The sequence below is a fragment of the Sparus aurata genome, chromosome 7, assembly GCF_900880675.1.
Source record: "Sparus aurata chromosome 7, fSpaAur1.1, whole genome shotgun sequence".
Taxonomy (NCBI): Eukaryota; Metazoa; Chordata; class Actinopteri; order Spariformes; family Sparidae; genus Sparus; species Sparus aurata.
In genome coordinates, this window is record NC_044193.1 from 20,861,268 (window position 1) to 20,983,163 (window position 121,896).

At 41.6% G+C, this 121,896-nt stretch overlaps 2 protein-coding genes across 4 annotated transcripts; one reads left to right on the forward strand and one right to left on the reverse strand.

The window, feature by feature from the left end:
• Positions 1-18,416: 18,416 nt before the first annotated feature.
• LOC115585414 (thymocyte selection-associated high mobility group box protein TOX-like) lies at positions 18,417-107,751 on the forward strand. 2 transcript variants are annotated; one of them, XM_030423760.1, is made up of 9 exons: positions 18,417-19,309; positions 50,779-50,871; positions 61,448-61,507; positions 78,208-78,462; positions 95,729-95,959; positions 99,739-99,819; positions 102,253-102,651; positions 103,737-103,876; positions 106,012-107,751. In XM_030423760.1, the coding sequence occupies exons 1-9, from the start codon at positions 19,205-19,207 to the stop codon at positions 106,052-106,054; spliced, it is 1,407 nt and encodes a 468-aa protein (XP_030279620.1). In that variant the 5' UTR covers positions 18,417-19,204; the 3' UTR covers positions 106,055-107,751. The 2 variants fall into 2 exon arrangements, with proteins under 2 accessions (XP_030279620.1, XP_030279621.1); XM_030423761.1 differs by lacking the exon at positions 50,779-50,871.
• A 3,475-nt stretch (positions 107,752-111,226) lies between these two features.
• On the reverse strand, positions 111,227-121,146 carry LOC115584723 (large neutral amino acids transporter small subunit 1-like). 2 transcript variants are annotated; one of them, XM_030422344.1, is made up of 11 exons: positions 120,554-121,146; positions 119,523-120,053; positions 119,269-119,394; positions 117,252-117,357; positions 117,043-117,087; positions 116,193-116,316; positions 116,003-116,106; positions 115,644-115,740; positions 115,276-115,425; positions 114,252-114,426; positions 111,227-114,001 (listed from the first exon to the last, which is right to left on the reverse strand). In XM_030422344.1, exons 1-11 carry the CDS (start codon positions 120,627-120,629, stop codon positions 113,928-113,930), a joined length of 1,608 nt encoding a protein of 535 aa, XP_030278204.1. In that variant the 5' UTR covers positions 120,630-121,146; the 3' UTR covers positions 111,227-113,927. The 2 variants fall into 2 exon arrangements, with proteins under 2 accessions (XP_030278204.1, XP_030278202.1); XM_030422342.1 differs by having other exon boundaries at positions 119,523-120,056; positions 120,554-121,144.
• Positions 121,147-121,896: the final 750 nt, after the last annotated feature.

The following is a 121,896-nucleotide window of genomic DNA, read 5'->3' on the forward strand; positions in this document are numbered from 1 at the left end:
ATTTAGGGTTACTACTAGAATAGATATACATGCTTTAATGCTTGACAATCACATCAGTTGTATCATACTGTCCAGTGCTGCAGCTCTGTATTCCCCCTCTGTCTGAAACAGTGTGTTATCGCTCCGGTCTCATTCAGGCTCGCCTCCCAAATACCCAGTCTGCTCTGATTGGTCAGCTCACACACAGCTGAGCCAGCACCGAGAACAACAACAGAGCAGCTGAGCTAAATCAATTCTTACGTTCTTATGCCAAACTAGCCACTTGCCATATGCAAATGTATGACATGGTGACGTGATGTCACACAGTCACAGAATTTAAGGCGGGACTACTGACAAGACATTTCAGGAGCAGTGTTTTCCGTGGGCGAGAGGAGCTTCTGCTGGTGTGGACTTTGACCTATTTAACTTTCAAGAACACATGCACAAGAACTTATATAAACACTGAAGGAAAGGAAAAAAAAGAAAGACCACAATAGGTCTGTGTTACCTAGTTAGCATGCTGATTAGCGGAGAGCTCAAAGTAAATTACTTTTGATTAAATGTTGTGTGTTCATCTCCACAATTTCCACAGCCAGTTGTTGTTTTCATCAACCATGCTGGATTTGGCTTGTTAAGGTTTCTCTCACTCTGTGACTGTGCTGTGCTATTCTCACCCCGTGTCATCTCAGCGCTAATCCATTCAGTTTGGGCCGAAACGCCACAAACAAACAGAAATAGAAGACAAAACTGCAGGAGACAGGCATAAACAAAACCAATTCTCTTTGACTGCCTTCTCTGACATTGTTTCTCAGTAAGAAATGGGGAAAACCATGAGGTGGTTTCATTCATCCTATATGCGCAACGCAGCGCGTGGGTGTTCACCTAACAGATGGACATCCTGATCTAAATTATAATCAGGTTATTCAGTGAGAAGAGGGACAGCTCATCACTGATGGGCATGTAATTTGCATAAAAGTACACACTGCTGTGAAAACCCCCCTCGCCTGTGACATATGCCTTCAGTTCACTTTATCTAGGAATGCACAGTGCCCGAATCACAGGGAGACAAGACAACAGGCGCTAAGAAAAAAATAGAGAGAGAGAAACTGATTCACGAGCATTGCAGAGAGACAGTTCACTCCTCTTGTGCCATTTGTTTTTTCATAAGCTCCGAGCGCTGTTAATACTTTGTGTATCAGTTTGTTCTTGTTTGCCAGACTGTGTTCAGGAGCAGCCTCTGGGGCTTGTCTACTGTCAAACAAGCTCTTCTCCTCTGAATTCCTCTGTTTTCTGTCAGTTTTAAGTGATAGAAGACAAGGGTGAGGGATGTCGGCAACAAGCAGCTGTACAGGAGTGTGTCGTCTGTTGACGCTGGTCTCTCCTGGCGCATGTAAGAGCTGTCACTTTCCCTCTCAATCACAAAATCCGCGTCTGAGTAAAAAAAAAAAACATGGAAGGCAGCGACAGTATTAAAAATCTTAGGACACAATTATACATTTCAATTTGTGAATATTATTTTGAATCTGAAGGAAACTGATGCCAGAACTTATTAGTAACATGCATAATTAAAGGCACGGATCAGAATTGAACAGTTAAACTAAAGAAGAGAAAAGGGAGAAAAAAAAATCTTGCTGTGTTTATTTTTTTCAGTTTCCTGTGCTTACTCTTTTGTATCGTAATGGCAATATTTCCACAATGTTCCCCACCATCTGTGGGAATGTGATACCTTTCTATAGCTGAGTGAAAGAGGGGTGGGGGGAGGAAGTGGTGTTCTCTAATCCCAGAATCCCTCACATCGAATCATGCAAATTTGGTGCACTTTGAAGCGAATCCAGCTCCTACCATATGCAGAGTGAAAACAACAATCTATTATGCATGCATTGCACCAAGCTTATGGTAATGTTATTTCACTGCTTTTCCTATAAAGTCAAATTTGCGGATGCACAACATTGCTAAAGTTTTTCTTTTAAAATAATATTTGTCTCATTGTGAACACCAGGCAAAGTGTTTGGAGGTAGCTGCCGAGATGTGTTTTGTCTCTCACTATGGGAGTGATGCTCGAAAATTGGATGGGTGATATTTTTCTTCCTCCAATCTGTGTTCGAGAGGTTGCATTTTTCCTGTATTCACTCTGAGTATGTTCTCATGATTCAAGTTGTGCTCTTCAAAGACAACAACACAATTGGAAACTTCCTGCCATACAATGCTGTTTGTTTTTATCATAGTGTGCGTCACTCCCAGGCACCACAAAGCTCAGCGTTCGCGATGTCATTGTCGTGTTGTTCATCGGCGACAGACCATGTTATCCTGTCAGAAACAACATGATGAAGTTGGTTAGTTAGATCTGCATCCGCCACAGATCAACTTTTTAATGACCAGGTATTTGTTTGTGCTCTCGGGCTGCTCATCACAACAAACTGTTGGGCACTCTCACATTAGATCTCCGCGGCCAAAAAGCTGTCAGCGCGCTTTGTTGCTCTCCGTCTACGGCTGGATTAAGAACACAACATCAATGATATTTCCATTTGTTCAATGGATAATTAGGGCCCACGACATGCCAAGAATCATTTTCCATCTTGGCTCATCCTAATTTGGGGGAGGAATCATGCAAAGTGTAATTGGCAAGACAAGATGTGACTGGTGTCTCCCGAGCGGATCCATGCTTTGTTACAACATGCAGCTCTTAATGAAGAGGCTGGCGGCTTGCTTGATTATGTTGTGTTGTACTATAAAATCATATGCATAATGCTTCCTGTGCTGATCTATCTATCTATCTATCTATCTATCTATCTATCTATCTATCTATCTATCTATCTATCTATCTATCTATCTACTTATTTGCTTGCTTCGCATATTGCTACATCTTCAGGACTGAAGTTGTTTCATCTCGCTTTTCTCCCTCTGAGCAGATCTGAAAGAAGCAACTTTACCGAAAGCACCATCAGCAGGTTTGAGACTGTCTGGGTCAGTGTGGGTGGTGTTGAAGGAGGGATGGCATCCTATTGAAAGGACACACACACACAAACACGCAAGCACACACATATGCAGACAGGCACACTTTGCGGTGCACCTGTGACAGTACCATTATAAGAGATGACAGTGTGTCAGGCAGTTTCTTGTTGATTATGAAACCTATTTCACACACTGAGGCACTGTTTTCCTGCAGTGTTGCATGAGCCCAAAGCTTGTACATAGACAAGATTTCTTGCTAATCTGTAGAGTCACAGTGTTGAGGTGTCACTCCTCACTCTTGATGGTAGATTATGAGGTGGTTAAGACTGTATTTCTCCCATTTGAATACATTAGCAATCCTTTAAATAAACCTTTTATCATGTTTTAACACCCAGTTTTTTTCCCCTTACATTGATTTAATTCTATTTAAAGGGGACTTGTTTTTGTCTTTTCCCTCTGTGTGTTTTATAGGTTCTTCTGCATGTGAAAGGTTTTAAAAGTTAAATAGGTCACACACACCTACTGAAGCTCCTTTCTCCCACGGAAAACACTGCCCCTGAAAGTAGTCTCAGTATTACCGCCTTTAAGTCTGTGACTTCGTGACATCACAATGTCACCATTTGTATAATTTATCCCCAGCGGCTAGTTCGACACATACAAATTAATTTAGCACAGCTGTTGTTGTTAGTTGTGCTGGCTCAGGCGTGTGTGCACTGACCAATAGGAGCAGACTGGGCATTTGGGAGGGGAGGGCCTTAAAGAGACAACAGCCAAAACAGACAGATGGGGAAAGAATTGATGAAGCAATGATGTGTTTTTTGAGCAAAATGTCCTGTACATCTAAATTCTAGTCATAACCTGAAATACAATTACGAATGTGAAAATGAGTGTGAATGTGTCTCCTTCAATGTTTACCATTTTCCCCGTCTTAGCATCTTAGCATGGTAACATCGGTTAATAAATACCTTAAGATTAAAAAAAGATCTTATTTTTTAACACGACCTGACAGTACTGACAACTTTTTATACAAGCTTTATGATGTTTACACTGTGAGAAATATTTGAAGCCCAAAACAAATGTTTTATGGCTGCACCTATCCATCAAATGGAAATAGTCTAAAGAAGTAAAAATATATTTTGTGTATTGTTTGTATACACATTTCCTCAAAACCCAGCCTGTCTTTTCTTTTGTATCTTTGGAAACTTTCTCCACCACAATTTAAAATACAGCTTTGTGGTTCTGAACAATGTTTGGCTGCACATCATGAGTTGGTAATTATTGAACCACCAGTGAGTACAGAGTGGTTAACTTGCTTCAGGGTTTCAGTACATGATCCATCCCCGTGGTGCATCTGGACCTTATCAAACTCGGCCTAATGACTGGCATTCATTGCAAGTTCCACAAGTTTGTATTGAAATATCTGCTTTTAATTTCCATGCCTCTTTACAAAACACCCTGAAAATTACCACTTGGATACCATTTCGTGAATTCAAATCCATAATAATAAAACCATTCAGCTTCTGTTTGTATCTGTTTCAGTTGAACTTTGTATCTCGCATCTCTTATCAACTTTATTTATATATTTGCTTTAATTGATGGGTTTTTTTTGTATGTTTTATGTCATTTTAAACTGTGACCTGACTTCCCTGTATCATCAGTAATTTTCGAGTTTCAATGAATAAATGTCATTTAAACATATACAAAAGTGAAATATACACAAACACGCACGCAAGCAGACACATTGGTACTCGCACTGCCATTATGCACACAAAAGCCTCACAGCTCGAGCGTACACCTTATAAAGCCACAGGATTTGGGGAATAAAACTGTTAACCCACTGTTGAGTGTGAGTGTGGCTCGGCAGGGGTGGCTGCATATCATGCAGGATGAGAGACGGGACGTGGGGTGGCTTTATCACTCAAACTGGCCTCATGGAGCCCGGCGCTCTCTGCCAGCCAGACTCCAAGTTATTCTATGCCAGTGGAGCATTGATTTTCCACACTGTTAGCTCACATGATTCCCCCTTTCCTCAGAGGAAAATTGCCGGGATGAAAAAAAAAAGGACTCCCTGTGATCGATTGGTCCACTGCGCTACTGAATTCAGGTTACAAGCTGAGGGAGATGAGGAGAGAAGGGGGAGGGAGGGTGAGGATGAAGACAGTGCACAGCGGGGCGTTTGCATGTTAGTCTCTCTGAGGTAAATATGGACCTGTAAAACTGGGGCTGAGGAGGAGAAGGTTGTAACGCGAGAGTGCACAGGTACTGCTTTTACTTTTTTTTCCAACCTTTATTACGGAAAGAAAAATGATGCCTATATGTAATTATCAACTTGTTGCTGTGTTACCTTAGAAAATTACTTTAATTACTCCCTTTAAACGGTATTAATCTTGCCAAAACATATTCTTTGGCTTTTAAAATCATGTAGGCTGGATACATCAAAATCCTTAATATCTGAGAAATATATAACTGTGATTCTTTTTGGCTGTGCACTTCTTTATGTAACAGCATTCTATAGTTGATACTTCACACATTAAACCCGTTCTGAAAAGAGCCAGTAATAATCCAAAAAACACTTGATGCGAAGCCAACAACGCCAATAAACAACAGAACACAATAATGCGGTCTCCTTCCTTGACAAAAAAAACTTGGCAACAAGGAAAGAACACCAAGTATATGGAGCCGGTATGAAAATAGCCCATGCCATCAACGGCCAGTCACTTAGCCATTTACTATTAATAAATAATGCTCTGTCTTCCTTTCAGCCGCTGCTTCTACTAGTTTTAAATGGTATACATTTTCATTAATGTCAGTGGCTTCTTCTTTATTGTGCCATCCTGCATGTTAGGTGAGCCTCTCTCTCAGCCTCTTAAGACCATTATGTTAGCAGTGATGCATATGAACTCATTTTCACATGATGGATGTGAAGGGTGGGGGAGAGGCACAACGGCCGCATACAATAGCTCATCTAAGGGTGTGAAAACAGTGGCTTCCTGTCGGGTTTTACCATGAAGCATCACGTCATGCATAAAGGTATACACTGTACCATACACATCGGATGGATTTTTAGCCGTGTTAGCGGCGTGGCTCGGGGGAGGGCAGTGTCAGTTTGACGATGAGTCAGGCTGCCGGTTCAGTCAAGACAGAAATATCTCAACAGCGAGCACAGATTGTGGGTCCAATTTTGTCTCTGCATTCAGGGACCCAAGAGGATGAACCCTGATAACTCTGATCGCCCCGTGAATTTTTTTTCGAGTGCCATCCTGAGGTTGTGGTTTTCTAGTGAAATGCGTCAATAACTGTTTCCCTGAGCTCACCCTTATCAGAAAAGCAACCATATAGGTTCAAAAGCAAAACAACCCACATCTACATTTTTTTTTGGGTTTGTTTTTTAGCTGCAAAGGAGGATGTGGGGAGAAGTGTTATAAAGATTGTAAAGTCTATATTCCTGTGCAGGAGATTGCTGTTTTTGTTTAGTGTGAAATTAATAGTAATTGTGGGGTTAATGATAAAGATAAACGTAGAGATATGTACAAAGGAACCTCTTAGTTGAGGTAAGATACACCCAAAGGATTGGCTTAAAATACATGTTTTAATCGCCACAGACACACTTGGAAATGTCCCAAGGCCTTGTTAAAACATGCTACCTGCTAACCTCTTTTTCTCCTGGCAACTGGACCGTGGTGAGCCAAACTCTTTCAAAGGTAACCTGATTTAATCTCCCCAACAGTTTTTTAGAACAATCACATATGAATAGGCGCCCTCGAGGACTATTTCCACACACTGGAGTCTTGAGTGGCCCAGCAGGTAGACATTAGCCCTTCCCCCAATGAGTAAACCCCACATGTAAAGTGACTGTTTTCATACAATAGGAAAAGGAGTGAACTGTGACTGAAAAGGCTGAACTGTGCCCACCAACACTTCTAATTTCACTAAAACACCATGACACCTCCTGCATCAGCATGTGAACATACAGTACGAGCCGGCCATAGTGCTCTTGTCTGGTTTAAGAGTCTTCCATAAACCTTTGATGTTGTTTGATTGAGTTTCCCTGTTAGCATGAATAAATCAAACCGCATGATTTCTGTCAATGACGAGCCAGCCCCTCCATATTTGACTGAACAGAGGAAGTCAAGATGATAACAGTTGTCATTTCATTTTGTTTATGTCGGAAAATACACATTATTGTTTGACAGTCACAAGTTAAAGGCGCTCTGTTTTGCTGTTTTGAGCTCATAAATCTCTGTTATTTTTACATGTCTCATCAGAGTTTGACTTGTAGATTTGAAATGAGCATCTTGTGTGTTTTTCCATGCGTTAATTAACATTTTAAAGATTTGCTGCACCAGAAAGCCTTAATAATTTAGATTGTTGTGAAGTATTAGTGTGTGTATTAAAAGATCTGTCAATCACCTGTTACTCACGGTAGTAATTGTAGTCCTGTGTTTTCAGTTTGAGGGTGACCTTTTCATCTAGATCTGGATTACGAATTACACCTCCATCGCAGGGAGATGTTTATGGGCCCGTGACATGCGCTAACTGTTAACGCATCATCTTAATCATGTTTACTGTAATTAGAGGATGACCTCGCGGGGTTAAGAAATAAAAAAGTGATTGTTCTAATTAAGTTATGTTGGTTGTTTGTAACGGCACAGGATCAGGTGGAGAAGTTTCCTTTACCTGCTATCATTAACCTTGTTAGGAATCACATTCTCTGTGTGCAAATATTTACTGAAGCTCAAAATCAGCACATGGCAGAACACTATTCCAATTATCCTCAGACACAACAAATTTAAAATTTTCATCTCATCTGGAGGCGATGGAGGCAAAAGGCCAACAATCATTATTTCTCTATTTTTCTAAACAGGGCAATCCCTTTTTTGGGAGGGGGGGCAGAATGGGTGATAAGCTTTGTCACTTTAATTATATCAACGTAAATATTTCATATTGGCCAAATCAGATCTTGTGGCTGCAACATTCTTGTAAATGGAATTTTATCTGTAGCTCGGGACCATTAGTGGCACTGAGTTCTGAGGCAGCCTAGAGGACGGTAATTAAGTCCACTCAGCCGTGACTAAACATTTTTGACATTTTTCCTAGTCCGGAATGAACTGTCAGTGTGCAGAGAGAGTAACCATCTTGTCACTTTGTGTTTGTATAAGAATAGCAGAAAGCTGGGTGCTATGCTGCGAGTCAAGAGTTTCATATCACGAGAAAAAAAAAGAGGGATGAAATGCGGAAAAAGAGAAAATGGTGGTGGCTTAAACATGGGTTTGTCTGTGTATCTGTGCAGAATGCATGTGTGCGTGTGTGACGGCGATAGACTGAGAGGAAGAGAAGACAGACTACTGTCTCTACCCTATTTTTCTAATTCAGAGTTATTTCGTTTCACGACAGCGCTGAGAGGAGAGCAGCCTAAAATACAGTAGGAATTTAGAAATGCTTCTCTGTTAATGCAAAGGAAAAGTAGGACAAATTTGACTTTGCTTTGCATCGTGCTGGTTCGCTGATGGATCAAAGCCGTCAGAACAGCCCAGTTTCTCGTGGTGGCTTCTGTTAGATTGTCTTTATATCCGTTTGGACCTTCAGCCACGGTGTGTGCGCCCGTGTGCCTGTGTGTGAGCACGTTCATTAGCGAGAAACTAAGGTTGATTTCGACAAAGTTACTGCATATTGTGATACATTTTGCATCTCATTTCGGCAAGGTACCAGGGTGCTAATATGTTTCTTCTCTTGTGCGTACAGATATAATGAGTTACAGTGGAATCGAAAGCAAAAATTCAGAGATAACAAGGTGACTTTGAACTTGCCTCCGAAGATATTCCACTGGCATCCTTAAGAAGAAGAAAACAACCAATGCCTTAATAGCCAATACAAGCATTCAATCAACTTTGGTATGCTTGAGTAAATTGAATACCCCTGCTTTGCCTTTTGTTCTAGAAAATGCATCAAATTGATTGAAAGAAGCAATTACGGTACCAGGGAGCGGTATTGATTTTACGAAAGTGTGCAATTACTTTAATTGGGATAACCGTGTCTCGATTAGATGTTCGTAGTGCGCTATGTTAAGAAAAAAATGTCTGCATTTTACAGTTGTTTTGATTTTGAGCAAATTCTATTTCCAGTGCAGCTCAACCTTTGTACCTGATTAGCCTGCTCATTTTCCCCCGTAACCACTTTCTCTGGGGGATCCAGAAGACATTCAATCAAACATGGGCTCAATGGTAAAAGTCAATGGGCGACATTAGTGAAAATTCTTTTCAGTGTCACACATTTGGGTGATTTTTCTGCACAATGCTGGGTTTGATTTGCACATCACACACGCAGCCCTGTTTTACAAGCAAAATAAGAACCGTGTTCTATCCCTGAATGTGCCGTTCGCCAGATACAATTGAAATGCATCTTCGGTTCCAGCAATTCTGAGTTGGAACCAGAAAATAAAAAAAAGGGTAAAAATGAACAGTGAAGTCAAGCCTTAAATCTGGCTGCATACCATGTGACTCGACATGGAGCAACCGAATGAAAAAGAGAGAGAGAGGGAGAGGGAGAGAGGGAGGAGGCAGAGAGGAGAGAAAGAGAGGAGAGAGAGAGAGAGAGAGAGAGAGAGAGAGAGAGAGAGAGAGAGCAATACCCCCATAAAACCATCTCTGCTTTCAGTTCAAATAGGTCCTATCATCTCCATGACAACAGTCGTAATGGTAACATGGAAATATATTAATGTAAAACCATGGCAACGTTCTCCAATTGAATTAAGCAGCACCTGTGCACATTACAGAAGAAGATAAAAGACAAAAGGAGCCAGCTTCTGCTTGCCAAGCAGCTGTGGCTTTCAGACCTTAAAAAACCCATCTACATTTCCTCAACGCATTTGTTTTCCAATGTTTCTCTGCGGCAAATTACCGTAGCATCGCACGGTTTCTGAGGGGGTTTTCTGTCGTATTTGTGCAAACAGATGAGAAACTGGATAATTACGTTCTCTTCTCTCTTTTTTTTTTTTTTTCTCTTCTCCCCTCCCGTCGACTGTAAGCCCGTGCTCCCTCTGCCAGATAGCCAGATTAAGAGTATGTGTGTTTTACCATTAAATCACATAATGGTGGGGCAATCATTCTGATAGGTAAAAGGGCACGGTGTTTGTGCACAAAGAGACACGTTAGACACACAAACTCGGTACATTGTGCTCCCTTTCATTCAAAACAGAGGGTGTGAGAGAGTGAAAGTGGTTGTGTTCTGCCTCCTTTTCTCTGAGCTGAGCTGAAAAGAGAAAACATTATCTACATCACCATGCCATCAAATCTGATGGATTTTATCCCATCCCTCCCCCTCCCTCCCTCCCTCTTTCTTCTCTCCTCCCCTAGCCTCTGTGTTCACTGGTAATGGCAATGTAGCATTCTCTCACCCTTGAAAATGTGAGTGTGTTTGTTTGTGTCTGTAAAAGAGGAAGAAAGAAAAAAGGGGGTGAGTCTGGTGAGAATACACAGCCTAAGTGAAATTACTCTTAAAAGGATATTGTTGTTCCCAAAGAGTGTTGAACAGCATTTTTCAATGGCCATATTTTATTCATGCTGGCAGTCATGTCCAACACAAAGACCAGTACAGTACATCGACTTCAGCTCAACTCCGTCTGTCTCCGGGAGAAAATCCTCGTCCCGTTGCAAGGTAACACAGATAAAACCCTAATCTCCAATCTCTCGAGGGATCCGATGAGAAACTATTTTCTCCATCCTTCTCTTTCCATTGTGCAACAATGCCACTCCTTCCAGCCTGATGGAGGTCCAACCATCAGCACTAAGTGTTCTTGTACATTATAAGGCACTCAGGCCTCCCAACAGGCACCTTCTCTGCAGTAGGTCAAAATTGCATAACCATCTCTCTCACATCTTCCAGCTGTTTAATGCCAGGAATGATGGAAGGTGGAGATTACCAAGAAATCAACAACTGAGGGGAAACATACAGTAGAGTCCGGGTTGGCTCTCTATCAGACATAGAACACCAAACCTCAGATGTTTGATTAAAGTCATCGACACTGATGCTTACTTAGTGGAAAATTGCAATAATTCGTCTGTTACATTACGAGCATGAGAATGAGCAGTCAGGTTTCAGTCAAGAGGAATTTGACCATGAACACACATTTCTCGGCACGTCCTGTAATCACCGACTCATTCTCACCATGTGAATTCACTTGTAGAGAAAGATTATAATATGATTTTGTCCTTTTTATAAAGCCAAGGTGAGAAGGTATTATGAACGTAGCCTTGAACGGTGAGAAAACTAAATCCAGTCTGTACTCAACTGCCGGTTGTCCGAAGAGATTCACTTCAGTTTCTTTCACGTAGATTGAGATGGTTGTGCTTTTCAAGGGATTTTGAGAGATAAAATACATTTCATCCTAGAATAAAGCATTCCTTCACATCGCCCTCCACCTGCACTCCTCGCACAAACAACTCTGTAGTCTGACTCATTCATGTCGAACATTTGTGGCTACTTTTGAAACATTTAAGCTCACCATATAAAAACACATTATTACACCTGCAAAGATTATTCAAAAAATAATAAAACTTCTCTATCTGTTCAACTAGGTCTTGTTCTGATCAGTCTCTTCTAAAAAGAAACATTTCACCCATCTGGGTAGTTTGTACACATGATGGCATGACTTTTGTGATGGTACAGTTCTCAAATTGCTGTAACATTTAGACGCCAAATAAAGTGTAAACAAGAACAAAGTTTGTATCATTATTACAGCCTTCAAATGATGACAAATTTGTATACAAATTCCTTGATCATGCAGTACTCAAGATATTTTAAAGATACATTAAAAACTGATTTTACATTGAGCTAGTCAGCTTGTTAATTCAACGATACCAAAGACGAGAACCCTGTGACATGTCTCATACATACCCTGTTTTTAACTACATCAAAAATGTGCTAAAAGACTCAGGCTAAAGCTAAGGTCCTCGGGCAAAGTCAACAATCTCACGAGCGAGCCAAATAATCCACAATGAAGCCTTGGAAACAAAGAAACAATATGTTGACCCTAACCCATTTTGGCTCAAGTACTGTAAGTATGATAAGGCTGACATGACAACTATCATTGGCAGATTTTATTACCTTCTGTTGGCTTGTTAAGCTAACTGGGCTCTTTATTGCTACATGATACAGCACTAAGGTGAAAGCTAATGTCCTGCCCTCTCACCAGCTGATGATCAACATGGAGGACATGGAAACAAAGAATCAACGTGTTCCTGTGTTGCAGTGTTGAGGTAAGCATCTGATTTTATTTTAAAACATAACCCTGTTTGGATACCAGAGGTTAGATTTATGCTTTTTAAATTTCAAAACAGTATATTTCCTTTTTGAAGTCACAAGAGGGAAGGCTTTAAGGACCAACCAATGTGTTTGGTGAACGTAATGCTATCATGGATAACAAGTTTGTCTGGGGTCTGCTGGAGTGTAAACTTCCTCAAATCTAATAAAGAGCATGACAGAGCCACTCACCGTGCCTGGTTACGGTTGCTAAGCTATGATTGGACGACCGCGGTTCATGGGTGGGGTTTAGCGAATGATCACTTGATAACATTTAATAGATATTAGCATCCAGCGTGTTTTGATATTTGATAATCTTTTGACTGAAATAAACAAAACACATTTAAGGTGAATACGAGGTTAATATCCCTGATAGATTTGTCATGTTTGTCTTCTTATTTTTCCAGACTACAGGACCTGGATAGAGGCCAGTGCAGGCATCATCCTTCAGCCCAGATAAAGATCAAGTATGCTTCATTTAATAAGTGGATGGAACATGAGAAGCAAAGGCATTGTTTCACCACCATGCATGATAGAGATTACATAGGATCTGCGTGTCCCGACATCGACGGAAAGTGGAAACGGAGAGCGTTTTAACACAAAGTGATGCTCGCGTCGTATCTACACATCTGCATAAACAGAGGGTTTTAGCGTCAGTTTAGTGCGGGGTTGTGAAGGTTAACAGCACCTGAAAATGGATTATACAAAAATAAAATGTTGACTTATGACCAAATAAATTCCAAATTGTGCAGTCACTGGAAAATAAAATGTATTTAATGGTTGTTAATGCTGTAAGGTCACATTAAAAAGATGCCTGAATTCAAATTAGCCTCATTTTTTTCTTTTCTCTACCTCCTCCCCCCCTCTCGGTAAAAACATCTATAATTTCAGCTACTCAAAAAGAATCCTAATTGCTCATCTGAAAGGGACCATGATTGGATGCTCGAATGTCTTTATATAGGAATGACTCACAATTCCTCTGCTTGAATGACAAACAATTTTCTCTGGCAAATGATGCCATGTGTCTCATCGAGCACGAATAAGAATAGGTCCTGTTTTCCGACATGTGCACAAAACATGAGCTCGGTCGTATGCATGAGACAAATCGTGTCCAAGATGCGAAGGAGAAAAGAAAAGAAGAGCAAATGTCACAGACTTGTTTTGATCGTGCATACCAAACAGTGGCAATCAAAACCACACACACTGCCTCTGGTTTTTTTAGACAAAAGTAGGAAACTTTCACTCAATTGACATTATCGCCATGTGCAAATGTTGGCCTTTTAATGATATGAAAACACTGAAGCTTAGCTCCTGCACACTGCAATACATGCACCCCCCCCCCGAATGAGAGTTGAAATGCTATAGGCAATTAGAAGAGTCTCTAGAATTTCCTTGAAATGAAGTGCTAAATGAAACGTGGTCAGACTGACAAGTCTGCTCTCTTTTTCACTGAGCTTCTCTGTCTTCCTGCAGCTCTTCGTGCAGAGGGGAAAGGTATACACGTCTCTTTTTACCAAATCAAGAGTCAATGCATGTAAGCCCTGTGGTGATTTTCCTTAATTGTGCTTCAGGGTGATTTGCGAGGTGGATGACACAATGAGGACATGATGTCAGTCAAATAATATCCCGGCATTTTCTCTTCAGTGCGAGCTCTGACTTACAGGCGCATTGTACAGTAACTGGGTTTGGTAAGAGAGTCAGCGTTTTCCATGTATGGAATAAATCTAGAATAAAAACAACACGTGGACATAATCTTTTAGTGGTTCACATGTCAGGGGCTTAAAGTCCTGCAACAGAGTATGGGAGCTGACCCCTGGGGAAACTAGGTCATGACCTCCTTGTCTGCAGAGCTGCGTTGAGGACATTATAGGATCCCTACATCTATTCCAACAGGAATCTGAAAGGAAGGAGAGATGTTTCACTCGGTTTAAGGACAACATACACCATAGATGGAAAATCACAACTCGTTCTTTTGTTCTCCAGTAAATGAATGATTCCAGATTCATTATCTCAACTGCTGTTTGTGCTCACGGAGCTGATTGTTGACACACTCAGGACACACCACTGGTTCCCATGCCCTGCTGAAACAAGTAGGGTCAGTGTGACCTGGCACAGGGGTCGGAGATCAGCAAGCCGAGACAGAAAAATGCCCTCAAGTTTCCCTCAGGTGATTGTGAGATTTATAATCTTTGTATTTGGAAGTCCTGAGCTGTCTCAGTCGTAATGAGGTATTATTTTAACTCAGGGCACCAGGACCAAATCATATTTTCATATTCTCACGTCTTAATTGTATTCAAGGAAGAGCAGCGAGATAGATTTACCGATTCTCACTAAATGAACAATCTTTAACATTTATCTCGCGTCCCTGAGACGATCTTTAGCTCCAGATGCCTTGCAGGCTTACTGTACGGCTCATTACTGCAGGACAGCTACAGGTACAGCAAACAGGCAGTGTGAGTATACACAGCGATCACTGGGATACACTGTCCGAGGCATCTTCTGCACATCTCAACACCATCTGATACAAAATAATTCAAATAAAAACATTTTTGATTTTATCTGATAATCTAAAAAATATATACAAATACGAGTGGTGCTAAATCATAATATCTTTAACTAATATACACTTTATGATTGATTTATAAGAGGAGAGATTATGCACTCTTCTTGTGTGGGAGTGACGATAACCTAATTGTATCATTTGCATGTACCTCATCATGGCTGCCCTGAGGCAGACAGTTTGCATGAACAGATCAGATTGTGCAAAAAGCTCGATAGTTCAAGCACACCATGTACTGCACCTCTGCAGGTGTGTCATACATGTTTCGTACATCAGGAGCAAAACTGGTTTGGCAGAATGTATGAAAATGTCGATTGAGGACGGAGCGAGACAACATAGTGCAACAATATAATCCACAGCATGTTGTATTTTCATATGTTATGATTCTGTAGGGTTGCTACCTTGGCCAGATCTCCCTTGTAAAAGTGATCTAGATCTCAATGGGAATTCTTGGTAAAATAAATAAAAACAAAACTATCTTGTTTTTAAAATATAATCCTGAAAAAATAATTCTTGCAGGATAATTCACTTTGCTACCTGAAACTGGTTACTTTCAAGCTCTTTTGTAATTCAGATTAAATTTTTTTTTTTTTAAAGGCCTATCTGCGTTCATTGAATGTACGGTACGTATGCAAAATTCTATTGATGAGAGTGCTAATATTTTATTTATTTTATGTACTGTGTTCAGAATACCCAAACTCACAATGCGGGCAGTTAGAAAACCTGTAATCTTGTGATATAAACAGTAAACTTGGCTTAAAGTTATGTGCTACGTAGGTTTAATGGGAAGACCATTTAATTGGAAGGGAACTGTCTTATTTAATTGATTTTCATGACTGAATGGACTTAATAAAACAAAATGTCCTCAGAGGACAGCACCATTTCACAGTTATTTACTTTGTTTTTATTTGCAGGACCCTTCTACTTTCCAGCTTTAAACCTTCTTTTCCTTTGAAGACAGCTTGTTTATTCAGTTATGGAAATACAGTCTGAAAAATAATACAAATAAGTTTGTATTATTACTTTATCAGTATTGTAAATATTACCTTTCTGCATTCGGATTTCTTTTCCAACACGACATAGTGCACATTTAATGTCACCATAGGAAGAAATTAGAAAACATACACACACACACGAACACACACCTACTTTTTCACCCACCCAACTCTCCGCTAGAATAACACATGATGCAATTTCCTTCTTTTGTGTCGTGCTATGTGAGGCAGTGGTCTAACAAGTCTCAGCATTAGAAACATATTTCAGGCTCACAGTAGATGGACACATATGACTTTAAGCTTTGTAATTACTTAAAGGTGCAATATGTAGTTTTGGGGAAGAAATCTAAATCAGGAGAGAAACAAACCAAATAAACAAATTGCCTTTGTTTTCATGACTGAATAAACAAACTGACCTTAAAGGGCAACACAAATTCATACTGTTTTACTTTGTTTATATGTGGCGGACCCTGCCAACTTATTTTCCTCTGAGAACAGCTTGTTTATTCACTTATGGAAAAAAAAATCTGTGTTTGTGAAATTGCAGCAATGACTATTGTAAATATTGAAATCCTGAGTTTGAATTTCTTCTTCTTTCTTAAACGATAATTCCAAAACTGTGAAAAAAGTTTGCTTTGCTCAAAGTGAAAGCGCTTAATTCTTAATGAGAACGATCAAACTGCTACGTGAACAGAACTGACAATTAAATTAAAGTTGAACCTTGATACAGATGCAGAAGAAGATCGTGGTTTTCATACTTGGTTAGAAAAAACCTTGAGAAACATTTGATGCAGTGTAACATGAGCCTTGCTGTCGTTAACAGTGTGCGCAGACACTTTTATGCTTCCCAGCTCTGCTCTGTAGTGTGATCAGCCTCGTGAGAGGGAAACTATCTACAAAGTTGCTCAATCTGTTTGTTGTAAGAAACGGCTTTACAAGTCCTCGTTTAATGACATCACAAACTGGCTCTCTTTTTCGGCTCAAACTTTGCGAGAGAGATGTTCGGCATCCACTTTTTGAATTTAGCAATCCAAGGTCACAGAAGTATCCTATGCCGATCCAGTTTTTGAGATGATTTTTCAGTTTAAACTAGCGCAACCCTCAGCGCTTCTTTTGTTCTCCCACGCTTTTACTCAAATCAGTCATCATTTCTGCGGGACGAACCGACAGCCAAATTATCTTATCTACCTTTCATCTTCCAAATTTTTTCATCTGCATCACATTTTTTTTTTAATTTGAGATTAAAGTAGGCCTGCGTCTTTGTGCAGCACTAATTGCCATAGAGCTTCAGTAATTAAAGGACAATAAAGCCTTAGTAGTAATTAGTTTCTCTTGTTTGGTTGCTAGCCCATCAATTGTGCTTCAATAATACTGATCATTAGCATGCGCCTGGGCAGTGAGGGATGCTGGGAAAGGAGCCCTGCACACACAGCACTCCACATTCCATTCCCATGAAGCCATGGCACCGGGCCATGCTGTTAACCCTCTGTGTGCCGGGCCCGGAGAGTGGCAGGCTGTGCCTACCTACCAGCGGCCAAGGCCCACACTGTAAAATAAAAGAGGTTGCACTGTAATATAATAGACCTGCTGAAATAATGACCTGCTTTTTTGCATTTCTGAAGGTTGGGAAGATAAAAGCTGCAGCAGTGGGCAGATGCTGCTGTCATGGTTTGTGTAAAAACAATTGTACCCTTCTCTTCCCTTTATTCACATGCAGGTTCAACTAATGAAAGCCTGTCTGCAGCACCACCGAGGAGTGATAAAGGGGATTTATCATCGTCGCATCTTTAAAACAGATCAAATTAGGTGTCTTTAAACAGCATGGGGAAGGATCAGAAACATTTTTGTGCAGGAGGCAGCAGTGCTGTATGGATTGTGCTGTAAACTGTGGCATAGTAATAACGCCAGGCAGCAGAAAATGTGCTCTGTTCTGTACTTTGCCTTGACATGATTGAAAGACAATGGTCCCATGGATAGGCCATTTCAACATCAAATGTGCATGCACATCACAGGGCAAGGGTGTGCTATCCATCACATTCAGTGAGCTGTCAGAGGCGGCTCTCACAGCCCCGGCTTTCTCTCCGCACACATTTGCAACTGCATGGCAATACAAGATTAAACCTCCCTGTACATATTCACAGTGCTCACAGTTAGAAGTGTGGCTTTCTGCACTGCTGCCTGCATTTGATCATATATTTTTCTAACATGTTCTTTTAATAAAAAACAACAAAATAAAAGACTGTATTTTAAAATCCAGGCTCAGTTAGAGACAAAACAACTTTACTTTTGTGAAAACTGACTTCAAATGAAATGAGGGAAGAAAACAAAATCAGCCCTGTGAAGATTAAACTCTAAAAAACTTTATTAGAATGGAGATATCTCTGAGTTTTAAGGGGGCCTATCCGAGTGGATGTTGCTCTCCGCTCCGGGCTACAGACTGTAATGGGCTCTGTATAATCAGGAGACGTTAAACACAACAGGTTCAGGTCGTAGCCACGCAAACAAAAAGATAATATTAAAGAGAGAGAGAGAGAGAGAGAGAGAGAGAGAGAGAGAGAGAGAGAAAACATAATAAAAACACGGTAGAACTGCAAGAGAAGAGACTCCGCACAACCACCCTCCCATCCGCCTTGGCACAATAACCCAAATGGAAGCCCTTTATGGAGCCCTGATGGAGGCAGAGTGCGCTTTATAATGCACAGCCGTGCACACCACTACATTTCCAGCTAATCAGAAGCGCGCAGTTGCAGAAAGGAGAGCGGTTGCCAAGGCAGCCACCAATCTCCCCTCCCCCTTCTCCCTCCGTTCCTCTTTCCCGTTTATTATCGGCAGAGGTCGCATGGCAGAGGGAAGTCCAACCACTTCTGTACTGGAACCAATGCAAGAATATGCACCTCCATAACAAAGCCCGTGTGGAGTCCTGAGAGCAGTGAAAGGGGGGAAACGAGAGGCTGCGCGCTTACGAGCTGCTGACTTAACACAGGTTTTAAAACAGAAAGAAAGACAGAAACAAAAGAGAGAGGATCTAAGTTGGAGGGTTGTTTTTTGTTTTTTGCTTTTATTTGCTCAACGGGATAGTTTTTGCCAACACGTGTGTGTGAGTCTTCACGAAATTGTGTCCTCTGAGCGAGCGAACGAGCGCTTTTTTTTCGCATCCTGGAGGAGGACTGACTGCGCATCATCACCAGAGTTGGTGCCGAAGTTCGGCCGCGAACGGATGTGAGGGAAGAGTACCGAGCACAGACACACACTCTCTCTCACACACACACTCCCCCACTTTCTTCTGCTCCGTGTGCGTGCGTGCTTTCGTGCGCGCGCGTGCGTGTGTGTTCTCCTGCTCCGGCGTTGTGTTTGCTGAGACAATAGTGAGTCAAAAAGACGCCGAAAGCGATTTCATGCCTTCAGTCTCGCACAACCTGAGATGGACGTGAGATTTTATCCTGCGCCCCCGGCAAATGTGGGTTCATGCTCCCTACCGACTGATCCAAGTTGTCTGAGCTCGTTGGACTATTACCACTCGAACAAGGTAAATAACAAGCTCTCTCTCAGTGTGTGTGTGTTGTGTGTGTGTTTCTGCTCGTGCATCGAAACGCTTCTTGTCTCACCTGTCTCTCCATACGAGCCCAACACAAGCCTGCAACATTCACGCAGTGCCCCCCTCCAAAAAACACAGAACTAAAAAAAAAAAAAAAACAAAAAAAGAAAAAACAAACAAAAAAACGCACGTTTTTGGATGCTTTATGATCCACGGGTCTGCTCTTGCTCTTTAAAGCAAAGCAAAGCAAAACAAAACAAACAAAATGTCAAGTGTCAGCAAGTAAAGAGTGACCCGAGCTGTGGGATGAGCTGCCTTTTAATTCAGACACGGGGTTTGTGTTGGAAACCTGCAATCATTCTATTTTGTCGCTGAAAAGGAAAGAAAAAAGAAAAAAAAAGCGTGTAGTCCAACTTTCTTTTTTCCTCTCGCCAACATGGTGATTATGTTATTTTCCCCCCGGTGAGATCGTGCAGTTGTGTGTTGTTGTTTTTTTTGTTTGTTTTTTTTTTGTTGCACAAAGCTGGCATTAAGTGTCCCACCCGATGTGGAATACCAGAGGCTGTATAGAATCCATACTGCCCCCACTCTGCTGCTCTGTGCTCCAACATATCTTCCCTCACAGTGATTTCTAATAGCTTACATGGGTTTTTATTTTCCTTCTTCTACTTCTTCTTCTTTATCCGCTGGGAGTTGAACGATTAAATGGATGTGTGCCAGTAATGTTCTGTTAATTACTTTGTAAAGGAAAACCACAGAGTCTGGCTGCTACAAGTATCATTCTTTTTTTTTTTTTTTTACTCTTATGTCAGGGGCTGACACCCCGTCGCTCTCTGGCTTGTGACCTGCACTCTCTCCACTGAGAAGTGCGCAGGTGGCTTTTAAAACGACAGTATTGATGTTTTGTCAAAGAGAGAAATCAAGTCATCACCCCATCTGTAATAATCCTGTGATAAAGGACCAAAGAATGGAGTCTTGAGGCGCGTTGAATTGAAAGCCTGCCATACTGCAGGAGATAAAAAAAAAAAAAAAAAAAAAGCATGAAGTAAGATAGGCTCTCAGAAAAGTACTAATGAGCAGCACAAACACAGGGTATACCCTGTGGAAACACCAGGAGAACTATTTTAAACTGTTTAATTAACAAACTTGCAGCTTCCACCCGTGCTACCAGGGTCTCAGCCATCTGTAATCACAGAATTAGACTCTTTCGTTGCCACTTACCGTGGTGGGAACGTTACAGCTCAACAGGCATCTCGCTGTTGACCTGCTGCTGCTGCTGCTGCTGCAGATGAAGCTCGAGGAGATAAAGATGGAGTTGTTCTTCTCAGATAAAGATGGCTTTCAGGTATGACAACGAGTGGAATGATACACACAGCTGGGGATGTTTGTCTTACGCTGTGTGGGCACATGGAAAATCTCTGTAACTGAACGGAAAATTCCAGTTATCAACTGAAAACCTCACGTCCCTGTTTGAAAAAAGGGTGCTACAGTCACATTTTGCATGTTCGGTACCCCAAAAAAAAAACAAAAAATACAAGCAGGAGACAGTTTTATTGAGCCTGATCCTCAGATGAAATAAGGTGGATGTGTATAAAACATTTACCGATCAGGCCGGTATTACACCTGTGACACACAAATGTGCTCATATAACTGTCTTCTCCGCACTCAGGCTATCTTTTTTGTAGGTCAAACGAATTAGGATCATCCTTGGTGCGGATAATCCCAAGAATATGCTGATATCCGCACACTGCATGAATCCTGGAAACAAAGCCGCAAGATATGAAGTGATATAAAGTGCCTTCACCAGTGGGGGGTGGGGGAGAGAGTGACACCAAACAACTGTCAACGATACAAAAAGTGTGGCGCCCCTCGAAAAAAATGACAAGTGTTCATTTTGAATTATTGAGATCTTCCCTGCGCTCGAGGGAGGGAGCGGGGCCCTTTCCAATTTGCTCATCGCCGCACGTGTAACACTAACTACCTTCACTAGCAATGCAAATGAAGGCCGGGGGGGGAGCAGCGGGGATCATTTGGTGTCCTGTTAACACGACCACGCAAGGTCAAGTTCCCTCTCCTCAAAAGGCTTGTCAAGCCGGCTGTGGCATTAAAAAGACATCTGATTTGTTATGTAGGTACTGTATCTACGGATCAGATCTGCCTCGCTGCTAATCATCTCTGGCAGGCCCGCTCGGCCAATTTTCTAATTCTGCCCAGGTCGCCCTCTGAAGCAGCGTGGAGGCAAAAAGGCTAATCATGGCGTTGAGGTCAATTTCTCTTTTTATGGGCTCATTTTTTGCACATTTGTTTGGATTTCTTTTGGTTTGTAGGCAAATTTGTTGGTGAATTTGTTGAACTCGAGAGTATTCTTTGGGGATGACACTATTGGAAAAGAGTCAAAATAATTTGAATAAAAAGAAGCTTTTGGTAGGATGGTTACAATTTGGCAACCATATTGAGATTTAGCAATTATTTCTCTCTGGCTGCTCCACTTTCCTGTTTTCCTTCTTTATTTTTTTTTTTAGGCAATTTACAGCCTGAGAAAACATTTCTCCTTTTATCGCTGTGAAATTTACAGTGTTAATCTGAGTCACACACGGGTTTAATTGGATAAAATGAGCATGTGCTGTTATTTTCGCTTTATAGTCTGTTTATTTGCAAACCTGTTTTGTGCGCTGCCGGCTCACTCTGGGTGCTGTGCCGCGGACGCGAGCCTAGTTTGAGTAATTAGCGAGTTTATGTGACTTCCAGGGAACACGTGTGCCGCTTTTCATGCTTTCAGCCTTTGTCACACTGCTCATTTGGAGCTTCTGGTTGCATTCCCCCTTTTTCTTTAACCTTCTTCAATGTGCTGATAATTGCTGTGATCACCAGTCACTGTGTGAATCACTTCCCTTTTACCGAGGCGTCCACGATCAACATAAAAAACGCCTTGCGAGGACTGAGAGATGTGAACCAAACGTGTGTCGTCGACTAGCGCTGCTCAAATGACATGAATCACCGTGCTGCTGGCCACGACTGTATCCTCTGAGAACTTCGGCGCTGTAGAGGTGGAGGAAAAAAAACAAAAATGGTGAAGAACGCAAAGAAAGAGATGCATGAAATGAGCAGGGAAGGTACTTCAAGTGCAGATTGAGATGATTCAGAGGGATCCATAAATAACCCTGAAGATGTCTACTTCAGAACTTTCAATACTCACTTTATTTCGCTTGTCAGTGTGCGTGGCTTTTTATTACTATCACTCTCAGACAGCCAAGGAGAACCATACACAACAATGCCAACCGCTTTGTGCTCTGATGGCAAGAAGAAACCGTGTCATGTTATCACGCTGCCTTACATGCTCATATAAAATGTGCAAATACTGCAGTAATGTGTACTTTCTGTGTCTTTAAAAAAGCAATTCAAAGTGTAAAGATGGGTCTTATGCAACATGTACAGCTGTAATTGTGCTGTGGTGACTTGTTTGTCAGTTTGCTCCGTGAAATGGGAACACAGTGTCTGCTGCTTTATTTGAATACCTTAATCAAACAGTGCAGACTGCTGCTGCTGCTGCTGAGGTGAGCTGAGCTGCTGCCTACAGTATAGCAGTAGAGCACAGACTAGAGTAGGCCTTGTGTTTATACATCCAAGCCCCACCCAGCTCATATATCCTCCCAACAACTGATATCTGCTTAGATAGGGCATGACTGAAGAGCTGGCTTTGTTACTTGGTGGTCTCCTCTGCCTCTGATAAGCTGGGGAGTGATGCGCTCCATTTGAATGCCTTATCTCAGTTTTATTTATTTTTTTTATTACAGGACTGCCTTTGTGTGCGCCGAGCAAAGGGTTTGATTGCTTTGCATTAACATATTCAGTCAGTTCCCATCACATGATCATCCTCAAGCGAGACAAGCTCCTGAATAAACATGTTTGTTGTTAGTTTTGGTTAAATGTACAAGGTTTTTTGTTTTTTTTCTCATTTATTTTTATTTTTTTAATATCTTGAGTACTTAAACATGGCTGACGAATTAACCAGCGGCGGTGATGCAGGCTGCGGTATTATGTTCATGTTGAGTGGTGTTGTCGCTATTAGCTAATGACAAACTCTGTGGTATGTGACAGAGAGGCAGAAAGGGAGAATCAAAGGATGAGCGAGAGTCAAATGGGTTGAAGTAATCAGTGGCCCAGTATGGGGACTGTGTGCGTGTGTGTGTGTGCGTGTACGTACGCGTGTGCATGCTAACTCGGGGCCATTCAAGCGTTTTGCTGACTACAGAATCACAATCACAATTGCTTTCATAGCCCCCGTGCAGAGGAAGGCCATGCATACCACAGTAAGGGCCGGTGACACACAGCGAGCAGGGGGCAAAAAACAGCAACTAAATCATATTCTCCCCGCCCCGACACACGGAGCAGATTTTTAATAGGGATTCCAACCATTTGAAATCATTTCAATAAAACTGGAATTGGCTCTGACATTGGCTGAGTCACACAGCCGGCATATGGCACAGAGATTTCTTGCCTCATATATATGTATTTAAATGTATTTTTTTACTTAGTGTAGGTGACTCTGTGAAAAAGTCCTTTTCCTGACAAGGTGTCCACATCATTCTGTGGATCTGTTGAGATCGGTTCTGATAGATGTGGAACAAATGTAAATATTGATGAAAGGAAATGAGACACGTGATGCTGGATCATGAATGGATTTTTTTCCCCACCATTCAAATACGTCTTTGTTTGGCCTTTAAATGTTTGTGTTTGATGTAGGCTATGAGAGTGACGGTATGAGTGTGTGTGTGTGTGTGTGTGTGTGTGTGGTAGTGGCGGTGGTGGGGGGTTTACCCATGTGCTAATTATTGGCCCTGGCACTGCTGAGCTACTTGCTCGTCGGTGGGTAGCAGCGCGTCCCCCTCAGCGTCTGTTACCGTAATTAAGACCAGCCGCCCCGCTGTAGTATGCTTACATTAGTCAGCCTGGGCCTTCCCATGGGGCAGTGCGATGGCATTCTCATTCTTACTGCAGAAGAAGAAAAGGAAAAGAAACAGAGGCAGCACCTGCTGCAGAGGAGGCCCATGGGTGTTTAGTTAAATGTTGATTATGTTAGTTAATGGCTGCAAACGCTCAGAGGGAAGGACATGTGATGGCATGATCTATCTATCTATCTATCTATCTATCTATCTATCTATCTATCTATCTAATGTGGTTGTTTTTCTAGTTTTGAGCTGTGCTAAAGTATTTTGAGATTTCAACATGACTTCACTGAAGTGTTATTTGGTTTTGCCATATGCATTGTGAAAGCTACAACATACAACACAACACAGACATTGTACATGTGAGCTCCTACAGAAGCCAGACAGTGTTTCTGTGCTAAAGGCAAACAAATGTAGATAAACAGGAAGGAGCGTAAGAGTGCCAAGAGAGCTTCTTTATATAGGCCGTTTATGTACGAACTGTATACACTGTATGTGCTGATCTGATCAGTCGGTTAGATTAGCCCGTTGACAGGAAATGTTTTTCTGATATACGTCATTTTTAAATGAAAAATCTTTTGAGTTTGGATCTGAGCAGGGTTTTGAAGTCGCCTCCTCGGGTTCTGGAACGTTACTCACTGCTAAAATAGTTAACAGATAGCCCAGCGATTAAAATAATCTTCACTCACAGCCCTTGTAAATATATGTACAGTATAGCTACTGAAGGCTTATGTACTACTACTGCTTTATATATTGACCCAGAAATAACTGTGCTCAATGTATTGTTGTCGTTTAACACCATTTTATGCCCCTGATGTGACAAAATAGTAGCATAATAATGCGAGTACACCATTTCAAAGAGCAATGAACCTCTTAATAATCAGACATTGGAATTGGAAATCAAGCAGAAGTCACAGAGTGCATACCTCTGCCAAGGCCCAACAGTCCCATTTAATCCAATCGTGCCTGTATTTAAAGCAACAGTGTGTAACTTTTTAACCTAGAAATATCAGTTTCAGAATCATTTTTGACACTACAGTGTCTTGTTTTAGGCTGAATGGTGTCTCTGTCACAGCCACTCTGCCCCCCCATCACTTTTTTCTGCACTTTGTAACTTCAGTTGTACTCAGAAACTAATTCCATAAGAAGTTAACAAAAATTACGAAAGACGCCCTCTCGCAGTGTTGAGTAAAGGGGGTAAAACAATTGTGGATAAGTCTCTTCATCGCATCTGGCGGCATTGAGATCAGCAAAAACTGAATGCGGTCTTGTGCACACATCGCTAAGTTAATGAGATAAAACGTATATACGGTAAGTGGTTAATTCTGGTGACAGGCCTGTGTACTGTGTGATAGGCAGTATGTGTGTCCAGTTTACAGTATACGTATCAGTGTATATGTATGTGTGTACGAAGTGAGCTGTATGGGTTGTGCCGTGTGTACTGTATATATGTATGTATGCATGGAAGAGGCTGGAAGCTGGACAAACATTCCCAGTTGTCTCAGCTTCCTGAGGTATGTCCTGTGCAAACATCATGGGCCATGGTATAAGCTACTTGCCTGGGATTCAAGGCTCTTTCCCTCCCTTGTTTTCACTGAATATCCTTTACAAATATTATCGCCCTGGTGTCAGTGCCATGTTTGCGCTGCGGCCCGTGGGGACAGTACCCATATGAAAGTTGAATTATAGGTCCGAGCTCAGAAAAAGTACAATAATGTGAGTTTTTATTCTTTAAGGGAGATGAATCAGAATCCTTTTTTTTTTCTTTCTTTTTTTGATTTGCAATCAGTAGCAGATCTTTAAATGCTAACCTGAGCGCTGGTGTCTGCCATTAGTTCACTGACATGCATTGATCTGGACCGCGAGGGTTTGCCACTCGAGGACGACAGGGCTAATAAATCCATATGATCCTGAATTTGCTCTCTTTCCCTCTTTCCCCAGCTGTGACTGTCTCGCCTTGTCCCTTGTCTGTCAGGAGCATGTGTTTATTATGTGTGACATATTTAGCAGGCAGATATAATTGCCAGCACAAGGCTGTAATCGTCTGCGTCCAATCCAGTCAGCAGAGACTGCGGGAGCCCACAGAGCCACCGAGGTAATCAAACTGTGGCTCATTCTTCCTCTTTGAGAGCTAATGATGAGCTCCATGATCGTTTACAATGGGCAGAGGGAGAAGTGTGACAGAAAGTGCAGTGGTAATACCATGGTTGTAGTTCCTGTGCAGCTATTATCTTTGGTTTAAGACATGGGAATCGCCTAAAACAGGAAGAAGTTGCTGTAGAGTTATGGATAGAGAAAAGAAGAGAGAAGTATGTTGTTAAAGAAAAAACGGAGGTAGAGATGTTGGAGGAGGCTTGTGGGTTGAAAGAAGGGAGGGAAAGTGAGAGAATGAGGCCCTCTCCTTGCGCTGCCGTCCTATTTAGTCTCAGGCTGGCCACGAGCCACACTGATGACTGATGTCGCTGAGAAAAAACAAACAGAGGAAAGAAAAGTAGGATTTTGGAAATTATGATATATGGCCAGTGGTGTTATGCTGTCGAGGACTCCGTCTTTCTCTTAACTCGGCCCCGACAACCTCACAGCAGCTCAGCAGGGTTGTTAACACACAGGAAAGGGAAACTTGAGCAGATCTTTTTATAGAATTGTTAATAACACAGTAGACAGTAGTGAAAAACCATAGCCTAAAGCAGCACTTACTGGCACAACCCACGTGAACCAGGCAAGTAAAGTGTACGTGTGTGCATGCTTTTGTGTGTGTAGCAGGCAAATTAGCAGTGGTGGAGGACGTATTCAGATCCTTTACTTAAAGGGGCACTTGTTTCGGGGGAGAAATTCAAAAAATATACTCTCGAAATACTCTAACAGGTCAAAGTCTGATCATTTTATTTATAAAGTACAACAAAATGCAGCATGAAAAGTACAAGCAGTGGTGGAAAGTAACCAAGTATTCAGCATTTACTCAAGTACTCTACTTAAGTACATTTTTTAATGTCAATTTGATGCTGTTTTACACATTAACTTTGCTATAAATCAGAGGCAGATACTGTACTTTTTCACTCCACTTAATTTGTTTTACATTTTTAGTTACCAGTTACGCTGCTGATTTAGTTTGATTATACAGAAACTAGTCAAACAAAATAATGACCTTTATGTAGATTGACATAAAACTGTCCCTGAAGGAAAATCCACAAGCTGCCCATCAGATACACTTTAGTAGTTAAACAACCAACTGTCATTCCACACAATGAGTACTTTTACTTTCATTACGTAAAGTGTGTTGTTATGTTAGTCCTTTGGTACTTTGAAATTCAAATGGGCAACTTTCACTTGTAACAGAGTATTTCTACAGTTCGGTATTAATACAAGATCTTAGTATTTCTTTCAGCTCTTGTGTGTAAGTACCCATGTCCATGTTGAATTGCAATATCAGGTTTATTTTCTTTTTACTTTTTACTCCAATTTACCTATACAGAGTTCAAAGCACTTTGATATAATCAACCAGTGGTAATAAAGCTTGAGATGAGTTTGACCAAAGATTACTTGAGGCTCAAAGTTAAAAAACTCTCAAATATTTCACATAAAGGCTAGATAGAAGTATAGAATATTAATTCAAATTGGTGTATCCAAACTTTTTGTCATCTTCTACTTTGTCTCTGTCGCTTCAGATTTTGAGCTTCTGCAGTCAAAAGTTAGCAGCAGTAGCAGTTTAAGTTGGCGTACTTGCTTAGCAAAGGCATTGTGAATGTCATAACCAGGAACAAATGTTTGTGGCAGCAGGGTAGGGAAAGGGAGTGAAACTGAGAGATGGTCATGTTTTATTAAGCCTGATAATGCAGCCTAATCTGTGGCTCGGGTTACACAGTGCTTTGTGGGTAATTAGAGATCATGTCGTATGCCTGGCCTGCTGAAAAATTGCACTCCGCCCTAATCCCCTCCTATCCGCCTTTCACCCGCCACCTCCCTACTTCTCTCTCCTCATTCTCTCCCTTGTGCTACCAAACGAGCCAGTTTCCTGTCAGGAAAGCGCACAAATAAACAAACATGGCAGCCATACTTCAGGTAGCGAGTCATCAGAAAGTCTATACATTGCTGTGTTACATGTAAGACACTTGGAAATGTGCTTATGTGCTCAGAATTCAATAAGAGGAAGTCGACAGTGGAGCACTTTGTGGTTTGTTTTGTGGAACTTGTTAGATGAATGACTAATGCCTCCTGGCAAGTGCCCCTGGTTTACTATTACCAAAACAATGGCACTTGATACAGAGCACCGTAGCCTTGGTTTTCACACAGACAGGAGCTCAGGCTGCTGTTTTCTTTTGAACCCTAAATGCTGACTGCCCATTCATGCAACATCCCCCGAACACACCGACGCACACAAAGGAAATTCTCAACTGACACGGTGACTTGCTGCAAAAAAACAGCAGCTTCTTTCATCACTCATTGTCCACAATTTTTCCATTGTCGAGCACCAAGAAGCGTTTCCTTTTCTTGGTATCTAGATGTGGTTATCGACATGTGTAAAACAGTAGCCGTGTTTACAGGACACAGTTATATAATTACTGGCTTTGCTGGGATTATGACAGCAAGTCTACATATCAGGTGGAGAATGGTGATGCGGTGTGGTACAGTTTCACGGCAAAGGATTCAGCCGTCTCCATAAAAGTGTATAGGTGAAAGGCAGGTTTAGAGTGTTGCTCGCTGATTTGAATGCGTGCCGTGTTTCCCCTAAAAAATTTTGTTACGCCTGGTGGTTTGAGCGAAAAATCCCCCTTACATAAAGGAAACCCATGAAAGCAATAATAAAACCAACCGTATAGAAACAGTATGCATTCATCTCCTCTTTATCTTGGCGCCGACTCATAAACATCTTACAGTATGCGCTATTTGAATCATTGAAGGAAGAGTATCTGTAAACTGTTTTGAATTCTATCACTATGAGTGCACATGATAACAGTACTGTCATAGATACCAGCCACAAGTAATAAACAGAACTTCTGCAATGTTGTGTGGTTGAACTCATTAACCTCCAGAGCCACCGCAGCAGGTCATATGAGCCATCAGTTACTCAGACACAGATGAGATAAAGGCGCTGCGTTTCACAGGGATATCTGCTCATATTGCTGCCATGTAGGGAAACAAGCTTTCAAACGGCTCATATACCATCAGGCATTGCATTTGCATAAAAATGTATCAAAATGCAAAACTGGGCTACTTTCAAAGTGCTCAAGTAGCACGGTGATTATTGGCAGAACTAGAAGGCTTTTAAGAGTCGAGGTAGCTAATAGCTACCAATGGCTCTTTATCTCAGTCTGCATGTCGGTGTTTTTTTGCGACTACGGGAAGCAGAGACACAAAGTGATGCAGGAAAACAGCAGTGGAGTTGTTAAGCAGGAGATAAATCGGACTCTAGACTTGTGTCACCAGGTGTTGGCTTATATTAGTTAGATGTGTGGGGATTTTTAACATATATTTCCTTTTTCTGCTGCTGGTTTGATTGGGCCCGCTGGTTGTCACTCACCACAAAGTCACGGCCAGGTCCAGAGACTAACATCTTGTGAAAATTCACATGAATGCCCTCTGAAGTCGGAATAACAACGCAGGCGGTCTGAGAAAAAATGGGCGTATCCACATCCACCCAGAAAAACAGTGTGTGTGTACAGTGTGTACCATGAGAAATGTATTGATAAAATAATCAAAAAAGAGATAAATTATGCTTTGTTTTTGTTTTTTTTCAGTATTGAGTGACTTAGATAATGTACCCAACTTATGTCACGTACGTAACTCTTCGTTAAAGGTCCACTTCATAAGAAAGTAAATTTTTTGAGTCTCATTTCAGAAATCTTCAAACACTGACGCTGGGATTGTTGGTAATTGACAGTTCCTTAACTAACAAAGGTCCGACGGTCAACGATATCCTTTATGTCATTTTGGGAATCATTGGCATTCAACCCTTCTTAGGGATCAGAACATGTTGAGTAATCCACATAAATCTACAAACAAATTGTTGGGCTGCATGCTAATTTAATGTTGGCCTCACGCATAGAGTTTAATGCACAGTCATTATTTGTAATATCTTATGTAATATTTGATAATTACTGTTGATGTTGAACACCAGACATCATTTTTGGCCAATAGGTGCGATGATCAGACGGCGATGACAACAAAAAAACATAAAAAGCAAAGTTTACCCAATACAACTTTGCGACATTCAAACTAATTTTGAACCATAAACACACTGGCTCACTTTTACACCTCTGACTCCCCCACCACATGCACACACACACACACACACACACACTCACCATACAGCCGAAAGGCATTTCATTTCCTTTCCTCCTATGACAACATCACAATATAATGGGACATGGTGTCACGTGACAGGGGCGAGTACATGGAGTGATCAAATCGCTCTCCCTGTCTCTCTCTCCCTGTCTCTCTCTCTCTGTCTCTTTCTCTCGCTCTCTGGCTTGAAGGGCAGAACGGTCAGTCGTTACATAAACTGGAGTTGGTTCAATTACAGAAAAATGTTCTTTGTGTCCTTGTCATAAGCAGAGTGATAAGGTAGATAAAAAATAAGTTAGTTATATGTGTTCCTTCAGGATTTTGATGAATTGCACTCTATTCTGTGCTCTCTGTGTCCATGGAGGCTAAAATACTTCATTCAGGTTTGACTGCTAAATCAAAGCTGCACTGCTAAATGTTTTTATGTCAAAATACACTTGTGCTGTCAGCTTAAATGGGTGCATGGGTCTGCACTATAGAAGAGTGTAGATGTAATAGATTTGGAATATGTCTCACCAGTGGAACTCTTATCAGATGTGAACACCCCTCCATCTGTAGGAAGTGACAAACTAAAACTTAAGAGTGAAGTAACAAGCAGTCTTATAAACAAGGAAACGAGGGCTCTGCTCTGAACCCACCAACATTTGACCTTTTGCCTCTTTCATCCCGTTTGTTTGTCCTGTGGTAGAAATGACCAGCAGAGTCACCCTATTATCTTGCATGGAGCTTTTTAATTCCTCAAGATTTCAAGATCACATATAATGATTATTTTCAGGTAGATATTTGGTTGCCCACTTAAAATGTTTCATGCTTTAATGTTAAAAAAACACAGTATTTCTCTCACACTGTCCATTGCTGCAGCACCTCTGTTCACCCTCTGTCTAAACACTCCGTTTTAGCCTGTCTCTTCAAGCACCCCCTCCCAAAATGCTCATTTTGCTCTTATTGCTCAGCTTCCACCGGCCTGAGCAGACATTGCCCACTGTGTTTCAATGTCGGCTCTGCTGGTGTTTTTGCAACCATGGCCGTGCTGGGGGAGTGGCTGAGGGCGGTCACTATATAGTTGTGACATCACAAGTTTAAGGTCCTGACAGCTTGTTTGAAGCTCGCATTTCTACGTGGATTGAACGTTTTGATACTCTCAAAGTGCTCAAATAGCACCTGAACTTGCTTTATAATCGAAAAGACATGGGAATGTCACTTTCTACAACGTGGGACCTTTTAAATCAAAGTAAAAGCAACACTACCGTCACACAGCCTTTTCTTCATCGAACCACTTCCGTCGTTGTGATGACTCAAATTGTATTTTTCTGGTGCACAGCACTAGTTTTTCCAGCTGTTAATTTTCCATCTGTTCAACTTGTCGTTGTGACTGACCCTTAATCCAGGTACTCGTTGTGTTCTCCAGCACAGAACCATCGCACAGTTTTCAGATGAGCCTGTAATTAAGTCATCTCGGAGCCTTGAGCTGAGACCAATTTGCCACTAATTGTCCCGAGTTTTAATTTCTAATGGAATAAGGGCCAGAGGGAATGCCGCCTAATGAGATGCAGTTACTAGTTAGTGTGTGTGTGTGTGTGTGTGTGTGTGTGTGTGTGTGTGTGTGTGTGTGTGTGTGTGTGTGTGTGTGTGTGTGGTGTCTGTGCGTGTGCACTCTCTTATCTGTTTACTGTAACTGCTATTGCCCTGGTGAATAGAGAAACAAGAGTGAGTAAAGCAAGATGTTACGTTTTGTCTCTCTTACCGTGTTTCTGTTTATTCTACAAAGCACTCAGGACGTTTCTCACTTTTCCAAACTGTAAACTAACGCATAATAAATTATAGATGTACCTTGAAATGAGTAGCGTAATTGATTGTACATTGACAGGGGAGTCAGAATATGCCTTTTAGCAATACCTTCTCCCTTTTTTTCTCTAAACGGAGTAGCGCCCTCTCTTAATAACTGTGTGACAGTGGAGACCCGTCCAAATGTGAGAAGTGCTTTTGCCCTTGGCACTCAAGTTATTGCTCAGAAAAGCGTGGCTGTAGACTGGAACTAGAAAGCTTGTTTACATAGCCTTGGGAGTGTTTGTGTCATGATTTAGATTCCAGGCATTTCAACATCCAAATAAATCAGTTTAGACTTCTGAGGACAAATAAACCTCCAACAGAAGAAACGGGCCAGCTGTGTTTGAAATCTGCAAGGTAGTCTTTATCTGCGAAGCTCGGGCAGTTTTTGTTTTCAATTATCACAGGCGAGAGGAAGTGGGAGTCAGAGTTCACAGAGCATATGTGGTCTGGTGTATCGGCAATAGGGATGTTTATCTTTACAGTAAAAGATTGTTTTCCATGTCTACATTTGTTACATCTTGAGCACTCTTGCATTGCATTTGATCTGTGGTTTTAATGATAAACAGACACACACTCACACACGCGCGCAGTCAGCCTGTCTACGACGTGTTACACAAGCACCAACTTTGGAAACCAAACAGATTAAAAAAAAGAGAAAACCTACTCGAGCACTCAAGAAGACACATGACTACACAAATATTTCAGACACCTTAGTGACTTCACTGTAATTTTTCTACCTTATCGCTTTCGACCCAAGTTTGCTTTTGCAACTGACTCAAGGCCCTTCCTCTTATTGTTTCAATATGTCAGGGCATTGTTTGAATGAGGTCACCCATTACCGATCTGGCCCGGGGCCAGCTTGACTTCAGCTGATTTAATTGAATCTACGACATGAGTCAAATTCAAACAAGCAGAGACTGCTTCGCCGTGACAGCCTCATTACTCCACATTAAGAACTCATTTCAAAATGCATTGTGACTTTGGGCTTGACAAATGGTGAAAAGGGATGAAATCAAATAAGTGAGTACATTTTGGGAGACTACTCTTGAAATGCTACGGCTGAAAATACTTCATATATTAAAGGCAGAGCCAAAAAAATAGTGTTTCTGCTGTTTTGTATAAGTTAATGTGAATGCCTTCTGGGTTAAAGTGTTCCCATGTTTGCCATCTGCAGTAATGGAATGACATTCAATGCCATTTTCCCTCTTAAATGGAATTTTTGTCAAAGCGTTATGAATTCAACCTGCCTTGTCACTCAAGCCGCAGACAGTGCTGAGAGAGGAGAAAAATATGCGAATGAAACCTTTCACTGCAGATTTTACTGTTAGCTGTGAGCAGACCAAATAATGACGCCTTTATCGCGTCCACAGCACAACAAACAAAGAGGGCTTTCTTGTGACATACCACAAGACGTGATATCGGCCAGCATAATGACATACATTATGTATATAACACATGCGCGATATTCATAGCATCTCAGCGCCGTGCTCGCTGCATTTCAGCATTTCATCAGCTTCTAACCAAGACTAAATTTCTCAATTAAACACGCATTCTTTGAGAGCCACTGGCAGCTCAGCCAGAACTCGCGGGGAGAGAAAAAAAAAAAGAAAAAGAAATGTACAGCAGGCTCAATGTGCCAGGGCCTCCCTCCACAATAGGGAAGGAAATGTTGAGGCTGCAAGGGCTGTGGAGTGGAGATATGGCTGTGTTTGCTTAGGGCTAGGTATCGGGCACAAAAACAAACATGGCCGCCCTTAATGAGCCTGTTTGCCTGCCAAAGGTAAAGACAGCTGTTGTCTCTCGCCACAATGGAGCAGGCCCCGGTGCCACGGAGCACAGCGGAGCACTCTGCGTCCCCATAGTAACGCTCACCTTGTGTGTACTCAAGAGGGGAACTTATTAAGTCCTCTTTACAGATAAATAGCAAGTAAAATGTAAATTGTGAGGCCATACGGCGCTTTCATAAGGTCTCACTGTGAAATGAAAAGGTTTATTAAATCTTGTCTTTAGAGTGCTAAAAGTGAAATTGGCTTGTGGGGGTGTGAAACGGCCGCGCGCTGTGGATAGACATCTGACTTACTCATAACATTAGCGAGTGAGAGTTGAGAAACTGCGGCTTTCAACACATGTTATTGAACTGTTAAGAGAAGCCGTGCTCAGTGTGCCTTTCCTGCATCTGTCTTCTGTGGCTGGAGTGAAAAAAAATTTCTTCGAGCTGCTTCTTAAAAGGACACTAATGCACAGGGATATAGGCAAAGTGACGGGTACTGGAACCTGGAAAAGCACTTTTGTCCTATATGAGAAAATTAATACATTCTCGCTGTACCTGTCCAACTGAATCAGCGCTGACAGCTTTGCAGCACTCCACGGCTAATTTTAGAGTTGAGAATGTGAGTGAGATGACTGCCGGAGCATTTTGTTGAGAGGAGAGCAGCAGCCAGTAAGAAAACTGCGAACATTAAAGGTCCAACCGTCAATTGCATGAGGGTAGCTTCTGTCGAAACAAAGCCCTCCCAGCCCCCACCGCTTTCCTGACATTGTTTACAGAACAGTTTGAGCTATTGAATGGATGACATTTTGTTTCCATTATTGCCCTTGCTTCTGACAAAAGGACTAACTATGTTTTTACATTGTATGGATGAGTATGTTGTGTAATTCCTTTTTTTTTTTTTTTTTAAGTCCTACAAGCCTCTCAGTTTATTTGAATTACATATAAAATCAACAGAGTGCAGACAATAACGGAGAAACATCTCCTTGGGTATAAAATGACAAATGAATGACAAATACTACTGTTTATAATTGAGAGCAGGGAGTATGGTATTTAAAAACCAAAGCGAACTCGAACAAAAGGGATTTACAGGAAGATAGATTAAAAAAATGGTAATTTAACAGTATTGTTTTTGTGTCTCATTATAATGACGTTCTTGAACCTATGAAGATATGAATGAAACGATGTCTCCTATTACTTTTTTTGATTGAGTGTCTTATAAAGTAAAGCTAGGTTAACTTTCATAATGCATCAGTGAAAGACCAGCAATCATGCTCTCGAAGTGGGTGGTAACCATTCCACAAAAAAACTAATTCAAGTCTCAGACGGTGTTGAATAAGATTATGATTCATTTTCAGACCAACAAATCTTTAAAAGCTAGTGGGATCAATCCATTTCTACCAGCATTCTCCGGCAACGTCCCATTCTCTTTTAAGAAAAGCGTAACAATTGCTGTAAAAGCTGAAGTATATTTTTCTGTTTGACTACTTAAAAGAAATTCATCTGTGAATGGGACTGAAAATGTTCCTCACCACATGTTTGACACCACAGTTCGTGCATAGTGACTGGTGATGTGACTTGTTGGCATTTTCTGGCCTACATCTTTGCATTGACACACACACACACACACACACACACACACACACACACACACTGCATGTGACTGCTCCTTTCTGCTGATGCTGCTGAGGCAGCAATCGAGGGGCACAACTGGTGTGTGCTTGCAGTGCGAGGAGGCATCAGGATGTTGAAAATTTTACTACCTTCTTTGGCAACTTGTGACCTTACGTGATAATAGAAGTAATTATATCATGACAATAAATACACAGTCCAGGAATAGATGTGCAGAGTGTAGTTTAATTTGTGCAGACATTATTATTGTCGGCAGCAGAGATGATGTGTGGTTCATTCAAAACCTCATCGGGAGGAGTGAAAGAACCACTCAGACCTTCAGTGATGAAAGAAATGACTAAAGATGGTAACGGACAACAGGGCCATCAACCTGTATTAAAGTTAGCTGTTAGCTGACCACACAGAACTTACAGGTGTGCTGTGTAGTTTTCAGAAGTGTAAAACTCAATGATAATACAAACAAAAATATGATTTTTTTCCTCCCCTAGATGAATAAAAAAGCCATCCACCAAAGTGAATAAATCAATCAATGAAGATTTTTCTCTTTTGATGAAAGTTTTCTACCTCAGAACTTCATTAAAAATCTACTTTAAACTTTATTCAGATGTACCACTTTGCTGTTAAGTGTTGTGAGGTGCAGATCCAGTTACAGGTTTCCACTTTATTGATCATATTCTTGTTTTGAAAAACTGATTAAGTTGCTCAGCTGCAGCCATCCATTGAGGTTGAACTCAGGAGACAACATACTGACTTGATAGCTGCTCGTCCTCAAAATGTCAGTATAGCCTAAAACAATCTCTAATTATTGAACCTTTCTGATAAATTGTGTAGTTGTAGTTACTCGTGCAGCTCTGTGCGTGGTTACGATTACATATTTCCCCTCACGCTATCATTACCCCTTCGTCAGAGACTTGCTGCATGTCTCCCCAGAGGTAAACCGTGCGCCCTTCTCCTATTTGTTTGCTGCGGTGTCTTTCAATTAAACAGCGGGGCCGGTTTTCTTCACAGATTTCGCTTTCGAGTGACTCCCCCGAGAGGTAGCAGAGGAAATGGCTGAACACATCAGACACATTTGTCTTCTCTGCTTAGTTACCTTGCAGGGGGAAGATGGTGATTCCCATTTCCTCCATCTAATGTGTTTGCTTTTACGCCCTATGCCAAGTGTCAACAGGCAGCTTCTTGACAGTCATTTTTCATTTGGAGCAAGTGGCTGGGTGGAATAAGCCGATGCATCGCGCCGTTTGTGCATTTTCTCCATCTTTTATCAGCCGCTCGTTGTTGTTCAGGTGGCAAACTTCGAACACGTCTCAGGTTAAAAGTGCAGTAGTCAGAGATTATTACTTAATAGCCTTGGCTGGTTGTTGATTGAGAATAAAAAGCCAATTATCATAATAGGATATGGGACATAATGACAGAATTAAATGAGTGTGACAGACACACAATAGGCCTGCTCTGTCATCGCCTTAGCCCAGCTCGCTTATTAGAATTAATCTGGCCTGATTAAAAATGCAAATGGCTCAAAGTCATTGACGGAGTTTACATGTTTTTATAACATTTAACTGATTTAATTACATGGAAAATGAAATGGTGGGATGTGCGATTGAATTTTTTTTTTTTCTTACCCTCCTGCCAGTTGCCACAGAGAGATGAATATTCTCTCATGCCAGGAAGGGAAGGTAATGAGATTAGTGCTCTTCCTCTCTCTGTTTCTCTCTCTTTCCATCGCTGCCTTTCAGAAGCTGATGGTTTGGTTCATCGAAGCAAGAAGAGCTGTTTTATTGTTATCACTAAAAAAACATTTTATCTCGGTCTCAGAAGCACCTACTGTATTGTGTGGGCTGAGAGCTTCAAAAAATTTAAAGAGTTTCCTCCTACAATGTATCATTTTAGAAGACCACTATATGATTTATAGCTTGGGGGGTGAAAACCATATTCTGATTCCTCCCCGCTGTTGTTTTTCAGTTTCAAAGAGGCGTTTAGAGGAAGGATCAGAGGTGTTAAGAGGCAGATTTAATTGCGTGTGACTTGCTTTGACTTTTCTTAACTCTAACTCCAGGAGGAAACAGAAAGAGAAAGGCAAACAATTGTGGGTTTTTTTTTGGGTTCGGCAAATGAAACTGTTTGCAAAAACAAAACAAAAAACTAAAAGCTTGAGATTAAAATTTTAAACAGTCCCTTAAGTCAGTCATCAGTCATACAGCATAGAACACACAATGACCTATTTGAGTGGGACCAGTCAGTTCCTGTTTTCAGCCCTCATGCCGTTGAAGGTTTTAAACTATATTCAGGCTGTGTGCACCTTGTACTCCAAGCTTGTTAATACTACAGATTGATGCTTTTGCTCACTTGAAACATGCGTGGTGTTTTTTGCACCTTTCAGCCATGGTTGTAAAAACCCACTTGCATGCGATGGACATCCTGTGGGGTGGAGGAAATTGATTTTGCTGGGTTTGTTTGTTCTAGACCAACAGGCGACATGCGTGTGTTTTTTAGTTTTTTTTCTTTATTTCTTTACATTTCAGACCGGTCGTTTTTATTGGTGTATTAACATGTTTTATGGCCGTTGTGACTTTACTGCTTATTCACATAGTTTTATTTGAGCCAGTTTCTCTCCCCCCCCCCCACCTCGTCATAAACGGTCTACAATGTGCAGGACGAGGCATTTTGGAAGCGACGGATCGTTTTTTGTAAAGATTTGATTCATGTGAATGGGCCAGATGTTCCTGTTTTTGATATTGATGTGTTGCATCCTTTGCACCATCTCCCACCCACCTCGCCTTACATCATTATCAGCAATGCAGTTATTCAACGCGTAAAACAGAGATGTCAAGTTGCAAAGGGGGTTTCGAGACTGTGGACACGCTGTGAAAACAGCTTTTTGCTTTAACCGTTTATTTTGCAGCAGGGAAGAAAAGACATACAGAGCGAAAACTTTGTGTTGACAGGACGGGATCAATTCCAACTGCGTGTCCGTACATCAGCTCAATGTGTTGAAATGGAAAGTATGCTATCGATCTGTGTGCATTAGTGCTCTACAGTAACATAAGCAATGACTGGCAGAACAAAAGAGGCACTGTGCGTCACGCTAGAGGAGAGGTGCAGCACAAAGAGGACAGCTAACTTCATGCAGTCTATTGGCATTTCATTGTTTATCATCTCAAGTCCAGACGTATATTTGTCTTTCATAAAAGAATTTTTAGCCTCTCACACACATCTGGAACTGATTTGGAGATAGTTTGAAATATATATGGGCCCTAATATGCTGTTTTACCCTGCAGAGAGAAAGGTTATTAAAGTATATTGTAGTAGGAAAATATGATACGGCTTGACATTAAAAGGCTTAGAAAAGCCACCAAAGCATGCTGTAACAGAGGTTGTGTGGTCACAGTGACATCCTAGAAATCAAGTTGCTCATTGATAGCTCGCCTCACTCACGACTGCATCGTCTTGTGAGGCTGGTAAAGCACACATCCTGCACTGATGTTTCTCCTCTTCACATACTTTCTCTCTAGGGACACAACACAATTACTCCATTGTGCCACACACTACTGTATATCACATTCTGCACATTTCAGCGAGAGAAAAGACGCAGTGTTGTGTCGGGGCATATGGCATCATGATAAATATGCTTTAGAGGAGGAGGGTAAGGGGTGGAGGAGCGGGGCGGGGAATGGGTTCACTGTCGGGGCACAAATTGAATGAACTTTAGCGTGGTGATTGGATTAGTGTATTGTAAACAAAGGGTTATTTCTGTAAATATCCTAATCCCATGGGCCTGGATTAAAGGCAGACAGACAGCAAACCAAGAAATGTTGTTCTAATACTTTGGTTTAATATTTCCGCTTTAGTATGTTAATGTGCTGAACATATAGAGTATGGCAATATACTGATATTATGTTGACATCATTATATGAGACTGTGTTACATCATGACATGGAATATAGATATATATACAGTATATCGTCTTTTCCTGGTTTTAAAGACTCTTTTACAATAAACTGATATAATTTTTAATTATACTCATATCATTGATTATTATTTATTAAGAGATTTCCAAATATTCGGATGTATATCGTGTGTGATAAACCCTGACCACGTGGGTCAAAATGCTAAAATTGGGCCTGCCTAGGTAAAGTACATGTGTGGGAAACACTTCTTTACATTTAATAGATTACATGTATAACGACAGTTTAGGTTTAAGGTGCCCTAATGGCGACTCACATGCTGATTGGGCGCCTGATTGACGACCCCTTGACTGAACCTTTTCATGCACAGTTACCAGGTGGTGTCCCCCCAAAAGCCTTGTCCATAATCCCAGTTGATGATTATCTTTACACTTCTTTGTCATCATGAGACACAGCATTGTAAATGTATACCCTTTTGATGTACAAAAAAGTATTATTAAAATCTGGTTGAAAGTATATTTGACATGTAACTGAGTTGAAAAATGTTGTAAATATTTACCTATCCGGTCCACTGTAATGGACATCTGTGTATCTCCTTCAAAATGACATATATTGACAGAAAGTTATTGGCATGATTTTCAACTTGTTTAATGGTAAAAAATTACATTTAAAGAATATAACTTTGTGATTAAATAATCTGTGCATAAAGGGCTAAAGGTATTGCGATATAATTTGAAGGCTGGAACACTCAGCCCTGCTAACATAGTATGTCGAGGGATGCTATCTTTTAATTCATGAACTGTAAAAGGCTAAACAAACCTGGATAGGAAGACAAAGATCTGCAACCACATCTGAGGGAGAGACAGTTAGACAGACAGTGTCAGGGCCTTTTCAGTAAGTGCACCGTTCAACCGTACCTGATGACAGGAAACGTGGTGGTGGCAAGGAAAACCCTGAGACGCCACACCGAGGGGTAAAAATAGGCCACATGGCACGAGAGTCAGCGAGGGAGGGGGAGGAGAAGAATATGAAAGAGGGGAAAAATTGGTGAACTTCATATGTCTTCACGTAGGGACTTTCTTCTGCATGCCCGAGATAAGAAACTTCAGTCTTTTTTAATCTTGGCAAGTTGTTAGATCAGTCTCATTTTCACGTGTTAGTTTTCTGAAAGAGGGACAACAATAAACGCCTCTCTGTTTTTGAGTTTACAGTCTGCGCCTCCTACACCTTCACAGTTAGAGGAGCTGCCTGCTTTAACACAGCACCACCTTGTGTGTTACAAATCTCACCTCTCATCAGTGACGATTCTTGTAAATGTGACCGTGGAAGAACCCACATTTGTCGTTGGTGTCAAGGGCATCGCAGCTTTTCTGACCTCGGTCCATTACAGCTTACTCAGCTGTGGTGAAGATCACTGTAGGCTGCCTATAGAAGTTGTCTATATGGTTGGATAATGGACATTACTTGTAATGTGTCTTGAACCCAGAGATGCTTTAATATGACAGTAAGGTGTTCAGTTATCACATGAAATTCCCAGAAACTGCAGTTCTGGATATGTTGAATCTATAAAAACTTTAGAACTGTAAGAATAACATTCCTCTTTATTTCAGTTTTCAATTTTGAATTGAATTGCCCATGCAAACATTTAAATTTTTCTTTTCATACTAGCCATTAAATGATCCTTTTTTAATTAACTGCAATACATTTTTGACACCAAAAATAGTGTGTTTATTCAGGTTTCCCAAATGCAGCTAAACCTGCTAAAAGCAGGCAATTGACTCCTCTCCCATTGTCAGTGGATGAGTTTGCCTTTTATGTTTTTTTTTCTTATTCTCAAACATGCCAGACAACAGAAAACAGCATGTTTCTTTACCTTAGCTTCTCTTTCAAACTCAGACTGAATGATGTTCGAGAGCTGCTTGGAAGGAGAACTTCAATCTGCATCAATCTGTAGAGCAGAAAAGGGGCGAAAATTAGCATGTCCACCAGGGTTTAATGTTCTTATGACTGAGTTGAAGCTATTTATTGTAGCTGAAGCCGATGAATACCTGTGACTGCTGCAGAGTCATTTGGCCAGGGAGTAAATGCAGACTCAGAAGACAAAAGGCAGTTGTTAGTCGGTGGTACTGTTCCAGTGTTAAAGGGGTTTAAGTGAAAGGGGTCCACAATCCTTGAATATATTTAGAAGTTTACCTGAAGTGACTTATGTGGGACATGAGTAAGTCTCTTTATGATGCTATCTGTCCACACTAGGTCAACAAGGAACCTGTCCAAGGAAACACAAAGAGGAAATTTCGTAGTTAAAAGGCTGCACCTGGAAGATAACCACTTGATTTGACTAACTCGGCCTGCTGGAGCCTCAGATAAACTTTGGAAAGGGAGCTTTTAATGACCAGAATTCATGCAGCCTGTGCCAATCAGACACTGCTTTACATTTAGGGCTGACAACCCCCAAAAGTTGGACCCTCGTTCTGATCCTGTATCATAGACCAGGTGTATGTCTCAAAGAAGTGTAAGTGAAGGTCTTCCCAGCCTATTGTAACTAAATGTGTCCGCTGACGGTCCAGCTCTGACACCCGGTCAGAGTCCGCTCACTGTTGGCCCATGAGGAACTGAAAAAACAACGTGTCCTCAGGCCCGCCCCTCCTCTTCATATCTGCTCATTCATCTGGGCAGCTCATTAAAGGGTAATTACCTGTAATTAGTGAATCATGTCGCTTTAATGAAGATGTTGAAGGCTGCTGGAGCCAGAAGGGCTGGCCTTAATTCTGAGTGATGTTCAAAATTAGCGGCAGTCAGGAATTCAATAAAGGCGGACATATTGATGAAATATTAATATTTTTTTCGCCAGTGCCATAGGTGGCCTGTATTGTGTTTTTATTTCGCAATCCCATTTACAATTCCAGTGGCATCAACACCTGGCTCTGGAGGGCAAGTACGTGTTACTGTATCAGAGCAGACTAATGGGCGCGATGATGATGAAGCTGTGTGTGTCTAAGTACGTCTGTGTGTGCGCGTGGTGCCTGTGCTCGCCAGTGTAGCGCTCGCTGTAATGTGTGCTGTGCAGAGTGAGTGTGAATGTGTGTGTGTGTGTGTGAATGTGTGTGTGTGTGTGTGTGTGTGTGTGTGTGTGTGTGTGTGTGTGTGTGTGTGTGTGTGTGTGTTCCCTGGCGGCGTGGTGAGTGTTTAATCTGGCCCGGTGGCGTGCCGTTGGCCCGGCTAATCACAGTGTGTCTGTAGGAGTGCGCTGAGCCAGGGGAGCACGCCGTCGCTAACAGCGCCTGACAGACTCATTAGAGAGACCTGGCACTGAGCTAGCAAGACACACACACACACACACAGAAAGATACACACTCAAACACTTTGAAACACACGCAGTGGGAAAGGCACTCAGGCTCAACTGCACAGACATTTGGATAAATTCACACACTTAAACACCTCTTTTTTTACGTTTTGCACACACACACACACACACACACACACACACACTGATTCATATAATCATCCATAGACAAGTGTGTGCCGTGCCTCTCTCTCACACACACACACACACACACACACACATACAAACACACACGGGCTCAGTGCTCCTCGTGTGAGAACAAGGCAGGCGGTGACCCCTCACAGTCGCAGCCCAAACACAGACAAGAACCGAGAGAGCATCTGCGAAAAGTGGAAGGGGGGGAGTGGTGGAGGGTGGGAAAAAAATGGGAAGAGAGGAGGCGAAGAGGAGGAGTGGAGTGGAGAGAAGGGAAGCATCTGATGCGGCGACGCTTTCTCCCATTCAAATGGTGTGTTTAGACAGGCAAATGGCACTTTCAAAGGCTAATTATCTGCAGTCAGGAGATCACCTGCACCCTGTGGAGAACCTTGAGAGTGTAAAAAATAGTACGTTAATGATGTTTTGAATGCAGGCTGTATTTACAGTTGCTGTAAGAAGTCCTCCTTTGGGCAAAACTCTCTGCTCTTTTAAAAAAAAAAAAAAAAGTGAAAATGTAAGTAAAAACCCATTAATTTTTTCCGGGATTAGGTGGAATGACACTCAGCAAAGTTCGACAAACTACTTTGACAGATTACTTAAGTCTTGCTTGCCTTGCTCTCGCAGCGAGGTTAATTGAAGCTCAGCTGCAGCAGAGCCGAGTGGAAACATTAGGTTCGGCTGAATAACAGGTGAATGCAAAGCAGGTCAATACGTAGTCAAGTGTGGGCCTGCCAGCTGTTCACTCCCTCTGCTCCGCCACCACCGCACAATGGTGACACACACACACACACACACACACACACACACACACACATGTTCATGCTTTGCACACGAGAACTAACAGGGACAGGGAGTGTGACATGTTCAAAGCAAGCAGGATCTGTTTTTTCTTTATGCATTTCTCTCATTTAAATTCATTCAGTAAGCAGAGCAAAGTGAATAATACATGAAAACGTAGTGATATACCATACATTAACGACCGATAACACTGAAAAGATAAGGCTGCGGTTTGTTGTATATTTTTCTTATTTTCTGCAATTCCCATGAAAGACAACAAAAAAATTATGAATTTATCTGACTAACAAGCACCGCCTCGGGCCAAATCTTGATATGATAATTCCTACGTGCCACTGACCTCCACTGATGTCTGAAATAATGAAAACACATCGTCTAGATGTGTTATTACTCACTCTAATGTACATTAATGCATTTTAACTCCTGTTTGAGAAATGGTAAACCCTAAATTATTAAAAAATTTTGACCGCTTGGTGAACTTTCTGGCAAACAGCTGCCCATTCAGGTCTCCGTGCAGCATCATTAACATCCAGTGGAAGTCATAATTCTATCTACCTGACGCATGTAAATCCAATACGCACTCTGCTTTAAATCTCCGTGTTAGGTAGAATTTATTGGTAAAATCAACTGTATGCTGCAGCTGAAAACCATGCTGATGAGTTCGGGGACAGTGAACCAAAACAGTTGAGCTGCAAAACAAGGAGCCGAAAGGTGATAAAGTGCTCCATAGACCATATTCATGCAGCGGCCATTTTCCTCTCACGGTGGGAAGCTCAAGACGTTGGACTGATGTGTTCCAGGTTGCAACTCGTATAAACGTAGAAAAAGTCGGACAAATGATCATTTTACCACTTTCCCAATTTATCATCAGCTGAAAAGTTGAAGGACAGTGAAGCTCTGGAGGGACACTGGGCCATATTTAAAGGTAGAGCACCATATTCGAACGGTTGCATTCAGCCACTCCCTAGCTAACATTAACATTAGATAGCGTTACATGATAGGATAGGAAAAGGGAAATTAACTCTAAAATATCAACGCACAACTTGGACATGTTTATTTGTCCCGTTAACATTATCAAATGTGTTGTTTAAACTTAAACTACGGCCTGATGTCCCTCCAGTATTTCACTTTCCTTCATCTTTTCTGTCGCTGATCAATCAATAAGGGGTCAAATGATAACAATATTTCAGATTCCATACTTTTTATAGGTTTTTCTGCAACCCACATCATATCATTATCCCAGCATTTGAGCTTCCCACCCAGAGTGTGAGGTCAGAGGAAAATGGCTGCCGTGTGAATGCTGTCTAAATCTCTGTGGCTCTGTCTCTGTGAGTGAGCCCTTTTAAAGTCTTTTGATCCATTGTTCCTATAAAATATTAATAGATTAGAGCGCCCTTTAAAAAAACAACCACCTCTGGAATGGTTAGGGAAGTTGGAAAACATTGAGAGATGGACTTACACATTGTTGGTGTTGGTCTGTTCGTTGCATTGACCGCCACAAAAATATCAACTCACACCTGCCTCGTTTTTTAGCACTTACAGAAATAAAGGAGAAACCAAAAGAACCCCGCACAGAAACATGCCGTGGTGTATGACGAGCAGTTCCACTGTATGTTCTCCTGCCAGTTATGCCAGGTGTCTCTCCCTTCTCTCCCTCTCACTTCCTCAGCCTCTCTCATCCTTCGCTTTCATACACTCACCTCCTTGTCGGGATTTTTAATCTAGCCTGGTAGCTGTAACTGGAACAAGTTTCGCTGACAACCTTGTCTCAACCTAAAAAGCCAAATCAAACCGTCTTTAATTTTCTCTCCCACTGTACCATGTAACAGGCCAAATCTCTCCCCACTCTTTCTCTCTTTCCCTCTCTCTCTCTCTCTCTCTCTCTGTTTCTTTCTCTCTGTTTCCCTCTCTCTTCAGAGTACAATGGCTGTTTTGCTCTCCGCTCTCCTCCATTCTCTCTCTCACTCTTCTCCAGCACAAGGCTATGACATTGAGGGAATGTGATGTGATGTATTATAGTGAATAATGTATTCTGCAAGGATTGTACAGAGCGCATAGAGCAGATGGCAGCAGGTTGATCTCGATGTGTGTGTGTGTGTGTGTGTGTGTGTGTGTATGTTTAATGATGACAGTGTGTATATGTGTGACGTGCGTACGAGTGTGTGTCTGAATGGGGGAGGGGATGGAGGAGAAGAAGGAAGGAGGAGGGTAGAGTGGGGGTTGGTGTGTATGTGTGTGTATGTGAGCCTCCTTTGTGAGATAAAACATGCAAATGGTGGATTATTTTAATGCATTTTTTTTTCTAGAGCCCCCGAGCCTTAATCCCTAAAGCAGTTGAAATGAAAATAGTATATGTTTTCTTTCAAACTCTCTCCCTCCCTCTCCTGTTTTTTTTCATTCCCTGATAGGAATTTACAACTACCAGCTGTCTAGGAACAGGATCCTTTGCACTTAAATTTCTCTCTGGTGTAGTTACAGCCAAAGACTGATGATTATATCCGGATAGCTTGGAATCGACTAAAGCTTGTCAGGCCCGAACTGCTCTGCTACACAGCGGAGGGATCACGGTTGTGACGTCTTTCTGATCGAATGGCGATAACAATTTAGATCATATAAATAGAGCCCAATGCTTAGTTTGTTACTCGGAGTGGACTGCGGTTATAAATTATGCACATTTATAAACAGCTGCACATGCTCAAGCACGGTGGATGTAAGAAAAAGAAGAAAAAAATGTGAGAGAACAGAATGGCAGGACTATCAGCACTGTACCGGGGCTGCTGTGGTTACTAACGTTTATACGTCTGAACAATCGAGCATCTTAATTAACCAACTCTCTCTTTTAAAAAACTATTTATTCATCGGACAGTCAGAAAATCAAGGTAAATGTACCTATTTTGTAATAAAAGCAACACATGGTTTAATATTTATAAGGGACTTGCCTGATTGGATGAATAAATGCACTGATTTTCCAGTCGCTTTTCACCCAAGTCTGTTTTGAGTGGTACAGAGAAAGTCATCTGCGCTAAAAAACACGAGTGTTTAGCAATATTGACAAAGAAGCCGGCAGTCTTTACTTGGAGGGTTGTGAATGTGGTACTGCTACTGAAACCCAGGATTTGTTTTAAATGATCGATGCCACTTCCTTCCAGAAAGTCTGAATAGGTGGTCAAGACCAGAAAACACAGGCATAATCAACACTGACTAACCAAATATGATATTGAAATATGATATTTCAAATAACCACATTTGCTTAATGGTGAAATTGTTGTCAAATGTGATATCTTGTGTGTGTCATGTGAAATATCTGTAAAGCACACGTACCTATATACCTGTCTGGGCTGTTGTTTTCACTTTCACTCCCCCCTTAGTTGTCCCCTATAGATGAAGCTAACAGATGGTCGAATCTATTTGCATTCACTTCGGTGAATGATGACTTATATGCTGAAGGTTACTCTACAGTTTTCTGCACTCCGCTGAGACTTTGTTTCATAAATATATAGGCAACATTTGTTTTTGATGGCTTCATTAGTCTTTGTCTCTCCTTCCATTACTTTCTGAACTGCCATAGGCATGGAACGTGATAAAAATTTCATGTCATGGGTACCCTGTCCAACGTAATTGCAATTCTCGATCCAGATAATCATCAAAATATATTTTAAACTCTTGGCACAGCAACATACCCGAATCACTTTAACCCTACATCCCTTACGTGTTTTTATTGCCTAACAGATGGGACACATTTTTTTTTGTGTAAAACAAACAAAGAATCTTTGAAAAGTAAATCAATCTTCAGATCTTCCCGCACAAATGGATGGACATAAATTATGAATAATGGAGATAACCTCATCTCCCTGTCGTTCTTTAGTCCTTTGAATCTGTAGTATCTGTTCACATCTGATTCAATGCATGAGCCTTCGGCCACGGTGACAGGCTTCCACAATTCAAAATAAATCAGGAAACCATTAGAAGACTGTACATCAGTGAGCTAGACAGTCTCTTTTATTTCATTCATTTAATGAAATTCACGATTACCCCGATAATGAAAATTCACCACAAATCAACTTATAGTGTCCCTTCCCTCCTTGGTACCATGCGATATTCCTCCTGCACATTTCCACCATTTTCCCACCTGTTGGTTACCTGTCCAGGGAGCTGGTGGTGTGATGGCCCCACACTCCGCTCCGAGGCTCCCTCGGGCTCATCAACGTATATTTTCTAGGTGGCATGTTGGGCTGCAGAGTGCAAAGTCTGGTGGATGCCTGACAACACAACAACAGCAAACATCCTTGTTATTGTATCCTCCCACACCACGGAAAATAGAGGACAAGTTGAGGAACCTTGTCATTACTTCTTTTTATAAAAATGTTTTATCAATTAATCATTATGGGAGTTGTTGTGCATGCGAGGAATTTCTTGAAATAGGAGGGCTGAATCAGAGCATATGAAACAGCAGGGAGAAGAAAGCTTGTACGTCCTTGTCTCTTTCATATTAGGGACAGCGAGCATAATTGAGTAAATGTATTAAGTATTAGAGCGAGCTGATTCAGCCTCTCTGGGATGGTTGATATTGTACTTAGGAAGAATATTGCCCGCGGCAATTCATTAGTGGTAAATAATTGAGAAGCTCAGATAGTGCTAAGGTGAAATGCCTGTTATTATTTTATGGAGTTTGTGTTCTTAGGGCTCTTCAGTTTAAGAATATTAAAAATGCACAAGCCTTTCCACAAATTACTCACTGGAAAGATTCACAATGGCCGCTAATGACTAACCATCCATCTTCCATTGTTTTCGAGCCGTGTGAAAGTGTTTCGCAGTGCCATTATCAATTCTATTTTCTGCTTTTTGGTAATGTTCTTTTATCACAAGAAGGATGTTATTTTGGACCCGTGCTTTATACATTTTTTGACTTTGTTTTATTTGAGGTGATTAAGGCACATCAGCTTTAACAGTAGGATACCCTCCGTTGACATTTTCTAAAAAAAAAATAAATAAATAAAAATATAACTCCGGTTTTGAAAGCTTGTAGCATGAATGGTAGCGTCTGGCCTCTCAAGAAGGGGAGTGAAGGGTGTAATGGAGCTGTCAACCAGGCGTGCAGCAGGCCATTATGGAGCTATATGAATAGCAGGGGCTTATGTTATACATAGATCAAACATCAGCAGTCAAACTAATAAATCTACCTCATGTCAGCGTCGAGTGCACCTGTATCTTTTTATCTAACCTCAGATAGGCTCATGAAAATGTCTCCCTTTTTCTTTTCTTTTTTTTACATTAATTTGCATTCAGCTAAGTTTTTATCTGCTTAAATGTTTTTCTGAAACTTTCCTTGAAACCCCGCTGCTTTCTTACCTCTCTGTGTTTTTTTTTATTCATGTGTGTGCGTGCTTCAGCCCTTATCTGTTAATAATTGTCACCTTTTACATGTCGGTTTTCCGGTGATGCAACCTAAAGGCCACTGAGGTTTATTTAACTTCTTATACACCCACTCACCACCATGTGACAACCAAGAAATGGGGGAGCATGTGAAAGTCTGATCAGTTATTCGCAGCACTGTTTGCACTATAATAGCTTGATGTGTTCAGGCCGTGGTCTGTGGTCTCGGTGCAAGAGCTGTTGGTCCCCAACAAGGCAACGGTTGTGTAGTGTTTGGTAAGATGCTCAAACATGGGTTCGACAGTCTTCTTAGTAATGTTAGCGACTTGGCTCTAGGGGTGACATCTGACAGTCAGTGCGTTTGTCTTTTGAGAAAACTTCAGAGCGAGATGGATTGAAACTGGCAACAGTTGCCTTTGTATCACACTAAGACATACCTTACGCATCATTTGCTTCATCTTGTTCTGACAACCAATACCCATTAACTATTCAGTATTTCTGTAACTGGCCAATAATATCGGCTGAGTGATACACGGGTCGGTCTTTAGGATTGAAATTCGGTAGAAACATTCACGATCCTCAGGGAATAAATCCTAATGACTTGGTTTTTGCCATCAGTACCACCTAGAAAACCTAAAACCTAAGCAGGTAGTATAAGATATCCTAAAACTAATAGTTTACAGAAGATAAACCCTTGACATGATGCAACCCTCAAGCTAAACTGCATTTTTTGCCTCACCACTCTAATGAAAAAAAAAAAAAAAAAAAAACCTTATTTTTTTTCCTTTGAGTAATGATCATTGCAGACGCACTGTGCAACCAGTGTGGCCTAAATATACTGTGTTATATGGTTCTGATTATATGAGCTGATGTTTGCAGGTCATATTTGTAATATTAGATTACTCTCGCAGTTGTTCATAACCCAACCATGGCTGTGAGCTGTGTTTAATGTGCACGGAGACACTGCAAATCCACTCGCTGCTCCATGATACTCCTTTAGTCTTCCAGATCCTTGGCTCAGTGCCAGCGTTCAGCCCCGCTGTCTTGTCGGGGGGTTTGTATATATGCTTGTCAGTGTGTGTAAGCGAGCAGGGAGGTGGGCACAGGGAGGAGGCGTGTTCGGGGTGGAGGGGATGTCAGCTCATTAACCTCCATTCTTCCCCTAGCATGCCGTTGCGTAGAGTCACTGTGTAAGTCTCATGTCATTACTCCTCCCCCTGCACGCGTGTGCCGGGCATGAGGGGAAGAGCAGGGAGACTGGAGAAAAAAGGGAGAAAGAAGGGAAAGGTTAAGGGAAGGGGGCGGGGGGGCCCTTAACATGTTCCTTTACAAATGCCCTGCTTGTATCTTGCAAAAAACTAAAGCCCCGCCATCTCGTTTCCTTCCCCAACTTTTGTCTTCTCTGTCTCTTCTCTTTCTCTCCCCGCTGTCTTTCTCTCTAACCACAGGCCCGGTACAGTGTGGGTGAACGAGGGGTTAGGCTCCACACTGCCCCCACCCCAGGCATCAATCCAGCTAGGAAAAGACTACCCACTGCTGTGGTGAGATAGCCAAGCCTCCAATTTCTGAAACTTCATCTGTTCTCCACTTGCACAATGTGGTGTGACGTGTATCCACTATATCCACTGCAAGTCCTTTTTGCCTCCAACACCCACTGCATGTGTAGAGATATCTCTGTGCATTTTCATCCAAAACTTGATTAAAATACTTTTCACAGTCCCCTTTTATATATGGTTACCAGTTCAGCGTTCATCTTTGTAAAGTGGTTTTAGCATTTTTTATCCTTTTTAGATGGATACATAATCATAAGCAGCATCAGCTAGCCACACATTAACTTTAGGTCTCTTCTTTTAAACTTGGTGCTTAGACTTGGAGCTGCCAAAAATGAAATTGATTGACATACACACCATCTTGTGAAAGTGAGCAGTAAATAAGTAAGCACCTTATTGCTGGATAAGATATCCAAATCTCAAATCGGAAACAAGAGTGACTGGTTCTTTGTAGGAAGCCGTGATAACCTAAATGATAAAAAATGCTATAAACACTATAAACAAAAACAATCGGTAAACTATTAACAATATATGCAAAGCGAAATGTGAAAAGAGAAGTATGTTAAGTAGGTTACGGATAAAAAAAAGCACTGAGATAACTACAGAGGTATACTGTAGAGTTAGCAGCTTGTGACACAGATGTATGCCTCAGTCCATTGTGCAAGTGGAGAGTTTGTGTCAACTGATTTAGAAAGGTGAACCTCAAGATAGTGACCTGGGCCCAGTTATATTTTGGAGGCTCCAAATTGAGAATATCTAGAGTTGTGATAAAATTACTCATCATGGAGAGACATATTTTCTGAAACTCTTGAATTTCATTATGAGAACACACACATGCACAGACTGTCCATGCCTTGTACATACATCATGTCGGAATACATTAGAAAAACTCATTATTTTATATTCTCCGCTACACGATGCATATATTTAATGTATTTGCATAAAAAAAAAAAAAAGGCTGGCACATTTACAGGAATCCACAGAAGACGTCAGGAGTTGTTTCTTAATTGCAGCAACATATGTGTGAAAACATGCCAAGGTGCAAAATACGCCTCTGTAGTTGTGGCTGGGTCAAACTGTGTGGGCATCCATAGATACAAATTAATTCTGAAATTGAGCACTGAGCACCTTTTGACATTTTTAGGATTACTCTTTGACCACTTTTTTTTTGTATTATTTGATAATGAATAAAAAATGGACTGATACAGAGTTATTTTAAAGAGAATAAACATAGCACATCGATATTTCTTCAGGCAGCCTGCTGAAAGAATAACATGTTGCGATGTTACTTCCTGTGAATGTATCTTTTGTTAAAACTACCCACGATCTACTGGACTGTCTGTTATTATTAATTATGAAGCACACTTATCTGTTTTGTTAATATCTGTGCGTAGTGCTATATTTACTTACTTGAAGTGAACACACCACAACCTGATTATCTGTAACAGTAAATCAACAATTACAACACTTCCTCCCACCTCATACAACTGTAAGTTTCGTGCTGCATGTTAAAGTCCGTGCATGTAGGAGACTGAATGCAACACACAGCCGCAACCTTTTGTGTGTCTCCCAACAAAGAAGACACCTATAGATTCAGACTCATGTGTTTCCTACGTTCGTAATGATTTATTTTAGTCACTGCATGAACAGTCAGACGTGATCATTTTTTCTTCTCCTTCCTCCTTTTCTCTTTCATACTTTATTCTGTGCAGAGGCAAGAGAGCAGTAGATTGCAATAAGATAACCAATTATATGCTAGAGGAAACCAGACTTTTTTTTTTTATTTATTTTTTTTTTTCTGCTGCAGTTATCTGATGCTGCGGTGAGCAGAGGCAAAGGGCTGGGGTAATGTGACATTCACTCTGCCCTTTATCTTCTCTCATCGCTGTTTACCCCAGTCAGTTAAAAGTGGCTTGTGCTCTGCATCCTCTCCTGCTGCCAGAGAAACCTCACTGACAAAGACACACACAGAGACGTGCACTTACTGTACGGACACACACATCGTGCATTGTGCGAACGTGCGAACACACTCGGCGCGCTCTCTCTCCAGACCCGATTGTGTTAGTGTCAGGTGGACCACTTTCCTCCTAGTGGCAGCCATGTTGTCAAGTATAGCACTGCTGCACCTGCTGGGGCTAGCTGCTAATTGCATGTGATGCTACTGCGCCTGACGCTAAGAAGGTGTTTCCCAGCACTGGTTAGCAAGCAGGCTGTTGAAGGCCACCGCGGCAGGAAGAGGGAGGCCATGTGGGTGGCAATTTGGTCTGACATCATTTTTTTTTCTGTTGTATCTTTGCACATGCACTCATACGTGGCACATTCGATGTTCGTGACCTCTTTTGCACTCTGCCGTAGATACTCCACAGACAGAGATTGTACTTATGATACGCAGTCAAACTGTATGCTAACCTACTGTTGCTCTCTGACAGAGTTTACACAAAAGTACATTTTACATGAACCTGCAATAAAAAAAAATGTTTGCCAGCTGTTGGCAGTAGAAATGAGCTAGAAATATAACGGACATTATAACTTTTATTATTTAATTTGGCAAACTTATTTGTTTATTTAAACATAGAGCAGAGAGCAACATTAGCATTTATTTGGGGTTGTGTTTCTGGTCATCAAATCAAATATCCAAATGCTACACGATGGTCACTAGCTTGTTGCTGACCTTGAAGCTAGCTTGCAGTAGGCCGGTACTCACAGTACACTCCGCACTACCGGCACTTTTACACTATGGCCTACTCTTCCACACACCATGACTTTTTCTAGCAATTCTCATAAGCTGTCATACGTTTTTCTGTCCTCTCCATTAATGATGTCAAAAGTATTTAAAACGTTGCTAAAATTTTGATACTGAATGTTTTAAATGGTTTCAATACTCATTTTTTGCAGTTTCAATGTTTTTTTTTCGCTCTCCACTTCAACTTCAAGCCGACACATGCAATGCTTCAGTGCCTATCTAGCCCCACCTCCTCTAGAAGTAAATTAACTTAGATGCTGTTGTGCACAACACACTTTTTTAGGTATTGCATCGAAGTGAGAAATTCCAGCATTGTGACAAAACCACGCAGAATAGTGTATGTTCTCTGGGAGACTCACAATAGCCCTAAATAAATTGCACTGACAGGAGGCACTTCGTTGTGCTTATTTTTCCGCTTGTTCCAGCCTGCTCTTTTCTGTCGGTGCTTGAATTGCTTCATTCATCACGCACAACAAAGTTGTGTCCAGGAGTCCTGGTGCCGACTTTGTCAGCAAGAAAAACCCCCCCCCCAAAAAAAGTAAGTTTTATCAGACAGACTCCCCTTGTGGACCAGTCATGGAGAATGAGAACCATGTAAATTTTCCTTATGTATCAAGCAGCAGAAAAGCCAAAGCAGGACATGTTTGAGATTGTTTGCCTTACTTGATATCGCGTGATCTGCGATATGACTGTTGCGTATGAGCACATCACAGTGTCCATGCTGCCAAAGTTAAATCATACAGCTGTAGTTACTATATTTGTATCGTTAGTATGACTGCATGCACCGAACTACAGTCATGTGATACAGAAATGTTGACCGCAGCCACTTCAGTGAATTAAAAAAAAAGTACCTTGCCTGAAAACGTCTCAAAAAGTAAAATTTCACAAAAGTAATGGATAAAAATTGTGAAATTCCATGAATCTCCTCAGAAGTAGCTACTTGGTATTAAACATCAGACAGCTGTGTGCTGTTTACTGACACGTCACATGATTTCTGCAAAACAGTTCCTTAACCGTTCCATTGCAACCAAATATATGGATTTTCTTGTAAGTTTCAAGTTTTCCGCAGTATCATCCTTTGACCGCATTTTGAACATAAAACATATCGTTATTAGAAATGATGGCCTTGTAATATATTTTAACGCTAAATTATGATGATATTACAAGTATTATAGTACATTAATAATAAAAGCCACAAAAGGAAAGAGACAGTGTTTCTAAAAATTATTTTAACTGTTGAACTGTAAGGCTGTGATTGCTGTTAACACGTCTCACCATCACCGTTAAGATTTTTATCTTGTTGTGAACTCACTAAGTCACAGTGAACTCGGGTTCACAGTGGAAACAAAACCTTATTTAGCACCACACCACCTGGCCTCCCTTCTCACACACACACACACACACACATACACACACGCGCACGCTGCCTTTCTCCTCTATCTCCCCTCCCATCTCTGCTGTTGACTGTTGGTTCTGTTTTGCGGTCGCTCCAGTGCAACAGAAAGTGGATGAATGAGAGCTTCAGCCTGTTTTTTTATTTTTACACATCACAAAGTATAGGTGGAGCCGGAAGCGGTTGGAACCTGCGTCGTGTCTTTTGTGAAAAGGGATTTTTTTTTTCTTTTCTTCCAAGCTGTTTCTGATGGGAAGCGCGCTGTGTGTTTGTGTGTGTTGTTCCACTGTGGAACCTAATCATAACAAGCAGAGCTGATGCTCATTAGATGTGAGCTGATCACTGACAGCAAAACTAAATATTTCTTTCCTGGGAATCAGCTGGAGAGGTAATGCAGATAGTCTTTTAAAACACTTTGGAAACAATCCTTTCAGGAAAAACAGCGCACATGCGTGTTTCCAATTCCTCCAACTGAATACTTTCTAGGATGGCACGAGGCCAGCAAATTCCAAACAGAATTCCATCAAAATCCCCCCCGAGAGATACGACGAGCTGCTGCGTGTATCTCGCCGGTATCTGATCATGTCGTCCATGTGGTCCGCTGACCGGAGCACAGTGTGTCCAGGTAAACATAGCCCGGGTTTTGCATATGAAAATGAACCACGCAGCTGATAAAAGGTGAGGATGCACATGATGTTGGGCGTTGGTGGATGTGACCCCAGTGCTGCAGTGTGTACATAGTGTGTGTGTGTGTGTGTGTGTGTGTGTGTGTAGGATCAAACTCTCACACCCAGGAAGAGGCCCTGTTTCCCTTATCTAACGACAACAGAGCATGTGTCGCCATGGCCACAGGCTGCGCTTTTTATGGGCTTTGTGTGTGTGTGTGTGTGTGTGTGTGTGTGTGTGTGTGTGTGTGTGTGTGTGTTTGTGTGTTTGTGTATATGTGTGTGTGTGTGCCATGTTCATTGTTTGCCCATGTTCATTGTTTGCTTGGGGCGTGGTGCAACACCAGAATTGTTACTATAGTCTCTCCTCTCTTCCCCTTTTTCTCTCTCCTCCTCCAGTGCAACTCTGGATTCGACCTACTATGGCTTCTTTCTTTCTTTCTTTCTTTCTTTCTTTCTTTCTTTCTTTCTTTCTTTCATTCTTTCATTCTATCTTTCTCTTTCTGCCTCTCAAACGCTTTGTCTCTCACTCTTCCTCTGTTTTAAGTGTGCGTGTGTATGCTTGTGTGTGCACGTGTGTGTGTCTGTCTGTCTTTCCGTCTCCTCCATCTCGTCTGGCTTTGAACCAGCAGTGACAAGTTGGGCAACATCAAAATTCAGCGGCACATTGTCTCAGGCTGGGGTTTGTTAGGTCTCTCCTACGGCTTAATTGAACAGAGGACGAGGGAGAGATAGACGTAAAAGGAGAAATAAAGAGGGGTGGGGATGAGGAAGAGGGGTGCTCAAACAGGCATACATATTGCATGAGTCCCCCCCCACACACACAACACCACTACCACCTCCCCAACCACCACCTCCACCACCACCACACCCCTTTCTTCACAGAATGGCTGTGTGCTGTTCTGGGCTTATTAATTCCGCTCGGTGAGAGAATTATTTTTAGAGACTTGGTGTACTGGCAAAGGCTTTTAAAGTCACAAGTATTACACACTCTGCTTATAGATTCCCTTTTGTAAATAGAAAAGTTCTGAAAGTTTGTTGTGGTTGTTCTTCAGTGGGATTTTGTGCGTTTTTGTTTTTTTTTTGTTTTTTGTCGCGCTCTTACAGATGTCGCAGTGGTCCGTGTGAATGTTGTTCTGAGTTCGAGTCACGTTCTTCCCCTTTTTTCTTCTACTCGCCTCATATCAAGCACCGCACTACATCAACTGTAATGTGGTGTATGTTATGTTGTTATGTACTAAAGCAGAACAACCGCAAAGAAAGAATACTGTAAAAGAAATACAGTCTTGAGAGAGGTAAGTAAGAGAATGACCCCCTTTCAGGCTGTATATTATTTATGTAACCGGATCATTAATATTAATGCAGCTGCTGCAGCTGGTCAAGGCAGATTTTCAAACTACTTCATAAACTTTCTGAGCAGTTTCACCTAGAGCCCCGGCCGATACTGTGTTTTAGGGGGAAGGTGCATAAAAGATGTGTGACAGAGGCAGGATATTTTACGGATTAACTATAAACTATTATTGTCTAAAATTGCAGCAATGCACTGAAACAGTAGATTCACTCAGGATTAAAAGATTACAGCATATACACTGATAACGATATGTCTATGATCGGCTTATGATATCGGCCAAGTGAAGCATCAGTCGTGTTTTGTTCAGAAAATCTGTAGTAAAGTAATCAGGAACTGAAGATGTGAAATTAAAGCAACATTATGTAAAATATCAGTTTCAGAACCATGTTGATGGTCCAGTGTCTTGTAACAGGCTGAATGGTGTCTCTGTCTCAGCCACTCCACCCCCCATCACTTGTTTCTGCACTATGTAACTTCAGTGAGAGGATATGATCACAGCGTTACATACATGTTTACTTCAACAAACAAGTTTTTAACCATCGACCTAACAAGTTTCCTTTGTAGTCAGCACCTACATTACATCTGACAAACTGTTACAGACCTGGGATTTGTTTTCACCACAGTGGTGCTGCACTCAGAAAGCTGTGGGGGGCGCCAAATCGCACAAAACGCCAACTTCTACACAATGTTGCTTTAACGGAGAATTGTGATATTTACCTCCAAAACGCAGCTGCATGAAATGGAAATGCTAAAAGTGCTTCAAACTTTTACATAACCGCAGCACTTGAGCAAATGTACTTATGTACTTTGCACCACTCTAAAGCCCTTTGAGACAAGCTTGTGATAATGTTATATAAAAAAAATGTTACATAAATAGACCTGAATTGGAGTTCAGTTATTGATATTAGCTGATACATGAAACGGGTTACTTGCAGTGTTTCGAAGCATTAGATCCAGTTATGCAAGTCATTTTTATACTTTGCTTCTTAGGTGATTGGTTTCCTAGTTTTATTTCCCCATTATTACGAGTTTATTTCTCTCTCTAATGATTGGACAGTCATGGCATTGCACGCCCACACAGGCAGTTCAACCCCCCCCCCCCCCCAAACAGATGTTGCTGAGAAGGCTTTATGAGGAGCTTATATGAATTGTCCCTCAATCTTCAGAGGAGTCTGTAATTTTGCCTCCAATCCTGCCATCAGCCTTCTCAGCGGCGCACTCCAAGATGAAAAGATCCCAGCATTATATTGTACCATTAGCACTGTGTAAATATTACATGTTTTCCCTGGATGTGCTAGTTAGCATTACTTCCACCTTGTGGCTTCATTATTTTCGAAACGCTCAGCTTTGTCGATGATTGCGAGGCATGACCTAGTTCTGGGACTCTCTCTCTCTGTTTCTCTCTGTCTTTACTTTCTCACTTTTCTTCCTCATTTGCTCATTCTCTGCGTCTTTTCTCCTTCCATCTCTACCCCTCCACCTCATTTTCCTCTAACGCTGAATCCGTCTACCTCTTTTCTTTGTCATTTATTCATTGTCTTTCTCCATTTACTGCCTCAGCATCACCTTCGTCCTGTTTAGTGCGTCTCTCTGTTGCTCTCATCCTCCTCTCCTCTCATGTATGCATTCTTTATTTCTCAATTTGTCTCCCTTCCACAACCTATTATTATTTTCTCTATTCTCACTTCCCCCCTTCTCCCTCTCTCTCTCTCTCTCTGTACCCCTCCCTGCCTCTCTATCCCTCTTCTCCGTGTTTTTATTCCTCTCTCTCTCAACACCACGTGTGTCACGGAGGGAAACATCGCGAGCAGTGGTCCCTGCTGAACAATTACCATGCAAAGCAATCCAAATAGAGATGTTTGCCGAAAACAACATGTGTGTAATTACTGCTTAATGAGGCCCTTGTCTCAGGCAGAATGCCCAATTAGACTGCCGATGAGAAAGCGATGCCAAGGCCCGCTGAAGAAAGAGAGGGAAGAGGGGAGAAGGAGGGGGTGGGGAGGGAGATGAGGAGTAGAGGGAGGTTGTAGCATGAAGAGAGAGAGAGAGAGAGAAAGAGAGAGAGAGAGAGAGGGGGAAAGAGAGAGAGGGGGAACGGAGGGAGAGAGAAAGCAGCGAGGAGGAGTGGTGGAAAAAGAGGAAGAGACAGGGAAACATAAGGGGGAGTGGAAAGACTGAGAGAGAGAGGGAGAGAGGGAACAACAGAGAAAGAGAAGATGATTTCTGCAGTAAATGTAGAGTAATGGCAGAGCTGATAGCATTGAGCCGAGGATAAATTGGCATTTTAAGTGGGAGAGCGAGGCACTGCAAAGGAGAGCTATCGAGAGAAGAGCAGGGGGAAAACAGCTTTACATTGCAATATATGGGCAGCCATGTTGAAGCACAAAATGGCTGACCTTTCGAGGCTGGATTTGGCCTTTTTGGTGAACATTGCATCACAGATGTAATTGGTGAAAATGAGCGCCTTAATTGCTTCGTTTAAAAAGCTGAAAGAAAATCACTTCGCGGCAGAAGCTAAAAATGCGAGATCTGGCGTTCCGTGGTTAAAAAAGCCCGGCGTTATTCAGCGAGTGTGCTCTCCTTTCACCCGAGAGAATCTTATCCCAAAGACGCTCTCGAAATGGCTTTACGTCACCGGCGATATCAAAGTGGATTTCAATGGAATGAAATTGCTCAGTTAGGCGAGGACAAGAGGCTTTCATGTGAGGAGCAGAGAGTTTATTGCAGATGTGTCACCAAGGTCAATATCACTCTGGCCCTCTCTGAGCAACAGTCACTTCTCGCTGTCAGGTGATAGACGGCACCACGCTTCATTAAGCAAATTAATGTCTGTATCTCCAGCATGTAGCGTCAAACAATTAGTCAGCATTCAGTTTCACCCAAAGCTTTTTTTTTCTTTTTCTTTTAGCGCTGGTGCTAATGGTAGGGTTCTCGGATTAATCATGTGAGGTATGAATGAGGCTTAAATGCAAGTGCTTGTCTCAGTTTCATTTCTTGCGTCTGCGGTTGAATGTAAATGCAATCATTAGAATAACCAAGTGAATCCTCACAAGGGCTTCCATGATATGCATCGTTAACCAACCGTTGCCCCCAGGCAGCCGCTTGTTCCCCAGGCCTTTCTCCTGCAATAATGTACAGTAATTTCTCTTTCTCGACGCTCACATGCTCCACGTAGCTGCTTCGACTTTTCTCCTCTCTTCAAGTGTGGATATTAGATTTCACCCCGAGGAATTCTCCCCCATTTCCATCCATTAGTCGTCGGGCATTGTTTTTTTGAGCAGGTTCCCCCTTTTGATCCACTCGCGTTCTCTCATATCCAGCGTGTGTTTATCTTGCAGGCATTCGCACATAGGCACAAAGCAGACCACCCCAAATGAAAAAGGGCCCCCCTGGTATCTTTACATCTGAGGAATTTGACATGGAATGCTGTCTAGTTTGATCATGTTGTCTCTGCTGTCTGTTCCCCGAGTCTTCATTCCGTACATTGATTTCACAAAGGATGACCTCCGTCAACAAACAAAAAGGAGGCTCAATTTGACACGTTGGGGTTTTTCTGTGTGCATGCGTGTTATTATCCAGGTCCAGTCTTCTATTTGCTGCGAGTGTGTTGCGACAAAAAAAGCTTCATGCCTTTGGAATCCAAGGGCATTTCACAATGTGGCCCTTCTTCTGAACACGGTAGCAGACTCTCAGTCACCTTGACACTGCGCAGTTTCAGTTACTGAGGACCGTTTGTGGGGCAGAATCTCATTTTCTCCTGAGCTAAAAACAGAATCTCTGTTGTTTTGGCTTCATTTGTGGCCCACTCGAAGCCGATCTCGGCGGGGAATTCTTCAGGGATTTAGTTCACCAGCGCGCTATACATCAGCGCAACGTGTTGCACAAAGCGCTCAGCTGGTGACCCGGTGTTGTTTCCCAGCACCCTCAGGGGTCAAGGGGTCATTTGTTGTTACGGGAGTTCTAACCCCGTGTCAAGCAGTGTTTTGGCACCTGCAGCAAGTGATCTTTCAATGCCTGATTAACTCGATCCTGAAGACACAGCATGCCCTCACTCAGCGGCACACACACTGGATCCACAGGCTCAACGATACACACACCCTTTACTACTGTACGCACTCACAGATTCATTCACACTCGTTCTCTCCCTCATACACACAGCAGAGCCCACAGGGAAAAGCCCATCTCTCGTCACTGTGCTCTTGTAGCCTAATTACCGGCCCGCTGACGAACAGTAATTACCCACGCTGCCATGCCACCACGAGGTTTAACCAAAGTGACAAAGTCATTAGTCTCACACTTCAGGCCACCCGTAAAGAGTTTTTCCTTTTCGCACCTCCTCCTCGGCCCCCAATTCTTTTCACACCTCCTCCTTGCACACTGTTTATTTTATTTCTCCTCTCTGTTTCTGTCCACAGTTTGATGGTGACAACATGTACATGAATGACAATAACCAAGAGTTTCGGTCTCCAAACCAGGTAAGACAGCCCACGTCTTTTTCCTATGAAGCCCACAGGCTTGTATGAATAAATGCCCGGGGAGCTGTGGTGTTATTAGCCTGGTATTGCAGGTGCTGGCATTTAACAAGTGGGGAGTTTTTTAAATTATATGTTTTGGTAAATGCTGGAAAGTATTACATGTTTGCCAGTAAAGGTGCTCGTTAACTAAAGTTTGGTTGTAGATAGACAGTGTGGCGTGTAAAACTGGGAAACCGTGAAACACATAAGTCACAGCGGTGTGTGGTCAGCGCTGTCTTTATTAAGACATATGGGTAAGACGTGTCAAAATACATCTTCACATTGAACTCTGCGGTAAACTGAAAACAGTGTGGATGTGAAAATTGACCTCTCTTTAAATTCCCCTTGATTTGTTCTCATTAGCCTGATGTTACGTTTCCTAAAAGAGATTTCTAAAAGACAAGTGAATATGAATTTGAATATTTGAAGTTAACATTTTATCAGTATGAGTGTAAAATTGTATTTCCCCACATTGGAACATATGTAAAGACATGATAAATTATCCTATTTCTAACCAGGAAATTGAGTTTGACTAATCTCTCCCTTCAATACACCTTGGGCTTTATAACTTTAATGATCTTATAATCACTACAAATGACTCAGTCAAAGGTTTCCTTCCAGAACAAACAACTGTGAGGCAAAAAATGTACTTTATTCAAGATGTTTTTTTTATTTATTTATTTGACACCACCAGGTTGACATTTTAGTTTTTGAATGCCACCCTCAGATCAAATGTTTAATATATTCAGTACTATGGTTTATGATCATTGAACTGAAGACATTCTCATTAGCCTCAAGTGTCCTGTTTTCCATGTCATTAGCAACTGTTAGCATCCAAATACCACTGACTGTATTAAATATAGACAGAGCACAACATTTGAATTGAAAGCAAAAGTGCCTTAAACAAAGTGTTTCCCAGCTCGGGGGACACTCTACTGGTTTCAAAAAAGAGGTTTGATTGTTTGTTAGCTCATGAGAAAATGACCCTCCCTCTAACTTGATTTATTACCTCAGGAAACAGTTTCCTAATGAGTTTATGGTCTCGATCACTACTGTCAAGTCTTCCTCAACACAGTATGGTGTTCATTTAGTAAATTATGGTCCCATTTAGAGAAACATGGATGGCATGGCTGTCTTGTGATTGACAAATCGCTTGACAACTGCATGTCCACATGTTCTCAGCCTGATCCGATCAGTGTCCTTCCCAGCTCCACCGTCGCGTCCAATTATGGTCACCTCTAGGTTCAAAAACCAAGACGGTGACAGCCGTAATGTCAGACTCGAGGCTTCAAGGCGGTAGTCCACAAACCAATGTCATGGTGGGTTTACACCCAGCTGGCACCGAAAGGATGAACATGTTACACATTATAGGCTATCTGCTAAACATCAGCCTGTTAGCATTGTTATTGATGGCATGCTAGCTTGTTGACGTTAGCATTCAGCTGTATACAAGTACAGCCATAGTGTGTGGTCGCAGTCGTGTATTTTAATGTACAGATCACTTCCACAACCCACAGATTAAATCAGTATGTTTAGTTTTAAAGTGTTGCTTTTTGCCACACGGCTTTGAGGCTAATCCAAGGTGGATCACTGGTGCATTACTGTTTTGTAGCCAGATAAACTCGGAGACAGCAGCGACTGTAATGTAATCTCTTGGTTAGCAGTTTACCAGGTGTCTAAAATGGGCATTAAAATATTCTTCAGATCATTTGATCTTTCAACCTTCAAGCATGGAAAAATGGGAATTGAGACAAAGTGGTGTCTTTTGAAAATCATTTATAACTGCAATTAACGATTTGCTGTGTCAGATCAGCTGATTGAAATATTAAATCGGCGATGGTAGCCTTGACGCCTTAATCGGAGCATTACTCTAAAAACATCATCCATGACCTTGAGCCTCTCTTGCTAAGCAGGGAAAAAAAAAAACATTTAATTCCTCGTAAGCCAGAATATCTTACCAACATGTGCCATTTGATAGATGATTTTATCCAAAGTACATTAACTCAACATGTATCTTTAACATTAGAGGGATTAAAGCATCAACCCCGAGAGTGTTAACGCAATGTCAACCCATTGAGCTAAACAGGTCACTCACAAATAAACCGGCAGCAAACGTTTTCACCGTTCTGGGCTCATTGTTGCGCCGGGCCCAGTCTGGAGTGGCACAGTCCTAGTCGCGCTGTCAATGAGTTAGACAGGCGCAGCGCTGAGTGCTCCCAGCTGGTACGTGGGAACACATGGCCGGACATATGGCAGAATTTTGAGCTGCAGGATTTGTTGATCCAGCGGCGAGGCCTTCATGTTCTGACAAAACACGACGAGGTGGAGGCTCCTCGTCAATTAGTGCTCCGCCAAATACTGTCAGGGAGTCATGGGACAAGGCCAGAAGGCTGAGGACGTCGGGGCACACACACACACACATATACACACACACACACAAATACACACACTCGCGCTCGCACAGAATCACACAGATACTGTAATAGGAAGTGACACATTCTCTGACACAAAGTTATTCATAAGTCATCAGCACATGTGCGAGTAAACATCCTAATTTTCAGCTTCTTCCACTCTCTTCACAAACACACGCACAAACATAAGTTCACACCTCAATACTTGTGAGGACCCACATTGACATAATACATTTACTTGTCAGTACTCCTAAATGTGACCATCACAGCCACCTAACCGTCTCATATCATTAAGTAGTCAGTTCATGCTATTAAAAAAAATAGATATTTCCTCACTTACTTCAGTGGTGTCTGGTACTACATTGCACTGCAAATTTGCATTTGCATGCTGCGACAGAGGCAAAGTAGCCGTCTTTTGGAAATAAGATATTGTTTAAAGAAAAAAAAAACGGATTCCAGTCTTGGATCCAATCAACCCTTAGTACAGTACCTTGCAGTACATACATACATTTAAATGAATGTATAATTTACTTTTTTCTAGTAACCAAAAACAACCCCACAAAAGCAAAGTATGAACCTGAAAATGAGGATAGTATGTCTCTTTTAACACTTTTAGCCACTATTCACATTTATGACCCTCACTTTCGGTGCCTTTTTCATGTGTTCTAAGTTTGAGATGGATCTCTATGAAAAGTCAGCCACCATCTCAATACAATAACATGTGGTCCCTTAAATGTAAAAAGTTATGTCTGGGGAACTCAACAGTCACGTCCCTGTCATGAAATTGTTTTTCTGGTGACTCTGTATTACCCACATACCTTGCTTTAGACTCCTGTTACTGGAACTACTTTCTTCCAAAGACGTCTTTTAGTAATTTGTGTGTACTGACCCTTTAAACTAAGACTACTTATAACATTAACCCGACAGTAAAACCCCGTCTTAACCCTCAAGCAGCCGCTTTGAAGAAGTGAAGACCAGCCAAAATGTCCTCACTTTCCAAAAATGTGCTTACACTCAGAGTATAAAACTCGCACAGACTGACAAACAGGAACATATGTACAGTGTGTGCACAGAAACACACACACATTCTGTCATAAACCCTGACACACACACGCACACATATATAGAGGCACACTGTCACCCTATATATCCATAAGGTTGTCTTTCCTTTGATGTTGAGATTGAGTGACTATAACGAGAGGTCGAGGGGGGGCTTTAGCAGCTTATTGTCTACTTATAACACACATCACAGGCTACGAGGTCCGTCGTTGTTAGCCACATTTCCTGATCTGCCCTAATTATGTCACTTTGCTTGCATACATGGGTTTGAGCTAATTGGGATAAATGTCTAGCTTTGTAGTTTCTCTGCTGCAGCGGTCATGTGTCAATCATCAACACCCTCTCCAGGTTCCGCAGTGTTGTGTCAACAAATACCTTCTTAGTGGATAAGGCAATTTGGGCTTTTCAAAACATGTCAGTTGCAGTTGATGCTCTGTCAGCGCCGTCAAACAGAAGCTTAAGCACCAGTTCTGAGCGGACCAACGGACACAAAGTTCAACGTTTGGCTTTTGATTTTTTTAATGCAGCGGATTTAATTTGAAATATAGCAGGAGGGAGGGTGGGCACCATCACTTTTAAAGGTATACTGTGCAGAATGTGCCTACTATGCAACTTATAGACTAAAAGTGATCTCTCTCAGTCATGAGCAACGACCCACCAGAAATGTGTGGTCCCTGCTCTAGGCCTGTCATTTTATTATTTTGCAGGCTACAGAGGGTCGAAGTCATGCCCCTTCCAGTGCATCACCATTGGACATTGTTTCAGGAAAAATATGTATTGTAGTGAATAAAGAGAGACAACTTAAGAAAACACGTAATTTGAAAGTGAGGTTGTTGATTAACGCTTACAAAAACCTTTTAGAGCAGAACTGACTAACTCTCCTTTCACATTACCTTCTTAATCTTTTGCTGAGCCAAGTTGATGACCATGTTGATATATATTAAGAGACATGGTGTAGTCAGGAAGCGGTTTTACACAAAACTAAATGGCATTTTACTCATTTTACAACAAACTGCAATTCTGGCAAAAGATATATATTTGGTTTGTTAAGTCTCATTCTCAGGTCATGAAGTTGGGTTGGTTGCTCACCAAGACTCCATGCTGTGCATACAGCACCTGGTGTGTTAACAAACAGCAAGTGACAGGATTGCATAGCGTACCTTTTAAGCTGAAAGTTGCAAAGAGCCTTAAGCACAAGTTTATACTAATGATAGTCATTTGCAGCCCTAATGATGAATACCTGAGAAGTTTGCACTGATCTTGATGTCTAAGCACAACTTTTTTAGTGTATTTGACATTGTAAAAAACCTTTTAACCCCGCTTAACGGAACGGAAACTTTCCTTTAAAGATATCCGTTCAGTTGTGTCAGAGCATACCAAAGCCATCGCATATTAACTGTCTTGTGCATACGTTTACACATATTTTCTGAATTTCCATGTATTTAAGCAGCACTTGGGTGCAGGCCATCTGAGAGGTTAACCCACAAATATCTTCAAAGCCGCCACATCCGAAGATATTTGCATTTTTTTTGTACATCAAACAAAGTTCATCACTCCGGCTGCTTGCTGTGCATGTGAGCCAATCATTCCCTAATTAATGCTTAATTGTGTGCATTAGCCGTGCAGTGTTTTGTCACATACAGCCTGCTTTTGAAGTTAAATCAGACAAATTGGAGGTTCAAGTATGGAATCATTTTCTGCATCAATTTGAAATGGTGATTACCGCCTGATGAATATGCTGAATACATGCCTACATGCTGGTATGGGTGTGTGTATATGTTATTTTTTTTCTAATGTGTTTTCTCATTTTTATTAAGATTTAAGTACTCCCCAGCTGTGTTTGCAGAAGAACAAGATGGGCCGCATTTGCCACTATGTCTCCTCTGTTTGTTCCTCGCGAGCAGCTCTGCAGTGAGACTTTTATTCTTCGCTTCTGAGGAAAATGCACAGAGCTCACAGTGTCTTCCCAGTGGTCAAACCTATTTTTGAAAGAAGGACCCTGTCTGCTTTAAAGCAAGTTCTGACGCCGCGTGGAGATGCCCGCCCGAGCCTTTACATGATGTGTGCCTGTAAAAAAAAAAAAAAAAAGAAAAAGAAAAAAGGTGCACGTAGCCAGAACAGAGGCTCCTTTGTTTGCATGTCTCGGGGTCTTCCACAGCGTATGCACTGAGGTAGCAGTTTGACACAGCCGGGAGATTGCATTACACATAACATCTCCAAGCTTTTAAAAAGAGAAAAACCTCTAATCAGAAACAGCTTTAAAGGGGGCCGTTTACTGTATGCTTGGACACAATCTGTCCATTCAAACAAGATGTTTTTTTTCGAGGCTTTGAATACTGTACGGTTTCTGCACATATGGAGCGCCCAGACGTTTCGATGATATTGATGTTTTTTTCCATTTAGCTGATCTGTCGAGGTTTCGGCCTATACGCGTGAGTGTGGGCGTGTTGTTTTGTTGACCGCCATTGTTTATATCTGCCCACACACGGAGCTACTGAGGGGATAGTTTGTCAAATTAAAGATTATTAAACATCTCAATTATCCTGATTGACTCGCATAGCTTTGTTCCAGAGGTCTGAAAAACGCTGCCCACATCTCAGATTTTGTCAGCGATTCATAAACATGTAGTTCTGGCGCATGCTCAGCGACATACTAGAGCTCTCTCCACTGCAGCGTCCGTGTCAAAGTGAAATTGAACTGAATGATAAAGAGAAGATCCAGTCTGATTATCAGGCTGATGTGCACACGCGAGCCAAATAATGCTGACTGCAGCGCATGCACTTGCACCACTGCACGATCGCAGCCAAACCAAAATGGCTGCCTCCAACCACACCCACGCGCATTCTAATCCTGGACAAAGTGCAATTAGTGCTCTTCATTTAGATTCATATCAGGCCTGATCTGTCTGAGTGATTGTCCAGACTCGTACCTCCATGTGTATTTTGGTGTGTTTTGGCTCGCCTCCTCCTCACCCTGTAATCAGCCTCCGCAATGCATGTCAGTGTGTGTATACGCACATACGATGGATCAGGGAAAATTAGAGGCCAACAAAAAAAACAAAAAAACAAATCCCCCCCCAAAAAAATGGCTGGTTAGGGAGGAAAGCTTGAAAGAGAAAACAAGCCAGTGGCAGGAAGTCTCTTCCTCTCTCGTGTTGTACTCGCTGTTTTGTGTTCCTGTGCAGGAGAGGAAGCTCAGGGGCCGCTGGTCTTCAGAGGAGCAGCAGCAAGTTTCAGCCTGTTTTTTGCGCGTCCGTGTTTTTTCTGTTTCCAGGTGTCTTGCTGAGCCATGTGTCTCTATCGATTTGGCCGGCTGCAAGAGAACAGTGGCTGATGGTCGAGATTAGAACAGAAACCTCACTTGTTGGACGCAGACTCTCTCTCTGTCTCTGTCTCTCTCTCTCTCCTCGTCTTTCTGTGTCTGTCTGTTTATTTTTGTGTGTTTCTTAACTCTGACACTCCCTCACTCTCTCTCTCTCATTCTCCGTGTTTCTCCTTCGTCTCTCTCTCCGTTTTTCACCCACGCTCATCTCAGCCAACTCCTTTCACCTGGAAATGTATGGCTCTCACATGCATCATCTAAACCTCAATTCAGACAACTCACTCCTAGTTCACTTCAGACCATTGCGATAAAGCCAGGGTAACACAAGGTAATTACGCACACGCTTAAGTAGTTGTTCAATGCAAAACTGAGAAAACCCGCTGAACTTTAATTAAGTTCAACTAACAACTTACACAGCTAGTTTTCATTTTTCACTCGTGTTCATTTTTGCTCTAGTGAAGCAGTTCATAGTCTCACCCACAGTGCACATCAATAATTATGTCTTCTGATTCTGAGGTAGCTAACAACAGTACGGGAAGCAGTCGAAGTAGACTTTTAGGTCTGAGAGAGAGGAGCGTGTGACTTATCTGACACACGTAACAAGAACAAATAATTTGAGACTCTCTGGAATTTGAGCCCGAATACAGAAGAAGTATGCTAATTTTACATCATGGAAGGACAGGGCCAGTTTGACATTTTGGGAAATGTCTCGCTTTGAAATGATTCACTCTCCTGCCAAGAGTAAGATGAGAAGATGAAAATCGATACCACTCTCATGTCTGCATGGTAAATATGACGCTAACGCCAGCAGCCGTCTAGTTTAGCTTAGCATAAAGACTGGAGGCAGAAATCCAGGATGTAACTGAATATTCATGTACACAGATTGAAATGGTGTCAATCTTCTTAGCTCAGTATATGTACCGAAATGCTGAACCATTTCTTTGAGACGGTTACGATGCGAACAATCAGTTGAACACTTAGTCAACTCATAATATGTGTTTAGAAAAGATTTAATTGTATGTATGTAATGTATGCATAAGCTCATTTTATTAATTCAGGCTTTCATACTGAGCGTTAGCTGAAAATGTTGAATATAAGGCTGGCGCCAACAGCAGCTTAGTTTAGCTAGTTCAGCTTAGTTTAGCTTAGCTTAGCTTAGTTTGGCTTAGCATACTGCCTGGAAACAGGGGAAGACAGTTACTTTGGCTCTGTCATAAGGCTAAGAAAATGCTTACATACACTTCACCGATTAACACATTATTGACTGTATCTCATTTGCTCAAGCTAAGCTAATTGGCCGCTGGCTGTGTAGCTTCATATTTAGCATACAGATATAAAAATGTTATTGGTCCATGAAAACAGATATTTCCCAAAATCAGACAAAGAAAGAAGGGTAATTCTGATACAAGAAGCTGCCATGATTTTGTCAGCAATTAATAGAAATCCAGATGTTGCTTGGCCTGATGATTCCCCTCACCCCTGATCTTTCTCTCTCACTCTCTCTCTTGCTCTCTCTCTCTCTCTCTCTCTCTCTCTCTCTCTCTCTCTCTCTCTCTCCCCCCCCCCTCTCCGAGGCAGAGACACCTCAGTACACCCTGGCACCGCACACCCAATGTGGGCGATGCTGATGTGAATAGGCACCGTTACTTAACAGTGACTCACACAGTGCACCATTATACCCCCACCACCACCACAACTGCAACACTCTCCTCACTTCACAACACTCCCCCTCCCCCTCCCCCTCCCCCCTCCTCCCCCCTTACCGCCTTACACTTCACTTCAGTGAGCGTGTTTCTCTCCCCATCCTCTCTCCTTGCATCCCTGCAAGAAAAGTTAGGGGGACATTTGAGACAAAGGATGAAGAAATGAAAATTGAGGGTCTGAAAACGCCAACACACATCTCGCTCCCTCTTTGAGGCCGCGCGGAGCCGCCGGCAAGGTCGCGAGAAAGAAGTAGAGATACATATTGTACTTTATTTAAATTTCAAGAGAGATCGCAGCAGCATGAATTCAGGCTGGAAACAGTTCTCAGCTCTAAACCAGCACCGGGGCGTCAATATCTGTAAACAAAGCTGGAGGAACATCAGAGGAGCGTCAGCAACAACAACCACGCCCATGCTAGGGGGGGGAATGTAAGTTACAGTTGTAACCAGGGATCGGTAGTTCCTTATGTAGGTCAGTCCATGTCAGCCAATAAGTCCAATTACCATCAGCCTCTGAAAGAGAACAAGCTCTGACCTCTGCTCTGTTTTCATGCAGCTAAAATGGACGGAATGGATGGCGAGTCCTGCTCTGTGGCAGAGTTAGGATTTTTATTTATGGACAATAGAGAGATATTAGCAAGTTTGAAGGAAAACAGCAGCATGAAAAAAATAAAGACAGCGAGGTCAAAGGCAGGGCTGCATGGTGATGTGAGGAGTCAACCTGGAAAGACTTTGGTGATGTCTGTTGATATCAGAGGCTCTAAAGAACATCAAAACGACCCACTGTCCCACACTTTTTGGCCTACTCCCCTCGGTCCCTCCACAAATACATCGCCTGCGGAAAAGCAGCCCCCCCTCGACAAAAAAACTGCAACTTATCAACAGCGAGAGTGCACTCAATGATTCATACACTCTTTTAAGAGAACTTGAAACCTTGGCTCTATTTCGGTCCCGGCCTCTCTCTGTGTACGCTGCACGGCGGAGCAGAGGGATTTAGTGGGACTAAGTAGTTTGATATTTCTATTGGTTTTTCTGTGTGTATTTTCACTCTCTCTTTCCCCTCTCTCTCTCAGTGATCTTTCTCATCATATGGAGACCAAGGTCATGGCTGATTGAAATATAATATAAGTGTAGACATCTGGCCTAATACTGTGGGAAGTTAAATCTATTTTAATGGCCCCTGCCGCAGTGGATTCTCTCTGATGCACTCTTGCGCTTCACTGACAGTAAATCACAATGTTCTCTTATTACCCTGACTGGAATGAGGGCATAGAGAAAGAACAATGAGGGATCCACATCATTTGTTTTCACCCCTCCCTTGCTTTTTCCTCTCCTCTCTCCTCTCTCCCCTCCCCGCGCTCCTCTTCTCCTCCCCCCTCCCCAGTCCGTTTGCGACTCATAAAGCAAGGGGCTTAAAGAGAGTGACATCATGAAAATAAAAATAAAGGGGATTATGGGCGAGCTATTGTGCCATACGTGATTACTGGGGCTTCCATGTTCCCTTGGGGGGGATGAGTGACTACGAGACAACATATTTTATTTATTTATACAATTCTCTCTAATGAATAAGAATAGGAAATGTGGCCGAGACCACAGTGTTGCACTCCTTGTCAAAAAAAATAAAAACACGGCCCTCGGTTCAAACGTTAAAGAATTTTCTATTCCTCTCTGTTCCGGCGCAAAAGGTCCGAGATGTTTTTTTGCCCAACATCTTTGATCCATAACTTAGTGTGTTTTAGAAAATAAATAAAAAAATAAGGAAATAAGTGAAAATAGAACTGACACTAATGTGCAGCACGTGGCCCCTTTTCACACCTTTTTCAAAACACTTCCTTTGCAGCCAAGTTCGGCTTACAATCCAGCACGGGGGCCCTGCTCGCATCTGCAATGGAGAGTCAGGTCCTTTTTTTACCCAACCTAAATGAGATCCATTTTGATGTGACATTTGAGAGAATTACCAGTGCATGGGGGAGCAGGGAAGAGGTTAGCTCACTGCTCCGCCATTGGTTGAGGCGCACCACGGCCCACCTTTAGTGACGGACGGAACGGATGACCCTGAGCTACTATCGGTCATGGTGAAAGGCCCCCCCCCCCCCCGGCCCCCACCCCTGCACCCCTCCTTGCACACTTCACTTATCCCAGTTCTGTCTCGCTGTCAGTCAGCCCGGTGGGTCCGCTATCCCATTCTCCTTCCATTGTACCGCTCTGTCTGCTCCTCTTGATACATCACCCAAATGGAGTTCCTTGTCGTCTCCACGTCAGGTCAGATAGCCTTTGTGGACCCGGCAGACCATCGCTGTAATAGTCGCTTGTGCGGCACACCTCGGCCGTCTCCAACACCGCCGATGATGAGTTTGATTTCTGCCCTTTCTCTGCTCTGCAAGGTTGATCTGCGAAGGTGAATTTTGAAGATGTTTTAAAGATTTACCGTTGCCATCCGTCTATCTGGAATACGCCGAGTGGACGTGAGGACCTTTATGTATGCATGGCCAGCTGTTGTTTGTCGCCAAAACCGTGCTGCTCTGTCATTTTTTTTTTCACAGTGTAGCATATGGCTGGATGACTTTCCATAGGACACTGTATACTCAGTCAAAGTTATGGGCTTTTATGACACAAAAGAGTTGTTTTTTGACTGATTAGTTGTTTCTAAAGTCTTGTAAGTGTTTCATATTACAGGAAACACTTTGAGTGTGTCAGCCACTGGAGCTGTAATAACAAAGTCCATCAAAGACAGACAGCTCTTGTCTTTGGACAATTTGCCCCCCATCAGCCATGACAGGCTCTCTGTGGCACCGCGCAACATATTCATTCTCCTCCCTTTGACGAACACATCATTGTTCCCAGATGAGCTGTCTTCCACTAAACACCTCATAGGCCACGAACGACTCCATCACCAAGCTAATGACTCCATCTCATCTTCCCAGCCATTTGTGTCAAAGAAACTTTTGAGCTCAGCTGATTCATTTGTTTCCACTTAGGATAACTTAATTACGACGAGGTGGAGCTGTGTTTGATTGCGGAGACCTTTCAACCAGCACACCTACACTTCAAGGTGAAATTTCAGCTAAACTGGGGCTAACAACTAGCAATTATACCCAATCTTTTGTTGATTGTACATGCCCTGAGGATCTAAGTATGTCTATGTCGTGTCCACAAACTAAGACAGTTTGAACCCAGTAAAAATGTTTTACCTTATTATGCTGAGAAAAAACATTTTAATAAAAAGCTTTCAAGCACAGAATCTACTTAATTGTTTTTTTTTTAAAGTATGCTGCCAAGCCAGTGGCCACAGTTCAAGACATCTGTTAGTGTGAAAACCACTTGATATTTTTAAGGAGACCTCAGGACAATCTCTAGCCGAACCAAACCAAACCAAAGTGTGTCTGTGCAGGCGTCAATCGGACAACTTAAGATCAGAAAATGAGCGGACAATATGACTAAACGTTAATGCCAGCTCAAAATACCCGACCACATAAACAATGCAATCATAACTTCATGGTGCGGACAGTTTTAAAGAAAGTGTTTTGCATGGTTTGCATCTATCTCATGGATCATTATAAAAACAGCTTCCTGATGCTGTACCAGCCACCTTTGAAAGCAAGAACAAACACTTCCTCTGTCATCTCCTATGTAGCATAAATTAAGCTGTGGAGTAAGTTATGCAGGACTGAATGTCATTACCTCGGCTGAGCTTTTGACACCGTGATGGTTTATTCATTTCAAAGTGTGAATGTGAAGCAAACAGTAAGTACAGTTAAAAGTATGCTTCAGATAATTCTTGAAACTGGGTTTTTAACGTATGTCTTTTAAAAGTGGTCTTCGACTAGAACATCATTTTGTAAGTCCGATTCTTCCATAGATCCATGCAGAAAATCAACACTGTTCCCATGGGGTGAATCATCTCCATGTTTCTCTTTCAAAAAACCAGGGCCTGCTTTATGTATGATGATAGTCAATATGCCTCGGAGCGATATCTCACATCTATAAACTATGTTAAAGCAATATGGTGTTTTGATGTCAAATCACAACTGATGTACAAAAGGAGCCCGGTGCTATAGTCTCTAAGTTAGAGAAAGAAAACAAGTGAAGAAGTGATGTGCAGATTCTTCAAAGATCCACAGCAGAGTCCCTGTCTCAGAAAATGACAGATTTGCTTAAATTTCACCTCTGCGGGGAGGAGGGTGAAGGTTAGCGAGAGAAAGCTGAATCAACATTTGGCGTTTCTTTCTGACCCCTCTCTCTTTTATCCACTCTCCCCCACGTCCTGAAAGACAGTATATTTATGAATTATTTATCTATGTTTGAAAATATTAAACTTGTGATGTCCTTGTCCCGCGTCTTATCTCCAAGGGCATCATAAGAAGCAGTAAAGGGAAAGAAAAAAATCACCAAAGCAATGGAAGGCACGGTCGTAAAGTAGCCTCTGACAGCATTTAAATCTTGGTACATACGTACCTCAACGTGTTCAATTACTCACTCTCACCAAACAAGCCTCTCCTTTTCCCTTTCAGAGAGGGCTGTACACCAGATTCCTAGAGGTTGTTCTGGTTTGTGACCATTTACAGCCTAGCAGTGTCAATTCATACTGTATACATGGATACAGTCTAGCTAGAGTGAAGTTCTGCTCTCAGACTGTTGAATTTGAGTACTCTTTGAGTACCAAGAGTAAATAATGCCGAGATGATCTTCACAAGAAAAATAAAATAATCAGTCCTTTGTTCTAAAACTTAAAATCAACCTATGTATTCAACATTATGTGTTTTGCCTGAAACCAACCAAACTTGAACCACAGTGGAGGAAGGTGGCCAGACAGCCATGGCAATCATTTTGTTTGGGCGTGTCAGATCAGGAGATTTATTTGTTGTTTTGAAAGGCACATTCTCATTTAGATTACATTTATCTGTATCTGTTCACAAGAAATTTTGAGACAAAATCAACATAACATCATGTAGTTCAATTGCTTTCCTGTCTTTCAATTCGTCCTGCAAACCTTCACATTTTTCTCACACAGGGCTACAACTAGCGACACGGTTTCATTGTCATTATTTTCTATTATTATTTCTAAATTCAATAATTAATGTGTACACAATGTTACCATCACGGTTTCCAAGATGAGGTGCAAATATTTTCTCTTAAAAAGCTAGAACCAGCAAGTTTGCAGCACCTTTATTCAAAAGAAAGTAACATACGATGACTTGATTGACATGATTGGATGAATTATTTATTAAACTTTTCGCTGCAACTAACGGTTTCTTTTTTTTCAATAATGATCAATTTGACGATAATTTTCACAATTAATCAACTAATCAAAAATTGTAAGATAATTGTGAAAAAAAGGCTCACCACAATTTCCAAGAGTCCAAAGTGACGTCTTCAAATGCTTCTTTTGTTCTCATCATTTTCTAAAATAAATGACCAAGAAAAATGGCAAATCTTCCTAGTAAAGAAGCCAGAACCAGTAAATGTTGAACATGTTTGCTTGGAAAATGACAATTGATGATGACGATGATGATGATTGAACAATTATTAAAATATTTGCAGATTAATTTTCTTCAATCGGCTAACCGTTTCATCTCTAATCCTGCCTTATAGGGACAGTAGTATGGCCTCCTGTTCTGGGCTTATCTAGGTTTTCATTCTATCTATGGCAGTATGTATGTATCTATATATAGCTAATGTTGCAGCTCGTCAGTAATAAATGCACGAACCAGCCAGATTTGTATATATCTTTTATCGAATTAAACCATACGCATACGCTTGTGAACAGTAAGAACAAATGACAACAACAATGCATGTTAGTCAACGAAGAGACAGACATTTGTTAAACCTTTATCGTGGGAAAAGGAACTGTCAGTGATAATATTTCTGAGCAAGCACCGAACGAGGGGAGCTAGTGTTATGGGAAGAGAAAAATAGCACATCACCCCCTGATAGTAAACATACTCCCTTTTATTATTATTATTCCCTCCCTAATGATACTGCACATTATGAGACTTTTATCCTATCTTCAAGCACCAGTTCTGCTGGTGGGGACATTGTAGCTGCTCCATCGTCGTTTCTTGCCATTTGTTTGCTAAAAGTATTTGTTTGCAAGATGAATTGCTGCAGTGGCAGGCGAGATGACAGCCTACACGAAGATGATATTGAATTGATTTCTGAAATGTTGCAGAACGGACTAGTTGATGTGTACCACGAGACATGAATAATAAAAATTCTATTAAAAAGCTCTTGAATGGCTGACACTGGAATATTATTTGTGATGATTAATTTTCTTCAGTCATTATAAAGGGGAGTTGGCATCAGATTGCCTCTGACAAAATTGCTTTTCATTCCCTGGTGAATACCCTCAGTATGCTTTTTGAGAGCACAAAACCATATTTCTCGGCGCAATATTATGTCAAGATAGGCCCGCGGAAAAAGACAACCACAGGCTCTGCTCATGTATCACCTTATTAGTGCCATAAAAACGCTGCTTTTTTACCTGCTGGGGGTCATTTGGACACACGCCGGTTACATTTCACAGTGAGGGATGTGAGGTTTGTTTAGTCCGGCTTTGTCTCTTTCTGAAAAAGCATGATTGGCACTATAATTATGAGATTATGAAAAAGCCCCTAAGTGAGTGTCGCTGGTGTTTTCCCACTTAATGAATTTGATTAACTGTATTTTAAAGGCGCGCAGGCTGACAGGATGTTGCTTTAAAGCTGTCAAGATTTCTGAGGCGAATTACTCTGTACAGCAGCTGTTGTTGTTGTCGAACTCTAATTAATTTGCTGTGTACGTTTGTGTTGAATTAATTCTTTACACTTTTCTAAGCACAACAATTTGCATTTCTAATTATTTTTTGTTTTCCGGCACAAAAAAACAGCCCGAATCGACTGCCGCCGTACAGTGTCTGTCTGCACAAAACGATTCTGAACAACAAAAAAACCAACAGGTGCCTTTTAAAAGCCAATTATGAAGCTTTTTAATTACTCTGGATCAATGTTTGTCAACTTTACTCTCAGAGATTGTTACTGAACTTCTGTTCGCCATTAAAATGTTGTCTAGCATTGTCTCGTGGGCACATTTTCTTAGAGATTCAGGTGTTGGAATCAGCGCCTGATTTCATCTGTGCTGTTACTAAATGTGGCACTGTTTTGAGATGCAGGTACACACATTTTTTTTATGTTGCTGTGTTGTTTTCATGTGGATTTTCCCCGTGTGCTTCCTCCCACGTACCAAAGAAAATAGCTGTCGGTGGGTTGTAGACTTTAAGTTAGCCTTACATATTAAAGGGATAGTACACCTAAAAATGAAACCTCGCATTACCTGTAGTGCTACTTATCCATCCACATGGACTCGAGTTGTCGAGTTATGGAGAAATCGGCTGTGGAGAGGTCTTTTCTTGAATATAAGGGAACCAGATGGCACTCGGCTTGTGGTGCTCAAAGAATGCACCAAAAAAAAAGACATTTTGAAGACTCAACAGCAAGTCTCTTTACAGAAATCATGATCCATTTTCTCTAGATTATCCGCAGACCTTGTTGTGAGCCCTTTTACTGTCGTCTTTCTACCGAACTACGCCCGCCAAACGTATCACCGCACAGAGGAATGCTCATGACAGCAAGGGACGTAAACATAAATGGCATCGCTGTCGGCTGAGCTGTAACAATGGCTAGCTTAGTTAGTTTAGTTAGCTAGCCTTTCGTCCGTGAGTAGATGCGCACTTCCTTCTCTGTGGTGTTGTAGTTGACAGGTGTAGTTCCTGCTCACAACAGGCTCTGGACGAGAGGCTAGATGTTCACTTCCCTGTATGATTACTACTCGTAAGAGGAGACATTGCATTTTTTTTCTGCGCTTTAAGCACCACATACGGAAATGCCATTTAGTTCTATTATATTCCAAAAAAGGCAGATATCACTATGGCCAATATCTCAAAATTTCTGCAACTGACACCTAATCAATCAAGTTGTATAAATAGCACTGAGGATGAGTGGAAAAAATATGTATTTTTGATTTTGGTGTGAACTGTCCCTTTAAAGTGTCTGGTATTTCCTTTCTCTTTTAAGATATGTTTTGGATAAAATTGCCATTTGCATTCCTGAAATTGTAGTAAAATTAAGTGTAACGGTTGCACTGGTTGTAGTGTTCCTCGACAATGATTCCGTTCTTTTCTCCGCCTTTCCAGAGCTACTCCAGTCAGGGCAGAGGCAGCAGCGGAGGAGGAGCAGGGGATGAGGACTACGAGATCCCCCCCATCACACCCCCCAACCACGCCGACCCTTCTCTGCTGCACCTCATGGAGCACGAGTCGGGTTACCCCTTCCACTCTCTGCCTCACAACGGCCTGCTCAACACCTACTCCTACCCCGAGCTGCCCGCCCTCATGATGTCCAACATGCTGGGTCAGGACACCCACCTCCTCTCGGGGCCTATGCACTCGGTGAGTAAAGCCTTTTTTTGGTTTTTTTTCTCATCCGTCCCATTTTAGCTGCGGCCCTTTATGATCATACGAGTCAAGCGCTGTGGTAGGCTGTTAGTCTTCGTGGCCGGGAGGCTGGAAGTCAGCACAGAGAAAATTTTCTCTGGAGGTTTCACATGTGCGTGTCACGGAGAGTTCAGTCTTTTCAAAATGTGTCCAAAAACTATTGATCTTGAGACACTCAGTTGAGGCTACGAGCTCCTATATAGAGCAATGGAGCAGTAAAATGACTAATTCTTCTGTGTGCGGCTCTCCACAGTCTCAGATCATTTTTTTATTACTGCAAAGCGTTTTTCTATTAGCGCAATAATTAGCCCGGTTAGAGGCCAAGGAAGCTGAGACAGAGAAGTCTGAAGGGGGGGGGGGGGTCGGGGTCTATACGTGCAACATTAATAAATACAGAGAGCTGCTGCCTCCTTAACACCCAGACCTTTGCAGCAGAGCTCCTTTAATATCTATTCAGCTGCGCAACTCAAAGATTTCATTGCCTCAAAGTGAGGCAAGAAAGGGAGCAAGAAACTCAGCGCTGCACATTTTCATTCGTTATGATCGGCAAAGCAAAAAAGAGGGAACGGGGAGGGATTGGAGTGTGGGGGGTATGAACAGAAAATCTTGACACGGAGGGGGTTGGGGGGGTATTCCTTGTCAGCTACTTTTTATTTTCAAAAGGATGCCGAGGACCCCCGCTCTCCCACTCACAGTAAAGGGACTTTTTCTTGTGTTAAACATGCTTCAGACCGAACATGTAAACACCCCTGGCGAACACATTCAAATGCTTTAATCATAGGATCGAACCAGATGAATTATAGATGGCCTATGTGGTGAATAATTCAACGTTATATACTTTCATCTGACATAAATATTACTTTTTTTTTCCTCTCTGCCCTCCATCATGAATATTTATGCTTTAATGTGAGCATCCGTGGCATTTATCCTCCGTTAATCAGGTCTTATGTGATTTTCAGAATCAAACTGCATAAGTTGCAAGCTCCCGTTTCTTTTTCTTTCTTTTTTTTTTTCCTTTCTGTGGGTGGTAGCTACTGTAAGGCCTCCATTAGAGCCAGTCTTGAGGATTAGGTCACAATCCATTGGCGATTGCTGAATATGCTCGGTGCAGGAGAAAGATGCAGTTTACTGGAGCATTTGCAGTCAATCTGGCTGGAAAACCCATATAATGATTTGGGTGGGTTGATTTCAGTGGAAGACATCGTGTAAGCGTGCTCAGGGTGCACGTATGCACTGTAAACTTTATTCTTTAATGTGATGTCCGTGCACAAGTACATGTAACAAAGCAGCCCCTTCAGGCCGGCAGTAGGAAACAGAGAGGGAGTGCCTGCTTCTTACACAGCTTTTGTTTCACCTTTGCAATTATTTATTCTCAAATAGCCCTTCAGGGTAATGTTCCATTTTCTTATTTCACACCCCCTTTTCTCATAAATAAGCCGTCATTGCAATAAATCACCGCACAAACAGAGACTTGCACACACTGTGAAAGGTCCGGAGATTTATGTAACACATTCATGTTTCCCACTTCCACATTTTAGTACTACTCTAGCAGAGCCCAGCTAATAATAGCCGCTATTAATATTTCTTGTTGCCTAGCAACCCCAGCAAGTAATAGCTTACTCTGGAAAAATAGATGACCGATAAGGAAGAAGGAGGGGGGGGGGGGGGGGGGTTCGGTGGGGTTGGAGTGGGGGGGGATTCAATTCATTTATTATCTCCTGGGACAAGAGGAGCTTATTTCTGAGGCTGTGGAATAGGAAAGTAGGCTGTATATTGAGAAATATTTTAAAGCAATTGGAGATGACGTTATTTTCATTTCGGTTCCATTAGGGATGTTTCATTTGATGCTTCCCCAACAAAGTCAATTAACCTTAATTTCATACTGATAAAGGTATAATAAGGAAGATTGAATTTATGTCTGCCGAATGCTTAAGGAATAATAAGGGCAGATGGAAACGGGCTTCTTGGTGTAACCGGGGTCCTGAAATGAAGAGACAAGCCTTTACCTTTGTTGTGCTGTATTAACAAAAGCCTCACAGACAGAAATTGGAGGAGATGGCTGGAAAACCAAAGCGCTAATCGTTCAACAGTCTTCTTTCACCATCGCTGAAGAAGCAAATAAAAAGTCAACAGCGTTACCTTGAGGATACACTTCTCTTCAATAAAAGCTATCCTTCAGTGCACATATAAACCTCCTACAAGTACAAGCTCAGCTGGAGCAACAGATACGCTTCATCTCGAGGGATGTTGTTGCCGGTTTTTGTACAACATTTAGCCTAAGGCTAAAGCTCTGTAAACTTCTCCCTGCTTTGGGATTCTCTTTTTCAGCGCACATCGATCCTACAGCAAACACAGTTAAATCATTACAGGATTGAGAGCAGTGGATTGGCCGTCATCATCGCGCTGCATAGGCACACAGTTATGCATCAGCTCGTCCTGGAAGATTTAAAAGAGCCCAATTTCTGTTCATTTAGACTTCACTATATAATAATCTTAAGATTTCTGGCCTGCAGAATAGCATATGTCTCTGCAAGAGCCCTTTTTTTCCAAGCTTAATTTATTCTGTCTGACAACCTCCTCTTTTCTCTCTAATTATGACTCCACAGGCGCCATAAAGAAGTGTAGTAAATGGATAGAACAGGTGTCAAATACATGCAATGAGTCCTCTTTGGAGCTTCAACATTTGATGTACATTGAGGTTTGTTTTTTCTGCTTATTTCCAACTGGAAGATTTAGCACTTTGTTCAGGTGTAGGGTTTGATCCTCTCTGCTGCAGACGCATGTTGTTCATAATAGTCTTAACTGCCAGTTTTGAACCTTTTCTCACTTTAAATTGCACCATTTACAAGGACTCCAACAAGCAGAAGGATCAACATCGGCTTTATAAAAGACAGAGCTGTCAATCAGAAATGCTCTTACATTCTCTTAACTCCTCCCTGCAACGCTGACCTACTCCGTCAGCGCCCGTAAATCGAGGCAGAAAGTCTTGGATGACTGGATGCTGCGAGATGTAACATGCCTTCGTGTGAATGCACATTGCTGAGGGAGAATCCCTGTCTCACCCTTAGCTGTCAGCGTTCCTGCCACCCCGGCGCTGGGGGAAGAGGTGGCACCCAGGGGTCTCGTGTTCAACAAGCCCCCTGATCGTTCAGGTCTGGTTGAGGCTACGTCGGGTGGAGCTGCTAGCAAGATGTAGCCCTTTGAAAAAATAAAGGAGGAGGGACACTCACCAGCAGACAGTAATGAGGGGTCGCGATGGAGTTTGCAGAACGGCCCCAACACGGAGCCTTGAGGGGCGCCAGCGCGTTTAAATATTGAAACAGAGCACCAGCCCCTGTCTCATTACTGGCGTAATGAGGCTGGTTAGGGAGGAGGAAAGCCCCTACTGCCAAAAAAGCAGCTGCCAGTTTTACGAGTTTATGTCGCACATTGAGTCAGATGACTCCGGGTGGGAACTTTGTTCAGTTTTCTCAAACATGTGGTGCCAGAATAATATTTTTGGCAAGACATGCGACGTGTGACAGGCCACCAGCAGTCGATGTTTGACACTGTGCTGCGTTGAGACAGTAACAAGTTATTTTGACAAGTTATTGTGGATATCATAAATAATTTGTCAGTTGAGGATTCCGCTTTTGTTATTTATTTTTCAGGCAGCATTAACAGCCATTTGATTGATTGATTGTTTTCGGGGGTTGTTTGTTTTTTGGTTTTTTCCCGCCCACTTGTGAGCAGAAGAACTCCACAGCAGGCTGGCAGACACGCTGCCCTGACATATTATCACTTTGTGAAAGTTGTTAATGCTGACGTGTTTGCAAACAGTTGTCCACATTCACATCCAGCAACGTCGGAGCAAGTTTAAAGGGTAGCTCCACCAATTAACACATTCATTTTCTGTTTACAAGTCTTAGAAAGTATTACTGCATTTGTAAAAGAGTAGTATAAAGCTATGTTTGTAGCTCAAGAGGGAGCTGCATGTAATCTGATAAACTGCCTCCAGTGATGTCATCCAGTGGCTAAGTTGTATCGTGGGTAATGTAGGCACCAGGTTTCTGCAAAGGAAGGAGAATGCGCTGAATAAAAATTGTGATATTTCTGGTTCTGCTGTCAATTTGAAGCAATTGTTTTTAAATTTTCCACAATGATTCCAACAGTGTTACAGGAGTGCTTTTCAAAACCTGGTGCCTACATTACCCACAATGCAATTTAGCCACTGAATGACGTCACTGGAGGCAATTTATCAGATAACAACTTCATCCGGAGCCACAAAAGGCTTTATACTACTTATAGTAATATCCAAGACCTAAAGTTAGTGGATGTGCCCTTTAAGCATTCATTTAGAGTCATGTTAGTGACCAGCTGATGGAAACTTCTTTCAGCTCTAGTTCAGTTTTAACCAAACAAACAAACAGTACATTATCTGGATGCAAAACCAAAACAATTTGCTAAAAGAGTTCATGTGATAACATTAACTATGGTCATTTGGTTAATTTGTAGATGATTAGTGGAGTTTTAACTTTGTAATAAAGGCAAGGATGAGATGAGTTTTATTTTCCAAAGTATAACGCACAGAGTGACAGAGTGCATTAGTACATCTGTGCAGTAGTTAACAGTGCACGAGTAGCATGCTCAGCCACAGTATACAGTGAGTGCGTTTGCTGCATGTATGCGTGTGCCTTTATTTCCAGGATCAGTCTCTGTCAGAGTCACCGATTGCTATCAGGTTATGTGAGCTTCACTTAATTTGACTTCATTTAATCGGTGAAAGGGAATTTTTTTTGCATCACTTGGCATTTAGGACATAGACAGCGGGGTGGAAAGGCCACAACTATTTTAAATGCGGCGACATAAAACTGTATTGACAGCTGCGGTTATTGACAGCACAGGGACAGTTAGATATAGGCACAATCAAACCATTAAAGAGATCAGAGCGAGCCCATCGACACTGGACCGAAGCATCTTAGATAAGTCGTATTCAGACGAATAAGGAATTGCACCGAAAGCAAATGAACAAAAGGAAAGCATGATACGTTGTATGGTGAAATCCACACAGTGACCTCAGGTGCACAGCATGTTCTGATCTCCTTTTCCGTTTTCCAAGGCCCTCCCAAAATCTAATGAGAAGAACTGCCTTAAAATAAACTTTATCTAAAAAGAAACCTGCCGCAAATTTTAGTTTGACTTGACTTCACATGCTCAGTGCGGCTGGTTTACTTGTGTTTTTTTAAATTGAAACAGCAATTTTTTTTTTTTTTTCCCAGTGTAGGTTTTAGACATATCTCATATGACCTGCCTGCTCTGCTGCCTTTCACCAGGATAGATATGACATCTCGGTGACGTTCCCAGATAAATCACTTTTTGTAAGAGCAGAAATGTTTTCTGTTGTGGCTTTTCATTTCACAGAAAGACGGATGCCCTTCAGTGGTGCACTCCACAACAGGGGTGAACAATGTGTCTTGTAGTTGTCAAGAGAAATGACAGCGAGATAATTGGGAGGGCACTCCCGTTTCATTTAAACTGAAACAAATAGGCTTCCAAAGAGACTGTGCTTTTAAAAAGTAAAGCTTTGTTTTGCGCAGGTTATCATGCAGGGTTCGCAGTGGAGTAATGAAGAGGAGTATTAACGGATTGAGCATTAAAAACAAATGCTCATTCATTGCCGTTCATGAATATTCATGGCGCTAATTCAAATAACCTTAGGCGACTGTTACGACTAATGAATATTTAAAACAGCTTGGTCACAGAGATTTGAACACTGCATTACAGCTGACTTTCTGGGATCATCGTGTACAAGGGTAAACAATTAGGAACGGCGAAAACAGATTTTAGCGGTGATCAAAATACATCTGGAAAACAATATCTCATGTTGTCACATTAGCTACGGGCCATTGGCGCTGCGAGAGGGAACGTGATGACACGCGAGAGGACGGCGGGGTGAAGAGTTGGCAATAATCACAACAATTAGTTTATTAATCAATTAGTCAACGTACAGAAAAATATTCTCGGGGACCAGAAAGATCTCGCTGCTTTTTGCTGCTCTGCTGCTTTTGTAATTTTTACAATATTTAGGGGATAATATCAATCAAACTCAGAAATGCGTTCATTTGCAAATATGCAGTATTTCCTTAAAAAGCCATCGTCAGTCACCAGACATCTGTTTGAAAATAGAAAGAGGCCACTAAGAAGGGTCCTGCAAATATAAGAAAAGCAGATGAAATTGTGAAGACAGTTTATCAAGTCGTGAAAATCAATCAGTAAAAGTTTCTTTCTCAGTTACACAAAAACACAGCTTAAGCAGTAAATAAAACCATATTAATTGGCTGTATCTAATCAAATTATTTGCTTATAAAAAACAGCCCCCCCCCCTTTCTTGTCTGACCTCAGATCTCTGTCAGTTTGTCATTTCTACACATCTACAGATACAAAATCTGGTTTCTCAACAACCCACGGTACTACCACAAAAATACAGCGTGTTTGCAAACATCATTCACTGTTAACAGGGAGCAGTGGAACAGGTATTGTGATTAGACGACAATATGTATGTAAGTATAAGCAATGTTGTAACACTTGAATATGAATAACATTAATAGTACTAAGTGGTAACTAAACATGCTATCAATAGGAGGCACAGTGGTGCTGATGGTCCCGTATAAAGTGTGGATGCATGGTAGTCATGAGCTTCCTCATCCAAGAAGGAAGAGCAGCCTCAGCACAGCGGCCGACAGAGCGGCACACTCACCCTCAGAGGGACCCGCTGGGTGACTAGACATGTTTACATTTACCACGCTGCGTTTGAAAAAAGCCCGGCACCCTTTACACGCTGCGAGCAGGAGAATCCCGTACTGCCCACTTAAAAGGGGGCCTCGGCTGCTTCCTTTGAGGGATCAGCCTAGTGACTCGTCCTCCTCGCCACCACCGCAACGCTAATTAGGCCCACCACAAAGCCAGCCTGTGGGGATAATGTCCCATTATTAGAGTCATTTGTTTCAATTAACCGCTCTGTGATTCTACAATAGCACAGCGCAGCCCAGTGCAAAGGAGCCATTACTCTCGCCCAAGGAACCGCTGAGGTTTTGGGGGACGAGAGTGTTTGTAAGAGGTTTATATGGATACCTGCTCGTGCCAGCGGTGATGCTGCCAGGCTCCATGTATTGCCCAGTCACTGAGGGAGGGTGAATAAATCCTTATTTACATCATCTCTTTAACTTTCAAAGACTGTTACTGGCTTTGTTGTGGCAGATTTTCTTTTTGTGCACTTCACTGAGAACTGATTCGGGTTTAGCACACTGGATTGCTGACTTGAGTGCGGACCCCTGGAAACTATATGTTCTTTCCTCTTGATATGCTGAGAGCATTCTGGTTGACTAAATTACCATTCTACCACTGTGTACCTACACCGCTACCTATACAGCTTTGTGCCGGAGGCGCTCGTCTCTCTTTTGCTGATGCATTACTCTTGTACTCTTATGTATTTTCATCACATTAAGAGACAACAGATTGCTTTCACATCATATCCCCCCCCCCCTTATCTGAGACTTGTAAAATGACAATTAGTCTAGTGCCTTCATGGCCACTGACGAGCGACCCCTGATAATAGCAGTTTTTATTGTTTGTGTACACTTGCGTACAGCCTTCTGTTGGTCACAGCTGGAGGCTGAGTGAGCCTACTGGTTGCAGGTTGCATAAGGCACAAGAGTGAAAGAGATTAGGACTCTGATGTGTCGATGTAAGAGGAAACTGTTTGTGCAAATGGCTTTGATGACTTTATCCTGATCATTCGCACGTTGTTTTGAGCAGCTGTAAACCACCTCAACGTTTTTTTGGACACAGAGCAGCAATGGCACAAAGACGCTTATCAACTTCAAATGCTCCCGAATACAATATTTCAGAGCACTTTTAGGTCCTTTCAGCACCAGATAATGGAAACTTCGATTGTTACCAAGAGGTTGCTGCCCTGTGATGCCTCTGTTGCCAGGCTCTCTCATTGGCTTTCTCCCCCCCCCCCCCCTGCTGCGCAGATGTTTACAAAGAGACATCACCAGCTCACATTAAAGGGTTCAAGTTGTCCCCTCGGGCTGTTGCTATGGAAATAACCCTGCTATGGTCGCTCATTCATGTTTGATTAATTGTTTTTTCCCTCTGTGCTGTTGCCTCTACAAAGACCTCATCATGGGAACATTTCATCTTGAAAACAAACAATAGGAAAAGATTAATATGTCCAAAGCTGTTTTATTCTCTCTTCCTGCTTTGTGGACATTTTGTGGATGTTCTGTGGTGATAAAAGTCTTAGAAATTGTATTAGTGAAGTATTAATGTTGATAAAGCCTCGCCTGTGAAGCTTTACAATCATCAAGACTGTTTTTATTTCCTTTCCCAGACTTACCTGGACTGGAGATAAGCATTTTGCCGTTTTTTTTTTTCTCCCCCCTCCTAAATTGCACTGTGCAGCGCTGAGCTACAGCAACCCACTGGGGCCAATTAGGATGCCAGCAGAGCCAGGAAGTGCATAGCAGATGCTTTTGCCACTATTTATTAAAATCCAATCTGCGGGGGCCCCTCCAACAGCTCGTTAAACTACCGTTAATCTAATTAGCTCTCACTTGCCACTGTTTTCACCACATTACCAAATACAAGGGCCTCGACTTCGCAATTTAGGCTGATTAAGTGGGTCCAGCGCTGTTAGGCAGGGCTCGCAGGGAGGAGCTCCTCAGAGCTGTCAGTCATTTTCCCAGAGTCAGATAAATCATGCAGCTTAGCTCAGCAACGGCTTTGGGCTCGAGTTTGAATTAGAATATATGCAATGGGAACGTTGGTTGAAATCAAATCCACATTGCAAGCTCTGCAGCACAAGTCTGCATGTCTGAGGACATTAATGAAATCCTCCACATCACAGAGGCCGTGTGTATTTGTAATGGCATGTTATCAGAACTGGTTACAAATTCCATAATGGGCGCTTTTATGGATCAGGTTCTTGCGATTCCCACTGATGTCCTTTCATGTCTCTCTCAGATCACCGCCGTGATTCTGCACTTCCGGTTCATTACTGTTTGGGCCGGGCTGTATTTTTTATTTGATGAGTGCTGCTCTCTGGACAAGTGCCTGGTTCTACTCAGAGATCTATGCGGCGGCTTTGACATGCAGTCCCGTTCATTGCTTACAGATGGGCTGTCTGACATGGCGCTGTAATGGCTTCCAGATGAGGAGGGCACAGTATATATTTTAAGGTATATTCTAATCCATCGAGGCTGAGCTAGATGATGGGAACGCACAGAGACGAGGGCCAGCGCAGGAGTTTTAAAACAACTGACAGCAAACGATTTAAAGAATTTATAGAAACTTGTAGTTGACTAACAGGATGTAAGAAACTATTTTAACAAGCGTCTTGTATTTTGGATTCCGTCTGCAGGCAGTCTTGGTTTAGACGAGGTTGAATCATTCAGATTTCAAACAGCTTTGTTTACATTCTCATCTTGCCTTGCCAACATTTCTTAAGGCCACAATCTTGACAGCATTATACACAGGGGCACTTTGAAAATGTCGGGTGAAACCGATATCTAAATAACAACCAAACGCATGTAATAAAACCCAACTCTAAGCCCGCATGATCCCCCCCCCCTACCCTAATTATGGAAACTTAACAAAGGCTTGCTTACTCTCTCTCAAAAACCCCACTCCAGCATTAATTTCCCTCCGTGCAAAGATCATTTGATCATGCCAGTCAGGTAGAGCAGACTGGCATCATAACAGTTATTGATTTAAAAAAACATAATGTTGTCTGGCAAAAAAAACTTTGGATGGTATTCATCATTGATCATGCGCCTCTTCTCCGCCTGAGTCCTTGCAGGCTGCGGCGTATATATAAATGGATGGATGATTCAGTTGACAAACATGCTTTTACATTTTCAAACCAGCTGACTTTGGAGCCACTCACGAAAAAAAGGCACAATAACTTTTTGGTTCTGGCACTTTCGTTGCACTGCGCAGCCATCAGGAAACCCACTTTTTTTTTTTCCGCTTTAAGACTGCGAGTTAAAGCTGGTGGTGAAAATTGCAGAAAAATTATATATGGCATCTTGGAATTACATTATTCTCACTGCTGCTTCTCTAACCATGGCCATTTATCTATTTATAAACCCACAAAGGCTTAGAGTCTGTAACAGCTGCACTAAGCTGCGCTTCTCTTCAGTATGCTGGTGCAGAGCGGTCCGTGCCTGTACTGCTGAAGAGATCTGTTCCACTGTACCACCACATAACATATATTTTTAAACATATTGTTACACATTACTTTGGTCACATTATTCAAAATATATGAAAAATTAAAAATAAATATTGGCATATATACAGTAAGTATGATATGTATTTGAGCCACTTATAAATAATGTGTCATGGTTAGTTTGAGCTATCGATCCCTTTCACCAGCCTCTTCTTTTAAAGTTGTTGTATCAGATCCATTTACGTTGAGACTAATGTTAATGCAGTGTTGAAGCTTTAAGCAACTGTAATCAATACTCTCATGTTTACAGTAGATCACATCTATTTAAAAGTGGTCCCTGGCAGTGACAAACCCAACGAGTGCCATCACCAGACTCCAGTTCCTGTTAACTTTTAAGGAGCTTGACGGCATCTCTCAGTCATTCCTCTGGTTTTTTTCTGTCTTCACTGCTCTCATCGACATCATTTTGAGCCGTGGAAAGCAGCTCCGACTAAAGAGCTCTTCAAATCAGCACTGAACGGCAACAGAGGCGTAGTGAGCGACTGGCTGCTGAACGTGGTGGAGCATTCAGCAGCTAAAGAGTAGTTGGTAGAGACCAAGACAGAGCTGAAAAATAAAGTGATTGTTCCACTTTCATTTATCAGGTTGACATAAGTAACGGTCGTAAAATATCTTAATGGATGTTTGTTCAATTTAAGGGTCTGGCGCTACAGCGCTACTTATTCTGGTTCAAGGAGCTAATGTGAGCTAACTGTTCTCATTGGTAGGCTTTTGTTGTTTGATGGATCAGTCCAGAGCTAACACGTGGTGGGCCAATCCATGAATATTTTCAAACAATTGATATTATTATTATTATTGGAGTTATGATATACTATGCTAGTTACAACTACATTAGTTTATGTGCTGGGTAAGTATCAATACTCCTCCTATTACGAGACAACCACTGCTAGTTTTGTTCTAGCCTGATAAGTGATAGCACATTTTACAAGTGATGTTCTTCTAGGCCTCCTCAAGCCAAAATTTAATTTCTGTAGATATTAAGTATTATTTTCTAATCCCCGTCTGTTCCTGGTCTCTTTGAAACCTACGGTTAAGTTATTGGTCAATCCATGTACGTATGAATATACATTTACAAGTGTTAAGACAAGAATTTACATCCATTCATTTCTTATTGTTAAGCTTGGCTGCTCCCTTACCCTGTGTCACTTCCTGTTTGTCATTTGTAGAACCAGTTTCTAAATCATTTTTCTAAAGATTAATTACTGAGATCGCCAACCTATAAGACCTGGTTCTTGATCAGAGACTTCTCACTAGTAGTATCTGGGTGAAATGTGGTATTTAAGAGCCTCTTCTGTATCACCGTCGCCTTCTGAGTGTGTGCTTTGTCTCTTTCTTCAGGCAGGTGATCATTCAGACAATATTTTCCTGCAAAAAGAAAAAAAATAGCATTTAAAATGTTTTTTTATTGTGTATTCTCTGTTGGTGCTTGCACACTAACGGTCCCACAAACCTTACAACACACTGAACAATCCACTGCTGTGTGTATTTTACTCATTTTACTGTTGTTTGGCTTGAAATCCACAGAAGTGTTCTACACTTTGGGAAGCGGATGGCATCCAGATTTGATTTAGTGCCGCGCTCAGTATCTGCATCACGCTTTGGTGTAATGACCAAAGAGAGAAAAGGTATCTGTGCATCACCTCTGAGTAGTTCCTGTTTGTTTTTATGGCCTTCTCGAAATCGATACAGCGTGCAGCACTCTGCACTTTGCTGCTCAGTGTGTATGATGATGATGCATATATTCAGGAGGCTGTGATTGGACACTTTAATACTCTCCCATACTATCACCTGGTTTTATTGTCTAATTTTCATGTCTCTTAAGCCCTGTCGGTCTCTGCGTCGGCACCCGTCACTCTTTCTGTTATCAACCCTCTTCTACATCACTCCTCCTCCTCCTCCTTTTATCCGCTCCCTCTACATCAACTCTCTCTTTCTCTCTTTTCCTTTGCATCTCACACTCTTCTCTCACTCTCTCTCACTTCCTCCTTCATTTCTCTCTCTCTCTCTCTCTTTCTCTCTCTCTCTCTGCTGTTTTGATAGTGACGCAGTTATCAGGCTGTCAATTCTAATCTTGTCTTGCCAGTGCAGTGCTGTCCATTCAGAATTACAGCGACCCCCTCCTCCCTATCCCCCTCCCCACATCCACCACCCCTTCCATCTCTCTCTCTCTCTCTCTCAGACAACAGAAAACGCTGATGGGATGAGCAAGCGAAGGCTGACACTATGGTTCAGTCTTTTGCTTGTAAACTATAAAGCTGTGTACAAAATGTATTTGGACCCTGGCGATCCGTACAGGACATGGTGGTCTCACCTAGCAAAAGCCACGTGTTGTGTTTTGTGCTGCCATCTTTACCCCCTTGTCTTTAAAATATAAGTAAAGTGAAGAAAGTGCTTCTTTTTTTCAAACATCAGTGTTTGTCTGCCCTGTGAAGGATAAAAGCAGACTCCAATCACACATTTTCTCATGGTAAAGCAGAGTATTGAACCACAGTACTTTCTCTGTACAGACCAAAATGTGTACAAATGAGTGAAAGGGCATCAGTGCTGGCAAGCAGTATTTGCTCAGATCACAATCTCCTTTACATGACCTGTGATCAATAAGATGGCAGTTTAAATTCAAAATTGACAAGGGCTGCAAGTAACGATTCATATATTGCTCTGTTTATTGTTTTCTCTAAAATGTCGATCAGTGTTTCACCCAAGCTCAAGATGACGTCTTCAAATGTCTTTTTTTGTTCACAACCCAAAGACATTCAGTTTACTTTCATAAAGGAGTAAATAAACAAGGAAATATTTACACGAAAGAAGCTGAAATTTGCGAATTTTCACTTTATTTCCTTTTAAAAAAAACAACCTTTAAACCAATTAATCAGCTATCAAAATTGTGGCGATGCATTTAATAGTTTGCAACTGATTGACTATTGTTGCATCTCTAGTATTGACACTGGTAAAGCTACAGGACTTGTGTCTGTAAAAGTCCATGGTCTATAAATGATCTTCTGACTGAAGCATTCACATCGTGTCATCTCTTGCACATAAACATGGATTCTACTTGCCAGTCTGCGGGCCATTTTTCTATGAGATGGAAATATTAGGATAAGCATGTTTATGCACCTTCGTTGCCACTTTTTCACCAAAATATGCCGATGGTTTGGCCTGTCAAAGCTAAAGCTATAGTCAGAGAAGACGGTGACGGACAGCAGCACATGTTCACTGCAGTTTATGTTACCGAACAGCATCCCCCTCACCCTGCTGACTCATCTGGCACTCAGTATTATAGTTGAAATAGTGAATATTTATCAGGAAATTGAGTCCTCTGTGACTTGGAAGCTAGAGGGAATTTCAGATTATAATTTCTGAGAACATTTTGGCTGAATGAATAAATCGTTTTACTGGTTATAGGTTTGGGAAAAATGTATTATTCCTATTGCTACGGTTATCTGTCCAAACTTAGATTTTTAAATTACATCATGTCACTTCACAATATGTCCAGCACAGCTACAGTGTTGTAGGACAGAAGATAAATGTCCGGCGGTCTGAGAAAAAAAAAAGAAAAACGAATGGCAAACGCTAGGATCCAGTGTCAGCACATCAGAATCAGAGAGCTACTTTACAGACTCACCATTTTGCATCAACAGTCACACAGGGAGAAATCCATCGGAGAAGAGGACCAGATACCAATCTCTCCACTGACAGTATCAGAAAATAGACCAGAATGCATTGCAGCCACAAGATGTTGTGTTATGAATAAGGGATGTGACTCTCGCTTTTTTCTCAACTGGCAACAACAGCTGTCATAATCATTACTGTTCTCCGCGCCTGGATGAGAATAACCGAGGAAAATCAGTGCGATAATGTACAGTGGATACGTGGTGGATATCTGCTCATCACTGTCAATGATTTGTAAAGGCAGAGAGTAAAGCCACTTGGGTGAATGTGTTTGAGGGAAAATGAGGAGACAAAGGTAACGTGTCATTTCAACCAAATCCAAACAAAATATTAAAGTAGAACTAAAATAATAAAAGGATTATGAAGAAATATCAGAGTATGATAGTGACTAACACCAACACTAGCTGGTGAAGCTACAATTAGCAGATGTTAACGGTTGCTCTGGTGATATGCTGCCCCCCATTTGGAGTGTAAATATGCATGTCGCAAATTATTACATATGGCACCTTTTAATCATGAGAGCAAATACGGTGAACAGAAAAGACTCAGTGACAGTTATTTAAACTAGCTGAAGAAATTGGCTGAAAGCTAGTAAAAAAAATATATAATATTCTTTATGTGATAATAATTCCGTAACGTATGTATTCAAGGTTTTGAAACAAGATTGTGATGAATGTTATAATTATTACACTTTCTTAATGTACATATATACATTTACAGTATTTACAGTGGAGGCTACACCCGCCTGCTTCTTCCCACATTTGCATTTCTCTCCGTACATGTTTCTGAAATGAGTGTTTTCGCCAGGCGATTTACTTCTCACGCTTGTTTTTTCTGTTTTCTGGTCAGATATAATCATCCTAAAACACACTATTATGACTATATTTTTTATAATTGACCTTTTAGTAGTACAATTCTCACCCACTCTTCTGGGTTTTTGTTTTTTTCTGCGGGTATTCTGGGAAATGTAGGAAGATGTTGATTAGACAGGTTGAGGGGAAATGAAAGCAAGTGAAAACTCCCAGATTGCTTCTGTGAGGGTGGTTTTGTCCTCTTGTGCTGTTACTGTAGAAGCATTATTAACACTGTTACACTGTTGTGATGTGGAGACTGGGCTTGTTGTAGTCTTTTCTGTGCCGCACTCATTCATCTTTCATCTCTCTTCTTTTCAGTATTACCTTGATATTTCATGTTGGCCTTCTTTAAGTTCACAAGCATGCGCCTCGTACAATAAGAGAAGAAAAGAAAGAAAAGAAATGAAAGAATATGCCCCTCGTTCTCCGGGTTGATTGTTTGTAGCTGCAAGCTGTTGAGTGTCATCACTCTCTCCACTGTGTGAATACATGTGAATTTTCCTGGAGATTATTTAGCCTCCTTTTTTTCCCCTATTTTGTCATTCCATTAGCTCTACCTTCAGTTTATTCTATTTTCACTTCAAAGGCTCGGCTGGAACAGATGTCGTTTCAAATGCCTGTCTTCTGCCTCATTGCCTAAAAGTGAGGGATGATTATTTTTTAATGAAACCGGGCTTGCTCTCACACACACAAAAAAAATTACCTGTAAGCTGTGAAATAGACAAGCAATACTTTCACATCGCCCAGAATGAGAACATCAATTCATTTCCGCTCACCAGTAAAGCCATTTTGAAGTTTTTTCCGTAGCTGCCAAATGTGCTCCTGGACCTTGAATTTTGATTAGTTAATTTCATGCTGGGTGGAATACAACGTGTTGTTTGGCTGCAAAATGCTTTGCTGAAACAATGCGATTTTCAAAGGCAGTCATTTCCTGTTTTCCAATTGACAGTTAAAGGGGGGAAACGTGGCTGTTGCTTAATCCAGTGATAAGTATGCATTAGATGGATGTGAACGCATTTAAATGTCCTCAAGTTGCTGTTTGATACCCGCGCGGGGACAAATCTTTTTCATGGTTTGTTCTCCCCCCCCTGCCGAGTTTTAACACTGAAGCCCAGGATCAGTGGATCATGAAAGGGAACATTCAAAGCTGTTGAAAATTTCTAAAATGCAACCTGATGAAATAGGAACTTGGCATTGAAGATGGGCTCTTTTTTTTATTTTTTTGGCAAAAATCTCTCGTTTCACTCGCTCAGAGCCCCTAACAGCATTTGACAACTCCCCATAACCCCTCATCCATAAACGCTGCACATAAACAACCTTCATTTGACGTAATATCAATGTATATTATTACATATTCAGTATGTCATTATATCTTCTATTATATGGATGGAAATTGGATTGTTTTTCCCTACCAAGAAATCAGGTTAACTGATGTTCCACCGATACTAATGGCAACATCAAGCTGTCACTTCTTCCTCGCAATCTCTCTCTCTCCATCGCTTTCTCTCTCTCTCTCTCTCTCTCTCTCTCTCTCCATCTCTCTCTCTCTCTCTCTCATTCTCTCACTCCCTCTCCCCCTCCCTCTCCCTCCCGTGCCTGATGCGTTCTCTCCTCAGCAAAGAAGGCAATTTCCATATAGAATCACAACCAGGATCAGGTGACCTGGATTTGACTCCCCCGTCAAAGCCCCTGCACGGAAAATGAAAATGTATTCATGTGTGTTGGATCGAGTGCATCACACAGACGTGAGCCGTTTTTCGCCTTCCTGAAAATGTGGCGAGATTGCAGTGTGTTATTGTTGACAAACCGACTGGGTGCATGCTATGAAAAAAAATATAGATTCAATCCTTTTTTTTTTTTTTTTTCCCCACGTTTTTCCTCGGGCAAGTGGAATTCTTTGTGATCTACATGAAAGAAACCCAGATTGAAATCCAGTGATTTAACAACTGATAACGTTGCACCGAAGTGGAAACTGCTGCCAATGGGATTTTAATTAGCCCGGACTTTCTCCATCCTATCCCGTGTTTGGCCAGTTTCTTCCTGAACCACACCTCCTACACCCCAGAGGCTAACCTGTCTCTCTGACGTCCTGTTACTCTTCATTCAGCCATGTCCATAAATTGATCTGTTTTCTCTTCTCAGAACAAGCCGCTGCTGCTCTTCACAGAACTCCACTGCTTTCGCCCTCCGTTCGCCGTTTATTCGATGTTCTGTTTTATTTATGCTGAGTGCCATGTGCACAATGGTTAATGTTGATTACTTATGCTTTATCCAGTGGATGCATCACACCTATAAATACATACTGAAAGTCTTCTCAGGCCTCTTTTCTATAGTAGCTGCAGCAAAAGAGCTATTTTCATCCACTGATTTATGACCAGAGACGTCTCTCTTTTTCTCTCGTCCCTCCATCCCTCTTTCCGCCTTCCAGATAAACAGCGAGAAGCGGGCCTCAGCAGAAATGATGAAGCCCAAACCCAAACCTCAAAAGAAGAAGAAGAAGAAGGACCCAAATGAGCCGCAGAAACCCGTGTCAGCCTACGCGCTGTTTTTCAGAGACACCCAGGCAGCCATCAAGGGTCAGAACCCCAATGCCACCTTCGGGGACGTCTCCAAGATTGTGGCCTCCATGTGGGACAGCCTAGGAGAGGAACAGAAGCAGGTACAGAACGTGGTTGTCTGGGAATATCTGGAACAATAGAGTGTGTGGGTTACCACACAGGAATGTAGAAGAAGAAGAAGCTGAGACTAAGTTGAGATTGTTCTGTAGACTGACCATGTAGAGTCAACATAGGGGAATTTAAATTTTAAAAGCTAATTTCCTGCCAATCTATAATACTGCATGTAAAAATTCACACTCAAACAGGATGAACTTGTCATTTATTTGCTAGCTATGTTCTGACAGGAATCTAGCAAAATAAAGTGAGATCATACCTATTCATAAAACACTGAGGACACAAACACAGCACTGTATCTAAACTTTAATATATAAAAGAACAAGTTCACCTGTACATGCACATTCAACCACACATACACACACACCCTGGTCCAGCCAGTAGATGGCATGTGTGCTGCAGCAGGCGAGCAGCCTCTCCCTGGCGTTATGTGCTATGTAATTACCAGAACATTGCTGTGAGATACAGCTCACCTTAATGAGCTTCTTCTTCTCTTTCTAAAGATAATCCATCCGTTTATCCCCACTCCCCTGACTCTCATAAAAATGATTTTCTTTCTAAATTTAATTTGAGCGAAGGGAAAGAGGAGAGGAGGAGTGTTCTGTGCAACGACAGCCCGTAAAACAGTCTGAAACTAACAAAGTTGGACATTTTACGGGCACGAAATGGTCAAGGTGGGAAAAATATAAATGCACCTGGGGAGATTTCAGGAGTCTAGGACTGATATATGTTATGCAGTGTGTAAATACTCCTGCACTCGTGCAACCCTGCAAAAGCAAACAGTCAGATATGAATGCACACATGCAGACACACAAACACAGAATGTAACAAATACAAAAGCGTCTTTTTCTTAGCAGCACGGTGTCCATCAAACCTAAGAAATAATTCCCCTAAAAAATATGGTTAAAAAAGTTAAACTCATCTTATTTGCCAAATAGAGCTCCCACAAAGCTGTGCAGGCTGTGGTACAGTCGACACTTCCTGTTTCCCTCCAGCCTCCATAGCTGATGCCTCCACACCATGCATCTTCATTGGCCCTCTGACAAGAAGGGATATGTGAAGTTCTCATTTCCACTCTCTTTATTTATATCTCTCGCCTGCTATTTTGATCCTGCATAGAATACAGAATTAGTGAACCCCCCTCCTCACGATCGTCTCGTCCTTGGTTTTAGCTGAAGGGCATCTCGGCTATCCAGGAAGTCCATTGTTTTTGTTGCTCTATAACGTCATCTCCAGCTCAGCAGTAATAGTTGGGAAATGCTAATGATGACGGAGTTACATGAGGTCATGATGTTTTGGGTATTGGACTCCAAGAGAAACAGCAGTTAGTTTCTTTTGCTTGTAGTGATCCTCCTGGGATGAGGAGGGTTCGCTTCAAAGGAGAGATTCTGTTGAGACAGCATTTTAATATATAATGTGCATTTAAAAGTGCTACATTTTCCAATCTGTTTCTTCTTGGTGTGGAGCATCAACGCTGTGATACATAAAAATATGACTTACCAAATGTATCAGTAGCATAGAGAATTGAAAACTGTCAAGTAACCAACGCTTGTATCATCACATTAAGCAATATTCCACTTGAGGGTGAGCTTTAGTGTCATTATTGACACAATAGTGATCCATAAGCCTCCCTTAAGTGCCAATAATGATGGTAAAGCTCACCATTGAGTGTAATATTAGAATTATACAACAGTTACCAAACAAAATAAAAAGAGATATGATCAAAAAGTATTCATATTGTTGAATTATTGTGTAAGCTTGACTCCCGTGGAAATACATTGTGTCTCCCGTAGGGCTGCACCGTTTTTGAAAGATTATCGAAACCCAAATATTGCTAAGTGAGAGCTGCAATTTTTGGTTACAAGTAAACAGCATTGTAATATTTTGAATTATACTGCAACCACTGTACCTTTCAAAGTAATCACAGTAGTCATGTCAGTAGACTTCCCTGAAACTTGAGCTGATGGTAACGCTTTCTGGAGATTGTAGGATATCCCAAACTAAATAAATACCACACAATCAAACACAACACATCCTTGCTAGCTGAGTGTTGTTTGAACTAAGACATCTGCTGAAAAAAGATATTTTTCCATGAACAGATTAAACTACTGTGTCTAGGAAGTTCACAATTATTTTTAAGCTAGAAGCACCGTATCATGGAAATGTCTGAGTAGCCAAGTACTTTTAAGCGATGAGCTCGGTGGGCTGTCCTGCTGATTTGTTCACATTCTAAATGCCTAGTTGACCAATCAGATTGCTTGATTGCAAATACTTGATTACTTTTATTATAAGTAATAACTTATTATTTGACAATTGCAGATTTGAATACAAAACACTCTTTTTTCATTCATTCTTTATTTTTGAAAAGGGACAGTGTATATTAATCAACATTCAAACAAATGGAAATGCACTCGAGTAAGCTGAAAGTCTAGTTTTCATCGGCAGTCCCTTCACCTGATGGGCATCCTAGAATTGTATATGTAGTATTATAATAAAACAAGTACAACTTGTAGCCTCTCTCGAGAGATGAGAACATCAGGTTCAATATTTATGCTGTGGCTTTCGGAGAACAACAAACAATCTATTTTTGACACACTGAACCACAAACAGCATTGGTGACTCTCAACATAGCATCTGTTTGGTTGATTGCAACGTCTTCTGCAGTTTTACCATGAGCAAAAATAGCTGTATCAGCAGCATACATTATGATGTCACATTTTCCACACACAGAAGGTCTACCATTAATGTACATGCTGAACAGGAGTGGGTCCAGTATAGAGCCCTGTGCGACACCAGTTGACAAACATAATGGATCAGATTTATAAATTTGGAGAACTTCCTGTATGGCAGCTTTACTCATATGTTTAACATTCTTTGCTAAATGAAAAGTTTATATTTCTCAGAGTTAGTTATTGATAAAAAACTAAAAATACTTTTTAGTATCAGTTGTTACTTATATAAAACACGATTTGATACCCAGCCCTACAGAAAAAAGCACAATGCAAATATACTTTGTTTTCTTGTGGCAACATGCAACATGCTACTCTTTCCCTCTGTTTTGCATAATAGACATGGTTTTGCCTGTACCTCCTATAGCTAATAGCCCTATTTTCCGACACTCTAAATCCTGCACAGACAATACCTGCCAGCAGAAACACACATTGATATGCACTCATAAAGCCACATTCTTTATGCTTTACTCAAACACGGCAGCAGCAGCAGTTAGCGCTATGACAACAGAAGTTCGTACATCACAGCAACAATATGGAAGGCAGTTTGAAACAAAACTCATACTCAGGCAGGGATCGTATCCTAATGTGCCAAATGACAACAACCATTCTGGTGTATCACTAATGTCAGTATGCTGATAGGAGTGTTATTGTGGAGCTATAAGGAGAGAGAGAGAGAGAGAGAGAGAGAAGTTCCAGTTCATTTCTCTAGGTGGATTGGAATGGAAATGATGTGTTGCTACAATAGAGGGAGACACATTGAGATGAGGGAGTTTTAGTGCTGTGATGAGGAAATAGAGGTGTTCTGTACCATTGGCTCTGATGGAAAAGGGAACATTAAGGACATGTGTATGTGTCTGTGTGCGCGTGGTGTGTTTAAGAAAGTGTTAGATAAAAAAGGTGTGTGTGTGTTGAGAGACAAACGTGTGTGTGTGTGTGTGTGTGTGTGTGTGTGTGTGTGTGTCTGTTTATGAGCATGTCAACCTCTCTTCTCACCCGAAGCCTCTTGTTTTGACTATTTTTTTTTTTCTTCACAGGCGTACAAGAGGAAAACCGAGGCGGCTAAGAAGGAGTACCTGAAAGCTTTGGCCGCATACCGAGCCAGTCTGGTTTCCAAGGTAACGCATATGACACACAGGCCCTGGCTAAGACTGATGATGGATTGGATGGAAAATCCCTGCTAATGGGCTGGGCGGGGCTTCCTTGGGATGAGGTGCTGGTGGTGGGGGCATTTGATGCAAAAAAGAGCAGGCTGTATTTGGAACAATACCTGATTTCCATAGGGTGCAGATGTTGGGGGGTTGGGGATCGTAGTTGGTGTGGTGATATAGCTGGGGGAGGGGTCAGCCAATCGGAGCGCACGAGCATATGGACACATCTATTAGAGATGGAGGATGGAAAATGATTGCTCTCTCATGTGTGCTGCACATGATCTCAGGTTTGAGTCTGTTTTATATGCATCTGTTGGAAACCTCACATTTATCCTGCACAAGCAGACACCTGTGTCATGTATTAGATCATCGATTTCCTCCATCTTATCATCTACAACAGGAAGTACATCCAAATCAGCTATAGCAATCGTAGGCTTTCTTGCTGTTTGCGCCTCTGACACCTTCCTGCTAATTCAGATCTATGACATCCCATTTGCCCAGTGAATGATGGCGTCTTGTATACACCTGCATAGCACGAGGAATAAAGAAAGGCAAGGAGGAGGGCTGTGGATTGCATTGTTTAGTGCCGTCTTGTATTAACAACACACAATGTAGTGTGGGGAAGATTCCTTTTGTCATTCCATTTGTTCTCCAGGCAAACAGCCTCATTTCTCTGCATGGGCTCCTGCATATATGTGTGTGCGTCTGTGTGTGTGTGTGCGTGCGTGCGTGTTTGCGTGTGTGCGTGCGTGCGTGCATGTGTGTGTGTGTGTGTGTGTCCCTCTCCTTTTCCCATCTATCTGTCAAGGTGTCTATTGATCATTACCTCGGCCCCAGCTCTATTCATACAAATGGGCTCCATTACCTTCTAATCAACACTGATGGCTGGAGATGAGCAATCTGACAGGTCATCATAGGGGCCTGGGGAGGGTGGGGCGGGAGAGGAGGTGGAGGTGGTATATTTTGTGGGGTGCAGCACCTGCTCGGAGTGATACTGTCCAAAATGAGAAAAGGTGAAGTGAAGTTTTGGTGATCTTGACAGAGTTTGGTGGTTGTACTTGAAAGCAGTGCATCCATGTTTAACCTCGACCCTGTTTACTCTCATCTGAGCCGTGTGTGTGTGTGTGTGTGTGTGTGTGTGTGTGTGTGTGTGTGTGTGTGTGTGTGTGTGTGTACATGTGTGTGTGAAGTAAAAAATATACAGTCTCATTACACAGTGAGCATCAATATGCTGAAAAGGATTTGCTGTTAGGAGCTTTAAGTGTCAACTGTATCGGACTGCTGCACCGGGCAGACGAGAAATGAGCAGCTCTGCAGTGAAGCAGCTGACGAGGATCTGAACATAATTAACCAGTTCTGAGGAGGCAGTGCGGAAATGTTTAAAGGGAAAGTCCAGAATTTGTCTGCCTGGGCGTTATTATCAAATATTTATCGATTGTGTCATGTCATGTCAAGATTTTACTCATTACTTCTGGGGTACGGGGGCAAATTTAACATAAATGTAAATGTAACATTTAACCCCCTCGGAAAGACACTAATGTCTGCCAACAGTGAAACACTGTGAATTTTTCTTATGGCCACATGTGTCGGTCTGTAGGTTTATTTGCACATGTACTGTTCACACTCACCACTCCGTTAGCTCGGGGTGGGGACATTTCCTTCAGAAAGGCAATGCAGTCAAATGTAAATTGTGCGATGCTACTCTACAGTTTAGTAGTAGTAGTAGCGCTATGCTGCACCGACTGCCATGTTCAAAGAAAGGCTGATAGCTAAAGATCCCATCAGTGTTTGCCAGGGGAAGAAAATGTGATGCGCGCTAATCATTGTGGTAGAGGGCGGAGCGGACTCTAAAGAGCTATGTCGGTATCTCGAGCTTGAGTGTGTTGTGCCATTGACAGCTACTGTAACTAAACTAAACAGGAATCTATTAATGTGGCTTTCAAAATTTACCAAAAAGACCTCCTAGCCTGTCCAATAAAAGTTGGCTTAAAAAAACTGTAACTTGCAGCTAGCTCTTTAATCTTCTCATCTATCTCTTTTGTAAAAAGGGGAACAAACATATTTTCCGAAATTGTTCCTTTAAAACCTTGTCTGTGAAAAAAAAAAGAAAAGTAAAGACAGGAAGTCCTCTGGAAATCCCCACAGCTGCTGAAGTAAACAGGATAGCATAGCAATCCAACTGCTTTTCAACTGGGCCAGGTTAACTACTGACAGAATTTCCCTTCAAGATACAGGTCAGGGCTGGAATTTGAAGTGTGATGGATGGTGCTGTCTACAAAAAACAAGAGGGGGGCTGTGTTGATGAGTGATGATCGATGTGTTATTGTGATGTGTTCAGGTTCAAGGTAACTTGTCATTTGTTGAAGTGTTCTTATTAAAAATGTTTTTATTCCTCCACAGACTTACAACGACCCTGAACCAAAAAGTGCCCAGCAGACCAGCCAGCCCTCCCACATGCTGCCCCCGAAGCAGCCCCTGTACAGTGTGCCCCCCCAGCCCTCCTCACCCTACCTGGGCCCGCCAGGTTCCTTCCCCCTGTCGGACCTCCAGAGCTATGCCGGGCCGCCCCGCCACACCCTGGCCCAGACCCTCAGCCAATCCCAGATGCTGCCGCCCAGCATGAGTGCCTCTCCCCCAGCTCCCTTCCAGATCAGCCCACCTCTGCACCCCCACGCCCAGCTCTCCCTGCATCAGAGCTCCCTGCTCAACCAGCCAATCCGCATGCAGCAGTCGCAGCCAATCATCTCGCACCAAATGGGGCTCCAGGCGCCGCTGCATTCCCCTCCTCTCAGCCAACAGGTTGGTGTGGCTGTTATTAAAAATCTGTGAAACATGAATATGATGACACATATAATCACTGTTATCACACTGAATATTAGAATTAATCACTGATCATTGCTAATGTATATTTATTAAAACTAAATGCATTGTTGTAATGCTTTTTCTGACTATGAATTTAAAACCTTCAGATTTTTTCATAAGTTGCTCTGTTATATTAGAATTATAGTCACTTGTTTTGCATATAGATGAAGAAAAAACGAAGCAGATTTTAAAAAAAATAATGTGTTCACCCATTCACTGAAAAACTAAGCGTTTTCTCCTCTCCCACTGATTCTTTATTGTAAGTGCTTTATTCTAGGCAACTGGACTTCTTTCAGTTTCTTGAAGACATTTCACCTCTCACCCAAGAGGCTTCTTCAGTTCTAACTAACTAGAGGGGAGTTGCAGGCTTTTTAAACTCTGTGTGGGAGTGTCCTTACAGAGTCGTTAGGGCCACTTGTGGGTTGTTGGTTCGTTCGCCCTGGTGTGAATGGTTGAGGGAACTCAGTACTGCATCGTAGGTGGGTGATAAGTGATGTCGTAGGCCACCTCCTTTGTTCAAAGGTGGCCGTTCCAGTTTGACATAGATGTCAAAGTCTGTAATTCAGTTTAATTCAATTCAATTCAAAAAACTTTATTTGTCCCTGGGGGTGCAATTGAAGACACATGCAGTAGTTGTACACAGACACAAACAAGACAGCATGTTAGTAACAAGGACACAAAACACGTCAGATATAATAAAAATAGACTAAATGAACTAAATGCAAAATTTACAGTATTTACATGAGTGCAAAGTAGCATTGAGGTAGGTTGGGTTGTGCATTTAGAGGCAGCAGCAAGTTAGTGCAAATGTGTGATGTGAAAAATGCAACAGAGAGGAAGGAGATAATGTCTCCTGTCCAGCAGGGCATCATGTCTGTATTGGAACTTGTATTTTGAAATTGATGTTCACGTTTCCCATGCGCTAAGCTCTGGAGCAACTGATAAACAAAGCACTGACAATAATCGGCCTCATGGCTCTATAAACTCCCATCTCAATGCTTCTCCTCTTCTTTGATCTACAGGGATTCTCCCATATCCAGGCTGATTACCAGAACAGTGTCGGGGGCTCGCAGTCTCCAGGGGCCCCGAACCCAGTGCACGGGCAGAACCCTGACTGGGACAGCGAGTACTGCAACAGGGACTGTGGACCCAACCACTGCGGGTGAGCTCATCACATCAGACCCTGATATTTGGTTATGGTAGCAGTGAATGTTGCGTCAAGGATGCGACAAACAAGAAGAAATCACGCTGAGTTGACTGCAAGAAGACCAAAATAAAAATGTCTCTGCCTCTGTAAACCCATTCTGGGACATTCAGTTGTTGAGAATAGCAAGTAGATGTCTGACAGTTACTCATTTTTCCAAATGAGCTGCACTAAACCACTTCACTTTCACACTCAGAGACTCAGACAGTATTAATCATAAACTGCGATTTCCCTGCTAAAGCAAAGCATCTCCTTGAAATTGAAATGAGCAATGCAGCAGTAGAACAATGCTATTACCCAGCTCGCAAAAAGTGTGACATCCAATTAAGTTTCCCTGTGTTTCGCTCAGCACACATTGCCTTATTGAATCAAGCCATTCGAGCAGGTACAAGAGGAACGTTGTTTTGTCTCACACCTGAAACTTGGTGTTGCTATTCCGAGAGGCGGCAGAGCTGGAAGTCAGTATCTCCTGTATTTAGAGCTGATTCATCTGTATGTCAAATGGGATCACGCCTGGGTCAAATCATGTTTGATGTTCTTTGATGTCGATCGAGTGTGTGCTTAAAACCTTCTCACTCAGTGTCAGATCATTGTAGTTCTGGAGGGTACTGAATTCTTCTCAGTGTGTCAGGAAAGATAACTGCAGAACTGGCTTTGTATTTGACATTTCAAGCACCAAGTGATCTGCAAATTCTGACTTTTGTTTTTTTTCTCTTTATACTGACTGATGTCTGTTTGTTTTGAAGCTGTTTTTTTTTTTTTTTTAGCTAGGCCTTCCTTGAAAAAGATTTCATAATCTCACCAGGATTTCCTGGTGAAAATATATGATAAAGAGGGAACAGTCAGAGCTGGGGATGCACAATGATATCGATTCTGCCGATGTAATGACGTTTTAATCCCACGCAAACCACTTATTAAGAAGTTTTCTTATTTAATTGTGAACGTGTGCATTTTTCCAAAAGCGCCTGCCATCCCGATAAGAGTAATCATAGTAAAATTACAATCAGGAGAGACAAGTGAATGAAGTAAAGATAATTGTTTATTATGACAGATGATATGTGATAATTAGGTCTTGCCAGAGAGTCGTTGGAGCTTAGACTCTACGGGGAGATTTTGTAATCGAGGGCCGTCTGCCCCGAGCAGCAGTGAGATAAATCCCCTCATGGAGTCCAGAAACTGGTGGTGGCGGTGGCTGATGATGACTCTGCTGAGACTGATGGGCTGATGGAATAATGAACCTAATGAATATGTGAAGACTTGGCAGTGATGGAGAGGTGAAGGCCAGGCATGACAGCAGCACGACTGAGCTAAAGACAGAGAGAGGAACAGACTAAAAAAGACAACAGCAAGATGATGATGATGATGATGTGGCTAACGGTGAAGGTGTGTGAGAACAGCTGACAGCTCCGTCGACAGCCCCAGACGATTAGTGACCATGCGTGAAATAAACGAATGAAGCGAGCAACAGAATGGTCGTGCTGACTGGACTTTTGCTAGAACTAGATGTTAATTCCCCCTACAGGAGAGACTTCCCAAAACACCCCTTGCCCTTTCTACTTCGCCACTGAGGGGTAGGGTATCGCAATACTTGTTGGGATAGATGGGTAGGGCGAGTTTTAAACCAGGGTATAACTCTGCTGTCTCATTCTCTTTTGATACTTTTCTGAAACAATCTCGTTTGCTGAGGCCTCTTCAGCCAACTAGCTCTCTGGCTAATGCTACATTGTTGGAGCTGATGTCCACAACATGACAGTACCATGTTTTGACATATGTCAATTACACTTTGATGGCATGTGACACCTGAATTCTTGAAGGGTTGTCCCATTTCATAGGAGGAGATATCGGCCACTAACCCTTGTAACTCTGTTCCAAGGGGCAAGGGCAGACTTGAAAAGCAGGGGCAGGGACAAAAATTTGAAATAGGATTGAGGCCTGATGTCCTCTCCAATGGGGTGGAGAAAATATGTGCATACATTTGTATCGACAGAAAATATTTGCATTACGACAAAATCCAATACCCTGCATCCCTAGTCAGAACGTCATTGTATTCACATGTATCCAGACGTACACTAATACTGTCTCTTCTTCCTCAGCAGTGGCATGGGAGCTCGGGACAAGCCTCTCTACCTCACTTGAAGTTGAAAGACCTCCAAATGTCAGACTCCAGGGAGCTTTCCAACATAACGTCATCGATGTATCAGCTTCTACACCATTTTGTTTTTCTTTTTTTTCTTTTTTTTTTTGTGACGGATTTCGAAAATCCCAAAGACTGCTACAGTAACTTCACCTATTTGCCAAGCACTTAAATCGGCCAGAAGCCTGAGGCACTTCTCTTGCTTTTTCTTTTTCTTTTTCTTTTTTCTTATCAGTGAACTTTCCCTTTTTTGCGGGGGCATTGAGCTTTAAGCTCATGCCAACATACTGGAAACGAAGACCAAAAAAAAAAAAAAGAAAAATGTCTTCTCATTTTGTTTTGAATTTTTTAAAGATGCTCTCTCCCCTCTTCACTCCATTACTCTGTGTTTGCCATGGACTGCCCTCATCGGGGAGATGAAATGCTCTAAGCATTCTCAAAGCAAAGGGGTCTTGTGTAGAAAAGCTAATGCAGGAAACTAAATTATAGTCACCTCAGCAGGGGTGAATGTACTCCATGACCAACTGAGTGAAAGCAAAGCAGAACATTTTAACGAAGATAGTCACGAACACATAAGACATTTGTAAATCATCCTTGCCCATATTAAAGGACTCCCCCATTTCCTTTCTTTCTCACAGAGTGATTGTAAATATCACCAAAATGGATCCCTCTTATGTGTGTATTTAGCTGCAGTCCCTTGCTTTCCTTTTTTTTTTCTTTTTAAAAGCATTCTTTTCGTTTGGTTATGTGATTTTCGTGCAGGCGGATTCAAGTGAGGGAATACACACACTAAAAGTTGTGTTGAAACTGTGTTCACTGGTCTTGTCTCTCTCCAAACAAGAGAGAGAGAAAAGACTGAAAAAGCGCTCCAGTTCCTCCTTAACCGGCGGAGCTCTGATAGAGAGTGTCGCTCTCGTCACACGGCCTCAGGACGTTACAGAACTGTAGAGGTCAAAGGTCGATACCTCTCCTTTTAGCTCCTCCTCCTCCTCTCGGTCAGTAAGGACCGCCCCCCCCCCCTTACACCTGTAAGCCCGCCCACCTCCCCTTTAGTCCCGACACCACTTGTACAGGTGAATAAAAAAAAAAGTTGCTAAATGTGAAATGTTACTAAAGAAAAAAAACATAACAGTGGGTTTTAAAGTTTTTGACTAGTTTTATTAGGTGTTTTAGAATTGTGTTGAACTCATCTTTATCATTTTTTGTGAAGAAAAAAAAATTCTTGAGGATATTTTGTTTTTGTTTTTGTTTTTTTTGTTTTTTTTTCACTGTAGCAGGATTTGCGTTTCGGAGGAACAGTCATCGGGGTAGATATTTTAATTTTGTGTATAAACCTGCCAAATGTACTTCTTTAATTTGTAAAGCCAGTGATGAGAGAACCCCATTTTGTTTTGTTGAATATCATGTTTTACAATATGGTCATTCTATTTAATTTGGTTGCAGGTTTCACATCTATTTATGAATGATATGAAGTAACATTTTGGCTTATTTTCATCAGGGTGCATTATTATATTATTATTATTATTATTATTATTATTATTATTATTACTGATCAAACACCATGATTATTAGAATAATAAATATTTTTTCAGAAATTGTTGTTGGTGCAATACTGCTGTACCGGCATTAGATTCATTTTGTGTCACCAATACTTCTTTTGTTTTCTTTTGTCTGTAATAAAATGTTTAAAGTGGAAAAACGGACGTGCATGTCTCGACTTATTTGGCTGTGCTTTACATTACTGAGTCACAACACATTCGTTAGTAATTAGACGAGCGGCTCCTGATAGCTGATAAACATAACTTTGCATTCCCCTGCACATGTCTGAGGTTAATTAGGAGAATTATCTTTGATGCTGAGGAAAAGTCGGCGTGGCCGCCGCTGCGTGGCTCATGAGGTGAGGAGTTTAGGCTTCCCGGCGTGCCTTCATTTAAAGAACTTTAACCTTCTCAATGTTTTTTCTCTCTTTTTCAAGAACATGATCAATATATAGTATATCTAGCAACACTTCTCTGCACGCTGGTCATGGTTTTTTTTTCTTTTTTCGTCAAGGTGTGATGATGAAACTCGGGAGTTGATGCAGCAGTGCATGGTCTTTCAGAGAAGTACCTGAGAAGAAAAAAAAATACTGCCTTTTACTTATGAATTTCACAGTTGGATTAAAGGTAGAATAGAAATGGAATCTATCATCCCTCCCCTCTCTCTCTCTCTCTCTCTCTCTCTCTCCCCCTCTCTCTCTCTCTCTCTTTCTCTACACATGGTGATGATGATGAGGCAGTGCCCCCTAGAGCTCATTCATAAAACTTACCACATTGGGTTTTTTTTCAGTGCCTCTACCCAGAGAGGAATGGGTTCATTACAATTAAACGACTTCACTCAGAGTGTTGGTGAAGGTGTAACTATAGTGTGTTTTAATGACGTGAATGAAGGACGTCGAAGTTCCTCACACTGCCGCCATTGCCATCGCAGAGCTGCCCTTGATCAAGGCTGTTATCCCGCACTTGTGTTTTGCTGGGCAGCTTCCAGATGTCTGCAAAAAGGAATAAAAGAGGACACCAATTTTGGCAGAATTAGCCCTCAAAATGTATTTAAAAGTTGAACAAAATGAGAAAAAAAAACTCAGGATGTTACATTTTTGAGCAGGAAATCCTTTAAATGTCACCAAAATGAGGTATATGATAAAGGAAGTCACACTGCACTTAGCTCTGAAGACAGAGGTTGATTTATATACAAGCACTGCTCGGGCTGATTACTGACAGAAGTAATGGTTGGAATGGATCCTTCCACTGTTATACCATCTCCCATTCATTTTCCTCTGTCTCCATCTGCTGGTGGATTCTAGTGCTGGTGGTGATTCAGGTTCCAACAAGAACATTTTCACCCCCTCCCAACACAACTCTGCATCATGTGTCTCAGAAATGTCAAACATTAGTTATGAAAGTGAGAAAGCAAAATAATACCATCATCTGTAGGATCTTAATTGTGATTATTCTCATTTTAAGGCTGCCCAACAGTGCAAACACCATTGAGACACCAAGCCCTATAATGATCCTTCAAGACTTTTTAGTCTATTTCTCTCTGTTATATGTCGTATTCCAGGGCCATTCTTGAAACAAATCAAGAATACTCTCGGGACAAGTGGATTTATTTCACCCCACAGGCAGAATTGTTCTTGTTTTAAAAAAAAAAAACAGATCACTAGAGAGCTCAGTACAAAAGAGTTAAATTATGTGTAAAGATTGATGTCAATGATGAGATTTTCTGCGAAGCTGAATCAATCTCACCTCGGTGAGTTATGTATGATTGAAGCTGCCCTCGGGTTGTTTCACAAAGCTGAAAGATTGCAAGGCAACTCTGAAAAATAACAAGTGCGATACATCTGTTTAAATTACATGCTGTATGTATGTTAAGGATTTCTCAAAATAAAACAGAACTTCAAAATGTTTTAATGTTATCTGACCTGCTGCTATCTGAAATCACCTCTCAGATCAGTTTGCTCACTACACCACATGTGCTGATTTATCATAGTACAAATGAAGTGGACTGGTGAAGTCCCTGTTTGATGCCCTCCCTTTTTAGCAGAAACACCCTTTACGTCACTTGTGCAATATTGGCTCCTTGCCTGTCCAATCTCCCATCACTAATATTGTCCACAGCAGCTTCGATACTGGTTTCATCAGTCGCCATCAGACCCTCTCATTTCCTCTTCAGACGGATATGAACTCTCCTGACAGCACAGGCATCAGCGGCATCATTGTCTGACAGCCAGCAAACAAGACGAGACAAACAAGAAAGGACAGAGCATTTCATACGGATCACTAACCGAACACTTGATGGCCGAGGTGATAACACAGTTGGACGACATTTTGAGGGAAAACTGTGCCTGTGAAACATCCTCATTTGGATAGAAGCTATCTTCTGGGGGATTGCTTGTTCTGTTTGAAGGTGTTATATGCAGAGCAGCTGGGCCTGGCCTTTTGTCACACGATCAGTCATTTTATGAAATATTTGTTTATTTTACACATTCCCTATATTCTTTAAATACACCAAAATAACCATAAAATTACAAAAAATAGACTTTTAATTTACAGGTCTAATGTAAATTAACATGATACATCTGTAACCATAACATTTCATTTAATTTTTTTCTTCAGTTTTTTTATTTAAAAATGTTAAATTCAAGTTTCATATTGTAATATAATTAATGGAATTATACAGATATGTGACGATCAACAATAAAAGAGGGAGTGGTTCTGCATACATTTACAAGACTTGTGTGGTTACAAACATTTGTTTGTTAAAGGTTGTTACTTTACTTTACTCTGAAGACACCAACTGACAGTGATGTGAAACATTGCTGATAGTATTGGAGTCAAAGACAGCCTGCCTTTCCCATCATGCATTCTGCTGAGCAGTTGAATTTTTGTAAAGCTGCGTTATGTTCCAAAATGCAAATGTTACTTCCAGGTAGTGTTTGTAATGTGCATTTTTAGACCATCGTGGCTTATACTGGCAATTGTTATTTTCGTGCTGTGTTGAAGTTTTTACCATTAGTGAGGCAGCTGTGATATTTATCAACAGCTGTAATCTCATTTTAAGGAAGAAGAAGTCTCATTATCACTATATGTGAAATAATTTAGCTCAATTGAAAGAAACAGATGTTACTATAGATAAGGTGGAGATAAGCACACATTAGTTGTGCAAATATAAAGTTTTCAGTGGTGTATATTAAATATTATTGTAAATATTATTGTATTGAATATCAATTTAACATACAAGATTGTTCACATTGAGTTGTGTAGTTAAACAGCCCTTTTCAGCAATTTTAAGCCAGATTTTTTTTGTATTATAACAGTGTCTGACCATATTGAAAGGTACTTTCATTGTTTGTATATCTGAAAATATCCATAAGTGAACATTAAAAGCAACAACAAGAATCTCATGTAAAATGAACGCTTAATCCTGTATTTTGATAAAAGATGCCTTAAAAAATTTAATTTTTTGTTACTTTACATTATTTTTGGCGCCCCCTGCTGCCAGAATATTCTTTTTTTTTTTCTTCTTTTTTTGATATTTAATATCGGGACACTTCTTCTACACGGTATTAAGAATTTACGCCCAGAGAAGGACGTCTTGTGTTGGCTTTGGCTTTACAAAAACACAAACAACCGGGCAAACTTTGAACAAAAATATATTTATTGTTACATGTACCTGCCATGGTCACTGACATATAACAGTTACAATAACTGACATCCGACGAAGGTACTTTCCATTTTTACGCTTAAAAATATGCTATCAGACTGTTTTATTTTATTCCATAACATTTCATCAGACAAATACCATGAAAGGTACTGCCTATCCATACATACAGTAATACATTCCCCACAGAATGTTGTGCAAAACATAAAATTTATGGCGGGGTCTGCAGAATTCATTTATCTTAATTCGCAATTATTAATACACTGTCTTTGAGACATGTGTTCAGATTTATTAAGATGGTCTCAGGCATTGTGCTGTTTGTTGTTGTGCCTGCAGCTATCTGTCAGCAGAAACTATCAAATCGCAAGTGTAAAAGGTGCATTATGTAAACGTTCATAAAAAGTTCTTTTTTCTTTTCCTTCTAAAATCTGCTTCAAACATAAGATTCTTTAGAAGTGCGTTTCCATTGTCGATCACTAAAGATGTGCTTCTCTCCCTTTACATGTAGATTATAATCCATGGTGGCATTTTTAAATCTGGGTTGATCATTGTCTATTGTGTTGTGATGATGGTCCAACTTCTATTAAGATGTAAAATGATGGTCAAAGAGTGCATGTGTTTCTCATAGGAGTGTTTTTTCTTTTTTTCCATCGCTCGGCTGTCTAAGATTGTGAGAAATTCTTAAAACTTTAGTTTACAGTTGATTTGTCCTGGACTGTCAGCAGAACAAGTAGAGGCTGAAAATCAACCAACCAACTGTTGATATTAAGGGGACTGTCTCTTTAGTCTGCAAAATCATGAAACTTTTCCCAAAGCACACAACCTTCATCCAGCTTTGTTTTCCTCAGAGACATTTTTCCTCTTCCATCTCGAGTACACTGGGAAAGTGCTTGCAGTAACTTTGGGAAAAAACTTCAATTATTAGATTTTAATGTTTTAAAAAAAAAAAAAAAAAAGCAAAGCAACGCTGACGTCAATAACTTTGTAACATTCATTCTGGTCTTATAGTGGCAATAAAACAAAACAACTGGAATATCAGCACTGACATGTCTGGCACAGATTATACAGTAGATGCACGCAATACAAAACACTAACACTACAATGAGTTTACTGAGTACAACCAGAATGACATCTATACAGGTCTTCAGTTTGTTATAGTAATGCCTCACAAACAGGTGCTGGTATCCGCTGTCATTTCATCATCACACATGGAGCGCTGACTGCGACATGATTTGATGTGAGAATGATACGATACAAGAAAACAGACCTGATTCACAGCGACACATCTTAAGGGAACATTACACACACTGTTTTATCTCACATTTGTGCTTTAAGATAGTGCTGTCGTCTCATTTTTACAAATGAATACAAAAAAATACACATATTTAAATCAATTGCTTAACATAAATATTAGTATGAGTATAATGTAACCAGTGTTATGATGAGTTAACCTCCTTCTCTTCCATCCCTGACCTTATTTATACACTGTGCAGTGAGTGTTTAATGAGGATGTGAGGTGATAACTGTAGCAGAGTTTAACTCACAGGTAGGTACTGTATACAGCGTTCATATTCCTTAAAACTGTCAACTATAATAAACTATATGAAGTTTGGTTGTTAGTGTTCATCAAAAAGTAAAGAAAGTAAAAAAAAATAATTAAAAAGCGTCTTGTCTCACTTAGCTACTCATTTGTACACTTCAGGCGAGCAAGACACTTGCATGTTCTAGGCCACTCAACTACATTGTGTGGCAGCTTCTGATCTTGTTTACAACTAATCATACTGCATGACTCTCCTTTTTATACCTAACTAACATGCAACATATATGCATGATCTAGCATTAAAGGAGATATAATTGTCAAAAAGATTTAGAATAAAATATCCCTTCATACTTTGCAAGCAAGAGCAACCCTTCATGTAAACCCTCCTTCGATAAGATTGCCAGGCCGCACTAATGAATACCAATTTGTGTCAGTTACCTGCCTGTTTAGTGTGGAGGCAAGTGGAAAAAATGGTGATCTATTTTTTAGGTGTGATCTTGATTGTTTTCTGTGTTTATGACTTAAATATGGAAGTCCATAAAGGCCATTGACGCAGTTACTTTCAATTACCTTTATCTTGAGATCGTCAGTTGAGATACTTTTTGATGTGACAGCGATTAAATTTGTGTAAACATCTCAGGAAAACAGAGGGACTTCATAAGGTTTGTAATCAGAACATACACGCTGCTCTGTGGCATGGGTCTGAGCGGTTTAAACCACAAGTGTATAAATTTTGGCTTTGGATTGGCTTTGTCGGTTTGGCACGGTTAGAAGTAGGCATGAGGGATCAGGGTTAGCCAATCAGAGGCATCGGTTAAAAGTTTTTTTTCACCTGATTTCATGGATGAAATTATTTTTTTCGAGATGAAAAAAAATAAATTATCCTTAAATTATTATGATGTTCTTAAGTCACAAACAAAGGAAAAACAATATTTCAATCAGACTCAGAAAAAAAAGATCAGCAGATCTATTTTTTTCTCACTTGGCGCTCAGTGTTTCCGTAGTAATTTAAAGTTTAACAAAAATAAATAAATAATAAAACTGTTGTAGCCAAATCGCAGGTGAATGAATGTAAACATGTCAAGAATGTTCAGACAAAAATATTGACTCAGTCGTGTTGGTCAGTGTGTCCGGCCTTATTCAGCCGCCCGCTGCTCCCTCTCCTCAGGAACCGACATGAAGATCTTCTGACAGAACATGGTGAAGATTTCTGAGGAGAAACAACTCATCGCGTTAGCCGTGTTTGTTTTCTTTTACTAGGCTGCTACAGGTCAAATGCTGTCAGATTTGTATCAAACATCTGATCGACACCTTGTTTGAGGTCGTCGCACTGGCTATGTAAACACGCTCCAGCAGGTATTCTCACATGAATCTCATAACAAACTGTAATGAATGCTTCTCCTGCTGCGCCTAAGCAAATAGAGAAAGACGCTATCAAAGAACAGAGATGTCTCACTCACCCAGCATCTTCTTGACCACATGGGGTTTCTTCCACTTGTAGCCCAGTAGGTACGCCGGGACGCCTGTGAGAATGATGCTGCTGCCTATCAGGCACTCAAACGGAGCTGCCCAGAAGGACACGACGATCATGAAGACACAGCCCAAAACAAAAGTCACGGGGATAAACAGAGGAATCTGCAGGATAAACGAAACAATAGATGTAAGTGTTTGATCCTAGAAAAGAGGATAGAATCACTGCATTATTACCGAACTGATATTCTGAAATGTCTTGAAAATGTATGTTAAGCAGGCTGTATTTTAATGCCAATACTTTTGTAGTGCTTTTGTTTAATACAGCATGACTTTGACTTGTAACAATATTTGCAGTACGGTTACATCCAAGTAAAAACCCCCAGTTATCGCAATAATGTGATTATATTGTTACATGGGCATTTGTTACATTTTAACAGGTCGTATTTTATTTCTTCTGTTAAAACATCCCTCAAAACGTTACAGATCGTTACAAGTACGTACAATGTTTTAGTAATTTAGTCTCTCAGCCAGTTGTATCACAAGCTAAGCGGAATACAGTGTTGCCTTGTCGGAGGATCTGAATTTAGATCTAAGAAATAGTCGAGCTGTCTGGTTTGATGAAAGGATTACTTGTTAGTGGTTCATTTTATAAAACAACTGGGCTGAGAGCACTCAGGCTCAAAGGAAAGATGAAAGACTCTGGTCAACCAAAGTAATATTCCCATGATGAAACAGAAACAAAGAGCCACTCCCTCCTGTTCTGGAAACACAGCATGGTTCCACTTCCAGCTAATAACAAGAGCAGTGATACAATGGCGCTTTCATTAAAAAATGAAGAAAGAAAATAAAAAATAGTGGATTCTCGATGAAATCAGAGGTTGTGTTGATGTCTTGGGCACACCAAGAACCTGGCTGAGGTTCAGGTAAAACAAGGGTCTTGCATCACTCTCTTCAGGAAACACTCCTCTAAGATAGATTTGTAAAACAACCTTTCAGACGTAGGGACTCTACCTTAATTGGCCTTCTGAGGTCAGGCTTGGTTAAGCGCATCCAGACCAGGCCAGCGATGGCCATCCCGACACACAGCCAGGTGAAGAAGCTAAAGAGGTTGATGACAGAGAAGATGTCCTGAGAGATGGCGTACAGCATGGACAGCAAACACTGAAACAAGGGAAAAGGAAGACAACATTGTATCAGTAAACAGCATATAAACACACACATTGCACTCATCAAATGTTTTCATAAACATGTTTTAAGAGTGATTCGATCCCACCTTGTTGGTTGTGAGTCTAATTTGACACAGAATGTCCAATGATGACCATTTATTTGACAGGAAACAAACTCTCATATCATTGCTATTAGTCACAGCTGATACTTACTGTGAAGATGAGGGATGGCACTGGTGTGAAGAGGTCTGTGTGGACCAATCCGAGAGCAGCAGGGAGCTGACCTTCTCGAGCTCCAGCGTAGAACAACCTAGAGGAGAGGAAGCTCAGTAGTTGGTATTCACTAATGAAATACTTGGCAATTTGTGAGTTTTTACCACATACAGTTTCTGACACCAATTTAATCTTCAAAAGAATATTATGCTCAAAGCAGTTTGGAAAACTTGTGAACATTCACCAAACACACATTCCCTTAGCTAATATCCAATAATATAAACTGCAAAAAAAAAAAAAACAACGTATGTCTGCTGCAAAATGCAATCAACAATTCAATTTTTTGTGCAAACACATACCGAGCCGAGGTGAACAGGGATCCGTTGACAGCTCCAAAGCAGGACAGTCCCACAAATACAGGAATCAGCCAGGCCATCACACCAAGATGGTACTCACCAAAACTCTGCCAAACAGCACAAAATGTATGAAGGCCGCTCAGAAAACAAAGTTGTAGCTGCGCTAACCTTATGAGAGACGCATGACACTCACCACGGCAACAGCCTCAGACTCAACCATCTCTTCGGGAGAGATGGTGGTGAAGTAGGCCAGGTTGGTGAGGACGTACACCACCGTCACTATAGGCATGGATATGATGATGGACAACGGCAGGTTCCTGTGGCGGGGAGAGGTCAGAGGTCATTTGAGGAAAGAACATTCAACATATTTTTCTACTCATATATGATTGTTTTTACTGCTTTTATGAGAACAGGAATTGTATCAGTCATGCTAGACTGTATATCAATTAAAAACATATATGCATCACATGCATTTTTGAGAATGTTAATATTTCAGGTTTTTGAGGCTGCTATTGTGTTAGATTGCATTTAATTGTAAGAGGTTTGTGTTACACTGTATATTGTGATTAGTCAGTTAATTGATCAAACAATCAAAAGAAAATGTACTGCTAACTATTTTGATAATCGTGTAATCTTTTCATTTATTTTTCAAGCTGAAATGTCAAATATCTTTTTAGAATCCAGCTTCATGTATGTCTGGACCGACCGCTTTTCTATGACATTTATGATAATAAATGAGTCTTTGGTTTTTGACTGTTTCATGGACAAAAGAAGCAAGTTGAAGATGTCACTTTGAGCTCTGGGAAATTGTGATGAGCATTTCATACAATTTTTGGATATTTTAAAGACTAATTGGCAGACTAATCAATGATGATAATAATAGTATTAATACAAATTTCATTTAATATAATATAAAATATAACCATTAGTTGCAGCCCTAAAACTGTACCTCCAAGCAATTAGCTCAGTCATGGATTGCTTGGATCAAACACTTACATCTGTCTGTACAATCCTCAAAACAACCATTATCATATTTAAGTCACCTTTCTGGATTGATCATCTCCTCGGTTACGTAGTTCAGGTAATTCCTACAAGAAGCACAATACAGAGCACAGCACTATGTTAGGGATTGGCTGGAGACTGTAATTATGCATTATGTATTCTAAAACAATAGAAAATAGTTAGCAGCTATGAATGAATCATTTCTACTTCTGGTATGTAATTATTTCAAAAAAGGTCACAAATGCCTCACCAGCCTCCAAAGGCAAAAAGACCACTGTACAGAGCCAACACGATATTGTCCACCCCCATCTTGCTGCCTTCAAACGACTTTTCCAGCGTCAGGTACGGCACATCGCCTGCACACACGGAAAGAAGAAGAAGAAGTTAATGAAAGCTTAAAATGAAGGGAAATGTTCCTCTCTCTCTCTGAAGTTATAGTGTGGCTTCATAAGACATTTAATTGATTCTCATTCAAGGGCTGCTGCCATTTCTTAATTCTGGTTTGAAGCCCAGTCTGTTGCTGCCTGCCCTTTTGACAGGCTTGACATTTTCTTGCCAGTCGGGATTCCATCTGAGCTTGTTGCCTCCAGGTGCATCTGCTTTGATGTACTGAAACACGATCAGATTATGTGCGGCTGACATTTAAAAATTAGCAGAAACATCTTCTGATAGATAAACCTCTATCTGCATACGTATACACACAGAAGCTAGTTCATCCAGTTTTTTATTAGCAAAAGAAACTGTCCAGTAGGATGTGTGTGTGTGTAAATAAAAAAGTGAGTGTGCTTAAAGTCTCTGTTCTGCTTGACTCTCTCCTCTACAGTACCTGTCTCTTTCAGATGGTAATGACTCTGCTTTCGTCTATTACACACACATTATTTTCTCACTCTGTCCTTCTCTGAAAGACCACAGTGTGACAACAGCCGGCAAGCTTCGCCGCCTAGTTGCCATGGTAACGCAGTGTGGAGCACAATGGTGAGGGGCGTGGCCTTGCAAAAAGAAAAAAAAATATGGGGGGAAGAGGAGCAGATGTAGCATGGAGCAAAGGAGGGCCACAATGTCTTCCCGCGCCGTTTTAATTTGAACGAGAGAGTCCATTCAGTTTTTTAATATCTGCTGTTATTAAAGATGGAGCTGATATTGCACATTTGAATCCACGTTCAGGGCGTCATTGTAAGGACCATGAGACATTTTTTGCAGCAATCATCAATGTTTCTCAAATTTTCTAATAATTCCCTCACATACAGATTCTTTAATCTCCTCTATACTGTGCGGACGAGTCATGTATGAAACCAATTATGCCATTCGGCTTCATACACCCACACAGGCACAGATGCACATGGTCGCACTCTTGCTCAGACTCAATCACATGGCTGCAGACAGACAAGCCTTGTGTTCAGACTCAGCAACTGTGCTAACAAACTGAAAGGAGGGCAGTCTGCTTGGTTGGGCTCATTAGTGTTAGTCAACAATTTGTTGATCATTAGAGACAAAAGAAATAGACCTGCCTTGTCAGAACTACTGACACACATAAAGACGGGACAATAATGGAGAGGACATTACTTTGTAATTTAAAAAAACTACAATTGGTAATGGGATTTGTTTTATTACACTTAATGCACCATGAGTGTGATAAACAACAATGAATACAAGCAGGAGATGGTTTAACACTGTACACAGGTGCATGCTGGGAAATATACTGTACACGTATCATGGGCAGCAAAGGCAGTAATACAAAAAATTCATGACTTACTATTTAAGTCGGTTTTAATACTGCTCAATTTAATACTGTTCAATTTAACTAATTTAACTTAACTTAATTTAACAGGAATTAGGTAAGATAATTTTACTATGAATATTCATAGTGACACATGTCTCATTACACACATTCACACATCAAAAAAGTACTGTCTTCCTTTCTCATTAAAGAAAAGCTTGTTTTCCATATATTTGGAAAATCGAGCAACAACACTTCACAAGAGACTTTCCTTAGTTCTTAGCTTGTCCTATTAGTCCACTTAGCACCAAGATGTGATCAGATGCTAGTATAATTATTGGAAATGACACCCAAAAGTGAAATAGACTGAAAAACAAATTGGGTAATTTGCTTTGTGAGTAACCTTTGTTGTGTTATAATTGCTGCTTTTTCTCTCTACAGATCCCGAAAAGGCCTGACTGACCATGAACAAAAGAAAAATAAAACCAACCTGGGTTTTTTCTAGCCATTGTGGCCTCTTTCTATCAGTCAGTGAGTAGGTGGGCCTTACCTGTGCCAATCTGGACGAAGCCGAAGAGGATGATGATGATCAGTGCCACCAATTTGGAGGCCGTGAACAAGTCCTGGACCTTTGTGGCTGCTCTCACGCTGATGCAGTTTACAAACGTCAGGGAGGCTACAGGAGACACACAAGAGAGTAGAATCAAGAATATGAGCATGTGAATTTGAATTCTTTGTCATCTGTAAAAAAGGACAACATTTCTACAGTTAGTCTTTGCAAGACAGCCAAACACCCCCACTCACTAAGACACAAGCAGGCGATGAGCTTGGCAGCACTGTCGGGCACAGAGCAGTTTGGGTAGAGAGGTTTCAGCAGGTAGGTGGCGAACACCAGAGACACAACATACTGCGATGACGGCCGGATGATGAGCATCTCAATCCACAGCTTTAAAAAAGCCGCCAGCTCGCCGTACACTTCCAGGATGTAAGTATAGTCTCCCCCAGACTTGGTAATGGTCGTGCCTAGCTCGGCGTAGCACAGGGCACCCATGGTTGAGATAACTCCGCAGGCAGACCACACGATCAGGGAGAGCCCAGCTGAGCCAGTCTCCTTGATCACACCTGTCGGAGTGACAAAAATGCCCGAGCCGATGATGGTGCCTATGATCATCCCCACACCGTTGAAGAGGGTGATGCTGCGTTTGAGTACGACCTTCTCCCCTTTGGCAGGCGAGCCATCTGTAGGGCTTGTGGCAGCGGATGCAGGGACCATGGGGCTGGATGGAGATGCTGGCTTATCTGCAATCAGACCATCTTGGTCTGGGTGTGCTTCAGCTGCTGGAGGAGAAAGGAGAACAGACAAGAGACATTTTCACATTTGAGGCATTTAGTGTTCATAAGTTTTGTTTGAAGTTTCTGTGCTGAGACAGTTTAGGCAGCAGTTAATTTACAAAACAGACAGGTCTTTTCTAGCATCGGTACACATGTCAGCAGGTGTCAGCTGTTGTCAAACAGGTTAAACGGGCTCATCGGGGTAATTTGAAAACCCGTTGCAGAAGAATGTTTGTTATCTGCCTAATTTTCAACGCCCTTTTTGAGTGTGACACAGATAACCTCAGTGTTTAAGAGGCTCACACGGTCTAATTTTGTGTGACATTTCCTCACCTGTCACCTCGGTCACCTGTCACACACACACGCAACCATAACAATACAAGGCGTCTCCATAGCCACATGTACTTTTGCATCAGGCAATGTTGCATCAGGGCACATGGCGGCATAACGCAGCTCTGCACCATGTGGTTATCTACAGGAGTGTGAGCACGCACTGTACCTACCCTCCATCTTCTCCAGGCTCGCCGCCTTGGCAACGCTCTCCCGGCTGCTCCGTGATTTCAGCTCCGGCTCAGCCATCTTCCTTCTTATTCTGGGTCCCCTTGTCTTGTCTTTTTCCTCCTGCCCCCCTTTTCCTTCCTCCCTTTATGTTCCCTTCCTCCCTCTGCCTGGATTTCCTCTCTCTGTCTCTCTCTCTCTCACACACACACAACCCACCCCCCCACCTCAACTCTCTCTCTCTCTCTAATCTCCCTCCCTGATTCGTCCTCTCTTATACACACACTCTCCTGCACACACTGCGTTCGTTACTCAGACTGGAATTCATCTGACCCTGATCCTCTCTCTGTCTCTCCCTCCTTCCCTCAGTCTCGCCAGGATACGGCAGGGAGGAGCTGAACCTTTGTGATGCTGCTGCTGCCTGAGCCTACGCCCACTCCACTCCAAATGAATGATGGGATGGCTCAGAGGAAGGGAAGTAGGTTACAGGCAGTCACCATTCGGAGGGGCCACCATGTGACGCTGTAATCTTTTTGTGTGCTACCTAATCCAGTAGCATACAGTATGTCAGTGTGTGTCTTTGTGAGCCTCATGTCAGATTGTATTAGCAGGGATGCTGTAAATCTAGAGCTCCCTCCAGTGGTGCCAACATGGAAAAACAAGTGCCTTTGTCCCTCCCATGTCAAGCAGAAAGGTGACACCACAGAGAAAATGGAGAAGCACTGGCCATATTCAGCAGGGACCATGCAGAATAATAGTAACTATAATATGTCTAATGTTATTCCTGTATTGCCTGATGGTTTTTTCACCATCTTGAATTGTTCAAACAGGACCAAACCTACACAGCACTATAATCATTTTTTTTTCTCCTTTTAAGAGCAAAATTAACTAGAAGTATAAATTGTGTTGATTTTCTGCACTGTTAAAAATCAAATTATTTTTATTTTTTTTTGGGGGGGGGATACTATACTTTAATTGAAATATTAAACATTGCAGTCTATTTTCATCACAAAATTGAGAAAACAGTTTCCAAGACTTCATAAGGAAAATGTTAATGAGGCTGTGACATTAGTCCCAGGAGGGTTTTCAGGCTCTATGAGCAAATTACAGCCTGTGACGTACCACTAGTTCGACGCTCATGGGCTGCACGTCACGTTTTCGACCACAAGATGGGGGCCTCAACACGTTTAACAAATCTCTCTCCGGCACTTCACTGTCAATTATTGCAGTTGAGTATAAAGGTAAATTCACAAGAAGGAGATGGTGTAAATAAAAAGCTGTCATTCTAGGCTCTAACAAACTGGTATTCCCTTTGTAAAACGACCACATCGTGTGTTCTCTAGTCCGT

What these genes read in the sequence shown, in the direction of transcription:
- LOC115585414 (XM_030423760.1), top strand. Translation starts at nt 19,205, where the DNA reads ATGGACGTGAGATTTTATCCTGCGCCCCCGGCAAATGTGGGTTCATGC. An exon ending in AAAGACTACCCACTGCTGTG is followed by an intron (nt 50,872 to 61,447) that starts GTGAGATAGCCA and finishes TTCTGTCCACAG; the next exon opens with TTTGATGGTGACAACATGTA. An exon ending in TAGGAGAGGAACAGAAGCAG is followed by an intron (nt 95,960 to 99,738) that starts GTACAGAACGTG and finishes TTTTCTTCACAG; the next exon opens with GCGTACAAGAGGAAAACCGA.
- LOC115584723 (XM_030422342.1), bottom strand. Translation starts at nt 120,629, where the DNA reads ATGGCTGAGCCGGAGCTGAAATCACGGAGCAGCCGGGAGAGCGTTGCC. An exon ending in CATCGCCTGCTTGTGTCTTA is followed by an intron (nt 119,395 to 119,522) that starts GTGAGTGGGGGT and finishes TGTCTCCTGTAG; the next exon opens with CCTCCCTGACGTTTGTAAAC. An exon ending in AGTCTGAGGCTGTTGCCGTG is followed by an intron (nt 116,107 to 116,192) that starts GTGAGTGTCATG and finishes GCTGTTTGGCAG; the next exon opens with AGTTTTGGTGAGTACCATCT.